Source organism: Melitaea cinxia, chromosome 7 (assembly GCF_905220565.1).
Source record: "Melitaea cinxia chromosome 7, ilMelCinx1.1, whole genome shotgun sequence".
Classification (NCBI taxonomy): domain Eukaryota; kingdom Metazoa; phylum Arthropoda; class Insecta; order Lepidoptera; family Nymphalidae; genus Melitaea; species Melitaea cinxia.
This window is the reverse complement of record NC_059400.1, coordinates 15,335,851-15,473,911: the sequence shown is the minus strand read 5'-3', so window position 1 is coordinate 15,473,911 and position 138,061 is coordinate 15,335,851. Positions and strand designations below refer to the sequence as shown.

Genomic DNA, 138,061 nt, shown 5'->3' with positions numbered 1-138,061 from the left:
TACTTCACTAAAAATTCATAATGAAATTTTAAATCATGTTTACATGAAATTGTATCGAAAATTAAGCTAATAATAAAGTTTACCGACAAACACTTAACGTGTGTACGGAAATTAGTTATCCGTTTTTTTTACGTGAATAAAATGGTATGCCACCTTACCAGCTTATTGAGACAGATGTTCGTTCCATATTATATGACTATGACATTATTATGGGTTATAATTGTGAAATGTTTTCCGAAGAATAAAATATAAATTATTATAACTTCATGAATTTTTAGAAAAAAAAATCTTTAAAAAAATCAGAAGATGTATCACGACCTATAGATGCCGAAAATGCAAAAACATTAAAACTATTGGTATTAGCGCTTTACGATTTTATTCCCCGGGAGCGTCGATATAGATTTTTTTATTTTATTTTCGTTTACACAAACCTTGTTCTAGCAAAGATGAAGACGAAAAAAATCTCATATTTGGTGTAATTATTCGGAAGTTATGATTTTTTGAACATTTCATTGGATTCATTTTTGTTTATAAATAGAGTTCAATTGTAAGTACGAACAAACCATACGTCGTAAATGACACATTAGAACTACGTACTACTCTCATTGATAAGATAGGTTTATAGATACTTAGCTGAATAGTCAATCTCATGTGTTTTTACAAATAATATCAAAAAAATTCCACTGCTTAAAAAAGTATATCACTTTACAATATTGAAACAACTTGAGTTTTTTTGGGCTATGTCATGGATAAGGAATGCAACGCGACACGACATGATGCAACATGTCACCATACAAAACGACAAATACTTAAGAAAGTTTGTAGATAAAATAACTTAACTACAACTTTGTGTCGCATTATACAGCGTAGCGCAGTCGCATTGTTCGGTAATGGAGAAGAAGTCAAAATACAAAAAAAAGTATAAGGAAGACTAGCAAACTATTTTTGTCCGAAACCATGGCAAAACTTCAATTGTCCGGTAAAATTATACTGATCTGTACTGCTTTATTAATAAATATTAATAATAATAATAATATTAATAATACAATAATAAGTTATATAATACTAATTATTAAATCGACTTAAACGATCAATATTACATATTTTGTTACATTTAATTTATGTATTTATCTTAACAATAAAGCAAATGATGCAGTCAACAATAATAAAACTGTTGGTAAGGCTCTTCCCGCGGAACCTCTTGCCGCTCTTAAAATCGCTTGAGCTCTGTCTGTTCCCCAACGCATGTTAGCACGAGCGCTCTCAATCGCGCTCAGTCCTGTCTGTGCACTAGGTACCGTGTTTTGGTTCGCACTTAGCCATCTCTCCATCTGAAAGAATTATTTTATTTAAGTCAAACAATGTTAAAATCGACTAATTGACTATCCTCTTGGCACAGTTTGCAGTGACCCAGCTTTCTGATCCAGGGATTGTGGTCACGATTCCTGCTTTGTGTCTGGGTGTAATACATAATTATGAATATATAAAGAACGTTGCCTTTGCAATCTAATGACTTTCTTTAATTTCTGTTATTTATTACGTAGTTGCTGTTTTAGTAAACACCATTGACGTCCGTATTGCACCTACGACGTATGTATGTCTTTACAATTATCTCAATAAATTCAGTGTTAGATCGGCTTCCACAGGATTTGGTTAACCTCATTGACCTTTCCTTGCATCATTTCTCACTCGAATAAAAACTGTACGAATCACAGTTATTTTATTATATTAACTAGCGACCCGCCCCGGTTTCGCACGGGTGCAATGCTGATACTAAATATACTACAGAATGTCTTTATTTATGGTGTGAAGCTAGCTTATAACATGGTTATTAACATAATAATAACAACATTCAAATATGCGTCGTTATAGATACGTTGTTACAGAATGCGTTGAAGAAATAAAGGTTCATTGCTCGTTCCCCGTAGGTGATAGCGTGATAATATGTAGCCTATATGTTGACCCGACTTCTTAATAATATTCGTGCCAAATTAGAAGTAAATCCATGCAGTACTTTTTGAGTTTATCCCGGACATACATACAGACAAACAGACAAACAGACAAAAATTCTTAAAACTATATTTTTGGCTTCGGTATCTATTGTAGATCATACCCCAATTATTCTTTTAAAAAAAATATTTAATGTACAGTTTTGGCTTACCTACCATTTTATTATATGTAAATAGATATGCATAAATTTAGTACAAAAAATAACACATAAAACACATGCATTATTTTTCCTTTCTTAGAAACAATATATCGTGTGTGTATATTAAACGTATTGAACATATTGTTATTATTTTTCGTGTTATTCACTCGTACAATAAAATAAAAACCCCCTATAACCACGGCTTCATTGCTACTGTACTAAGAAACCCTATAAAATTATCAGTGTAAATACAAATATGTTTAGATGGTATGACATTATTTGTGAACAAACACAATTGCTTGCAAATGAAAAAGAAACCGACTTTTAATATGTACATCGACCAGTAATACAACGTAGGTAGACGAAAAAATAATCAAGTAAAAAGTACACGTCAGGTCTAAATCAAATTAAGATTCAAGATTAAATAAAAGAGATGACGTCATCAGCTTTCATTTAAAAAATGTATGATTGAAATCGGCTAACGCAGTATAATAATATAGATCGACGAAAATCTTACAACATTGACGCCAGTACCAAAAGATTTGACGATAAAATAAACCTCGATATCTAGTATTATTTTTAACAGTCATGCTTTAAGTGCACAGTTACGATAAGCTTTTTAAAAGTAGCGACTATTATATTCAAACAGACTTATTGTAGTGATAACATCATAGTGATAACAAGTTCTTATTCCAAAATAAGTTCTCGGAATGAAATAAAAAAGTAAATAAAGGTAACAGGGTTGGAAATAAAAGAATATCTTTTAACCGATTTTAGAGAACAGACTCCCTTTTACTTTCAAACGAAAATTAAAGAATCAATAATAACCTATTATTATTTTGCAAATAAAAATTAGTTGCACAACATAACGCCATCTAGTGGCTAGAGAGGTAGATGATGTTATCCGAGTTTTTAATAGATAGCGCTGTACACAGTAATTATAACTAAAATAAAAGGTACATTAGTAATATTCATGTTACGATAAATAGATATAGGAAAAAATAATTTATGTGCCGATTTTATGTTGAAGAAACAGAAAATATTTGAGAAAAATCTTATCAAAAAACAAAAAGTCTATCTATCTTAGCGTTGCTAGATTATACTTCGATGACGACAGTAAAATTCAGATTAGATAATGAGAAAAAAATGTTAATACCCACAAGTTCACCGAGTTTGACTTTAGATAGATTATTAAACTAGCTGTAACATTTGGTGTCAAGCATTGCAAAGAATATTCATTGACGATAAAAAAATTCGAGGCAAGCCCAGAACTTTTATACTTTAATTAGAGTTATGTAACTAAAACTGTTATTGGTCATATAGTTCGGTTTATTTGATATATTTCAATGCTAGTTAAAATACTAGGAATTTTTCTACGGAACATTTTTTACGGAATTTCGACTCCAATTCCGTGAGGCGAATATTTTATAAACGCCATTTTTATTAGTTAATATAAACGTAATAAAAATATTTTAGTAGCAGGCTAAAATTATAAATGAAAAGCCGTTTCTCTTCACAAGGCAAGCACCTAATACGGAATTTTAACTTTCTTGTTAGTTTAATATCAAAAATTGTTGGCGTATATTTCTAATACGTAAATTTTCTCACCTCTTGAAGTCCTTCTTCATCCATGTAGGACGCTAGATTACTCAGTACGTTCCCAAACCACGCAGGGAGAACGACTCTGAAAAAAATATATTTAATAATTTTTTTAGTTTGTGATTGTGATGTTCGTGAAAGTTTTTTGCCAAAAACTCAATAATAACGCTTCTATGAAATTGTATGTTCGTTGTTTTTAATAGATTCTAGTACGTTAGCAATTAGTCAATCATTTCATATAATATTCAATAAATCAATTTATTAAACATTACATGAAATTTATTCATATCACTACATAAACACTAATATATTCGTATTACCTACAGTTGATAATAGTTTAATGAGGATAGTTTTGACTATATCAAAGTGGCATAAGTATGCTACATTATAAATCATTGCTAGATGGTCTTATAATATTTTATTCTTGAATTCTAGCACCTTTCATTGAATCCCTAATTTTATTGTCTTAGCATTAAATAAATCAGACATTTTGTTACCATTGAAGACAATACGGCTGACAGTTGAATCTAGACATTTAACCACATTACACAGTTGCTAATGTTTCATAAGATCTGTACGATTTTATAACTGAACAGCAAATGTTACCGTGCTTATTAACAGAAAGTTAATTTCCAAGTAGATCGTTACAAGTTTATAGACAGATAATTCCTACAACAGATAATAACTTTCAAAACAAAATTTACCTAATGAAATTATTGATACTACACACAAGAAGAAGAAGAAGAAGAAATATACTTTATTGCGCATACAAATTAACATACATAGGTATCTTAAAAACAAAACTTACAAAATAATTAATATGCACAAAGGCGGTTTTATCGCTAGGTAAGCGATTTCTTCCAGACAACCTTGGGGTAGAGGAGATTTTAAAACAAAACAGAGTAGGGTCATCAAAAACCTAACTAAATACCTAAGTAGCTTTACAAATCGTTTATTAATTTTTTCATTTTTTATAGAATGCATAATTGGTCAGATAGGCTCTCCAAAGTTAAATACATTCGCTACCATAAAATCCAGTTATAAATAATTGGCGACAGCTTATTCGGTTATGACTGCCTAAAATGATCTTGTATCGATTCATGCAATTATAGTGTACGTGTAGTAAGAGAAACGGAAATCAGATCATGTGACATATTTTTATGTCCTTGGGTTCAACAAGTTTGCCTACCTTTAGTTGCCTAGGTATACATGACATTTTAAATGCTTTTTGTTTTTTTTTTTTAAGATCACGAGATACAATTTTGTTGCCAGTAACTTTCTTAAAAAAATGGTTCACCTCAATTTTGAGAAACTACTTACTTCCGTCTAATTTCTTCTACATTATTTATAACAAACTGCAATGCGGTTCTGGCATTTCCTCTGTTACCCATAAAGAGGAATGTGAAAGCGTTTACACTGTCTTGAGCCTTTAGATCATCACTAAGAATCATCTGGAGAAACCTAAAAAAAATTAATACATTAAATAAGTTTTAATAATTCGCAAAATGTAAATAATTATCCGCTTAAACCACATTAATTTAAGGACTTGTTTTGAGATGTCACCGTCTTGAATTGGTTAATATTTTTTTTTTTTTGGTTCTATTTTTAAATGATTTATTTATGTATATTGATGTATTTTATAGTTTTATTTATTCCTTTTTACGTTTAATATACACACATTCATGACAGCCAACTAATATACATATTTATTTAAATATTTTAAAATTATTACATATGATGAAAATGGTAAATTTTAAATATCTAACCTCCTTGAAAATACAACAAATGTCTAAACAACAATAAATACGATATGACCTATACAACCAACGCTAAAAATTAGCTAAACAGTCGACTGTTTGACAATTGCATTTATTTGTAACTATTGTAAACGAAACAATGTTAATACGATTAAGAAACCACTATTATCGCTAGTTTTGAGTACACCTTAAATATATGTTAAGGTAACTGATAGTGTATCAACTGCTTGATAGCATCGCACTCAAACAAAATTAATCACATCTGAACCTAATTTGACCCGTAATTATGTAATGATAGTAGTAAAAGTATCATATAATCCAGAATATTAAAATAATAATATAAAAACCTTAATTTTTACATTAAAATATGCGGTTATTTGACAGCGATTGGAATTTAAAAGCTTAAGGATCAATTTAAATAACGGCCGACAAAGCCTACTACATCTTACTGATAAACTCTAATCGCCTATAGGATATTTGAATGCGTGGTTGCAACTAACTAGTAAAATTGACCCTAATTGTTCTAAAAATTTCTCACAAAAGTTTTAGATATTTGGAAGAGGCGTATTTGTGTAATGTTACACAGTAGCTAACTGTTATGTTAACTGTTGAATCAATTTACACTTAATACTCTTGCGTCATAAATTTAGAAGTGCATTGTAATCTGCGAGTAGATGTATGTGCTTCGCTTGGTGTATCATCTACACAGGACTTCATCTACTTTATTATACTGAGGTCGTTGAATGTAACACGTTTTTCGAAGTAAAACTTCTTTACGCATGCTTGAATTACAATTAGTACGTTGGTAATTGTGTGATGAGAGCGTTACGAAAGGTGTGATCGAGCGAGGCGAACGGAAGTTGAGAGGCAGATAAGTTAATGAAGATGAAATAGAGAGTTAAGTTTAGTGTATTACTGCAGGAACTAAAGAAGTTGTACTTCAGTCATGCGGTTTAAAGCACACTCATTTTCTTAGCTTCATCATTATCACAGTACCAATAATTACTATGACAATTGTGTTCGCAAAACGTGTCTGCTGTGGAAACTGCAGGCGTCCATAGGCTACGGTAATCGCTTAGCATGAGGTCTGGAGCAGCCTGACTGGGGAAGTACCTCGACCTTACAGAATATTACAGCTAAATAATACTGTTTTCAAGCAGCGTTGGGTTCCTGTGGCGAGTATGGTGTATCTCCTGGGGGAAATGGGGTAGGGTTGCAACGTGCTTGCGATGCTTCTGGTGTCGAACGCGTCTATAAGTTACGGTAATCGCCATACGCTTGTTTGACCTAGTTGAATAAGAAAAAAACTTACTCTTGTATAGCTCTCTCATCGTTAGTGCAACCGAGAGATCGAAGCATGACGACTTGATCTGCTTGGTTGTTTGAGTTCAGTCTACGATCGTATATGAAACGCCAGGCGTCATATCCGCCATTGAGTATACCTTGACAGAAGACATGCCTCCTCAAATTAGGGTTTACTCTGTGAAGGGAATAAAAAGTATCAGTAAAATTTAAATAACTAGCCACCCACCCTGGCTTCGCACGGGTGCAATGCTGATAATAAATACTATCTACAACAAAAGATACGTTAGAAAACTCTAAAATTATCAGTGTTTCTCTACCATATTATGCATGTTGTAACCTTCCTCTTGAATCACACTCGCTTCAGCCTGTAATATCCCACTACTGGGCATATGCCTCTTTCCCCCATGTAGGAGAAGGATCAGAGCTTAAACCACCACGCTGCTCCAATGCGGGTTGGCGCATATATTCCCTACTATGAGTAACGATCGCTATCAGGTGTATATGATAACAACCGGGACCGACGGCTTAACGTGCTCTCCGAGGCACGGTGGGGAGACCCACAAGGACTGCACAAACGCCCAGACCACGGCAAACATCTGTATGGCCAATACAAATGTTTGTCATGTGTGGGGATCGAACCCGCAACCGCCAGCGCAACAGGTACAATCCATGGCTGTGACGTTGCGTCAACGCGGCGTCAGCTTGGCGGCGTATAGTGACACATATACAATCTACTTAGTGCTCATTAGGCTTAACTAAATGAGCATTTCCAGCAGTTAACTACCACACACGCTAGGTAATCGAAAAATTACCTAATTCATTATTCATTTATAAGTTTTTATATTATTTTGCTCGTATATTAAGATTAGAAAAAAAAATTCTATACAAAACGTTTTGAAGATTTTATTTATATTACAGGCACGATTCTCGCATGCCAAGGAACCATTTACAATAGATACGTCGAAATCTAATCAAATGGAGTAACGGCGTAATATTGATATGAAGGAAATTGACCTAACCTATAAAATTTGTATATGCTATACGTATAATATGAAATTGTTCAGTTTTTTTTTTAATATAACATATACAAGCGGTCATATAGATTCCTAAGGCTGTCTGTGTTTTAGGTAATAGCCAGCTTATAGACAATTTTTTTTTTAGTAAATATCAACTGGCTGTCTTTGTCTTTATTATTATTATATAAATACTTTTATAACTATTTATCGAGAAAATTCACAATACTGCTTATTAAAAATGATAAATTTATTTACTAATAAAATTACTACAGAACGTGATTTTGAATCCTGTTGGAACAATTTTTTTTTTTTTCATATTAATTATTTAGTACCTACGATTTTTAAAAAACTTTAAAATGGTTTCGAATGAAAAATGGATATAGCTTCGTTAAAATATTTTTATTGGATATAATGAAACTAATAATCAAATACAGCCTAATTTAATTATAAAAAAATATGTTTATTAAAAACCGTCGTCAATTATTCCTTTGATATAATAATAATCAAATATTGTTTTTATTCAATTTTATATGAGTTATACACGTATATGAAACGTTTATAACAGATCTATTTTATTACGCCTGAGCTTAAAAAAGTTTTATTATTCTCTAACTAAAATTTGAAAAGAAATTCCAACAATTAAAACTTATAAAACAACTTTTTTAAAACAAATTATTAATTTTTAATGATTAATACCTTGTTCCGTTTGTCCTCAATGCATTGAATCGTGTAATAGCATTTGAAACGCAACCTTCATGACCGATGTCGCACGCAAATGCTAGTATAGCAGAACGGTGTAAGGTCCTTGTTAAGGGCTCTCCATCCTCTACGTCATAGCTTAAGTCAGCGATAACAGCGTCCAGGAATTCGAAGAGAATTTCCTATTTAAATAAGAGAAAAATATATAATACATATACATAAATACATAATACATATACACATATACATAAATACATTACGTAAACGTAATTTCCTGCTGCTCAACGGCCTCTACTAAGATTTATTCCGACGTTGTGGGTCCAAAAACACACACAAAACATAATCACAAAAGCCCTGTGTATTGTCATACACAAATGTTTGCAATGAATGGGGATCGGATCTGCAACCGCCAGTGCAACTAGCCTGTATTTTGACCGCTTCTACGACAACGCGTGACCTCATATTTATATACAAGAACATATAAAAATATAAAAATAAAAGAAAGATTTTGAATTTAACTTAACTGCTGGACAAATGCCTTTCTCCATACAGTATAAAAGTCGGAGCTTAATCCACCACACTGCTCCACCGTGGGTTAGCTCATAAAGTTTCCTACCATAAGTAACGATCGTTGTCAGGTGTCTTTAGACAAAAGCTGAAGTGACGGTAAGTTCAAGGCACTGTGATGAGACGCAGAAGGACATAAACTCGGACCAAAAAAATACTTATATGTAAAAATATACAAACATCTGCCCCTGGCGGAAATCGAACTAATCCAAGAACAGTTGTCAAGAAAATCAACCTTAAGCTTATTAATTTAAAGTCGAATTGGCTTTTAAATTGTTGTTAACAATATTAATAAATATACTTCAATCCATACTTACATCGAATTGTCTCAATTCGTCTGGTAAATGCAGCAACCTATTTCTAATCCAGGTAAATCCAGTGATCGCTGGAAACCAGGAATAGTAGTTCGTGTCCGTTTTAAGGAAGTCTAGAACTTTGAAACCCAAGTTGTACGTTATGCGTTCAGATCTCATAAGCGCGAAGATGTCGTCGACAATCTGTAATCATGCAAAATTATATATTATAACTAGCTGTGACCGCGACTTCGTCCACGTGAAATTAAACAAAAAAGTTATTGTTCAGTTCGCAGAGATATAAAATATATAAATTTCTAAAGTAAAACTAGCCTAAGTTCTCTTCTATAAGCTCCTTATTACATCAGCTATCAGCCGTTTTAGAGATTAGCCGGAACAAGCAGACAGATAGACAGACTGACAAAAATTGTAAAAAAAAAATGGTATATATACCGTGTATACATACATCCATATTCTTTTAGTAAATAACGGTTGTTTTAACATAACAAACAGACAATCCAATTTGATTTATTTGTATAGATAATTATTATAACACTAGAGATTAGTGTAATTCATTAAACATTACGATAAAGTTTTGTTAAATTTTTGAAATTGAAGCTAAACTTTGCTGCTATGACTTATTTTTACTTATTTACTTGTAAAAAAGTAGAATTCTTTTTTAAATACATTTAGCTATGGCGAGGTAAATGTTTTCATATAGTTTTTCAATTTCTGGCTTAAATTCATGCTAATATAATATTAAAACTGCGAAACGAAACGTACATATTTTATTTTTTTGTAATGTGACAAATATATGCATAGGTTGACAAATAATTGAATTTTAAATTTCGTCAACCTTTTTAAAAATAATCTACAAATATCTACACAATACACACGCGGTCGTCTGTTCCTAAAGTAAGCAACTTAATGCTTGCTTACCTATAATAACAGCCGACTGGTATAGCTATATTTTTTTTTTTTCGATAAACCTACTTATGAATAATACATATATAAATAAATATTTATATTACACCCAGACTCGAGGTGGGAGTCGAACCTACAACCCTCGGAGCAGAAATCAGGGTGGGTCATTACAAACTGCGCCAACGAGCTAGTCAATAATAAAAAAATTATATACCGTTTTAAAATAAAAAATATTTAAACCCTTGTTTTACCTGTGCTCTATTTAGGTGGTGAATGCTTAAATAATTATTTTGGAGAGTATCAGCAATCATTTCCCACATATGGTTGTCGTAGTTGACTCGATAGATACCTGAATAATAAATATCCATAATTTACTAATATTATCCGTGTATTTACACGTCTACGCTGGAGTGCATAGAAATATTATAATAATTTCAACTGCAGATTTGTTTTAAGTTTGTCAGAGGGTTTACGATTCCGAACTTTCAAAATATTATAAATTAATGTATTTTTTTATCAACTACTGGTGTAATTGCTGGTGTAGTTATCAATTACTGGTAAATAAATAAATAAATGATAAATAATATTTGGCCAATAAAAATGTCTGTCGTGAGCTGGGATCGAACCCACGACCGCCAGCGCAACAGCCAGTGCTGTGACCGCTGCGCCAACGCTTCGTCAAAAGTAAGTCGTTTCCCTACTACTATTAATTACCCTATTTAAAATGAAAGCCAAACCTCACTAAAGCATCATGCCATATTGAGGCTCAAAGCTCCTTCTGGGAGCTTTGTTGGGGAGGCCCAACAGTAAACGTTTAAGCCTATTTTGATTTTGTTTCTATTAATTTAACTAGATAATTTCAAAAGACAGCAATTTATTTTATTATCTAATCGATTTTTTTTTATTATCAATGTGTAAAGACTAAAACACAATACCTTTTTGTTGCACGTTAAAAATGACCCACTCATGACCGGGATTTTTTGTTATTTCCATTGTGTCACCAAGCATAACATGAGACGGCGTCAGATTATCCCAATTAGTATTATTACCGGTCGTAAAGGTAAGAGGCAACGGCCAGATCTGCCCAGTTTGGTTCGCTGAAGCATTAATGAAGAATCTTTCCTAAAATTGAGTTAAAAATAAGTAAATTACTCCTCCTTACTTTATCAATTGATAGTTACTACACTGAGAACTGTTTCCTTTTCAGTAAGCTATTCTTATTATTAGTATTAGTTTTCAAATTAAGAAGTTGTTGCAAGGCCTTCAGACAGGCAGCACTTATCAGACAGTATAAGATGTTTAATAATAAAATAGCAACTGTAGCATTGCATAATCATTAATCTCCTCCGAGCCAGCTCCATTTATTACAACTTTTTGAGGAACTTTACACTAGAAGAACTTTTTGATTAATTAAAGTCTGACTCACAACTGAATTCAATTGCGATTATGATAATTATCATTATTATTAAACTAGCTGTGCCGGTGACTTCATCCGCGTGTAATTTAACAAAAAAGTTATGTTTCATTCCGCAGAGTTATAAAGTAAATAAATTTGTAAAATTAAAGTAGCCTAAGTTACTCCTTATTACATCAGCTATGAAAGTGAAAGTCCCGTCAAAATCGGTCTAGCCGTTTCAGAGATTAACCGGAACAAACAGACAGACAGACGAAAATTATAAAAAATGTTATTTTGGTATATGTACCGTGTATACATTCATATGAAATTAGTAAGAAGCGGTTATTTTAATATTACAAACAGACACTCCAATTTTATTTATTTGTATAGATAAAATGGACGAGACATTATTTAGTTCAATAATCTTGCATGTGCTTATTCAACAATTTTACCTGCGAAAGTCTCATAACTCCATTATTCATATTGACCTCAACATTAAGTACTGGGTATCCGGGTTGTTCAACCCAATATCGCATTATTTCAGCTATATTCAAATCACTACTAATAGCGTTATCTTCGGCAACTGCTATTGCAAAACTATTATATAAATTTACTGGGAAAGCATGCTCATATGACCTTGAAAAAAATATTATAAGTAGAGATTTTTTTTTCTGTAACATACACGGCGTTAACAATGGAAAATTCTCATTTTTACACCATAGCTTCTATCAACTCCAAATCACGATCGTCTGTTCCTATGTAACAGCCAAATGTTATAACTATACTTTTTTTTATATGTAAATATACATAGAAATAATACAAATATTACAACCAGACTCAGGCGGGAATCGAACCCGCAACCCGCGGCACAGAAAGCAGGGCCACTACAAACTGCGCCAACGGGCTAGTCAAAGTTATAAGTATTAATCTAATTTTACATAAAAATAATTAATGTAATGTACAACAATAAAAATACGTTGTCTAACATATAATTAATTACAAAATTACTTTAAGAAATTGTAAAATGGCCTTAACGGAACATTTATAAGCATTAAATACTTCAAATAATGGTTCGAACAAATTTTGATAGTTTTTATATTGAATTAAAGGTTATTTTATAAGGCATTATTTTGATATCGTTTATATTATCATTTATTGATATCTGTTAAAATACCTTTCAACAAGGAAGTGGTGCAAAGCCTTTTTAAAAGTTGGCTCACTGACAAAATGCTTTAACATAAGAAGCAAGGAAGCTCCTTTAGTATAGCTAATGCCAGAAAAATGTCCAGTAACTTGGGCAGGTGAATTCACCGTATGCTGTAAAGCTCTAGTTGAGGCTGAGGAGTCGGAGGCCAATGCACTTTGTAAGTATCTGATATTGAATTGGTCAGCCAACTCCATCGAAGGGTCAACCTAGAATATATTAAAATATTATTATTTTTTACGTTGTTTTAAGTATGCAATAAATATGCAAAAAAATTTTAGAGCTTCAATTTGTAAGCAATTTTTATCTGATGTTTGAAAAAAGAATATTTTTCTCCGCGTAGATTTGATTTAGCAGGGTGGTCGATCCGGCAGATATTCGTCTAATGTAAGCGATTATAATAACTTACGGATTCTTGCAACTTCAGCACCATCATAGACGCATCGCTGACCCTACTCCCGCTATGAACACAATTTATTTCCACGAGCTTTGGCTACCGTACTTACTACAAGAGCACAATCGTTTTTGAGAACGATCATATCATATATGGCTGTTTATGCTTTAGGTTCAAAATTTACTTCATGAGATATTTATTTTACTTACACCATCCATAGCAAAGTATTCGAAATAGCTCGCAAAACCCTCATTGATCCAAACATTATCCCACCATCGGCAAGTGATGAGGTTACCGAACCATTTATGGGCAAGCTCGTGAGCGGTTATAGTACCAATAGTCATTCTATCCAATTCGTTGGTCTCCCCTACTTCATACAGCAAACGAAGTTCTCTGAAAATCATTTTAAGATATTACTTAGCGAAGAACGAGCTTAGAAAATCAACAAGTCAACAAACAACAAAACATTACTTGTAAAATCAATAAATCAACAAACAACAAAACATTACTTGTAAAATCAATAAATCAACAAACAACAAAACATTACTTGTAAAATCAATAAGTCAACAAACAACAAAACATTACTTGTAAAATTCATTTAATGCGTTAATGTTATGAAAAACTTTAGTATACATATAACAGATGATTATGTTATCAGTTTTATTCCTAATACCGTTTTATATATTGAAATTCAAAAACTAAATTATAATAATTGTATTTGCAGGCAAACGAAGAAAAACCGACTTCAATTATATCGACTAGTAATACCACGTAGGTAGACGAAAAAAGATTCAATATATAGATATCAAAGATTACGCCAATTTGTAATCAGATCTCGATGAAATTTAAATGTGACCACATGATAAACATCAGCTTTCGGTTAAATTAAAAATCATCAAAAACGGTACACCCAGTAAAAAGTAATGCTGATATTCGAGAGTTTCCCTCGATTTCTCTGGGATCCCATCAGCAGATCCTGATTTCCTTATTAATGTACCACATCAGAAATATCCCCTTTCCATAAAAAAAGACTTATTAAAATCGGTTCATAAACGACGGAGTTATCCTCGAACATACATAAAAAAAATATATATACGCTCGAATTGAGTAACCTCCTCCTTTTTTTAAGTCGGTTAAAAAAGAAAAATATATAATTATATTTAGTTTAGTCAGTTACTTTTTTAAACAAAAATATAACAGCGTAATAATTATATGATATTGACTTCATTTCCCCGCGGACTTTTGCATTCATTAAAAATTCAAGTTTTTATATACATACTAGCGACCCACCCCGGCTTCGAACGGGTGCAATGCTGATAGTAAATATACTACAGAATGTCTTTATTTATTGTGTGAAGCTAGCTTATAGCATCGTTATTAACATAATAACAACAACATTCCAATATGCGTCGTTAGACTACTTGCATGTACCCCGTAGTTGATAGCGTAACAATATGTAGCCTTTATGTTGACCCAACTCCTTGACCCGACTTCTTAATAATATTCGTGCCCAATTTGAAGTAAATCCATGCAGTACTTTTTGAGTTTATCCCGGACATACAAACAGACAAACAGAAAAACAGACATTCAGACAAAAATTCTAAAAACTATATTTTTTGCTTTGGTATCGATTGTAGATCACACCCCAAGTATTCTTTAAAAAAAATATTCAATGTACAGTTTTGACTTTCCTATCATTTTATTATATAGATAAGATATCGTTGGTTGTACAACCTGTATGAAACTAAACCCCAGTTTTCAGTAGCTCCAGATGCCCAATCCGGAGACGCAATTTGATCATTCTTCATATTTTCAGCCATTGTATAATATGGAATACCGAAATAATTCTCCAACCACGTAGTCAGAGGTGGACCTACTTGTAGAGCATAGTCACCTTGACCTTGAGCATTTGGTCTAGCAAGAATACGATAAGAAGCATTATCATTATTATTATCCGCGATCACAGTAAACTCCTCGCTGATGTGAATCGTCACTAAGTATGCTGACATTCTAGGTGTTCTGTGAAAGATTTCTTTGATACGATTTCCTACCCTGAAAATAAAAATTAAATAATTTCATCACTTTTATACATTATCAATTGATTAATCCTACATTTCAATATTCTCATCCAATTATGATTTAAATTTATTAAATTTCTTATTGGTACAACGGAAGATTAGTTTCATTTTTGGATATCAAAAACATATTTTCATTTAATTCTTATTAATGCTATATAAAACAAATATTAATGCTATATAAAAAAAAATATCATTATAGGTATAGAATTTTCACATTATTTATTACGCAGTAAATTTAAAAACATTATCTTAATCATCAAAAAATTCCTTTTCAATATCTTTCTGTCGGTTTTTTTTTGTGTCAGTTATTTTATTACCGTATAATTTGTGCATTTTATTATGCCAGTGCTAATTCTGTACTTATTTTGCCAGTGTGTCAATGTAGTTGATAATTATCTTGTAATAATACTCATTAACAAATCATGACATGCGGAAAATTGTTTTTGATTTGATGAGACATAAATATATATACGTTTTCATACTAGTTTCGACGTCAGACTAATTAAAGATTTTTCAAAACATTTCACAGCATTATGAAATTCATATTTTATTGTCACTGATAAATGATAAATGTAATTAGCATGATAAATATTGTGATTTTTATCTTTTTTTGGAAACATACGTCATGTATTTTGTACTTATTGTTTTTGTTATTTTTATTAAGTTTTAGTGTAACTATTATCAATTTCTAGTACTAAATTATGCTTCGGCCTGTAATATCCCACTGCTGGACATAGGCCTTTTTCCCCACCTAGGAAAACTGCTCAACAAGTGCTCTCCGAGACAGGGTGGGGAGACACACAAAGACTGCACATACATGTTATGAAATACGTCATTTTGTTAGATATAATATTTTTTATACTTAAGTATTTGTGTTTGTTTAGGTGATAGGTTATTTTTTTTTATTACAAAGGTAACACTGAAACGTGTGTACGACAGTTTGTAAGATTGTATAATCTTACATTTCACCAGCCGTAGCGCAAGAATCCATAGTAATATTATAAATCTAATATGAAAGTCAGTTTGTTGGTTTGCCATGAAATTTGGCACGCACATAATTTAGGGGCCCAGAACGGACATTGGCTACCTTTCATCCCCTAAAAATATATAGTTCCTGTGGGATAGTGAAGTGTCGTCCCAGACTCAACAGTAACTTAGGAGACATTTCCATGAATAGACGGTCGAAGATCTCACTTTTTGAAATCCAGACCGTCGCCGGTGAAGCCTCGACAAAAGCTAGTTAATTAAATTTACAAAAAGTTTCTAATTATAGCAACTCATTCAAATATTATTTTCGTTTAGGACATCTTGTAAACCATATTTGTGGTTCGACCAGACTACACGTATGGTTCGCTCTCGAACATTCTACAAAAAACTGACAAGCCTAAAGTAGTTTTCCCTTGTGTGTACTCAGACAGTTATCAGGTAGTACAAAGTTTTCCCATATTTCATCCTTCAGAACTTCCACAATCATTGGAATTCGTGAACGTTATGTATTAAGTATTTAAAACTCTAATTTTAAATGTGACGGACACCCTTTTAAAGCTACTTGTCTTATTATTATTTGTATTCGGTCAGTGCCAAGTAAACCCTACAAAACTCCATACAAAATTTGCCTTATGTATATTTTTTATTTTTAGAAAACTTAAAATACTTATTAATTTATTTTCAATTATTAGCCCGATTATTTTTTTCGTTTATATATTTTAAAACAATCATTTTATGATTCAACATCAAAAATTTACATATTCCTATACAAACTTTTATGCCCCGTTTCACCCCCTCAAAGGTAAAATTTCCAAAAATTATAATGAGGCATCTACTCAATACAGATTATAATATTAATATTCAAATTCACGTTTTTGTGGCATGGTCAAAAGTCAATATTAATAGTTTACCTTCGGCTCTGACGAGTAAGTTATTCAGTCGTCAGTAATTGTATCAGGGCATGTTCTTTTATAAGTATATACAATTCTTCTATCGAAACTTACCGTAACTCTTCTCTGATTGCCATATTTGAAAACGTTTGAGTGAAATTTTCTGGACGGTTAACTATTATATCGAAAGTTGATTTAAAACCAGGCTCGTCAAAACAAGGGAACGCTTGTCTTGAATTAGTTGGTTGTAAGTGTGAAGCCGCATACCAACTAGAACAAGAAAACTAATTTTAAAATGTAATCAACCATCAAATATCACTAATTTGAAGTTAATATTATGGTCTAATTCAATATTATTAATTTAACAAAAATGTGATTTTATTATCCCATCTACTTACTGTATTCTTCCATCACTGCCTCTATAACTACCTCGAAAAACACCTCTGCTCAGTGGTGTTTCATTTATGTTACCAATGTATGAGATAGTAATTATATAAATTTCTGAATTGACCAATGTGACTCCTTGTCCTAAGTTTATTCTCAAAAAATGATAGTCTCGAATTCTCTCGATTGGGTTCATTGGGTCTAATATTAATGGCGTACCAGTTTCGTTTGTAACCATCACTGATAAAATTTGTCTTACATTCTCGTGAAGGACTAACGATGAAACATTATCTTTGACAGCCTAAAATTAAGTAATTCAGTACAGAAATTATACAGTCTCATAAGTCTATTGTTAAGAGTGTTATGGTAAAGTACTCACTCTAACAGTTAACGTAACAATACCATCGAATGTAAACGCCTCATTGTTGCCTTCAGCTTCGAAGTACGGTGTCATTTCAAATTCTATATGAATTGGATCTAGATCTTCGGGAAGTCTATAAACCTCATCTCCGACATTATTTCTTTCTAGTGGTTCCTCAACGTCTATAGGGAATTCGGATTTAACTAATACTAATATAGCTGGTAATAGCACCAGCTTCCGAAATAGAGTCATGATACTGAAATATTAAATCATAAAATTAAATTTAGTTGAAGGCCACGTGCGTGGAAAGAATAATCACATTCTCCACCAATGTTTTTTAATAAGATGTAAAATCACTTATTTTATAATCAATACTTTTAGCTACATACATTATAAATATTATATTCGCGTTTAAATTTAAAAGTAATAACTACCTACTTCTACGCCTCACTTGTCCCAAATATGCTTTTCATAAATAATGAGCCATTATCATATTTATCAGTACTAGGGTACTTTATAAAGATTAATTAATGATAACAAAATATCGTGTTTATCTAGCAAATAAAGGTAATAAAATTTAGCGATTATGATCTCGCGCGAGCGACGAATTTATAAAGTTGATAATTTTTATATGATTACAATATTAAATACGACTTTATAGAATCATTCGCATGTCTTATAGTGGAGTAACATTAGGGATTTCACTCTGTAATGTAATGAGCTGAAAGTTTGCTTAAACCTTTATGTTGATAGTCTAAAGGTTGTCTCAAAAGTCTTTTAAGATCGAGTTTTAGTGTCCTTTCATAATACAAGGTCGAACATCTCTGATTCAGATGGTTCAGATGGTGATAATAGATGATGCTTTATTTCGCTGAACTCCAATTCTATCCCTGGGCTTCTGAATCATTACCAAACCAAAGGTTGTCGATTGAACGCTTTTCAAATAATAGATATTCACGTATTAATCACTAACTTCCGTATTTATTCTCTAGAGTCTAGATCAGCCTTTCCCAAAGTGGGCGATAACGCCCCCTAGTGGGCGCTGCAGGCCTAAAGGGGGCGGTAAGAGACCCCAGAAAAAAATGGTGGCGTTGTGTAGAGGCTTAGGGGGCAATTTAAATCATCCTTCACATTAGTTTTTATATTAGAATCGATTATATTTGTTTTATTTTGAATAAATGATACTCTGTCTAAATACTATAACTTTGCGTTTTAATAATCATCCTCATTGGCAGGTGTAGCCCATAAGAGTTAATTTAAGACCTGAGCGCCGCTATGTACTACCTACTGCGCTCAGGTCTCATGTTAACTCTTGAGGGTTATAGTAAAAGTCTCGTTTAGAATTAATATTTAATCTCCGCTAATATACCTCGCAATAATTAATTCAATTTGACGTTAAAGTGGTTTTTAAGTTGGTGAAAAATGAGGGCACTATAAAATAATTTATTCTCAAAGTGGGCAATAAACAAAATAAGTTTGGGAACTCCTAGGTCTAGATCGTAACATATGTATCAATATACATATGATCAAACTCAAATAGTATTTTTTAACAGGAATAACCTTTTACTACTTGTCGGACATCAGTCCTCTCACTAATCACATCTTAGCCTCCCCAGTCCATATTTCTTATACAATCTCATTTCTACCCACAAAAAAATACTAATATATTTTTTTAAAGTGTTGCAATAGTATAAACTAAATAACTATTGCAAACAATATTTGTAACACGAGTTTCGATTCAATATTATATTCTACAAGAGATAATACGACAAACTGAACGTAGATACTAATAATAAATATCTATAATAAATATCTTATAACATACACACACGTCACGTCGTCTGTTCCTATAGTAAGCAACTTAATACTTGTATTACAGGTAACAGCTGACTGTTATAACTATATATATATATATATATATATATATATATATATATATATAATACATATATAAATATATAAATACAAGTATTAGCTACTACTATTATATACACCCAGACTCAGGCGGGAAATGAACCCGCAACCCGCGGCACTGACAGCAGGGCCACTACAAACTGCGCCAACGGGCTAGTCAAAATACTAGGTACTATTTATAAGATTAATGCAATTAAATAAGTGAGTTTATAAAAGTATTAACAAATATTTCAAATAATAAAATATGATAATAATTAAAAGACGTGTACTAAAAAGTCAAGAGGGAACTAAAGCTCCAGTACTTCCTACAGACAAAGTTTAATAAACTTATATTCCTGCTAACCTGCAGTAAACTGGTGTTCTTTAAGAGTCTTATGCTTTTTGATAATGAGACAAAACACTGTTATATGATATATGCGACAATAGCAGTAAGACATATGATTTTTTTTAATCGACTTCAAAATAGTAGGAACTTCTCAATTCGGACTATTTTTTTTTACGTATGTCACTACAAAACGACTCGACTACGACGATGACGATGGCGACGCGATGGCTCAACGGTCACAGCACTGGTTTGTGGTTGTTGCGCTGGTAGTTGCGGGTTGGATTCCCGCACATAGCAAACATTTGTGTTGGCCATATAGATGTTTGCCGTGTTCTAGGCGTTTATGTAGTCCTTGTAGGTTTCCCCACCGCGCCAAGGAGAGCGCGTTAAGTTGTCGGTCCCGGTTGTTACCATGTACACCTGATAGCAATTGTTACTCATAGTATATCCGTCAACCCGCATTGGAGCAGCGTGGTGGATTAAGCTCTGATCCTTCTCCTACACAGAGAAAGAGGCAATGCCTAGCATTAGGCTATTACAGGCTGAAGCGTAGCGTAGCGTAGCGTAGCGTACTTCAAAACTTTTTGCTGGGTATGACGATTTCAATTATTCTTTTTTTAATCGAAAGTTGGTGCTTGTCATGTAGTGCCATTTAAATTTAATCGAAATCTAACAACTACTTTTCGATTTGTATCAAATAATGCGAATTTACTTGACTATTTTTAACTGACTTCAAAAGAAGGTGGAGGTTCTCAATTCGACTGTATATTTTTATAAATATTATCTCAGAACTCTTGACAGGGTAGACTGATTTTGATATATTTTTTTTATCGAAAAATGGTGCTTGTTATATTGTCTCATAATCAATCATAATGGAATTACATCAATTGAAGTTGTTTTTTACATTTGCAATTAAGCCCATATGTTTTTTGTTTTATTGCTCGGCGCCAGTTTAAGGGGTGTCGTAATCTTTGCACTTCTAGTGTTAGAATATAGAAGATATAATATTAGGATTTATATTCTGTATTTAAAAGCAATAAAAATTAATAATTATTATTATGAGTACATTTAAAGTTCAATAAGAACTCTAACCATATATCATTTATATATTGCAGTCATATCTTATCTACAGTCATATCTATTTAAGTCTCATTAACAGTATCAAAGGCGACACGTTTTTGATTATAATTCAAAATAAAATTCTAAATGACGTCAAAGATATTAAATAATTTATTTATTAAAAAACAAAGGCGAACAAAAGTATAGCCGTTAGTAAAAATGATGATAATGTAACAGTAGATGCGCTGCCTCGTACTGCACTCAAAATCATATCGGCGTTGTCTCTACCCCAATTTATATTATTACGAGCGGAATTAATAGCAGATATAGCCGAATTAAATTGTGGTGTGCCGCTCTGTGTACTACGTAGCCATTCTTCATACTGAAATAAATAAAATACGATATAACATTATTTTCCAGGACACTTATATATTGATAAAAGTAAAAAATATTACTGTTCTAAAGAAATCAAAAGTAACAAAAATAGTAAAGTATTCATATACACAATTCTTCAGCAGACAGATAATACATAAAATAAATATGATTTTCAACTGTCAGTTACTATCGATACTTTGAACTTCCTGTGTGTAGAGTTGTGACCAGTGTTTTGACCAGTTGTGTCAGACTACCAATGAGCGAGACCAATTGAATCATTTGTGATCATGGGACCTATGTCGCTGAAATATTGGTAATTTCAAAGTGGCGATCGTGATGTATTCAATTAAAGGAAAAAGAGGTGGTATAGTATAGAATTGTATTGGTGGTATAGTATAGGTGTTGTAGTATAAAATTTGATAATATTTTCTAGTAGATATTATGACTTAAAACAGATATTATTATAGAATACCTCAACAAGTCCAGCTTCATCAAGATACGACGCAAGATTGCTGAGAACTGTGTGCACGGGATTTGGTGGAGCATCTTGCACGTATCTGCAAAAATCCGAATAACTTTAATACTTCACCCAAAGGAACACAGTAAAATTCAATCCCCGATATGATCAACTCATGATAAACTAAACTTAATTCATTTACATCACTATACACACTAGGTAGTCAGAATTATGTAAATGTAGCAGTCGAATAATTATTTACTTAAATGTCAACGAAAGTCGAAGCATTTAGGTATTTATTAAATTGGAAAGGCAAGACATTTTGTGTCATAGTACTTACTATACGTACGTACGTACTTATCCATATTTAAAGTAGGAGTATAACTTACGCTTCTCTGATATCGTTAATACGATTTTTTACGAACTGCAGTACAGTATTGGCATTTTCTGGATTACCCAATAAAGCATAGTTAAAAGATGTAGCTTTGTCTTGTGATCTAACTGCATTTTCCAAAGTCAATTCCACATATCTGAAATCAAGAAAATATTCGTAACTTTGACTTAAATAATTGTCATGAAACAAAGATTTGACTTAGATAGTAATTTCTGAAAAATTGTGTGTTAAATTGTCACTATTTATAGAACTATTTCTTGATATAGTTTAAGCTAAGAAATTTTTTCTTCTATATCTGACTGACACTTTCTCAATATTTAAGTCTTGGGCTAAATAATTATTATTAGTACTATAAGGTCATTAAAGGCTATAAAATACAATCAAATTGAGAACCTCCTCCTTTTTTGGAAGTCGGGTAAAAAGTAAGAAATAATTTAATTGCAGTGTATATATAATATATATTGTAATTTCACATTATCATAATCGATTACTAAATCCTACCTGGTCAATAGCTGTGGATCTCTGGTAGCTCCTAGACCCCTTAGCATTTCCAATTGATCGTTAGCAAAGTTTGAATTTCTAAATCTATTTAAAAGGAACTCAAAATCTTGCTGTCCACCATGCCTAACACCTGCTATATAGACATGACGACGAATTCGAGGATCAACCCTTAAATTTAAAAAAAAATGGTTTCAATAATTAGTTTGCAATTGATTTTAATATATTCGAACACTTGTAAAAAAATATGAAAAATAAATGTTCTAAGATCAAGAAATGCTAAGTATGGACAAAGCTAAGATCGAAACCAAGAAAGCTGGCTCCACCACTTAATTTATTTTTTGAGAAGAGATCCAGAAAACAATTCAATCCAATAAAAATTTCTTAAATGCGACTGGAATGACCTCAGGGCTGTTTTATAATGACCATTAGGCCTTTACCACATTTACTGAAGTCCAGAATGTTTAAAATCTTACCAAAACATGAGATTTACCTTCAGTAGTATAAGAGTCTAAAACCAGTATAGCATTTGTTAACTTTAAAAATTCCATATATTTTCGATTAAGTTGTATCTACTATAAATAACTATATATCATTTACCAAGCATCGTTGTCTCTCATTTCGATGAACTTGTTTCTGGAATTCTGTCTGCAGCCTTCATGTCCGAGATTGCAGGCAAAGTGCATGATTTCTTGTCTTGTCAGGGTTGTTGTAACCGACTCATTACTATCCGGATCATACCCAAGAACATTGATAACTTGACTCATGTAGTCGAGGATATACGACTAGAAATATACATCCATATAAATGATCCAAAAAAATGAGTAGCCGAAATGTATGTAGGCGCGTAACATCCGGACGATTGCACTAAGTGGTATAATGATTATTATTTTGCATTCCTAATTGTCAAAATAAGGTTCGTATAGTTGGAATAAAATAAAATAGAAATATCAACAGTAAAAATACTTTATATGTGACTTTACAAAGTTCACCAGTTCACCGTATATATGTAGATAGATATTGATGTTTGTCGTTGTCTGGGCATCTGTTTGTATTTGCCCTTTGTGTGATCTCCGATATCGGATTTTTATCCTAATAAAGACAATTGAGTGTGAGGCGTACTTTTATTACTTCAATCATGACTGAAACAAGTTTTAACTGCTGCGGACTTAACTTTTTATCTTTTAGTAATTTTCAGACAAAACATGTATCAAAAATACCAACACCTACCTGAAGGTAATTCGACCCATATGCAATGTAATGCGATTCGTAAACGTAATTTTGTGATTTTTTTTTTCATTTATTTAATATTAAAAAGTAGCTCAATTAAAAAATATCAGTAACAATTTCTAACTATATAAAAGTTATTTTAATGCTAGCTTACATGAAATACTTATATATATATAATATAACTATAACTACTTCTAAAATCTTGTGTAGATATACAGTACTACAGTACACCAGTATATATTACAATTGCTGTGTTACTGCTTGAATGATTTCGTAGTGACTTAGTAATGAGACTATAACTGAGTCTGTTTTACTTACATCAAATGTCGCCTGGCTCTCGGAAACGTAACGTAGTCTATTTCTTAGCCAAGTATATCCACTTATTGCAGGATTCCATACGTGATAATTTATTTCTTTACTGAGAAACTTGAGGATGTCAAAACCAACGTCGTACGTTAATTTCTGAGCTCTCATCAAGGCGAAAACATCATTAACGATCTGTAAAAAAAAAACGATTTTTATTTTATATTTAATACAAATTGAAGTAATTTTGGTATCAATATGTATAGTTGTTATTAGGCTTAGTATAAATTAATTAATTTAAAAAAAGGTTTCAACTAATATTAAGTGTCAAACATAATTCTATAATTATTGACTTAACCTCCTGGATGCTAGCGTCATACCTATATTACGTAAAGAATTAAAAATTCGTCCTAAAGTCATCTGTGAATCGGTTGCAGAACTGATCGTTTTGCGGTAGCTAGGTAAGCTTTGTTAACTGACAACACTAAACCCAACACCGATTTGTCTTTGATACATACGTCAAATAAGTTTTTCTTTGGAGCGCCACGATAAAGATGTCTCTTCGGTCAGGTGCATGTGGTAAGAAATCTAAAAATTATGATTCAATCACCTGATATTTCATAATAACTTTGCTTGATTTTTATTGATAATGTACCTACGTAACTAATAAACGTATTATTACTTCACATGGTTATCAATTTTCTATTTTACGGCCAGAAACTTTTTAATGTCATACTGGTATTACACGAGTTTTCAGTCCGAACTATTGCTTATTGTTTATGTCATATATTTATTACATTGGTTCTCAAAGAGATCTTTTTACAGCCTTAAGCGAAGATGTAATCATATCACGACTAAAAGAATCGGACATAGATCTCTCTGATAATGATGAAAAAGATGACACTGCGTATACACCGAGACCTGAAGAAGACGAGGGATCAAGTACCTCATTTTACAGCTCTTCAGATGAGGAAGTGGATCTCTAAATCAAAATCTACGAATTTGTATCCAGGCCAGAAATAGTCAAGTCATACAATCAGTACATGGGTGGAGTGGACATGGCTGATCGCATGCTGTCTGTATGTTCCTCCAGATCACGGACCAAAAAATGGACAGTAAGATTTATTAGTCACATGTTGGATTTGGCAGTACGTATCGCGTGGTTTTTGTTCAAACAAAAAGAAAGCCTAAGCACAAGAAAAGGAAAGTCCTCATAACACCTGTACCGTCGGCAGCAGTAAGACATCACAAGGCTGAACATCTAGTTGATTACAGTGACAAACAAAAAAGATGTCGATTTCCAAAATGTTCAAATACTACAACGGCGTTTTGCACGATATGCAAATTATTTTTATGTAACACACCAAAAAGAAACTGCCACCTGAAATTTCATCAAAAATGATTTAAAAAATATGCCAATGATAGTAAGAAGTTGATTTTATTTTAGAAAAAGTTGATTTATTTTAGAAAATGGTAGAAGTTCATTAGAAGGAGTTAAAGGTTTTTTTTTTATTTTAGAAGATTTTCACTTTGTTCATTGTTGTTGAAATTTCCTATTTTCACGTAAAAACTGATTGTTATGTTTAAGAGTCCCTAATAAAGGCTATATTATGACTAAATATTTTTGCTAATAAATGTTATTTCATAATTCATGCATTTTTATTTGTAATAGTAAAATTCCAATGTAATACACATATGACGTAAGTGTCATGTATATATTACAAACTGAGAACCAGTGTAATATATACATGACATTAGTAAAATCCATATTTTAATAGAAATATTTTTTTTTGTATTTTTCTGGCATAAACAGATCCCTAATATAACAAAATATGTAACTTTTACTCCAAAAGCAAAACATTTTTTTTCTGGAATCCAGGAGGTTAAAGTCTCAAGTCTAAATCACGAATGATTATAAATCTTAAAAATAGTTACAGGTTGTGTACTCAATTGGGTGGGCTAGTGAATGTTTTCATTCCAGACATTTCTTCATGAAAAACCAAACGAAAAAAGAAAAATGTAACACCGAGACCAGATAGATTGAGTAGTTGCGATAAATACATACATTACATATCATATATTGTCATAACCAACTATTTTTAATAGTAATTATAGTAAAATGTGAATATCATGTATGTATATGTATTCACTTGCCTATTTTATGTACATACTTACTTGTGCTCGGTTTAAGTAATGAATAGATTCCGGATCGTCTAACAAAGCCTGCGATATTAAATTCCAAGTTTTGCGATCATAGTTAACTCTGTAATGACCTGAATATAAGAAATATATATAGTATATTGTATTGTATATAGTATATTGTATATATTAGCATATTGTACAATAATACTTATGAATATTTAGTATGTGAAAGTCCAACTGCTAGGCAGCTTCTTTTACATTTTGGTGAAGTTTTGGAGCTTAATATACCCAGCTGCTCCCTGGCGAGTTGGAAAAATAATTGTACCTATCATGTGTAAAGGTCTAGATGTTGTCATAACAAATAGGTCCGAAGGTTTTACGCGGTCTTCGAGGTACGGTTGAAAGCTCCACATAAACTTAGAACCAGGCTAGAAACAAATACTTATGGCGTTTGTTCAACTATTATGTCAAATACTAATATAAAATTAAATCCAAATCTTTGAGAGAGACTTCAAGCATAGCCTATTCCATTGCACGTTGAACGAAGTTGTTTCGGTCTAGTTGAATGGTGTAGCCTAGGTAGACATAATCCTGAACAACTTTTAGAAGGATACCGTCGACCGGTCTTTGTATGACGGAACATGTCAATTTAAGTTATTCTACTTTACATTAAAACTAATATTGGAGTATTAAATACTATTTTACCATGTTGTTGTAAGTTAAATATAACCCATTCATCTGCAGCTTCTTTTGGAATTACTAGTCTTTGCGTTGTCATCATTTGCGATGGCTTTAGATTTGAGAAATTTGGTCCGGATTCGGTAGCATATGTTATAGGTATTGGGTAGATTTGACCAGTAGATGATGTGGAAGGACTTAGGAAAAATCTTTCCTAGTAAAGGAGAAAAAGAATTTATTAAAATGATAAAAATTATAATTATATATGTTTCATAGATAATGAAAAACTGAATAAGCGATTTTTTTTTTAATTAAGATTAGAACAATTAATATTATGGTTTCATTGAATACGAAAATTTAATAAAACATAATTTTTGTATAAATTTACACTATTTCTTAACTTACTTGCGTCAAAGTCATTCCTCCGTTTTCGTAGTCTACTTCTACCGTTAAAAGAGGATAACCTGCTTCGTTTACCCAAATACGATAGTAGTCCGTAAAGTTAAAATTTGAATACTCGCTTAAAGTGCCATCTTCATCTATAGCTCTTGCGAATGCATTATATAAGTCATACTGGTCCGTTGCAGCGTACGGACTTAAAGATGAATAAAATTATAAGATACAAATTGCTTACCAAAAGTAAACTATAATGGAATTCAATAAAGCCTAAATTAAACTTACTTATCCAACAAGAAATATTGACACGCTTTCCGGAATGTTTCATAGGTTATCATATCTTCGATCATTTTTAGAAATGCTGCACCTTTTGAATAACTTATAGTTCCGAAATGTCCAGTCACTTGTGCTGGAGTATTAACATCATGGTTTAATGGAACAGTTGACTGTCCAGAGTCAAAGGACAAGCTGTTATGAATATAACGAGTATTGAAATGCTCATGCAGATCGTACTTTGGGAACATCTAAAAATCAATAATAATGAAGAAACTATCCAACTTTATGAGTTAACCGTACTTTTTACTTCTAAGAAAAAGATTAACCTGATGGGCAGACATATATCCAAAATAACTAGCGAAACCTTCATTAATCCAAGTATTACTCCACCAAAAGCAAGTTATCAAATTGCCAAACCATTTATGAGCTAATTCGTGTGAAACCAAAGTAGCAGCGTAGTGTTCAACTGACATAATTGTTTCCCGAGGATCAATAATCATGTACAATTCCCTGAGAAATAATTAATCATATATTATTTTGAAATATTAAACAAATATTTATAATTTTGTGGTAATAATCATCATTATTACAGATTTTCTGTGTAACAAATTTAATGTATTCAATGATGCAGCATACGCGTTGGATAAATCGTTCTACGATTATGTGGTTAAATAAAAAAAAAAGTGTTAACCTGTAACTGACCATGCCCCAATTTTCAGTCGCTGCTGATGCCCAATCCGGAGACGCAATGTGATCATTTAGAAGGTTTGGGTGTAAAGTGTGATACGGTATTTGGAAATATTCATTAAAATGTTCTGTCATTTTAACTGTCAGATCTAGAGCGTGATCCCCTAAACCTGCTGTATTTGATCTACCTATAATTCTTACTGGTGGAGTTAGAGACGTGTTACTAGCAATGACTTGAAACGTTTCGCTAACTAAGAAAGTCACAAGATAGGAAGACATTATAGGGGTTTCTAAAAAGTTGTCCTGTGTTCTATTATTTGGTAATCTGAAACAAGCAAATAACATCACAATATAACGTAAAAGAACAAGTCTAAAGTTACCGAAATGTCTATAGGTACTCCTATAATAATTGTTTATTTTTGCTCAAAAGTACATAAATATGTTCTTATAAATGAATTGCTTAAATATGTAATTGATAAAATATTTTAGAAAAATTAAAAAATGTTTAAAAAAATCTTTCTTAGTCGCATATATTTGAATATTTGGGACGTTTTTGTTAGTGAAGTAAATGTAAACAATATTAATTTAATCTATTACTTACATGTCAGTGCTTTCTACACCAGTATTGGAGAATGTACCCGAGTAACTTGACGGCTTTGAAAGATGAATTTTGAACACTGCTTTAAATAACGGCTCATCCCAACACGGAAAAGCTTGCCTTGCATTGTATGGTTGAAAGTGTGTACCTGCATATATTCTACAACATAACATAAAAATTTGAGAATTAATTTAGCCTACCTCTACAAATATTTAATAAAGCGACTTAGGTAGGTCAGAGAAATATTTTTAATATGTACATAGTAATATATTCACTGTAATATTTCTATCATTTTATATTCACCTTTCAACTCCTTCGTCATCAATATACCACCCTCTCCATAGACCTCTCTTCATTGGCCCCTCATTCATTGTACTAGTATAATTAATTATTAGTGTATAATTACTGCCAAGGTCAAGTGCTTGTTGTAAATTTAGTCTTAGGAAGTGATATTGAGGTACTAAAGTAAAGGGCTCGTCAGTATCCAAGGGAAATAACTGCTCATTTTCAGAAAGTAGGGAAACGGAATTTATTTGATCGACATTAGAATGCAGAATCACATTTGTAACATTTTCTTCTCTAGCCTAAAACAAACAAATGTATCTAAATTATCTTTTTTTATTAAAGAAAGTATCCCAATTACTCTGTTAATTTAACTGAAACCGGGCAAGCAAGCAGCTCAAGCAGTTTTATGTGCTTGTGGTGAGTAAGGGATCAAAGCTTCTGGCTCCCCAGGAGGATACTGTCGGCAACACGTTTGCGATGCGTCCGGTAAATCGGCCTATAAGCTACTTACCATTAAGTAAACCGGACGCTTGTTTGCCGACCTATTTAATAAAAATAATAGATATTTATTTTTCAGAACGCTTATACAAAATTAATCAACCTAATACAAACTTTTTGAACTATTCTTCTTTTTGTCTTTATCGTGAGTAATACTTCCAAAATGTTAAGAAGTGGTGGCAAAAGTAAAGTTCTTACCTGTATGGTAATGAATTCCAGTCCATCGTAACTAAAAGGCCTGTCCTGTCTCTCAGCAAAATACAAATCGATGTAAATATCATAATTCAAAGGCACAACATTTTCTGGTAATCGATAAACGTTTTCAGTGTTTCTAGACACTGCCGAATAAGATAAATCTGGCAGTTCTTCGATTTCTTGTATCCAGAATGGATGTTCAGCATTTGCTGTGGTTAAAACCACGATGCCCAAAGTTAGCCATAACCAAAACATTTCTGAAATACATGACTGATTTTAAGATACCGCAATTTTGATCAAACAAGTAATATATAAAATAAAAAATCAAATCTAAATATAATTCATTTAAATGACTATAACGGTAGAAAGTGATATCAATCGAGCTTATTACATTTCAAAAAATGTTTGTAGGTAGATTCAACTTAAATTCAATATTTTAAAAATTAATTCATAAAACTGTACTAACCTCCCTAAAGAAATATGCTAAACTACGAAAAAAGCTAGATAACGGGTTTTATTATCCTTAATAATATTTTTTATGTTACGATACGGATAAGTATGGAAATGAGATAAAATTTAATTATTAGATATTAGCAAGATACCAAATAATCTATATCGTAAAGCATAAGTCAGGCAGTCTGTTGGTGAGGCTTAGAGCATAAAATAATAAATAAATTATTTACTAATCCCTTATATGTAAAAGTAAAATATATTGGCACCAAAACATAAGCTAAATATCGTAATAATTATATTTTTCTAAGTACGCTAATTTAGTTAATAGGGTTTTTGTTTTGTTCAAGTGTGTCTGAGTTCTATATGATACATACATATTTATTTATTTTTATTTTTTATTTATTTATTCTTAATGTACGCCAAAATACAGACACATATAAAGAGAGATACAATACTAGGTGTACAAAGGCGACCTTATCGCTAAATTCTTCCAGATAACCTTTGGGTACTGGACACGATACAATAGCAGCGGTTAGAAGTGTGCACATATTAAGGAGGAAAAATCAATAATAAATAACTTAACTAACTAAAAATACGATGCATTATCAGACATACGTAGAATAAACTAAGATATGATAGACTTACATAAATACATAAATACATACACTTACATAAATATAAAAAACTTATATATAAATAAGTAAATATTTTAGTATATAATATATAAAACACATATACATACACATATATATACATATATACATACACAAATATAAATATATACATACATATATACATATAAACTACAAATCACGACAGTTATGATATACATATACCTATTTTACATATGTAATAAAAGGCTATTTTATAACATGAATACAAATTTTCAGGGAGATTTTCCTTAATCACCTAGATTGGGGGATTTTGGAATGGAGTAAGTGTTATTGGTAGTTTTTTTATACAACTAGGTCAGGAAACCTGATGGTAAGCGATTACGACGTCTGCAACATTAGAAGCATCGTAAACACGTTGCCAACCCTACTTCGATTCTACTCTCAGGAGCACTGGTCACCTTATTTACCACAGGAATACAACACTGCTTGAAAGCAGTATTATTTAGCTGTGATTTTCTGTAAGGCCGATGTACTTCCCTAGTCAAGCTTCTCCAGATTTTGAGCAGAATATATCCTTCTGTGCCCTACTTCAGTTAATTTGTAGTGTTAGATACACCACATTCTTAAGGTGACATTAAGAATTGTCTGATTGATGATTGATTCCTATGACATTCCACTGTTGGATTTTCTTCCACTCTTACTTCATGAAGAAGGTAGATTCAGAGCTTAATCTACTATACTGCTCCACTACGTGTTAGAAAATTAAAAACCCCTACTAATGTTATGAATGTGAATGTAAGTTTGTTTGTTACGCTTTCACGCGAAAACTACGTAAGCGATCATTATGAAACTTTGTACACATATTCTTTGTAGTATTAGAAGTAACATGGGATACTTTTTATAAAAAAAAAAATCAATGCGAGCGAAGCCGCGGATAAAAGCTAATATTAAAAAATAAATGTTTATCTTTCAAAATTGTGACAAATGTTTTTGAATTTACTTTTTATGGTTCTTATAGTGGTACTTTTTTATATTGAGAGTATTGTCACTTTTATTAACCGACTTCTAAAAAAGGAGGAAGTTCTCAATTCGACTGTATTTTTTTTAATGTATGTTACATCAGAACTTTTGACCGGGTGGACCGATTTCGACAAACTTTTTATTAATCGAAAGGTGGTGTGTGTCAATTGGTCTCATTTAAATTTATTTGAGATCTAACAACTACTTTTCGAGTTATATCTAATAATGCGTTTTTACTTGACGCTTTTTTCGTCGACCTACGTTGTATTATACCACATAACTTTCTACTGGATGTACCAATTTTGATAATTCTTTTTTTTTTTTGTTGGAAAGGGGATATCCCTAGTTTGGTACTATGATAAGAAAACCAGGATCTGATGATGGGATCCCAGAGAAATCGAGGGAAACTCTAGAAAATCCGCAATAACTTTTTACTGGGTGTATCGATTTTGATAATTTTTAATTTAATCGAAAGCTGATGTTTATCATGTGGTCACATATAAATTTTATCGAGATCTGATAACTACTTTTTGAGTAATCTTTGATAACGCGTAGTTACTTTATTATTTTTTCGTCGATCTACGTTATATTACTCTTCGATGTAATTGAAGTAGGTTTTTTTTCGTTTGCGAGCAAACACAATTATTTATATAGATAAACTAGCTGACCCCGCAAAAGTTGTTTTTCTATATATATTATTAACCCCCTTAATCCCCCTCCTCATAACTTAGGGATCTTAGGAGTATGAAAAATAGGTGTTGGCCGATTCTCAGACCTACCCGATATGCACACAAAATTTCACAAAAATCGGTCCAACTGTTTCGGAGGACTTTGTTAACTAACACTGTTAACTGACACGAGAATTTTATATACAAGATTTTGGTGAAATTCTAAGTCGTAGAAAAGCTAAAAACATTATAAGCTGATTAAACGACGTTTTAGCACAATGGTCCCAGAACTGGCTTAAACTGCTGCTCTGGCAATTGCGGGTTCCATCGAGCCCCATGCGGCATATATATGTATTGACCATACAGATATTTGCCTTGGTCTGAGTGTTTGTGCTTGTATATTGTGACTGTTTACGCACCCTCGATATAGGATTAAATTCAAGTGGTTTCTGTTGGGTAAGAGGCATTTGTATAAGAAGAGTTACATAAAAACACATTAATATATAAATTATTTATTAAATGTTAATTTACAATTTATTATTTACATTGACATAAGTAAAAATGTATAAAGTGTAATAATTAATTTTTGCAATTAGTGGAACATATGAGCAACTAGTGCTACCAACAATAAGCTTATGGATGCAGAAATTGTAGCTGAGGCGTTTCTACTTCTAATAGTTGTAAATATTTCTGTTGCCACGTTGTTGGCCCATTCGATGTTACTTATAGCAGAGTTGATAACGCTAAGACCAGAATTGAAGGCAGTACCCAGGGATAGCTGTTCTCTATGTAACCATGCTTGGAACTGTAAAAAAAGGTAGTTAAGTTGTGTGAAACTGAAACCATGCGTAGGTTCATATTATTGACGAGACCCTCTAATTTTAACAGTTATAAATTAATTTGTAAATTACACATAGTATTAACAAAATCTAATTTTTTTTATACATTATTAGAAGAATTAAATAAAAATGGTACCACATTATTTTTAAACAGAATTAATGGAATACTTTTGATAAGTCGTCATGATCACTTTATAAAATTACGTTCACGGTCATATACTCACTTCGACTATCTGCTCGAAATTAGTCAAATAAGTGGCAAGAGCGTTTACACAAACGTTAAGTCTTGCTTGACCGCCATATCTGAAAATTATGTAAAGAATGTTATTTTCTCATATAATATTTTTTTCTTTGTTGAAAATAGTAAAAATGGAATTGACAGTTATAAATATGAAAAAACACGTACGTTTGCCTTATTTCTGCATAGTTTTGGTATAAGAAATCGAGAATAATTGGAAGATTCTCTCTATTACCCTGCAGAGCATAAGCGAATGCATTCGATTTGTCGTGATTTCTTATTAGGCTGTTGCGCATCGAAGCAGTTAAATAGCTGTAAAATATCAATTATAATATTAGAAATAATTGTGTTTGTTCGCAAACAATTAAAAAAACCGACTTCAAATACGAACAAGTAATATAACGTAAGTCGACGTATATATTAGAATAATATATATATATATATATATATATATATATATATATATATATATATATATATATATGTATATATATATATATATATTTAATTTTAATTGTCTTGAAACTTACTGTATAAGAGATTCTCTATGTCTAGTACAAGCCAGAGCACGTAACATTACAACCATATCAGCGGCATTTTCTGAAGTGGTATATTTTTGGAATAAGAATTCATAGTCTGAAGCATTTCCATAGCGAAGACCGGTACAGTAAACGTAGCGGCGCGCATTCTTTGGGACTCTGTGAATTATAATGAAATAATATATATACATATGAGTTACTTACCATTCATGAAACATTATAATCGTTTGATGTTGGAATTACCAAGGATTACCAATTCTTGACCAAGTGAATGGCATATCTGTCAGATATTTGTTTTTAATCTAGATATAGGCAATAAATTATACGCATAAGGAATTATTCGCATAACTTACACGGAACTAAATATTGGAAAGTATTTTTCTAAAGCTAACTTGTAGAAAAGCAGATCCTGGCAAAAGGACTACAAAAGTTGCACCGTTTTCTAAAATTTGAAAATAATAAAAATTACACTTACAGGTATGAAGCATTGTTTCTAAATTGCCTCCATTTCTCAAGACTATCACTTATACACTCTTCGTGACCGAGTTGGCAAGCGTAATTCATAATTTGCATTCTACTCTGAATAACGGAAAATGAATCATTCGTTCTCTGTTCAAAACCTAATTGTTGAACAGCGCCTTCTAATTGCTCCAGAAGATAGGCCTATGGTAAAAAGAAGAATAAAATATACTCCAAAGTTATAAGTCTTTTAATATTTCAATATAACTATATATATATATATATATATGGAAGAAATCGCTATTTAGCGATAAGATCGCCTTTGTACATTTTGTATTGTATCTTTCTTTATATGTGTCTGTATTTCGATGTACATTAAGAATAAATAAATAAATAAATGACTATTTCAGTAATATAGGGAAGGGAAGGTAAGGGATAAGTAGAAAAAACTTATATATAAGTAAATAACTTAAATTATAATTAATATAATGCATACTTTAAGATGAAGCCACGACACCGTACACACCATATTATACTTATTTAAAAATATTCGGCAGTCAAAATTTAATGACACTAATTAGTCATGGCTCTACTTCAAAATACCTACGTCAAATTCTTGATGAGCTCTTGGTAAATGTTCCAGTCTTCGTCGGAGCCAGTCTAACTGTGATAAAACACCATTCCATACATAGTAATCGCTTTCATCCTTAAGGAAAGATAGCACGTCAAATGCACGTTCTATGCTTATTTTATTGGCTCGCAAGAAAAACATGACATCATATGTTATCTGTAAGGTAAAAAATTAATAATGTAATTTGGTAAAATCATATGGAACGTCATTTATTTATCACGACAGCGTACCTGAGCACGGTTTAATTTGTGAATCGCATCTTTGTTTCTACGTAATTGAGACGCAATCATTTCCCAATTGTGATCGTCGTAGTTAACTCGATAGTAACCTAAAGCAACAAACATGTAAAATAATAGATCTACTATCAAAATAGTTAAATGTAATCTTGGTGATCAATCACCTAACATAAACACTCTTAAGTAGCTAAAAATAATAATTATTATATTTCAAAGATATATTTACCAGAATGTTGAATATTAAAAATAACCCAGTGGTGGCCAGGCGGTTTTTGAATATTCACTGTCTTATTTGAAAGTACGAAACTAGGTCTTAGATTGTTAAAATTAGGGCTGCCTCCGTGAGTCCAAGTGATAGGAATATGCCAAATCGTATCAGGAATAGTACCAGAAAGTTGAAAGCGTTCCTGGACAATTTTTCTTTATTATTAGTTATCTATGGTTTATTTAAGATATAATATGTACTTGAATATATATTAAAGTTATCTCGTTTATATTTAAGAAAAAATGTATTAAGTACTTTAAGTCAACTTTTAAAACATGATTACATTTCATATTTATGCCAGTAAAAGCAAAAGATAGATGTCTGCAGTGATAATTACCTGAGTTACAGATATGCTACCCGTTGCCATGTTAACATGGACATTTAAAACAGGGGCACCTGGGTTCTGTACCCAGCTGTTGAATACATCGCCAACATCAACACCAGGGTAAGTAGTTTGGTAGATGGGATCTTCTGCACACGCTCTCCTGAATGCATTGTACATATCTTCTGGATAGCCTATACCATAAGCACTGGAATATAACATTTTTTTTACTTTTATGTAATTTAGTGTCAGTATTGCTAGTGAATTACTTTTCATTTTCTTACTTGGCATTTAAATAATATCTTAAAGCGGTCCTGAAGGTTTCATAACCAACGAAATGTTGCATTGTTCTTAAAACTGATGCTCCTTTAGCGTAACTTGATGTACCAAAATGGGAATCGATGGAAGGATTGCTTGCAACTACTGTCCAATTCATAGGTTGCACACTTGGACTAGCATCAGCACTTAGTGCACTTTGCACTCGATTAAGAATAAAACGGTCTTCCAACTCTAGAGATGGATTGGCCTGAAATTTAACATGAAATTTAAAGGTAGTCGATATAGACCTAATTAAAACAAAGGATGTCATGCCAACTGAAAAAAATTACCCAGTCTGCGGCAAAATATTCAAGAAAGCTGGCAAAGGACTCGTTGAGCCAAAGGTTACTCCACCAGAAGCAAGTTACCAAATTACCAAACCATTTGTGTGCAAGTTCATGTGCAATAATGGTGGTAATAAAAATTTGGTCTAAAGCATTTGTATGATCTTCATCATACAGCAAGTATGCTTCTCTAAAAAACATTATAACTGTTAGACAAACATTTTTAAAGCAATAAAAATTAAGTACGTTTTAAAATACTGAGAGATATCAAACCTATAGTTAACCATTCCCCAGTTTTCCATAGCACCAGATGGGAAATCAGGCAACGCTATGTGATCATTTTTCATTGGTATTCCTTGACCCATATCATAGTAGTTAATATTGAAATATCTGTCTAATTCTTCTGTAATTCTTACACCCATTCTAGTAGCGTAATCATGTTGATCAGTTGGACCTTGGCGAGAAATGATTCGAAAAGGCTTTTCAGGTGTTGAAGAAATTTCAGTTGTAACAAAATCGCTGACATGGAAAGCAACTAAATAAGAAGAAATAATGGGAGTTGGTAAGAATGTTTCACGAATACGGCCTGGAGACACCCTGCACAAAATATAAAAAATGTTATGAATATATTTAAATGTTAAGTAGTTCGACAAAATTAATATCCTATCATGGTTACTTTTTCTTCAGCTTGAATTGACAAATTCTTAAAGGTTGCTAGTACTAGTTATAAATGTATATACTCACACTTGGGTGGAATTAATAGCCATATTAGAAAATGAAGGTGAAAGGTTTGCATCGCGAGTAATAGAAATAACAAATGGACATTTGAACTGTGGCTCGTCAAAGCATGGGAAAGCCTTCCTTGCATGATATGCTTGAAATTGTGTTGTTGCATACTCCCTAAAAAATGAAATCGGTACATTATAATTGTGTTTGCTTACAAACGAAAACATACCCAATTTAATTTACATCGGCAAGTGATACATCAGATCTCGAACAAATTTAAACGGGACTCCACGAAAAACACCTGCTTTTGTATAAAAAAGAATGATCAGAATCAGTCCACACACTAAAAAGTTAAGAGTTAACACACACAGAGAACCTTCCCCTCTTTGAAGTCGGTTAACAATAAAGATACTTCGATAAACAAAATCATAAAACTTCTTTTGAACAAGAAAGAATCTTACCGAATTTCATTACCAACAAAGTAATATCCTTTATAAAAACCACGGTCATAGGGATTTTCATTGATTTGACCAACATAATTAATTGTAATTGTATATTGACCAGATGTAATGTTGGATGCGAAGTTAATTTTTAGCAGTTGGTAATAACTATCAGTTTCGAATGAATTCGGAAATTGAAGGTTGACTGGTTGGTTGTTTGCATCCACGACACTCACTGTAGTAATAGAAACTACATTTTGGTGCATTACGATTTGCTGGAGTGTTTCACGTACCTGAAATTAATAGTTTTTGTAATAAAAAATTTAATATAGTTTGGGAGTGTGAGGAACGGGGTGCTGAGTTCCTCGTCCATCATCGCAAAGGGAAGATCCAATTAGCATGATAACATTGTGTAAAAGCTAAAAATAATTAAATAAAAATTCAAGGAATTATTTTGAGCTACGCCACATTAAATTTATGATATCATGGCACGCTTAACAGAATTTTAGATAATAATCAGAAAGATAAACATTAGTAATCTTATAGGTATAATTACTTAAGCATATATATTGATAATACTGATTATTTTATTGAAAAGCTTATCTAAATATGTATCATATTTTCTCATAATGATACGCTTTTTAACAGAAGTGCCATAAATGATTGATATGTAAGGTCACTTTTACAATTGATATATTGCTATTATTTTTTTCTTCTTTTACATTCTGAAACTTGAATATCAATTGTGTAACGAAAAAAAAACACTTCAATAATATCAACGAGTAACACTACCTAGGTAGACGAAAAATTCAAAAATAGTCAAATAAATACGTGTTATCAAAGATTACTCAAAAACGTCTTATCGCATCTTGATTAAAAAGAGTCATCGAAATCAGTCCACCCGGTAAAAAGTTCCGAGGTAACATACACTAAAAAATACAGTCAAATTGAGAATTTCCTCCTATTTTAAGTCGTTGATAAAGCTCAGATTCGTACTTAGATTTTTTAACCGACTTCCAAAAAAGGAGGAGGTTCTCAATTCGACTGTATTTTTTTTTTTTTTTTTTTTATGTATGTTACATCAGAACTTTTGACCAGGTAGACCGATTTCGACAAATTTTTTATTAATTTTTTTAATCGAAAGGTGGTGTGTGCCAATTGGTCCCATTTAAATTTATTTGAGATCTAACAACTACTTTTCGAATTATATCTAATAATGCGTTTTTACTTGACGCTTTTTTCGTCGACCTACGTTGTATTATACCACATAACTTTCTACTGGGTATACCGATTTTGATAATTCTTTTTTTGTTGGAAAGGGGATATCTCTAGTTTGGTACCATGATAAGGAAAGCAGGATCTGATGATGGGATCCCAGAGAAATCGAGAGAAACTCTTGAAAATCCGCAATAACTTTTTACTGGGTGTATCGATTTTGATAATTTTTACTTTAATCGAAAGCTGATGTTTATCATGTAGTCACATATAAATTTTATCGAGATCTGATAACTACTTTTTGATTAATCTTTGATAACGCGTATTTACTTGACATTATTTTCGTCACCTTACGTTGTATTATACCTCATAACTTTTTACTGGGTGCACCGATTTTGACGTTTCTTATATAAATTAAAAGCTACTATTCGTCACGTGGTCCCATTCAAATTTAATTGAGATTTGATTCGTAATTTGTGAGTTATATCTAATATTGCGTATTTACTTGACGGTTTTTTCGTCACCCTACGTTATATTAAACGTTATATCTTTTTACTGGGTGCACTGATTTTGATCTTTTTTGTATAAATCAAAAGCTAATACTTGTCATGTCGTCCGTTTTAAATATGATTGAGATATAATGAGCAATTTTTGAGTAATCTTTGATGACACGTATTTACATGACGATGTTAAGACGACTGTGGTCATGTTCAATACTTTGCCACAACGCCATCTATCAAAATGTAATGAAATTACTTCGTTCACTATCGATCAAATTACAATATTCCACTAGAGTAGAGAGTAGCAGTTTATTCGTTATAAATATATTTGAGCTTTTAATTTTTGAGTTATCGCTAATACTGGGTATTTACTTGGCTATTTTACGTCGACCAACGTTATATTAACCTCATTACTATTTTACTGGGTGGATCGATATCGATGATTCTTTTTTTAATCGATAGGTGGTGCTTGTCATGTGGTCCCATTTAAATATAATTGAGATTTGACTCGAACTTTTTGAGCTATATCTGATATGGCGTATTTACTTGACTGTTTTTGGAGTTTTCTCCTTAAGAATCGATTTTCATTTAAGGCCCCGGAATGAAAAAATTGAACAGTAAAATCTACTGAACGAATGACCTTGTTAGAGATGGCGTTCAGACGTTTTCTAATAACGCAATTAGGTTCCGATAGGTGGCGTTATTGCATTCATTTATTTACAATTTGATATAGTAATAATATATTTCTTAGACTAGTAAGCCTTTTTGTGCCTATTTAGACAGTTGATCTGAAGGGGTAAACTCCAGTCGTGCATCGGAGCTGTGTGAAAACATGAACATTACATATTTTTAATAAAAAAGACATAAACCGTAATTCAATATAAATCCGCTTCAACTAAAAAACCCGCCGTAATAAGCGATGTCAGCGCTTCGCGCGAATCGACGACGGGCCTTTTATGAAATTTCTGCCTACAATCGCTAACAAAATGTTAGAAATAACAGTAGAACATTATATAATTCTACAATTTTATAATGTCGCGTTATATGGAATACGAACAAAGTATTACTATTTTTTCGTCGATCTACGTTGTATTACTCTTCGATGTAATTGAAGTCGGTTTTTTTTTCGTTTGCGAGCAAACACAATTATTTCAAGCAAGATTTACAGCTAAAAAAAATATTTATCATTTATATGCTTATAGCTAAAAGGTTAGAAAGCTAGTTAAAATAGACACAACTGCTTTGAAAACACATTATAAATCCAAGTATGAATATGATAATAAATTCAAAGAAAAGAGTTTTTTAATGCTTATACTACCGGATACTTTTGGACTTACCTCAACGTCAACTTGTACTAAACCATTAAATCTAGATTCAGGCAAATAGACATCAAGATCAAGGTACATATATGTAGGTTGTACGTTGTCCAATAGCCTATATTGTGGGTCATCAACATTGGTGCTATATCCAATCATTTCGAAATCTAACATGTCTTCATCTGGTTCCGCGTGAGCGAAACCCAACAAGAGGACTATAAACGCGACCTTCAATTTATGACCTAGAATAATTTAATATTAAATAAAAATAATGTTCTTTTCTATTTTTAGCAAAATAAATGATGAGAAAATTAACAGATACACACATGCACAATAGTTACTAATTATAATTATCAGTAATACTATTAAACTCTAAATTAAATTTAACTATACATTCAATGATGATGATGATGACTATGATGATGCGTTAGTAATTTATTATTTTTCAAGTAATATTTAATTACTTATCATGAGTGATAAAGCTTTATTTTATATTCCCACTTACCCATGTTGGTCGCGGTGAAATCTATTGCTCGACTGAAATCGTTAATCTATTTTTTTTTTTAATTCCAATTTATCTTTTTTATTTTATCTTTAATCAATTTTACTATCTATAATGTTTCAAGCATTTCACAGTCAATTACAGTTGTATGTAATTAGAGATAACAGTTTTAATGCAAGTATAACTCTTTTGTATAGACTTAAAAAGTAATCATAGTGTGTGTAATCTAATATCTAATTTGCTAAGGCATTCGAAATCCCATGTACATGAATGATGACACCAGCATTCTGCCTCTTGCTGCCGAGCTTGCAGTGGACGATGCTAAGGTGTTTGTATTCGTACTTCAGCCTATTCAAACGCCTTTGTGGAACTTCCAAAAAAAAACTGCTATATCATTACATTGCGCAATATTTCACCATTTACAATTAATTTGTCTAAAGATGCTCCCTTGTTTAAATGTTGAGTTGGCTTTATATAATTTTATCGAATTTTTTGGTGCTGAGCACTTCCGAAATAAGTTTCTTTTCCTTTATATTAATTTATTATGTCGTTTATTTTCATCATATACAGTAATAGCAAGGTTACTATAAACCACATTCCATCTAAAACTAATATTTATATTCAATAAGACAGATTTTTATGCTTTGTTTGGTTTGTAACCATTAATGTTATATCTCTCAGTAATCTAAATCGGTTTATGGTACAGGCTATGGTTGAGTGAGAGATGACATGTAAGGTGAGGTCATGAGGGAAACCAAATCCAATGAAAATCGATCTAACACTAAGTTTATTAAGAATATTTTAAGTATACATAGAAGTAATGAATTCATCCGCATCAGACAAACAGTAATTTCATAAGAAGTCCGTATCAGGCAAATAACAATTTCTTAATAAATAAACCAAATTAAAGGAGGTTATTAGTTTGCAAGACAAAAACATTGCTGAATGTGCGAACCCGTACAATCAGTAAATGAATTTTGCAATTAATTACATGACGACTCGGCCAGTAGGTGTGCGCACGCACACCTGCTGCAGTGACGGTCGCTGCGCCATTGATAATCATTTTTTCTCTCGTATTTGCTAAGTGATCGAACGCCACATTTTCAAACGTTTTTTTCTAAAACGGTGAATATATTTTTTTTAACCCGTAACTATATTATATTTTCGTGATCGTCGCTAAGCGTTCCTCAATATAAGAAAAGTGAGTGTTGATCTTCCCAAAACTGGGTAAGTGATATTTTAATGTCGCAGGCAATTGAAGTAGTTTTTTAGTACAAGTAATCATGCTATAAGACCTAATGTTTGTATTTAATAGTATACGCTTCAGCCTGTAATATCCCACTACTAGGGCATAGGCCTCTTTCCCCATGTAGGAAAAGTAGTCAATAGTACAAATCACATTTAAATTAATTTTCCTTAGATTTCATCGTCTTTCAATTCTACCCTCATTTTTAATATATTTTAAAATAATTGTAGATCTTATCATAAATTAACCTATTTTTCAAAAATGTTAATCTCCACTTCTGGTTTTATGATTCCACTCGGTGCTTTTTTTATAACGCAACGGCTTTGGATGTTCGCAAAGAGTACTGGACCCCTTATTATAATAATAATATAATAATATTTTGATGGCGCATTCCACCCTCGAGCTACCGATTCGTCTGGTTACCCACTCCTGCTGCCATCGGTCGCCAGCGGTTTCCAGTACGCGACTTCCTGGATCACTATGTACGTGGCGTGGTGCAGGAGAGTACCTTAATCGACTTGGCTTAGTTACTTGTGTAGGTTAGGTTAGGTTAGTGGTTAGCCGGCGGGGCTGAGCACGTAGCTAAACCCTTCTGGTTATTAGGTGTCATTACCACCGGGTTGAATATACCTATAATTATATATTATTTATTACCTATATATTTTTAAATAAATTGAGTTGTTTGCGTGGAACCCTGTCGTCTTATTTTCTTCCTTAGTAGACAGGGGAAACCATGACAACATCCATATGCGTATATATAGTAAAAAGCGGCTATTTTAATATTACAAACTGTCACTCCAATTTTATTTATTTGTATTAAATGAATAAAATGGAATCAGTTTATAACAAGGTGTTTGATTTCATAATAATTGTGTTTACTAGCAAACGAAAAAAACCGACTTCAACTACATCGACAAGACATACAACGTAAGTAGACGAAAAAAATTAAAAAACGCACTAGTCATCACTACGATTTTCGAAGGTTCCCCTCGATTTCTCTGGGATTTCATCATCAGTTCTGGGTTCCTTATCAGTATAGTACAGGGATATCTCCTTTTCAAAAAAAAAACGATTAATATGTACGATTTTATTTTTGTGTTACCCACACATTAGGAATTCTAAACATTTTTGAATATCATATCAAAAATTGACCGCTCCAGCGGTCCTACCTGTTATTCCTAATGTGTGGGTAACACAAAAATAAAATCGTATATATTAAAAACAGCATGGTGTCATCTCCTGTCAAAGTTTTTCATTGTAATATGAAACGTTGAATAGTTACGGGTTTCTGTAAAGAACTCACTATAGACGGCGCCACGGTTCGCTTAAACCGAAAATAAAATCATCATATCAAAAGTTTCGATCTAGCGGGTACATCGTTCCATAGCTTAATTGGCTAGAGCGCCGACACGGTCAGTTGGAGACGCGGGTTCGAACCCCGCTGGAGCGGTCAATTTTTGATATGATATTCAAAAATGTTTAAAAAAAGAATTATCAAAATCAGTTCAGTCGGCACGAAGTTATCCCCGAACATAGATTAATACATATATATTTATTTAACCATTACCTGGTATTACGTTTTCTTGGCTTTCTAATAATTAAGCATCGTGAGCATCCGCCATTTTAAGCAAACAATGTTAATTTTTGATTTTAAACTTTTAAACTATAATTCTCATTGATATTTGTAACGTAGAAAAAAAATATTACCAAATGTTGATGCTACTTTGTGATCTCTTCTAGTATTGAAGTAAGAAAATAAATATTAATAAAAACTATTGAATTATATAAAACAAGCCTATTTTTTAATATTTCTGCTCATTTATTCAAGTAAATAGTTAAAACTTACTTGCTAGAAGCAAACATACTAGGGGATACCAGTTACGTATGTCAAATTTACGATACCAGTTTAGGGATATATATATATATATATATATATATATATATATATATATATATATATATATATATATATATATATATATATATATATATATATATATATATATATATATATATATACATATACGGTCGAATTGAGTAACCTCCTCCTTTTTTGAAGTCTGTTAAAAAGAGCTTATTGTATTTTGTACGCATTCTATGTAAGTACTGTAAAATATCTCGTATAAAAAGTCCTGAGAAATGGTGAAAATTGGTTTAATTATTGGAATGAAGTGAGGAATAAGGAATAAAACCGTCTTGGCCACAAAATTATTTATTAAAAATAATAATTGAAAGGTAATATTCAATATTGTATAAAATATATCAAATTACATACTTACTACTATTATACAATAAAATTAATAGCAACTGTTACAATAAAAGTAATAATGCTTAGATTAATTATATTAGCTGAGTCTGGTGCGTCTGGTACATCTGGTACGTCTACATAACCAGTGTCAAAGTACCTAACGAATTCTTCCACGCGACTTTGAGCCCACGCTCGATTCTGTCTAGTCGTTGCAAGCCCCTGTATGCCAGTATTATAGGCTCCACCCAGTAATGCTTGATTTTGATCCAACCATGTTTGGAACTAGAAATGATAATAACATAGTATTAAGATACCTTAAACATAAGTAAATATCAAACGTATTAAATTAAATTGTTAGATATAAATATTCACCTCAGCAATCTGTGCATCAGTTCTTAATCGAGTTGCAATACTGCTTATTGGCGTAGCAGCACTACCAAGACTGTAATATAAGATTGCGTTGAATTAATTAATTGTAACAATGGAAATAAGTTTACAATTTTATACGGATATTTCTAATATTACAACTATAATAATAAAATATGTATAATATCCATGTACGTGTACAGCGTATCATCAAACTGAATTTATGGCGTTAGTATTGATAAATAGATAGATAAATAAATATGTATACGATAAATTGTTTTTAAGTTATGCAACTATGTGTCTATGTTTTTGGTAACATCTAACTGATATCGATACATTTTTTGAAATAAAAAGTTACACGCGTAAACAAATCTATATTTCATGCGAGTACATACTCTGTACACACATACATAAAACTACCAACTACGCCAAAGGGCCAGTTGACTTTTTAATACTAACCATATTTTTATTTTTAACGTAAATTACTTATACCAAAGTAAAAATGATACATACTTATTTATGACCTGATTAATGTTTGATCTCAACCAGGTAAACATTCTCATTACATTTTCTTCATTGCCAGAAATTGCTGAACTCCAAGCTGTGCTAAGATCTTGTGCCCTGATGATGCTGTTATTTGGTGCTACAATGGCGTTCATGAAGTTTTCTAGGCTGGCCTGATTTGATGTACATCCAGCGGCCTGTATCATAACAACAATTTCGCTGGCTAGGTCTTCAGCGAGGAAGCGATTCCAGAAGTAATCAAAATCTTCAGCTGTCCCTTGTCTTAGACCGCTGCAATAGACCCACGGGCGCATATTTGCTGGTATACTGTGAAAATATTTTGAATTAATTTAAATTTCGCGTGCCATCAAAGAGGGAGATTTAAAATGTCTGAAACCTGTCCGCTTAAGTTTACCTTCCAGTATTAAATAATATTCAGCTAGTTGGTCTGTCAGACTGACGGCAAACATTACCTATTTTGTTAACCGACTTCCAAAAAGGAGGAGGTTCTCAGTTCGACTGTATTTTTTTGATTTTTTTTTATGTATGTTACATCAGAACTTTTTACTGGGTGTACCGATTTTAATAATTTTTAATTTAATCGAAATCTGATGTTTATCATGTGGTCACATATAAATTTTATTGAGATCTGATTACAACTTTTAGAGTAATCTTTGATAATGCGTATTTACTTGACTATTTTTCGTCTATACCTACGTTGTCGATGTAATTGAAGTCGTTTTTTTTTTCGTTTGCCACAAACACAATTATTTTATAAAACGAACAACACCTATACATTATATAACCTTATGAATTTTTGGTAGTTACATAATTAATGGCGAATTTAAAATTAGTAAAGCGCACTTGCACGTACGTCCAACACATGTCTGTATGTATGTTCACAAAAACGATCGCTCTATCAGACCGACACGAGCAGTTGTGTCGCAGAATCAGTCAAGAAAAATTTTAATTTTGCCTTTCTTGTAACTATTAATTTTATATTATGTTACATTTACATAAATTTGCCTCTCTAAATAAGTCGTGAGCCTCGGTACAATTGCATATATTGTAAAAAGATGTATAGTTTTTGTAGCTACCAAGATTTCAAAACTGATCTATTGTAACTCGTTAATAGGTAGCTTCTACGTGCGTGGTGATATTGATGATGATATTTACAACAAAATTGTACTAAGGTTCATTGAAAATTGTTCACTGGTTTTTTTGGAATTTTTACTCAGACTAGACTATAATTTTTTGACAAAACCAGTATAAACGAAATATTACTAAGAATTTTTAAAATATAATATAACTTACAAGCCTCCATTTCTCCAACTGTCAAAGTTTTGCTTAGCAGCTGTCATGCATTCTGTGTGTCCGTTATCACATAGGAATGACATAACGTACATTCGAAGTAAGCCATCCATAAATGTATCGCTTGCAGAATCAGCATAACCAAGTCGCTGAGTAATAGCAGTACTAACATTCCTTATTTGACTCTGAAGAACACAAATAGATCATCGCTATAACAAAATGTTAGCGAAAATTTAAAGCATAGTCAAAAATCGTGAAATACTTAGGTATATAATAATTAAGTATACAAATATTAATATTTGCATTTGTTTTTATTATATAACGTTGCACGTTATAAAGGCAATGTGGAGGTGTTGTTGAGGAATCATTGTGACTATCGGACCTATAACTGTACTAAATTATACAAAAACATATTTTATTAATATATATGCATTTCATTAATTTCCGAAACTCTTTATATTTATTGTAACATGAGAAAAAACTTAATAAAAGGCTAACCTGTAACCTTAGTAGATTAGAATTATCGTATGCCAATCGACTAGCTGCAAAGTTAAATCCTGTAATAGCAGCAATCCACGGGCCATAAGCATCTTCCATTTCCAAGAACGATAAGATGTTAAATGCCTTGTCATAAGTCATAACACCAGCTCTAGCAAAAACGAATACATCATCAACAATCTGAAAGAATGGAATTGAAGACATCAAAATCAAATGGTTTTATTTAAAATAAAAATAAAAATCAATATCGTTTTCTAATGTTTACGCGAATTTCACTCATTATAATGAACCAACTTTTTCGGATTAATCGCGATTTATTAAGTTTTTTAGATACCTAGCGTTTCATATACTTTACAGCAAAGAGAAGGAAGTCCTACAGTAACCATGATTGCAAAGTATCCGAAACGTCGGGCATCTAAAAAATTTAATAAACTGCGACAAAATCCGAAAAACTTGTTTCGAAAAATTCAGTGATAATGTAAATCTAGTAAAGCTTTTTTAAGTTATAATTACCTGCGCTCGATTCAATTCATGTATTGATACTCTTTCGGTATTATTTCGCAAAGCTCTGGTAAGGAGAACCCAGTTATTATCATCATAGTTGACTTTGTAATAACCTAATGTAACAAAATATAGTGGAAATTAATTACTGTTATAAAATACAATAATCTAAAAAGTAGGTTATGAATTTACCAGATTGCTGTTTATTGAAAATAACCCATTCGCGTCCTTGTGTGCCTCTTTGAATTGTAGTCACTTCTTCCGTTAAAAATTGTGATGGTTTTAAATTATTAAAGTCAGAAGCTCCTGCTCGGGTCCATGTGATCGGAATCTCCCAGAGGCTGGGAAAACTTGACACTCCCGTATCGCGTTCCCAGCGTGCCTAAAATATGGTCAAATTGTCAAAATTTATTTGATAATTGTAAAATATATTAAAGAATGAGTTCATTGCTTGATTTTTACTTGTAAATGAAAGTTTGACGCTAACAAAAATAATCAAAACATACTATTACCTGAGTTACAGTCATTTCACCTGTTTCTTGACTAATATTGACGGTCAACAAAGGGTGACCGGCCTTTTCAGACCAGCTCCTAAAGTATGAATCTATTGTAATGTTGCCGTATTGAGAAAGCGCACTGTCTTCTATTGCTGCTTCATCCAAAGCTTCAAACAAGTGATTAGGCTCCGCCACTCCAAATTGTCTGTAGATATAATTATATATTATTATTATTTTTATTTTCTTCTCTTGCTTCTTTATTACCTGACAAAGTACGGTATAACTATAATCTGTTTTATTCTGTGTCTTAAATATAATTTGACTAATTTTTTGGCGAGCATTTTATATTTAATCTTCAGTGAAGTAAGTTTGTTCTTCTTTTCATTTTTGTCTGTCTGAATATATTAAGACCACTATGAAGTTAATAATCATATATCAATAATAATAATCATTGTGGTTCATTAATACGTAGTGCGATTTCGTGTATTATTTTTTATTAAAAAGTAAATATATTAGAGTAGGCCAGACGGAAAATGTTGCAGCCATGAATTAAGTGGCAGGTATATTTAATTTACATATATGTTGTTATAGTACGTGCGTGCCTGATGATCGCGTGGGATGCGGGCGACGGGAGGCGGCGGGGAGCACCAGTGACGGTGCGAGCGCAGCGGCGACAGATTCAATTATTATCCGCGACGCCGAGCCGTCAGCACTAAATGTTTTTATCCGCAACGCCAAGCCATCGCCAAGTCCATAGTTTTATATATTTTTATAATTTATATACAACAATATATGATATAAAGAAATACAGTCCATTTCATTAACCAGCATCGGGTAACCAGTTTTCCCTAACCACTGCAGCACAGGGCACTAGCCCCAACATATTTATATTCATATACATATAATTATATCATCTTACCTATTGGTAAGATACTTGCGAAGTCCTTTCACGAAAGTTTGTTCACCAAGTAAATGTTGAGTCATTCTCAAAACTGAAGCACCTCTTGCGTAGGTAATAGTGGAGAAGTGGGCACTAACAGAAGAAGGACTATTGACAGCCGGATTAGTGAGGGCGTGAGCTGTATCAACGGAGTCAGACAACATAGAAGTTTGAAGCTGCTCTACAATGAATCTAATATCATATCCAAGTTCAGGAGCCACCTTGAAAAATAATATTAATCGTTACTAGGAATAGACATATGATAACTTGAAATTTTCTGTATGTATAAATGTAGACAAACCGATTGTGTTAGATAGTATTGGTAAAATCTGGCAAATCCTTCGTTCAACCATAAATTGTCCCACCAAGCGCAGGTTACAAGATTACCAAACCACATATGTGCAACCTCGTGGGATACTATATTGGCTACACGTTGCCTGTAGAAATGATTGGAATTTTGTGGATCGTAGAGAATCAGAGCTTCTCTGCAAACAAAAAAAATACCAAAATTATCGTTACATTATTCAACCAAAAAATAACATTATTTATTATTACATTATTATAAACATACCTGTACGTCAGCAATCCCCAATTTTCCATAGCACCAGCTGAAAAATCGGGAATAGCAGCTTGTTTCATGTTTATGTTTTCAGCCATAGTGTAATATGAAATATTAGTGTATCTTTCCATAGCGTCGAGTAAGAGTTCACCAATTTCAAGTGCCCATTCGCCAGTATTATTAGCATTATCTCTAGCATATATGTCAAATGGACGGTTAACATTATTGTTAGAAGATACTCTTTGATAATGAGATACTATAAACGCAACTAAATAGGATGAAGTTAGAGGTGTAGTGTAAAAAGTTTCTGCGATCCTTCCATTGCTCAGGCTAAAAGAATAGTAACAATGTTTTAAAACTAGTTCAATGTGAAATTATCTTGAAATTATTATATTGAAAAGTTACTTACGTTGAGTTGCTTCTGATCGGCATATTTGATATACTTGGACTGAAAGATGCTTCTCTATTGATAGTTATATCGAAATAGGCTTTGAAGGAAGGTTCATCGTAACAAGGAAAAGCTTCACGAGCATGACCTGGCTGGAATTGAGTAGTGGCCATCCACCTATTAATTGAAATAATTGTATTATTACTAAAGCATACCTATACTGAAATATATTTATTCTAATAGTTCGTTAACTTCTAAGACATTTTGTAAAGTGTAGATGAATAAAAATGTAAGTTCTATAAACATATACGAAATTTTTCCAAATAATGTCATTTAAAATTTAACATTAAATGGGTAATATTGACAATCACTGTAGTGTATCAGCGCGTGTGCTGCATGGACGCCTAGAAACCTACGATTGCGGGTTCGATTCCCGTTCGGGATGAATACTAAGTTGTATATAACAAATATTTGCTTCAGGTATGGGTGTGAATCTCCCCATCGTGCCTTGGAGCTCACGTAAAAACGGTCCCGGTTGTTATCATAGATAACAAGCGGTCGTTACTCGCAGTAAGGAACATATCCACCAACAAGCAGTAGAACAGGGCGATGAATTAAGCTCCTAGATAACTCTTCTCCAACATGGAGGAAGAGGAAGAGACCAGGTTTTATTATTTACACGTATCTATCAAGTATAGCATTACAGTATCTAGAGTCCCATACCTGTGTCTGATACGCCGTGATTAAAAGTGCTTAAGGTACTTAAATATGCAGTGTCTGCTTTAATTTATAATTATTTTGAATTGTAAATTAAGCTAATAATTTGATTTATTTCTGTAAAAGCTAAACATTTATCTCAGATCAGATCTCTTTCAGAATCGTATAACCTTGATTTCATAAACTACAATGACAATAAAAATAGACTATACGATGCTTCGCCTAGTAGAATAAATTTTAAAAGATAAACTACATACTTGTCCATCTTAGTATTTAAAAATTGGATATAGTTGATAGGCAAAACCATTTTTTTCCTTAAAAAAACTTCCGCCATCTTTAATTTAGGTTCTTTTAGTAAAAAAACTAAATATTTTTTATGGATTAAGACGATTCAAAGGCTGAGAAGTTAAAGCATTTCATTACTAATTTTTCTTCAAGAAATCCAACTAAATTCACGACTGAATTATTTGGAAAAATCTTACGAGTATGTTTGTATAAATTTACCTTGGTCCAGTAGAATCTCTGTAGTAACTTCTATAGAATCCTCGCATATCGTCTTGGAGACGACCAGTATAATTCACTGATACAACGTACTCCGTATCCATTTGTAAATATTCAGTAGTACGAATTCTTAAGAAACTGTAAACTGGCTCACATTCAAATGTATTATTAGCGAGACTTATTGATTGATTATTTAAAGTGACGTTTAAAGAGTGAATTGTAAGGTCGTAACAATGCATAACGATTTCACTAACGTTCGCCACTGTGGGCCTTATGTATATAGAGGCTTCACCGTCAAAAGTAAATGGTTGGATAGGAGGAGTAACAACATCAAAATACGGAGTCAAACTGACTACGTATCGGGATGGTCGCGTGGTGGTGGGCAGGCGATATGCTGGGTTTCGCATCATTCTCCAATAGTCCACCCACTCATCTTCAGGTATCGGTATGGGGCTCAAAGCTGACAGGCTCTGCAAGAGAGCTGCCCCTAATATGAAGGTATACCAGCGAACAACCTTTAATAAAAAAATGTTATTAGAAAATTACAAATGACGTAGTTTAATCTAAATGTATAAAATCGTTGAGTCATTATCACAAAATCTCAAAAATCGCTGCACGCATAAAAATGAAATTCACTAGAGGGGCATCCACTAAAGACTGATTTTTCAACAGAACAGGATTAACGTTCTGTAACTGAGGTGGTAGCGTGTCAGATACCTCTGGCCAGACCAACCGCGTAATGCTGTCTCGCTCAGTACCTTCCTAAAACGGTTTCCGCTACCAGAAAAAGAGAAGACTCTAAGATAGTTTATAATTAGTAAAAGTCCAGTAAGAACGGATTTTGTGTGGGGGGGGGGGTGCCTCAAAGTTTCTTACAAAAGTCCTTCATTATTTGTGCTACAAACTAAAAATCGTCCGCTCATAACGGATTTTGTGATTTGACCAGATTAATTTGGTCTAAGGGCGCTCGAGATTCGCTATGACAGTCCTTCCTTTTTAAGGTACAAACACACACATACAGTTTTTAGTTAATAGACGTCACCTCAGAACAGATTTTAAAAAATTATACCTCTAAGAAAGTGAAATAGTGGTGGAAACTTTATATGACAAGTCTGTCGTTTTTTTAAATTAGAAGCATGAACTTTAATTTTTTGACTGCTAACTAAAAATTAATAAATTTGTTTTTCAGCATTTATAGCCAATCGACCCTACCCTTAAAGTTATGAAATAGGTGTTGAAAGTTAAACCGTTTTTTTTTTCAGAATACGATTAAAACTGAGTAAACACATTTTTCAGATTTTGTGAAAATTCTAAAATGTAATAATATAAATTTGTAAGGAAGTCCAAGATGGACTTAGATGGACTTCTGAAGTTAGAAGCTTGAAACTTTGTTAAAATTTTGCATGATGAAATAAATATTTCCATTAAATTTATCAAAAAATTGCATGATTTTCCAAATTATTGATAGTTTAAAAGTAGCATTGATATCAGTTCTTGAAAAAAAAATACTGATAAGCCAGTAAGAAGTAATTTCCGTCTTTATTAAGTTTTTATGCCATCGGATAAGAAAGGCAACATATATAATTATGATACAATCAGTAGTTCGGGTTATAGATGTTTGTACAGATAGTCGTGAATGTTTCAAACAACGCAGTAGAATATTGATCAAACAGCTATAAAACATCAAACCCAAAAATTGACTGGCACACTAATTCATCAGAAGCCATAAAGATATTTAAGGCAAAGCTTTGGTGTACCGGTTACAGCACAGTTTTTTGTAGATATTGGCTATTATTTGTTCTTTGCGGGCTCTTAAAGTCAAAGTTAATGTCCTAATCTCGAAGGTACTGATAAATCACCTGCAAGCTTTCTAACCTACCAAAAGAGTTTCATTGTATGAAGACAGAATTTAGTTCAACTGGCACATTTGAGTCACGTCCTAATTTTCTACGATTTTATTTGATAAAGAACGTGGCTAAGCTAAGTAACAGTGATGACTCACTTTTTTGACATGATTAGACTACAAGCAAGGTTAAAAAGCAGGCATGGAAAAAATTACAGAACACGTATTCACACGCGCTTTCCATATAGAAGAACTAAACGCGCTCTAAATCGATTTTAATAGATTTGGAAATACGGGTATTAATATTATTATTATTATTATATTGATTATCCATCTATTATATATTTTTTTAAATCTAATTCTGTACAACTCCAACAAAATCTTGATAATTATTCTAATAAAGTATTCATATCCTTTTATGTGTTCAAATGTTATTTAGAGTACGTAGTTAGCATATTAAAAATGTAAATCGCTATCGTTTAATGAAGTTTATTTCCAAATTTTTATCACTGATTACGACATTTATTTAAACTCTTGTATCTTGTCATTACTATATTTTTAACCGACTTCAAAAAAAGGAGGAGGTTACTCAATTCGACCGTATATATATATATATTATGTATGTTCGGGGATAACTCCGTCGTTTATGGACCGATTTTGATAATTCTTTTTTTTTTTGTTGGAAAGGAAATATTCCTAGTTTGGTACCATGATAAGGAAACCGGGATCTGATGATGGGATTCCAGAGAAATCGAGGGAAACCCTCGAAAATCCGCATAAATTTTTACTGGGTATACCGATTTTGATGATTTTTAATTTAATCGAAAGCCGATGTTTATCATGTGGTCACATTTAAATTTCATCGAGATCTGATTAAAACTTTTGGAGTAATCTTTGATAATGCGTAATTACTTGACTATTTTTTCGTCTACCTACGTTGTATTACATGTCGATATAATTGAAGTCGGTTTTTCTTCGTTTGCCTGCAAACACAATTATTCTTAAAATGTTTTTGTTATTATTTTATTTTTATTAATAAAAGTTTTTGGGAGTTTACTCTTAAGAATCGATTTTCATATAAGGCCCCTGGTATAAAACAAATATTAAATCTACTGAACAAATGACCTCTTTACGTTTTTGTAACTGACTTCGTTTATTTGATTCGTTTATTTACCATTTGATATGATAGAAATATTTTTATTACGCTACTAAGCTTTTTTTGTATATAAATCTTTTTCTTAAGCTAGTAAGCCTTTTTTGTGCGACTTTAGACAGTCAATTTGAAGAAGTAAACTCCAGTCGTGCGTCGGAGCTGACACACACACACACTTTTTTTTCACTTTATATTGTTTTGGATCCGAAAATATCGAACGTGAGTAAAATAGTAATACTTCATATTCCTTAAAAATTATTGCTTTCAAGCAGTGTTGTATTCCTTTGGTGAATAAGGTGACCAGAGCTCCTGAGGGATTGGGGGTCGGCGTCTATAAGATACGGTAATCGGTTACCATCAGGTGAGCCATGCGTTTATTTGCTGACTTAGTTGTATAAAAAATATACAATCACACGTAGTGGTAGAGAACAACTTAGAAAGAGTAAGCATCCTCTAAAATACGTCATCGCATATATCTATATACCTACATTTATACATGTCAATAGTATTTACAGCTTTATATTTGAAAACAGTCATTAAAATTCATAATTTGATAAAAAAATATCCATCATTTCGATTGTTGCTTTATCTATCGGATTATATTATAGGTATTGCCAATGCTACGATCAAGGTCATTGAAAGTGTGAATTATGTTAATTGTTGTATAAATGAACAAAAATTTCAAAGTACGTATATATTTTTATTATTTTTTAAAAATAATGAGTTTTTTTAAACTTTTATTATATTTATAATGGTAATTATAAGTTATCTTAATTATTAAGAACAGAAGCATTATTATAAATATTAATGAAATATAAAGAAATAGATCCAATAAATATGAAAAACTGAATCTTTTCAAACAGACTTCAAGATTACTTAGAAAAGTAAATTTACAAAGTATATCTTAATATAGACTATTATAGTCATTTTCTAGCCTTACCGAGATTCGATAACTAAAGACAATTTATTATCTAAACTTTTAACTTAAATGATCATTGTAAAATCGGTCGTAGTATTTAATTATAGGCGAATACATTAGACTTAATAAACTTTGTAAAGTCTGAAACTTAAGGTTACGACACCATCATTCTATACCATAGCAAAGTTAATGTGACTATCATATAAAGTGACGTCATAACGTCTATATAAGTTCTGGAATGGAATGTCAGTAGCCATCTTGAAAAATTTTATTTGATACACAAAATGTTGGTCTAGACGAGTAATTATTCTACTATTGCCATTGTTTTTTATATATTATTACACAATTATAGTAGTATTTTATTTTTATGCTTAAGAATTTTAACAAAAATCATGTGTACTTATTGTTTACAAATAATTACAACAAAAAAAAATTATAAATTATTTATTCATCGACGATGTTTTGTAAATCGCAATTAGCGTTTAAGTTTATATGAGCTTAAGATATTTATTATATTACTAGCTGTGCTACACAGTTTCACCCGCGTTAAATTGAGGAAAAAGTTTCTGAGATATCGCGTTTAAACAAACAAACAAACTTTTCAACTTTATAATATTAGTATAGATGTATAATAGATTTGCTCGCAAAGATTGTCGTGTATAATAAAAAACGGTTGGTTATTTCATTTCTATCTGAACGGTAAGTACTCGGGTACGGTAAGTCGGTTTTCCCGATTTTGCAGGAATTTCGGGATAAAAAGTAGCCTACATATTGCTCCATAACCTTTTCTATCTTCTAATGAAAGTCTCATAAAATCGGTTCGGCCGTTTTGCAAATTATCCCAAAAAAGCAGAAAAACAGACAGACAGACAAAAGCTTTAAAAACGATTGTTTCAGTATCGTATAAATAAATACATACAGTTGGTAAAACACAGTTACTATGAAATCACAGACAGACATTTCAATTTTATTTATATGTAATTATGAAGGTATAGAATAAAATTATATTAAATTGTCTAGTATTTAAATATAAAAAGTATTTTTTTTTATTATTAAAAATTATATTCATTATTGTGTAATTGAGTGGGTCGAATTTAAACCTAAAAAAAATTATAAATAATTTTACATACCATTTTCGCTGGGGTTTTTGAATAAACTAACATCAAAATCTTACTTTTCAAAACATATATCAATCGTTATTATCAAAATTCGTTCTAATCTAATCTTATCATTATTATTGTTAATGTAAAGTATTTTAAAATAAATATATTTGATCAAATATTATAATAACAATTGACTAGCCTTGTAGACCATTCGGATATTATAATTATTAATCTCTTATACTATTAAACGAGCAATTCTTGTATATATATATATATCTATAATATATATAAAAGCGAAAGGTCACTCACTCATCACAAAATCTCCGAAACTATAACACCTACAAACTTGAAATTTGGCAGGTAGGCTCCTTATAGGACGTAGGCATCCGCTAAGAACGGATTTTACGAAACTCGACCCCTAAGGGGGTAAAACGGGGGTTGCAAGTTTGTATGAAAGTCATATGTTTTTGAAGTAAGAGACTTGAAATTTAAAATGTATGCTCTATAGATGATAAAAAGGCGTCCAAATAATGTATCTTTAGAAATCAACCCCTTTTTGGGGTTAAAACGGGGGATGGTAGGTGGACTCACTGATCACGAAATATCCGAAACTATAACACCTACAAACTTGAAATTTGGCAGGAAGGCTCCTTATAAAGTGTAAACATCCGCTAAGAACGGATTTTACGAAATTCAACCCCTAAGGGGATAAAACGGGGGTTGGAAGTTTGTATGAAAGTCCCATGATTTTGAAGTAAGAGACTTGAAATTTAAAATGTATGCCTTATAGATAATGAGAAGGAGTCCAAATAATCTATCTTTAGAAATCAACTCCCTTTTGGGGTTAAAATGGGGGATGGTAGGTTTACTCACTCACCACGTAATCTCCGAAATCATAACACCTAAAAACTTGAAATTTGGCGGATAGGCTCCTTATAGGGCGTAAACATTCGCTAAGAACGGGTTTTACGAAATTCGACAACTAGAGGGGTAAAACGGGGGTTGAAAGTTTGTATGAATATCTTATGTTTTTGAAGTAAACGACTTGAAATTTAAAATGTATGCTCCATAGATGGTGAGGAGGTCTCTAAACAATGTATCTTTAGAAATCAACTCCCTTTCGGGGTTAAAACGGGGGATGGTACATTGACTCTTCATCACGAAATCTCTGAAACTATAACAGCTACAAACTTGACGTTTGATAGGTAGGTTCCTTATAGAGCGTAAACATCCGCTAAGAACAAATTTTACGAAACTCGACCCCTAAGGGGATAAAACGGGGGTTGGAAGTTTGTACGAAAGTCCTATGTTTTTGAAGTAAGAGACTTGAAATTTAAAGTGTATGCTCTATAGATGGTGAGGAAGTGTCCAAATAATGTATATTTAGAAATCAACTCCTTTTTGGGGTTAAAACGGGGGTTCGTAGGTTGACTCACTGATCACGAGATCTCCAAAACTATAACACTTACAAACTTGAAATTTAGCAGGTAGGCTCCTTATAGATTGTAGACATCCACTAAGAACGGATTTTACGAAACTCGACCCCTAAGGGAGTAAAACGGGGGTTGGAAGTTTGTATGAAAGTCCTATGTTTTTGAAGTAAGCTACTTGAAATTTAAAATGTATACTCTATAGATGGTGAAGAGGTATCCAAATAATTTATCTTTAGAAATAAATTCTCTTTTGGGGTTAAAACAGGGGATGGTAGATTGACTCATTCATCATGAAATCTCCGAAACTATAAGAGCTACAAATTTGTTATTTGACAGGTAGGTTCCTTATAAGGCGTAGACATCTACTAAGAACTGATTTTACGAAACTCGACCCTTAAAGGGGTAAAACGGGGGTTGGAAGTTTGTATGAAAGTCCTATGTTTTTGAAGTAAGAGACTTGAAATTTAAAATGTATGCTCTATAGATGATGAGAAAGTGTACAAATAATGTATATTTAAAAATAACCTCCCTTTTAGGGTTGAAACGGGGGATGGTAGGTTGACTCTCTCATCACGAAATCTCCGAAACAATAACAGCTACAAATTTGACATTTGGCAGATTGATTTCTTATAGAGCGTAGACACTCGCTAAGAACGGATTTTATGAAACTCGACCCCTAAGGGGATAAAAGGGGGGTTAGAATTTTGCATGAAAGTCCTATGTTTTTGAAGTAAACGACTTGAAGTTTAAAATGTATGCTTTATAGATGGTGAGGAGGTGTCCAAACAATGTATCTTTAGAAATCAACTCCTTTTTGGGGTTAACACGGGGGATGGTAGATTGACTCATTCATCACAAAATCTCCGAAACTATAACAGCTACAAATTTGACATTTGATAGTTAGGTTTCTTATAGGGCTTGAACATCCGCTAAGAACAAATTTTACGAAACTCAACCCCTAAGGGGGTGAAATGGGGGTTGCAAGTTTGTATGAATATCTTATGTTTTTGAAGTAAACGACTTGAAATTTAAAATGTTTGCTCCATAGATGGTGAGGAGGTCTCTAAACAATGTATCTTTAGAAATCAACTCCCTTTCGGGGTTAAAACGGGGGATGGTACATTGACTCATTCATCACGAAATCCCCGAAACTATAACAGCTACAAATTTGAAATTTGATAGGTAGGTTCCTTATAGAGCGTAAACATCCGCTAAGAACAAATTTTACGAAACTCGACCCCTAAGGGGATAAAACGGGGGTTGGAAATTTGGATGAAAGTTTTATGTCTTTGAAGTAAGAGACTTGAAATTTAAAGTATATGCTCTATAGATTGTGAGGAGGTGTCCAAATAATACATCGTAATCTATATATATAAAAGAGAAAGGTCACTGACTCACTCATCACGAGAACCCAAAAACAGCTGGAAGGTCCATCCATCTAGGATGGATAAAGATGAAATTTGGCAGGGAGTTAGATTATAGTTAGTAGATAATAGTAGTAGAGTAGAGAGATTTAGCGATATACCAACGCTAAGGGGGTTTAATTGGGGTTGATAGTTTGTATGAAACATATAGAGCCTGAAAATAAAACTAAAAATGTGGTGTATAAAGAGGTTTTATAAAAACAAGTATTAAATTATACTAAATTGTGCCTTTTAAAAAGTTACTCAGTGTGATAAGCATTTCAAGTGACTGAAATAAAAAAAAATGCGTTAAAAATCTTAATAGTAATGCATATTTTCATAACCACGCGGATGTAGTCGCGGGCAACAGTTAGTGTATTATAAAACAAAGTCCCCAAAAGTGTATGTGATCGATTTGCTCAAAATCTACTGAACGGATTTTCATGCGGTTCAAGAGGAAGGTTTACGGAACGGCTAAGCCGATTATAATGAGAGTTTAACTGGAAGTGTGCCGGGAAAACTTTGTGACACACTGATTTCAACGCGGGCGAAGCCGCGGGCACAGCTAGTATATATATATATATAATCTGGATCTCGGAAACGGCTCCAACGATTTTCATAAAATTTAGTATATAGGGGGTTTCGGGGGAGATAAATCTATCTAGCTAGGATCCATTTTCAGAAAATGTCGTTTTATCCCTGTTTTTAGGGAGTGAAAAAAATATCGTTAGAATACGAAGGTAAATTTCGCATGTGTCAAGTTAGTTGCAATAGCTCGGTGGGAAATCGGCCGGTCGGGATCAACCGAGAAGATCATGGTTCATCTTTTCTTTTTTTTTCTAAATACACTCGTTATTTTTTATTTAAATAGGCAGTTCTTATTTTTTATTATTATGACAGTAAAATCGAAAAATATTATTCATATTTTATCATTATTATTTTTTAATTGTTTTTTATTTTTGATTTTTTTTTTATTTATATTTTTTATTATTGTCGGTAAAAAAAATATTATTCATATTTTATAAATATGTAATTCGTAAATACGATTTCCAAAAAAACACGATTTGTTGGAGCGCCTATCAGTTTTGAGAAGCAATTACTCTCAATCTTGTAATTGTGTATTTTATATCAATTTTTAATTTATCGTTATTTTTTATTTTTATTTTGTGTTAATTCATTATTAGTAATTGTGTTTGCAGGCAAACGAAAAAAAAATCGACTTCAATTACATCGACAGGTAATACAATGTAGGTACACGGAAAAATAGTCAAGAAATACGCATTATCAAAGATTACTCCAAAAGTTGTAATCAGATCTCGATGAAATATGACCACATGATAAATATCGGCTTTCGATTAAGTTAAAAATCATCAAATTCAGTACACCCAGTAGTATGTTAAGTATTATGTAGTTAATGTAAAGTTATGTAGATTTTCAAGAGTTTCCCTCGATTTCTCTAGGATCCCATCATCAGATCCTGGTTTCATTATCATGCTACTACACCAGGGATATCTTCTTTCCACCTAAAAAAGAATTATCAAAATTCTTTCATAAACGACGAAGTTATCCCCGAACATACATTAATATATATACTAGCGACCCGCTCCGGCTTCGCACGGGTATAAAATATAATTATAGCCTATGTCATTCACTGAAAAAAAAAATGATTAAAATCAATCCAGTAGTTTTGCTTTATTCATTACTGCCCGTGGCCCGCACGCGTTAACTTTAGAGTAAAAGCCGGCAGGAACTGCCGCAAACGCTACGTACCGCAATTTTTAAATCTATAATATCTTCAAAAATATTTATTTAAATCATATACTGTAAAGGGCCATATAGATCTATATTAAATCAACAATGTATTTAAGGTATTTAATTAGATAAGAATTAATGCTGTATTGATTAAAATCGCTTTGAAAATTAGCCATTATTTGTCGTAAGAAGTAAATGACAAAAAAATTTTATTGTGGGATATTCATAAGAGATAGACATATATACCATAGCGGAGTTTTCTGTAGAACTTTTCAATGTGTATAATACTTAGTACATTATTTTGATAAATCTCGTAGGGTTCAGGCTGCGTTTGCAATGTAAGCGGAAAAATTGTAATTATTTACGACATCACAATAGAAACCTCAAAAATAACAGTATATCTCCACTATTTAATGCATGTTATTATAGATATAAACCTTCCTCTTCAATCACTCTATCTATTAAAAAAAACCGCATCAAAATCCGTTGCGAAGTTTTAAAGATTTAAGCATACATAGGGACATAGGGACAGAGAAAGCGACTTTGTTTTATACTATGTGGTGATATATATATCGCAACTTCGGTGCAACAAAGTCACAACAGCTCATTTCTTAATTTTACAGGAGAGGACTTTTAATATTTTTTTTTTCGCTTTTACTTCCTCATTTCTGGATTATTATTTATGGTAGGTTTGAAATCTTTATAAAATTAATAGTTTACTTTCTTTGCTATAGTTTAAAAATCTTGTATTAAATTATCAAAAAGTCCTAATAAAAGACATAACAAAAAAAGTGTCCTGAATTGTGACTTTGTTGCACCGAAGGTGCGATATATATATATTGAGTTTCCTTCAGCCGAATTGAGTAACCTCCTCCTTTTTTTGAAGTCGGTTAAAAAAGACTTCATCCAAACCGGCAGCGAATCATTTTAACTCTCTCTTCTACTACTAATCTTTCACGATTTATTAAAAAATACCGAGCGGAGCTCGGTCAACCAGGTACTAGTATTAAAAAGCATGTAACCGATGAAAAACTATATTTAAATAATCATAATAAATCATAATAATAATAAATAAATGCGATGTTAAATGATTATCGGAAAATGATAGAACCTAATTGTAATTATAAAAAATTTGCATATTTTTTCTGTATTATCAGGGCTTAAATATTTGCGTTTGCTCGTAAAAGAAATAAAATCTACTTCAATTACATCGACAAGTAATAAAACGTAATTAGACGAAAAAATAATCAAGTAAATTACGTATTATTAGATGTGACTTAAAAAAGTACTTGTCAGATTTCGATTAAATTATGAGACACGGATAATATAATCAATAAAATGGGAGCACATGATACCCCCCCCCCACTGAGAATCTTCTTCTTTTTTGAAGTCGTTTAAAAAGATGTTGACCTGCTGAGCGACTGATAGACAAGTTGAAAGTTTACCTGATTAACTCACTGTGTAACTCGCTCATAAATAAATAAATATCTTATAACATACACACACGGTCGTCTCTTCCTATGGTAAGCAACTTAATGCTTGTGTTAGAGATAACAGTCGACTGTTATAACTATATATTTTTTTATTTATAAAATATACATAGAAATAATGGATATATAAATATATAAATACAAATATTACACCCAGACTCAGGCGAGAATCGAACCCGCAACTCCCGGCACAGTAAGCACTACAAACTGCGCACACGGGCTAGTCTAGTAGTAGTACTCATTACTTCTTCTAACCCTTACCCCTAATTTTTGTTGCTAGGGAAATACAATTAAAGTCTTAAGTTTAAGGGTAATCAAAGTTTAATAAACCTTAATTATTTTTGAAGTTAGAGAAATGTAAATTTATTTTTGAGCGTCGGATATAGGTAATCTATAAAAATACAAAATTAATTTCTTTATATTAAAAAAACCATAATGGCAACAATAAAAAAAAACAAAAACATTTTAGTTCTTCGTAATTTAAAGTCAATTTTTACTCAAATTTGGTCGAAAATAAGAAAGAATAATCTCTATATACATATTACGACGAGCAGTGGTGTCTTCGGTGTGACAAAGCCAGCCCTGCGGGCACCAATCCGCCTGCCCACTACCCGTGTGGTGACTATGGGCAACACACATGAGTTCACGCCATTTTTGGTGTGAACTTGTAGAGGCCTATGTCCAGCAGTGGACTGCGATAGGCTGAAGTGTGAGTATGTATGAATATCTACGTAAACACCGTCGTGTGATTTGAAATGTAGTTTATAGTAGGTGCGAATTAGGTATCATTGTATTCGAAGTCAGCAACGTTATCTTAAAGAATACTATTATGAATACTACTAAGAGATAAGGATATTAACCTTGCTCTGGGAAGTGTTGATTGGTATGACATTCTTAATGACCATGACATATCCCGAGCAGTTGATGTTTTCTATCAGACCATAGATTCAGTTATCTCTGATATGGTTCCCACTAAGATTATAAGGTCTGTTGGAAACTATCCATCTTGGTATACCCCGGCCTTAAAAAAATTATAGCAGAAAAGTTAAAATACCATAAAAAATGGAAGATTTATAATAGGATATCTGATTACCTCACATTTGTCCTTTTACGAGAGCGACAAAAATTAGTACAAGTACAGTGCTATGATGATTATATTCATATGACGAAAGTCAGGATACGCAACAACAGTAAACTCTTTTGGTCTTTTGTGAAGAGTACTCTGGCGTTTCTGACAGTCTGTTTTGGTTAGACAAAACTGCTAGTGACGATGAGAAGGTATGTTCATTGTTTAATGACTATTATTTATCAGTTTACAGCGATGGATCCACAAATGTAACATTTAAGAAACAAACTCATAGCTGTGGTGGTTTGGATAACGGCCATATAGATTTGTCAGTATCTACTGTTAAAAATTATTTGAAATCACTGAATGTCAATAAGGGATATGGTCCCGACTATATACCACCTATATTTTTAAAGAATTGTTATAACTCATTAGCCCACCCTATTTTTCTTCTTTTTAATAAGTCATTAAGGTATGGTTCTGTGCCTATTACTTGGAAGCATTCGTTCGTGGTACCAGTATTCAAATCAGGCGATAAACATAACGTTCAGAACTATAGGCCGATATCTAAATTATGAGCTATAGCTAAAATGTTCGAAAAAATTATCTACGATAACATCGTGTACTGAAAGCTATGGATGGTGGTGGCCAGGTGGACGTCGTGTATACCGACTTCTCGAAGGCTTACGATAAAATATCCCATAACATACTTTTAAATAAACTGGAGCAAGTTGGTATACACAGTGACCTATTTAGGTGGTTATCGTCTTATCTTCGGGACAGAAGTCAGGCAGTGACAATAAGAGGCTTTTGTTCATCTTTTACTCCTGTTTCTTCTGGTGTACCACAGGGCTCTCACCTTGGTCCGTTGCTCTTTAATATCTTTATAAACGATATTAATAAAGTTTTCGAGCACTCTTCGATATTATTATTTGCAGATGACTTCAATGTTTTTAGAAGTATCTGAGCTGTCGGAATGTTTGCTATTACAAGAAGACTTAAACAAATTATGCAAATATTATGAAGATAATCAGCTTTCTCTAAATGTTAAAAAATGCAGCGTTATCTCATTTACACGTAAAAAAACACCAATTTCTTTTAACTACCATCTAATAATTTGATTTAAATTAAATTTAATTTAATTTTGATTTTGTATTTGTATTTTGTTTCTTGTTTTAGATATTTTATTTCTAATTATAAACTTTTTTGTTTTAATATTTGCGCTCTGCTTATTATATGTGTTAGTTGTTAGTGGAAACTTGACTGGTTTATGCACTATCCTGTTGCTGTTCTTTTTTACTTTGTGTTATATTGTACTGTTTGTTTCCCAAATAAAAATAAATATATAAAGAACTGGTACATATTATTTACATATCTAGGACGAAAGAAGCGTACACAAAATACCCGATAGTAAGTGGTTACCGTAGCCAATAGACGCCTGCAACGTATCAAAGCAATCACGTTGTCTTTAACCCTCCCCAGAAACTCTAGCAACTCATGGCGAGCCATCCACCACAGAATCACAATTCTAACAGAGTATGATTTGGCTATGATCTTTCGTAAGGTCGAGATACTTCCCTAGTTGGACTATTCCAGATATTTTACAAGTGTTTCCTGCTCTATCCTAGCACAGTCAAAAAAATAAATAAATGTAAATGCAAAAAAAAGTTAACTTCTAGAAAGTTACGTAATCACTGTGTGACATGACATATACTATGTTTTAACGATATAAAACGGAATAACCAAAAATGTGTGTTTGTGTGTGTAAACCATAATTTTTCTCATAAGAACAATGGAATTAATAAGGACAATCGTAACACGGCTTAATTTAAGACAACCTGTGTGACCTGAATATTCATTTTACACGTAAAGTGTAGCTATAACCGCTAAATAACATGTAAGATCCCAAAAGTTTCCATATACAAATAAAAGCATCAGGCAAATTCTCAGTGTCCATACGATGAAGTAATGCAAAAGATTCAAAACACAGATTATACATAAATAATTTATTTTTAAAAAAATAAATAATAATAAATTTTTTATTACTTTTACAAATTATAGTCTCAATCTCATACTTAGTAACTACTTACATACTTAGTTCAATTATTATTATTTAATCATATGGGCTACTAATGATACTAATAATAAAACTATAGATGTGGAAACAGTAGTTGAAGCATTTCTACTTCTAATAGTCGCAAATATATCCGAAGCCACATTGTTAGCCCATTGAAGATTACTCATGGCAGAATTAATGACGTTGATACCAGAATTGAATGCAGGACCCAACGATGTCTGTTGTGCATATAGCCATGTCTGGAACTATATAAAGAGTACCATTAAAACCTGAATCAAACATATTAATCGTTACTAAAGAGCGCTTTCGCCTTATGCAAATAAATGAACTTGTAAGCCTATCCGTAGGAAGATAGGCCGTTGCGAGTTATTCTATCGACGATTCTAAAAAAAAATCACTTCAAAAATATGTTCATTATACCAATAATGATGTTATAAAAATCAATATAATAATTAGTTTATACTTACGCTGACTATGTGGTTAAAATCAGTCAAATGAGACGCAAGAGCGTTGATACAGACATTAAGTCTTGCTTGACCGCCATATCTGAAAATTGTATGTATATAATTATTGTAAAATGTACTGTGTGGCTATGGTACTAAAGAATATAGCCACCCCCTCTCTTCCCGTGGGTGTCGTAAGAGGCGACTAAGGGATAACACAGTTCCGCTACCACCTTGGAACTTAAAAAGCCGACCGGTAGCGGGATAACCATCCAACTGTTGGCTTTGAAATATGTACATAGGCTGAAGACGGGCAGCAGCGTCTTCGTCGCGACAAAGCCAGCCCTACGGTCACCAACCCGCCTGCCCAGCGTGGTGACTATGGGCAAAACACATGAGTTGACGTTATTTTTGGCGTAAACTTGTGAAGGCCTATGTCCAGCAGTGGACTGTATAGGCTGTAATGATGAATTATTGTAAAATAAAAATAAAAATAATTGTATTTAAAAAGAATAAAAAAACACGTACGTTTCCCTCATTTCTTGATAATTTTGATAGAGAAAATCGAGAACAATTGGAACATTTTCTCTATTACCCTGAAGAGCAAAGTTGAAAGCGTTCGTTTTATCGTGGGCCCTTATCCTTTTGTTTCTCATCGATTGAATCAAGTAGCTGTAAAAGTGAATAATAATCAATGTTGAAAACGTTCCTAAAATTTATGGATTATTTCAGCAAAAAAGTTTTATAGCTTACTGTGTTAAAGAACTATTATCTCTGGTACAACCAAGGGCACGTAACATGACAACCATATCGGCAGCATTTTCTGAGGTGGAATATTTATCGAATAAGAAGTTATAGTCTTCATTATTTCCGTAGCGAAGACCCGTACAGTAAACGTAGCGACGCGCATTCTTTGGAACTCTAGAAATATAATTTGCGTTAGCGTCAAACTGCTTCGAAATAACTTGAATTTTCACTCAGATCAAATAGAGGGACTTGAATTTATCTATATAAGATTATCCGACCAGAAAAATCTTAATTTAAATACTATTATGTATCGATCCCTTTCTATCGAGAACTTAATGTTATTTACTACTGTTGATACAACTACAGCTCTATAATCTGTAAAACGTATTATGAAAACACTTATTTAATATCATTAATACGTGTAATGTGTCTAATGAGTTTAATTCCTAAAATAATATGATAAAGATCGTTATGGTAGAGTCAAATCGCTATGATATATTATCGTCATCAGTCAATCGATATGATATATTATCGTCATTAGTCAATCGATATCATATATTATCGTCATTAGTCAATCGATATGATATAGAGATCTGTCGCTATTAAAGTTGCTAATATACTAACGTAGTAGAGTCAATATAGTTTTGTAAGAATTCTGTAAACAAAAGTAACATATTAATAAGCAGTGTTTTAAGTTTGACTCTATTTACGTTAGATCAAACAAACACGTGATGTAAGATAAAAATAGACCTTACACGTATGTTGATGATTCGTTTCTAAAGCGTCTCCATTTCGCAAGACTGTCGTTAATGACTCCTTCGTGGCCGAGTTGAGAGGCGTAATTCATAATTAACATTCTACTTTGTATTATGGAAGCAGTATCATTGTAACTCTGATCGAAACCTAATTGTTGAACAGCACCTTCTAACAGCTCCAACAAGTAGTCCTACGACATAGACGGAAGCAACATAGAACATTAAAAATAATAAAAGTTTTATAAATCATATCTGTTCTACTGTACAACACAAAAATATAACATTCGGATATAGAATATACAAATTATTAAAAAAACAATGTTTGTACTTATTTACGCACGTAAGAAGCTATACGTCATTGGCTAGCTAACTTCACGTTGCTTACTAGTTCTTCGTTGACTAGCTAACTTCAGGGTGTCGGTTTTTTCCTAACAGTGTGCGCGCGCATCATAAAAATTTTGTTCCATAATTTTCCTACTAATGTAGTAATAACTAGTTTGAAATAATACATTTGTATTCGTACAATAAATACTAAATACATACGTCGAATTCTTGATGAGCTCTTGGTAAATGTTCCAGTCTTCGTCGGAGCCAGTCTAACTGTGATAAAACACCATTCCATACATAATAATCGCTTTCATCCTTAAGGAAAGATAGCACGTCAAATGCACGTTCTACGCTTATTTTATTGGCTCGCAGGAAAAACATGACATCATTTGTTATCTGTAAGGTAAAAAATTAATTATGTATTTTGGTAAAATCATATGGGACGTCATTTATTTATCATCATAGCCTACCTGAGCACGGTTTAATTTGTGAATCGCATCTTTGTTTCTACGTAATTGAGACGCAATCATTTCCCAATTGTGATCGTCGTAGTTAACTCGATAGTAACCTAAAGTAACATACAAATACATTGAACTGAATTTAAATATAATATTGCGATCGTAAAATTACTAATCCTATGTTACAAATAGACAATTGCTAATAAAAATTTAAAAAGTAATTAATGTTAGTCCAAACAAATATAGTTTGACCTTTTTTCTGCAGTTCAAGTCTCAGTTGTAATGACGATTACATATTTTCTTACCAGAATGTTGAATATTGAATATAACCCAGTGGTGTCCAGCAGGTTTATTGATGATCATGGTCTTATTTGAAAACACAAAACTCGGTCTTAGATTTTGGAAGTTAGGGCTTCCACTATGTGTCCATGTGATTGGAATGTGCCAAATTGTATCAGGTACTGTACCGGAGAGTTGGAAGCGTTCCTGTACAAAAACGACAATTTTTCACGTATCTTTGTTATTTCTCGTTTATGACTTCTTGATTATCTTTTAAAAAATATAATTTAAAGTTTTGAACGTTCTAGTTATGGAAGCTCGATTTTCAATCAAAATTATTATATTATAACAAATAACTAAAACAATAATATGTATATGTAAACATATAATACCTGAGTTATATTAATTGTACCCGTGGACATATTCACATCTACGTTCACTACAGGCGCCCCTGGGTTCTGCACCCAGCTGTCGAACACAGTGCCAATATCAACGTCAGGATAAGAGGTTGCGAAGGTAGGGTCTAGGGCACATGCTCTTCTGAACGCATCGTACAAGTCTTCTGGATATGCTATATCGTAAGCGCTGACAAGATATGTTTATTATTTTATTGAATAAATTATTAAATTGAATAGGAAAATCTAGCGTATATTACATTTATTTACTTACTTGGACAGTAAATAGGTTACTAAAGCATTCCTAAAAGTAAAAGGACCAACTAAATGTTCCATTGTTCGAATAACGGCCGCTCCTTTATCGTAACTTGTTGTGCTAAAGTGTGAATCGATCGAGGGGTTATTAACTACGTCTGTCCAATTCATAGGTGTGGCACCTGCACTCGCATCAGCACTTAATGCGTTTTGCACTGCACTAACAACAAAAAGATCGTCCATTTCCAGTGCTGGTTCAACCTAAAATGATTATTTGAACTCATTCAAATTAAAAAAGTATGTCAACGTCTTGAAAATTGATGATTCCTGTGTGCATATGTGTGTCGTGAGTGAGATTCAAATTACATTTAGCGCGGATCAACATTATATTAATGAAATTTAGATCTCAAAACTTATTTAAATACTAGCGAACCCCACTGACATTGTCCTGCCGAAATACCAGCTAGCATTTTTCTTTACTAACACACCGACAGCTGCGCCACTTAACGGATTCAATTGTGTTTTCAAATCATCCACAAACCCTCGAAAGTTTACACACGAATTCAACCGCCGTTTATAAACAATTAGGTTAGGTCAGAACACACGTACAGATGAAATATATATATATATATATATATATGGAGATAAGTTCTCCGAGAGGCAATTGATTCTAAGACCATCGCCGTTAATAGAAATACTGCATTAGTTTCATTGTTATCGGCTCGGCGTCGGCATTAGCTTCCGCCGTTAGTCTTTAAGCTACTAGTATCCATTTTTTGTGTCGAAAATAATAGTTATGCTTACGCTTCAGCCTGTAATATCCTACTGCTGGGCATAGGCCTCTTTTCCGTGTTGGGAGAAGGATCAGAGCCTAATTCACCACGCTGCTCCAATGCGGGTTGACAGATAAATTTCCTACTATGAGTAAAGATCGCTATCAGGTATTCATGATAACAACCGGGACCGACGGCTTAACTTGCTCTCCAACCCACAAGGTGCGGAGATTAAACCCGCAACCACCAGCACAAACAAACAAATGTATGTTAGTGTCAACTAAATTTAAAAATATATATATATAAGAAATGGAGAACATTCATTCAGATTAAAAATTGTATAAAGTTAATTATAAACTCAAAAATGTTTATATACCATGTGTGCTGCAAAGTATTCAAAGTAGCTAGCGAAGGACTCATTGAGCCACAGGTTACTCCACCAGAAGCATGTCACTAAATTACCAAACCATTTGTGCGCTAGTTCGTGTCCAACAATTATAGATATGAAAATCTGATCGATAAGATTTGTATTTTCTTCATCATAAAGCAAGTATGCTTCCCTGAAAGAATATAAAACTAGTTAAAAATGTCTTAAATATGTAACAAGCTAGTCGTTATAAAATGTAGAATTATTTATCAAACCTGTAGTTAACCATTCCCCAATTTTCCATTGCACCAGATGGAAAATCAGGTAAGGCGATGTGATCGTTTTTCATGGAACTTCTTTGACCCATATCATAGTAGTAAATACCAAAATAGCTGCTAAGCGCATATGTAATCATAAAACTCATTGTAGTAGCATAACCATGTTGATTAGTTGGACCTGGGCGAGAGATGATTCGCAAAGGTTCCGCGGATGTAGAATAAGTATCAGTTTCAACAAAATCGCTGACGTGGAAAGCAACCAAATAAGAAGAAATTACGGGAGTTGGAAAGAATGTTTCACGAATACGGCCTGGAGATACCCTGCATAAAATATAAAATAATTAACGATGCACATATAAAAATTGATTCATATCATTTAATTTGTTATGTATAATAAATATATTACACTTCATTTGTTGTAAATCTTAAAATAAGTCATCTCAAGCTCTAATACTTAATTTTAAAAATTAGTCATTAACGTGTCAGCAAAAATACTTTTTTTTCATCATCATTATCATTAAAGCCTATACAGTCCACTGCTGGACAAAGGCCTCCACAAGTTTACGTCAAAAATAACGTGAACTCATGTGTTTTGCCCAAAGACACCACGCTGGGCAGGCGGGTTAGTGACCGCAGTACTGGCTTTGTCGCACCGAAGACGCTGTTGCCCGTCTTCGGCCTGTGTATTTCAAAGCCAGCAGTTGGATGGTTACCCCGCCACCGGTCGGCTTTTTAAGTTCCAAGGTGGTAGCGGAACTATGTTATCCCTTAGTCGCCTCTTACGACATCCACAGGTAGAGAGGGGGTGGCTATGTTCTTTAGTACCATAGCCACACAGTACTTTTTTTTTAATTTCTTGAAATCACATACAAGCTTGTAGAGTAATTTTATACTCACGTTTCGGTGGAATTAATAGCCATATTAGAATATGAAGGCGAAAGATTAGCATCGCGAGTTATAGAAATAACAAATGGACATTTAAACTGTGGCTCGTCGAAGCATGGGAAAGCCTTCCTGGCATGATATGCTTGAAACTGTGTCGTTGCATATTCCCTAAAAAAATAAAATAAGTTTATTTATGAAGGCACCTCGATATATTTTGAAATCATATATCTATAATCTTACCGAGTTTCATTTCCGACAAAGTAATATCCTTTATAGAAACCACGGTCATAGGGATTCTCATTAATTTGACCAACATAATTAATTGTAATATTATATTGACCAGATGTAATATTGGATGCGAAGTTAATTTTTAGCAGTTGGTAATAACTATCAGTTTCGAATGAATTCGGAAACTGAAGGTTGACCGGTTGGTTGTTTACATCCACGACATTCACTGCAGTAATAGAAACTACATTTTGGTGCATTACGATTTGCTGGAGTGTTTCACGTACCTGAAAAATATATAATAACTTATTTTCGGGATCGGAAAAAAAAATCATTCGTTCGTTAAGTCGGTCAGTTGTTACATTTACGAAAATGGATTTTCATAATACTAAGAATAAAAATATATATATATATATATATATATATATATATATATATATATATATATATATATATATATATATATTGAGCCCAGCTTTACACGTAAAAATCGGGTCGTTGTGTGAGCACTTTGTTATATGTTTTATTTGAAAAATCTTTTATTTATGACTTGAGTGTACTTTTTACGGCCAGTGAAAGAAAGAATTTTAATATAGTGAAATTATATTTAATCTGTTTAAAGGTGGATACTAAATCTTATCAAAATCTAAATATAGAGCTTGGCGTTCCCTAGAGATCAATTTTGGTTCCGTTGCTGTTTTTAATACATATGACATTTTGTACATCGGGTTGAACTAAGGAATAGATTTTTCACTTTTAATTTGCTGATTTAATTACGTCTTTAATAACCGAGGCTAAAGAGACTTCATTTTTAAGTGAGTTCCTTAAAGAATATTTGAGCTTACGCTTCAGCCTGTAATATTCCACTTAGTATTTAGGATTTAGTCCTTTGTCGAAGGTCAGAAAAAACACACAATACACAATCACAAACGCCCAGTGCTCGGCAAACATCTGTATGGCTAATACAAATGTAAGCCATATCCAGGGATCAAACCCCGCAAACGCCAGCGCAACGGCCGTAAGCCTTAAGCTGTTACCGGTGCACTAACGCATCTATAAATGAAACGAAGCTTGACAAATTTTCAGCAATAAAATAAATTTGAACTTTAATTTTAATTCTAATTTCATTTAAAAGGTAAAAAAGTCATGTCGTTTTGATAGTAATTCCTTAATTCGATAAATTATCTAAATCTAACTTAATTTCTACGATTTTAAGGTGTTACTCATCATATCATGCATTCCCAAATACCTCAATAAGGCAAAATATTTCTATTTAACATACTAATTACAAATTGTCGCAACAAAATTTTATTTATGAACAGACAACCGTGCTTAAAAAAAGAGCCACAAAAGGCTCCAGTACGTACATTAAATATGTTAATAAAAATGTTTTGGATGGCACTTCAAATTTCATATTTATCTATTTAGCAATACAACATACGCATATTTAAATAAAGCCTAAATTTAAAACTACCTGAATTTAAAACATTAAAAAAGCCTACAGAGTATTTTTTATTGTCATTTTTTAAAGAATTTTTCTTAAAATAAATTTAAAATACTTTATAAATATACAATATTTTTCATGTAATTTTTTTATTAATGTTAGACCGAACAGGAAAAATCTTGTTGAAAATTTGGAGCAACTCGACAGAGAAAGTACGTTAACCTTACAAAAGTTCACAGTTTAAATAAAAATACTCTAAAGTTTTGTGTAACTTTAATAAGAAACTTCAGAGCAGCAGATGAGTAGGGTAGCAAGAGCTCCGAGGGGTGGTCTGCCGAGAGAGGTCGGCAATGCGCTTTTAATGCTCCTGGTTACACGCGTCCATAGGCTACACCTTCACTTACCATCAGGCGTATCGTATGCTTCTTTACCACCTTTGTAGTATGAAAAAAGTCATGCACATACCTGTACGGTCACTTGTACAACGCCATTGAATCTAGACTCTGGCAAGTATACATCTAGGTCCACATACATGTAGATGGGTTGCACATTATCCAGGAGTCTGTACTGTGGATCGTCAATGTTGGTGCTGTATTCCAACATTTCGAAATCGAGCATGTCTTCATTGGGTAAAGCGTGTATTAGACCCACGAGGAGAAATAAAAAGGCGACCTTCATTTTGTTGGCTAAAATATTATGATTATTGATAAAATTAGAATATATTAGATCTCTTCGATAGTGAAGTTTGTCTACTTTTTATTTTAAATTGCTTTTAACATCAGTCAATTACAATGTTTGAAAACCTATATTAAAACATAAGTAGGGTCTAAGTCGCTGTTAATTTTTTTTTGTGTTATCAATATGTTATCAATGTATTAATTTTATATGACAAAACATTTATAATTATATTATAACTTACCCATGTTGGTCGCGGTGGAACCTACCGGCCGACTGAAACCATAAATATTTTTTTTTTTCATAATATACATTATTAATTTATCAGTATTATTACTTCGTTGTTATACAGACTTACGAAGTTTATCGAAAACGATTTGTAGATAATATATTAGCGGTTCGGTAGACTGATAAAATTTGTTTCTTAGATAACGGCACAATTAACGTTCTTGAATGTCGAACTATTTGTTTAATACCACCAGGAATATCTTATAAAACATGTTGAAAATTTTTAGACTCCGAGCTTAGTTGCTTTATATCATACGGTTATCGATACATGAAAAGTAATAAAAAAAGCTCAAGCTTAAGAATTATATTTTCGTCTATATTATGCCTCTACATACGAAAATATTTAGAATTATAGCATATAGATAGCATATTAGATTAATTATATATATGTATATGTAACAATATATATGTATATACTGTGTGGCTACGGCACTAAAGAATTTAGCCACCCTCTCTCTTCCCGTGGGTGTCGTAAGAGGCGACTAAGGGATAACAAGGTTCCACAACCACCTTGGAACTTAAGAAGCCGACCGATGGCGGGATAACCATCCAACTGCTGGCTTTGAAATACACAGGCCGAAGACGGGCAGCAGCGTCTTCGGTGCGACAAAGCCCGTACTGCGGTCACCAACCCGCCTGCCCAGCGTGGTGACTATGGGCAAAACACATGAGTTCACGTTATTTTTGGCGTGAACTTGTGGAGGCCTATGTCCAGCAGTGGACTGTATAGGCTGTAATGATGATGATGATATATTGTTATTAGTGTAATATCTGTGTCAACTTAAAAACTTTACGTGTCTGGTAGCTTTTATACGAATAAACTCTGGAGCTCTTTTTGTTTTAAAATTGCATTGAACGTACAGTTTTTAGAAATTTAGTTGATTTTCCAGTGTGTCTGAGCGTATATTTTGAATATCGCTTCACTATTTATGAAGATACCAAAAACAGTAAGGAAAAAGTAAACACACGAATTCTCCTATTAGTTAAGTCAATTCCCTCTATAAAAATAATAAAAACAATATGAAAATAATATTTAATTAGAAAACCTTAACATTGAGTTCATGCGGTTGAATATGGCACGTTTGGTTAAAAATTAGAATCTTCGGGATTTTTGTGATCTTTGTTAGTTGAACACCCAAAAAGGTGCGACGCTTGGAAACTTTATAGCTAAGATTTTAAAATGGATTTTATTAAAGATGAGGCCACAGCGGGAAATATCTTGCTCGATCTTACAAAAGTTCACAACCAAATAATACTGTTCTGATGTAATACTGTGTTCCCGTGTAAGGTATGGCTCATAAACCTGTGTAAGATATGGATATGGCATACCTTGAGCTCATGGGCAAGATAAGGTGTTAGGGTCAGCAACGTGCTAGCATTGCTCCTAATATTACATGCGTCCATGGATTACAGTATCCACTAACTATTAGGCGGACCGTACGCTTGTTGCCAGATTTGTTTTATAAAAAATGTAGAATAAGAGGAGCCGAGGAAGCCAGTTTTTATAGGGTTTCATCGATTTAATAAAAATTTTGGTTAATATGCGAGTTCTGTATATACTTAATATGTATTATAATGAAACAACTTTTTCAGATTTTATCGTGGTTTATTAAGTTTTTCGATGCCTGCTAATTTTAAGAATTATCTATAAGAGAACACAGTTAGTAACAAGACCCCCTTTACGCTTTTTTAACTTCGAATATTATTAATGTTTAATGTACTACTAAATTGGCAATAAAGTATTGAGTTTATTTGATTGACTTCAATGATGGTTATCTCATTTTGTTCATACCGATATAAATTGAGTTCGTGAAAGACGATTATTTTAAACATAGGCTTAAATTATTTTAGCCTACTGTAATGCGTTAAATAATTATAAAATATAAATTTAATGAAATGAGATTTTCTAATAAATAAAAATAAACCATTTTATAAAATACGTATTTATTTATTTTTAAGTTACAATTTATACAAATTAATTTATTTACATTTAAAAAGCAACTAGGTTCAACTGACTTTATACAATAATGTTAATAGCAAATGCCAGAAGAAGTGCTGCAATTGAAAGAACCGACGTCACAGCTGAATCAGGTAGATTAGGTGTGGTGGGTGGAACTAAAGTTGATGGTGTAACTGTGACTGGTGGCGTGACTGGCGGAACAGTTACAGAACTAGGTGTAACCAACTCGTCGCCAGTGGTAAAATAGTCCTCTAATTGATCTGCGACCGTGTTAACCCAAAGAAGACCCTGTCTTGTCGATTCACAGCTGGTAACAACGGTTTGATAATAACCGCCCAACGTAGCTTGATTTTGGTTAGCCCATGTTAGTACCTGTAAATAAAATAAATAATATTATATTAGAATATAGTTTTTTAAGGAATAGCTGTGGAGTTTCTTGCCGATTTTTCTCTTCAGAATCTATATTTCGAATTGGTGGCAGCTTCACTTTTAACCATAAATAAAATTTTAATTCGCAAAATGAATGAAATCAAAAGGTGATTTTGAAGCCTATTTGAATTAAATTATTTCCATTGTTCGTTTTGAAAAAAATCTAATATATAAAATTCTCGTGTCGCGGTGTTTATAGTTAAACTCCTCCGAAACGGCTTGACCGATTCTCATAAAATTTTGTGTGCATATTGGGTAGATCTAAGAATCGAACAACATCTATTTTTCATCCCCCTAATTTATGAGGGGTGGTGGGGGGGGATGATTAAGAGTGGTTAATAACATATATGGCAAAATCACGTTTTCGGGGTCAGCTAGTAATAATATAAATTTAACATGTACACCATACGTTTACCAAGTCCTGTACTTATACTTTTTGGTATAACAAAAACTTAAAATATCATTTCTATTATGCCACTCTGGTATAAAAATGCTTTCTCGTTGGAGAGGCAGAATTTTATTTCAATCATTTATTTTGCTCTAAGATTTATTTATTTTATTTTAAAATAAAATAAAATATAAAATACAATAAGTCATATTTTTTGGGCAATGTATATTATAAAATTAGAAATTATATAATCATCTATAAGATAGTTATAAGGAAGAAAATGGTGGCATTCGAATATATTTTTTTTTACTTGAGAAGTAACTGACCCCTCAAAATTCTAAAGGAAGGTGTATTGTGTTACATGGGATTATAGCTTATCTTTATAGGCTGGTTTTACTACTGGGTCAGTTATTGACTACAAAGCAATAAGTCTTACCTCGTTGATATCAGCTTCAGAACTTAATCTTGAAATTGCTGACGTAATAGGAGATGCAGATCCAAAACTGAAAATGGATAGAGATACTTAGTTGTCTATACTTATAATAAAACTTTAATTGGTTTACGTCTGTCTGTGGGTTTATCCGCACATCATGCAAAAACTACTAAATTAAATTTGATACAGCACTGATATAATTAAGGTGAATATGATCAATAGATAGAAAATAAAATATAATTGTGATTATTTGTTTCACACTTTTTTACTATACATAGACATTTTTGATTTGGTGACCATATTATTGTTTTTTTTTTTTTTTAATTTAAATAACATTCATGTTTTTATATTTTTAAAAAGCTTAAAAAGACTTACGCGTTTATGATATCTGTAACATTGGTTCGGATGTAATTTAAGACACGTAATGGATTCTCTGGTCCACCATTAAGAGCACCAGTGTAGGCCACGCTGTAGTCTTGGGGACGGATAACAAAATTTTCTTCGATAATGTTGTCGAGAAGTCTACAAACAAAAACAAATTACCAACAATTTTTTGTTGTAAAAAATGTAATTTATCAAAACATTTCACAGCGCTCTTAATTTGATCAATTAATTTAAATTAATACAAAAATATTTTTTAATAATTAGTGGAAAGGTTTATAATAATACTTAATAATTTGTAATAATATTAATAAATAATATAGCCTTTATTTAGATCTGACTTAAAATCTAAAACATGTCAAGAAAGATTATAATACAATATTATGATAAAAAACTTCTAAAATTTAGTAATGGTTTTTTTTTTTGAGCAGTTCTGTTTGACAATTGGCATAGGCCTCTTGCAAACTAAATAATTTGCAGTCTGTTTAATTTATATACCTATTAAGAGACTGTTGATGAGGTGTGCATCCGAGCATCTGAAGAATCAATATTTTTTCATTGTATGTATTATGTTCGACATATCTATCAAAAAGGAAATTGAAGTCACTTTCGCTTCCTTGACGAAGACCATTACAGTACACCCAGTTACGGCTGTTGTTTGGTACTCTGTGGAGAGAATATTGATATGTGAAACATTTAAAAGTAGTGCTTACCCTTATTAATAACGTAAATTTATACTATAGGTATATATGTTAACTAATTTGATTTAAACTTTTTCTTATTAAACTAACTCACAGTCGAACTTGCACTTCATTAAATAAAACAATTTAAATACTTACTCAGTACCGTTAAGGAGTGCATTGAACTGCTGTGAGGCGGCTTGACGGCACGCTGGAACTCCCAGGTTACACATCAGAGGTGCCAGCTGATACCTCAGATACGACCTCATGAAACTCTCATTTGCAATTGGATAGTAAGTCAGTTGACCCATTACATTCGATGCCCAACGAATTATTTGAGCCTAAAAAAATATTTATTATATAGATATTTCTTAATTACTATTACGAATCAATTCAAGGTATAATCAGTCACATACTCGTATGATTGAATAAATTAATTAAAAATAAAGTATAAACAATAATAATTTGAAATATAAAGTAATATATATGACAATGAATAGTTAAAATAGACGCAATGAAAAATTTTACCATAATAATACATGGCATACCTCTAGTCTAGGAAGGTACTCGGAACCAGCCAGCCTGTTTCTAAGCCAGTTGAAACCAGTTATCGCAGCCACCCACGGGCTATATTCAGTCTCATTTTCCAGGAAGGAAAGAATATTAAAAGCACGGTTATAACTCATAAGTCCAGCTCGAGCAAATTGGAATACATCATCGACAATCTAAAAATATACATATAAATTTAAAGTTATATATTCTTTATTGCAGGAGAAGAAAAGCTCTGAAAGCTCTGACCCTTCTCCTACGTGAGGAAAGTGGCCTATGCCCAGCAAGCAGTAAGATATTACAGGCTGAAGCGATATTCTTAATTTCACTAAATAATTTTGCTATCTATATTGTTATAGTCATTATTATATAGGAAGTTTGCAAGGCCGAACTTATCTCCAAAAGAGATCTCTACCAGCCAACCCATGGTAGTGTGAAATGCGTTTATGTAGGTAAAATCTCTAAAAACAAATTGCTTGTAGATATATAAAAAGTTTGTTATCTCACTAACCTGCGCTCTATTATATTCATGAATTAAAGTTCTGTTGGAGCCACGTAGTGCCATAATTATGAGATTCCATGTATAATCGTCATAATTGACTCTATAGAAACCTATTCAAAAAAAGTTAATACATTAAATTTAAAAATCCAAAACAAAAATGTATATTTCATTTTAAATTTTCTACTTCATATCAACTACAAATTATTATTATTAGTACACTTTTTTTCGTACCGGTACGACATTGGATTAAAACTACTAAAAAGTTCGTGTTACGCAGAATAATAGATTTTTTTTGAATACATCAACAATAAAATCAGGTCTAAGTATAGCAGTTTACTGAAATACATACCAGTTTGTTGTTTTGAGGTGTGAGGTACGGGGAGATACAGTAAAAGGCGCACAAGTGTTCCGGACAACGTTCTGATTTATTCTGCCTACATATAATGAAAATACATGTCTTATAAACTAAATGTTACTACACTACACCACCGGGGCAAAATAAAAAAATAAAAATTAATTACATAATTAAGTTTTTTTTTTTTTGTATAAGTATATAATGTAAATATGAAAAGTTTTAATAAGTAAAAGTAATAGTAATAAAACAATTAGTATGTATCTAAATATAGTATACAATAATTTGAAATGATTTAGAAATAAACATTAATTATTTATCTTTTACAAAAAGTTTTGTTCTATTTTTATGAATAATTTCAATTTTATTATTTCTCAAAATTTTTACATTCGGTTCCTGCTCTTCAATAACTAAATACGGGCCATTATACAAGGTATCTAATTTTCCTCCTGTTTCATTTTTTTACTAATAACATATCATTTGGTTTGTATTTTATTTTATTTACCTTTTTATCATATTTCTGTTTTCTTTTCTCTTTAGACTTTAACAAATTTTCTCTCGCATCCCTATTAGCTGTCTGTAACCTGTACTTTAATTCTAAACTGTAATTGTCTGGATTGTATAAAGGTTCAATGTCAGAAGAAATTCTACTAGGTATTTCACATGATTTTCCAAAAACTAACTCGTATGGTGCATATCTTGTACTTGAGTGAATTGTATTATTATATGTAAAACACCAAAATGGTAGCCATTGGCTCCATGTCTCTGGATGGTTATCACATTGTATGCGCAAAAATGAACCTAAATGTTTATGTGCATTTTCAAGAGAACCAATAGTTTGATGATGGTATGCAGTAGAACTTAGTTTTTCTATATTTAGTAACTTACAAACCTGTTCCATTGTATCCGATATAAATTCAGTTCCACGATCCGTAGTGATGACCTTTGGGATTCCGAACCTTAAAATGAAATTATTCACAAAATTCTTAGCTATACTTACCGTTTCCTTATTTCTAAGAGGATATGCCTCTACAAATTTACTTAATTCACATTGTATTGTTAATATATATTTATTATCTTCTAAATCTCTATCTAATGGACCTATTATGTCTAGAAAAACTTTTTCCAAAGCAGAACTAGCTGTGGTTGTAATAACTAGGGGTTCCTTAATATGCCTAGAATGTTTACTTTTTTGACATTTTTCACACTTTCTAACGTAACTCTTAACATCATTTTCTATTCCTGGCCAGTAGAATTTACGTTTTATGTTATTTACCATTCTGCGAATCCCAGCATGTCCGCTTGTGGGTAGCAGATGATAGTCGTTCATAATAAATTGTTTTTCCTCGTCACTATCTATTCTTTTTATACCTTTCAAAATACAAATCCTTGGACCGTTATATTTATTTTTACTTTTTATTTCTTCTATAAGACTCCTTATAAATAACGCGTTATCTTCTTTCTTTATAATGCATATTTCTCTAATTTCTAACTTTTCACATATTTTCCTCAATTTTTCCACAAAAACGTCTCGCGTATAATGTGCTTTAAAATCAAGGTTAACATATAATATATTTTTATTTTTATTAAATGCGAAACATTCAGATTCGACATCCATATATTTTTTCTCTTTCATTTTTCTTAGTTCTTTCCCTTGTATTAAACTTAACTCAACTGATCCACTCGGTATTCTAAGTATTTCCACAACACTTGGTTGATCAGGCCAATTGTTCGGGTCAATACTTGGAATATCGCTTATCATTCTATCATCTCCACTTTCATTCTTTCTTTCTGCCTCTTTTACTTTCTTAGCCTGTGCTCTTGTTGTTACTGCTAATAAACTTTCATTCATAGCTTTCAAATCTTGGGAAGTCATACTTATTCGCGATAAAGCGTCCGCTATTACATTTTCTTTACCTTTCACGTATACTACTTTAAAATCATACTCTTCTAGTGCTAACCGAAATTTTAAAAGTCTACTTGAAGGGTCTTTTAGTCCAAATAGGTATATAAGGGGTTTATGATCCGTCATAATAGTAAAAGTACGTCCAAATAAATATGGTCGAAAATATTTTACACTCCAAACTATGGCAAGTAGTTCTTTCTGTATAGTTGGGTAATTTAATTCAGCTTTATTCAAAGGTCTACTAGCATATGCTACAGCTCTCATGTTATTATTACAAAGTACTGCACCTATTGCTGTCCCTGAAGCATCAGTTTGTAATATAAATTCTTTTGAAAAATCAGGGTATTGTAGAATGGGTGGATTTATTAAAGCATTTTTCAAAATATTAAATGATATCTCACATTGTTCAGTCCACTCATATTTGACATTCCTCCTACAAAGTTTATTTAAACAATTAGTTAATTCAGCAAAATTTTTAATAAACTTTCTATAGTAATTACACATTGCCACAAAACGTCTCAACTCATCGACGTTCGTCGGTATTGGGTAATTTTGAATAGTCTTAATTTTGTCTTGGTCTGGTTGAATTCCTTTAGAGGATATCGTATGGCCTAAATATAATAGTTCTGTTTTTAAGAATTGACATTTACTCGGATTTAGTTTGAGATTGACTTTACGTAAGCGTTCGAAAATTTCTATTAAGTTTTTATTATGTGATTCTAAATTTCTTCCGAAGCAAACACAATCGTCTAAATAAATATAACAATTTATATAGTTAAGACCTGACATAGCTACTGACATGACTCTAGAGAAAGCGCTGGGACTGATCTTTAGCCCCATAGGTAGACGTTTCATTTGAAACTGACCTGTACTAGTTGTAAATGATGTGATTGGTCTAGATTCGGGTTTTAATGAACATTGATAATATGATTGACTTAGGTCTAAATGAGAGAAATAAATTGCGCCTGATAACGAATCCAATATCTCTGTTATGTTTGGTAATGGAAATTTATCATCCTGTATTACTTCATTTAACTTTCGATAGTCTATAACTAATCTCCACTTTTTATTATTTTTGTCATCTGATTTTTTGGGTACTAACAATATCGGACTGGACCATTCACTTTGTGATGGTTCTATTATGTCATCAGCTAACATTTGTTTAATTTGTTTATCTACTTCAGGTTTTAAACTATGTGGTAATCTATATGGTTTTATATAAACTGGATTTACATTTCGTTTCAAATTAATTGATTGTTCACACAAGTTAGTAGTCGTAAGCTTATCACCGGGTAAATAAAATATGTCAGCATACTTTGAACAAATACTCTCTATACTGTTACGTTCACTTGTACCTAAGTGATCAAGTTTCAAAGATTGCAACAATGTTTTTGCACGTGTAGAGTTCGAAGTACACTTATCAAAAGAACAAACATTATACTCTTTTAATGGTAATAGCTGAGGTTGAAAAATTGGAATAATAATTTCTTTGTCACTAGTATTCATTAATCTAATAGGTATTATGTTATTTTTTGGTTTTACTATTAAACTAGCTAAAAATAAATTTTCTTGTAATTCTTCCTGTACAATCACACTATCTTCTTTCACATCTGAATTTAACTTTATATAATGAATAGTTTCGCATCGTGCTGGTATCGTTATATAGTCTGTACATAATTTAGGTGAAGTATATAATGGTATCTGGCTTTGTTTTTCATTTGTTAACATTAATATATTTTTCTCTAAATCGATAATCGAATAAAAATTGTTTAGAAAATCTAACCCAATTATTCCATCTGATTTACAAGGTAATTCCTCAAACAAATAAAATTTGTGTTCATAATTAGTTCCATCTAACGCCTGTAAAGTTAAATAAACATAACCCTCTGAATATGTCTTGCCACCTATACCGTTAATGACTATAGGGTCTTTATGTATCGGTGTATGTTTCGATAATATACTACTACGAATAGCCGATAAAGATGCACCGGTATCTAGTAACCACGAACATTTTTTACTATAGATATTTAAGAATATGTATTTTACATTGTTTTCGTAATTTAAAATATAATTTTTAGTCCCGAAAAAACTGTTTCGGTTCAGTAGTTTTTTCTTCTTCAAGTTGTACCGAACAAATATTTTGCTTACTACGGTTACCGCTACTATTGTAAATTCGACGGGGACCTCGAGTCGGGGTCGAGTGGTTTTTGTTAGAATAATATCCTGAATTATTATAATTATTTTTAACATACATACCTGTACGAGGGGTATTATTGAGATTGTTGTTCCGTCCACGATGTGAGTAAAAATTAGTTTTATTGGTTCGTCCGCCTCTGCCTCTTTGGGAAGACCTATAGTAGGGGATTCGATTACCTCTTCTTTGCGCGTTGAATATATTGTTAGACGATGAAGGTTGTCCCAACTCCTCGTCTTCAGCAGCACGGACTGCATCCTTCAACTCGGAGTAGTCTCGAGCTGATATAATTGTGCTGAGTCGCCTATTACGTAATCCATCTGCAAATCTTTTAATCGCTAATTTTTCATTAATAGGTCTCAATATCTCACAAGCCTTCGGGTTTCCGTTGCTCTGTGCTATAGTGAGGCCTACAAATAACTCAGATAATTTATCTCCATACTCATGAATTGACATATTATTTTGAGATAAGTTATTTAATTGGCTAAGTATCGCATTTGCTGATTTTTTTGTTAATAAAGAATTTCTAATATCATGGATTAAGCTCTTTACATCACTATATTCGCTTTTTAATTTTAATTTAGCACATTTAGTTAACCTGGTTTTTAATACAAATGAAATTAATAATTTTTTCTGTGTGAAATCTACAAGATATTCATCATACATTTCAATTCCGTCAATAATTTTTTCAGTAGTTTCTTCCGTATTATCCATTACGGGAATTAAAGAAGTAGCAGTTTTTAAGTCGAACCTATCCATTTTTGTTATTTCCGATTTTTCCATTATACTATCCACACAATTAATTTTGTAACTTAAAATTTTATTATATACTAATTCAATGCGTTCTAATATTCCATAAACATAATCTTTTAATTCAACTTTACATTTTTGTTCGTTAAAAATATTAATAATATCTTTATATTCACGAAATAGTTTTTCAGCTTTTACAATTTTTTTATTCACATTATCTGTATATTGTAATCTTCTAGTGGGACCTAATTTCCTTAAATCAATTTGAATTTCACTTAACTTATTTAAAATAATTTCTAATTCTTTTTCCATATAGTTTTAAACTTACAGTCAATATTACACATAGTTCTTACATATTTTACGTAAATATGGTATGAAATCTATACACAGAAATTAACAATAGAGGGGAGGGAAAGGTTTTCACTTCACATATTTTCACTTTTCATTTATATTATTATTACTTTTTAACTTTTACTTTCACTATTCACTTTTCACTATACCGTATCTCCTCCGTCAGCGTTTGTAGGGTTGAATCTGCCAGAAAACCTCTGCCGAATTCTCGTAAAAAATTCAGACTGCATTCTTTTTTCTATCCATTTCCTTTCTTTATTTCTCCAGCTTTTCCATGCCAAGTAAACCATAGTACAAATAAAAATTATTAGGGCCACGGTGATTAAAATATTACTCGTTTTTATGTTACTTTCGATTTCTGTAATTCCTCCAGTGTTACTCCCTGCAGCGGCATTCTGCGTTATTAATATTTCCTTATCTTCGTTTTTCGAGTAATTTTTCCCCATATTATTTATTAATTAGATATAGTTTTAATGAAAGTCTCACTTTATTCACTGCTCGTTATAAATTATAAATTCTTTAAAAGTTGCACCGAGGCACACTGGAATCCGTCGCGTTTGCGTTTTGCGTCGGTCACCCGACACTCGCAACCGCCACGGCATGGCAGGGTCGCCATGAGGTGTGAGGTACGGGGAGATACAGTAAAAGGCGCACAAGTGTTCCGGACAACGTTCTGATTTATTCTGCATACATATAATGAAAATACATGTCTTATAAACTAAATGTTACTACACTACAGTTTGTTAAATATAACCCATTGGTCTCCTGTTGAACCACGGTTAATTACAGAAACGGTACTACTGATAATGTGACTGGGTTTGGTATTGTTGAAATCGGGATTACTAGCGGTCGCAAATGTAATAGGAATGATGTAGTTCAAATTTTGAGTTGCGTAACCAGTGTTAATACTAAACCGTCGCTAAAAAGGAAATTATACATTAGAAATAGAATCCTGATGAAACTCACAGTCGTTGCTTTTTTAATGTTTTTGAAATACCTGAGTAATTGTCATATCTCCCGTTTGATGATTCACTTGAACGTTTAATATTGGGTGACCGCTTTGTTCAGTCCAACTTTTATAGTAATCGATGAACGAAAAATCTGAACTGTATTCTGAAAATGAACCGGCCGCTCTACCAGCAGCATCGAGAGCTTGGAAAAGGTCGATAGGTCTTACGACATCACTAGTTCTGCAAAAAAAATGTATTGACTAAACCTTTAACTAATTTTACAATTTTCCCCATAACCTGCTATTAAAATGATGTCTATACCGTTCAACTAATAAGTTTCGTAGTCCTTGTATGTTAACTTCCGACCCAAGGAGGTGTTCAGTCATCCGAATAACAGAAGCACCTTTGTTATAAGAAATAGTAGAGAACATACTCCGAATTGAACTAGGACTACCAATATTGGGGTTTGTAAGTGGGTGGGCAGTTTCAGCAGAGTCAAACAACAATGAAGTGTGCACTTGTTCATTGATAAAACGCGTGTCTAATCCCATGTAATCTTCAACCTGGAAATTTAATTTTGTTCCGACAGTTAAACATATTTTCTTTTTATGCTAGAAATAGCAAAAAATAATTATTAAAACACATACCCAGTGAGTAAGGAAATATTGATAGTATCTAGCAAAACCTTCATTCAGCCATAAATTATCCCAGAAGTCACAGGTTACTAAGTTTCCGAACCACATGTGTGCGATTTCGTGAGACAAGATATAAGCGATCAACTGTTTGTAGTAGTCATTAGTGTGTTCTGGGTTGTACATCAAGTAAGCTTCTCTGTAATTTAAATGTGTTAATTTAATAAAATAATTATGAATAAATTAGCTGTCTAGATTTTTTAATGATAAAATCTCCAAAATAGAGCTTTGCTATAATTCTCTAATATCATTAAAAAACGTATTATAGAAGAAATTTTAGAAATCAATATCAAGTAATACCTATAAGTGATTAGACCCCAGTTCTCCATAGCTCCAGCGGAGAAATCAGGAATAGCTGCATGAGTCATTTTCAGGTTTGGGTCCATATCGAAATATTGTATATTAGTGTATTCATTCATTCTCTCAACGAGCCTCTGACCAACGTCCATGGCGTATGATCCTTGTCCTTCTGCAAGGGCTGCTTGTCTTGCTATCACTTCATACATTAGAGTGCCATTCTCTGACAATACAGGTGCCGTATTATTGTAGTCAGCTGCGACTACTAAAGCTAGCAGATATGTTGACATAATCGGAGTTGTTTCGTAAACATCATCTTGAAAGCCACTAAGGATAATCGATAAACATAATTGACAAGTTATTGTATTATTCATAAGTAAAATAATGCAAAATAAAACTGAAAATTTTACTTACACTATGGTACTAGGTACAGTTTCTCTTATATTAGTACATGACCAACTCCTAAAACTAAGTGGTCGCCTAATGACAATATCGAACCTAGCTTTGAAACTAGGTTCATCGTAGCAAGGGAAAGCAAAACGTGCTGAGGTGGCTTGGAACTGCGTTGAAGCCATCCAGCTACAAGATAAAGTTGAGATTAAAATTAAAATTATGTGCTTTAAGGTTTAAAATTTAAAATTAATTATACGATATGACATTACCTAATATTTGTCGATGTCTGATTATTCTTATACCAACTTCTATAGATTCCATACATGTCATTCCTTAAAGGAGCTTCGAAAGTTATAGAAAGTGTATAAGTAATATTTGCATTGAATTCCAAAAATCCTGATGTCAGACTTATTGTTAAGAACTGTCTCTCTTCATCAACAGTTACAGTATGATTTAATGTTTGATTATTATCATTTCGCTGCAGTGTAATGCTAATATGACTAATGTCATGTGAATGAATAACTATTTCGCTTACATTAGCTTGTGTTGGTTGCAATTCTATATCAACTGTACCAAAGAACGCAAATCTCGATATATCGATACCCCACAAGAGGTCATAGTGGAGAGGGCGAGTAGTTGTTGGTAACCGGTAACTTTGTGGAGGCAAATTGTATTCGATGTTATTAAAATCGTCAACGTGTTCGAATATTTCACCTTCTAGTTTTTCATCCAAAAAAATTGTATTTCTAGTTACTGGTGGATTAGGTAATCCACTAGCGGTGAGGCATACCAGAGCTAGAACAAATAGCTTTGATGTCGCCATCTGTAACAAGCATTAACGTCAATCTTTTTATATCGTTTACTTCGTTATATCATCACAAGAATTACGATTATGCTGTTGTATACTCGCATATCGAATAAAACGTAAAGCTTATTGAAAATGTATTATGTTCTATGAAAGCAATAATTTGAAAAATAATTATCTAACTATTTTTTGGTTAAGTTTTTTTCATTACTTTTCATTTTATGAAGCTGATTTTGTAGTGTAATTTGAAGAAAAAATATAAAAGAGGAACTTTAAAACGTAAAAATCGATATAAAAACCATAAAAAGTAAACACCTTTTTACGTACTTTTAAGTAAATTTTTTTGTTCATACAGTATTTGAAAAAAAACCGCTAAAAATTTTTTTCTAAGACTGTAAACGGTTGACACAGAAACGTTTGTATCGAAAAATATTACATATTAATTATCAGTTATACAACATTATCATATCATTCGAAGTATTTTAGTAAAGATAATATTAATGGGTTTAACACCTACGACTCTGACGAGTATCACAATTTAATATTATATTGTATTTATTTTGTATTTTTAGATAAATTATATTATAAATAAACATTATACCTATTTAATATTATCCGAAATAATCTCGTCATACTAGTATTAAAATTGTTGAAATAGTTTGAAAATCATTATCCTTAAGTGATAATAGTAAAATAGTCAAGAAACTAGGGACTACAATCCTGCAAAGCGAGGTCCCACAATTCCGTGGGGTCTCGCTCCAATAGACCTGCGGGAACCCCTGCTAAATCTTTCCAGTAATACATCAAGAAATATAAAAAATAAAAATAAAAAAAGAACATTATGATAGTAACTGTCGCTTTAGTTGGAGACAACTACGAGTATGAATAAGACGTTTTCGAAAATATACCTAGCTGCTATACCTGGAACATCTCCAACTGACACAGGTAATGTTGTCACGTTAAAGGAAGAATAAGAGAAAGAGAATAAACAGAGAAATAATTACGTTTACGCACAAAAGAAAAAAAAATCGACTTCAATTACTTTGACAAATAAAACAATGTAGGTAAACAAAATAATGGTCAATCAAGTAAATACGTGTTATCAACGATTACTCAGGAGAGATTGTGGTCAAATGCCTGCCTATTTGTCATAAAAAAAAAAAAAAAAACTCAAAAAGTTGTCATCAGATCTTAATCAATTTAAATGAAACATGCTTTCAATTTAAAAAAAAAAATTAAAAAACTATTTGAAAAACCCTCTTTTGTGCATTTACACGATATCCTTAATCCTTATTTTGAATTAATTCATTTTTCTTTTTTTTTCTTAATAAGGATAGACTGAATTTGCAAAAAAAAATTAATCAAAATTCATATTCGGAATTAATATCAAATCACACGTCAAACAAATTTATAATAAGATATTCAGGTATTCTTTGACGTTTTCGAAAATAGAACACTATTACCTAATTTTGCTTCCTGACTAAGATTTTATAAATAACCGTAACCTTATAATTTAATTTAACACATTATATATTTATCTGTAATTTATACCTCTTTTCATATTCTTCGATTAAAATCAATTATCTATCAATGTGCTCAAGGTTTTTTTAAATAAAATATTTGCTACAAAAAGCTTACCTTTATTTTTGAAGGCGACAATTGCATAAGCCGTTTCACCGGCGACTAAAGTTGTAACTTTTTTATTTTCAATATGTTTATCGGCAATTATATTTTTTATCTTTTTATCATGCATAATCGAATCTAATCATTGTTTTAAGTCTCAATTATAACTTTACTTATTGTTATACAGCTATGGCTATAAAAATTTATTAAATTAAAGAATTCGCGAGTATTTACTGCGTTTCAAGATATTTTAGGTACTAAGTGTTGTGCACTGATGTTTAGTGTGTAATATCCTCTTATAAAAAAACACACGGAATTCGTGAGTTTTTAATACCTAAAATGTAAAACTATATTAAAAGACGCTGGTATATTATCTTAGCGAGAAAGCAGACAACTTTATTGAACTCTAGCAATGCTTTCAACAAAATTGAAGAAGCCTTAACTTAGCTCGTTAAAATGCTCCGACTGTAATTTAGTAGAAGTGTTACGTCATGATACAATATGTACGGAACCAAGTGTAAAAAATTGTGAAACTAGCTATAATATATAGTATACATTATTGTAAGATATATAAGGTTGCACTGTCAAATTTTTGAAATTTTCTTTACTTGATAGAGAAAAAAATAATTTCCATTAGTGAATGGTTTAACAATTATCTGCATGGAAGTCGACAGAGTATAAGAACTGATGGTTCTCTCACAAGGACGTGTTTTGTAACGAATACTATTTTCTATCTTCAAATTTATAGTATAACTATACTACTTCTACTACTTTCTTCAAATTTATAGTATAACTATACTATAAATTTGTGATATTTCTTCTCTTTTTACAAGTATACAGACGATTTTTTTTTTATAATTTATCCATTACCTTTAACATAATTAACAAGTTACTAATTAATCCCGCGATGGAACAATTACTATGGAATTGAAGTTAATTTCAAATACGTTAAACTACTATTATTATGAACTGAAATTGAAAATGACTAGTCTTACCTTATTAACTCACCTTTTAACTCAGTATTTGTATTTGATGGTGTCACACCATATACCTAAACTGTAACGAATCTTAGCGTACAACTGTACTTACTTACAACTGTACTAACGTAGACATGTCACGATTGAGCCTGTTACCTCCACCTGCTGGCCTCTTTCTCCCATATGGGATTAGGTGTAATGACATGATGATTACGACTGGGACCGACAACTTAAGGTGCTCTCAGAGACATGGTGGGAACCGCAAAGAAATATTTGTACAAATACAAATATTAGAATTCTAAAAGGGAGTCGAACCCGCAAAGCCATCTTTGCTTAGACACCTACATGGCACATGCACCATTACGCCAAAGTTGTTGTTGTCTTTTGTTGTTTGTTGTTGTCAATTTTTTAGGTTTTTGTCACTTTTTGGAAGTGAGTAAAAAGTTTCTGGCGTAAGCTCATTGCAACGGTTACGGTATTTCCATTACATAACTACCCAAGTTACGTTAGCATAATTCTTACTTTGTCTATTCTTAATGCAAGCTATTACTAATACTTCACTAAAGAACAATTACAGAAACTTGAGATACTCTACAAAGTTGCTATTTGGTTCATATTTGACTTGCGCAAATATGACCAATTTTCACAATTTCGACACCAGCTCAACTAGTTATCTATTCGACCATAATCTGCACATCTAGTGTCTTCTGATAATTAAATTCAAAAATTGTATGTAAATTAATATTTTATTTAACCAAAAAAGTTTTAATGAAAACCTTTTCATGTGCTAAAATGTATCAAAAGTTAAAAAAGTTAAGAAATCACTAACAAAATATGCATTAAATAATAATTTGTTTTAGAAGATAACAGATTTGAGAAAAAAATAAAATTGACTTGATCGAGTAGTGAACTATTTTGCAGTCTAACATCTTTTATTACCAAGGTTTTTTGTAGACTAAATTTAATTATCTCTAGCCTGGCTAACTTAATCTGATTAATTTGATACCATTTGATATCATAACCATATAAAAAATCCTTAGATTACAATTTTTTATCTGACTAAGCATTTCCCAGAAATCTATTAGACACGCTGAAAATCAAAAAAAAAAAAAAAACTTTATTCAAATAGGTTCCAAGAGCATTTTCGATCGTCATTTTATAAATTAAAATTTTAAAAGTAACTATTATTATTGAGTGAAGCTACCAACAATTCGGAACGTAGATTCTGCAGAAAAGAATCGGCTAGAAACTCCGCAATATTACTCTTTTAAAAATTATATGTATGTGTACTAAATTAGTAATATCTTGCATGAAAGACTTTCGTCGCTAAATCCACCCATCTTCATCATCTTGGTAATTCTGCACCGAATAATAAGCTTTATTATCTATTAATTTATTTTTAATAAACACTTAAAATTATTTCTTACGGTTTCTTATTACAAATTCAGATTGAGAAATTTCATACATTTTCAATTTTGATGTATCATTATATGATTATATACACTGCCAATAGTTAACCAAAAAAATTAGGACAAAAGTCAAATTTAATGTTTGATGTACAAATACTATATAAGTGCTTTTAAATTTTATTAGAGCTTTTTATTTTATATCTTTTTGTGGGTCTAATGCACGTTATGCTGTCAAGATGGTCCGGAACACCTAAAGCAATCGGTTTCTTTTTTTTCTTCATATATAACATAACATGGTATCTTGGATGCCTTTTATTATGTTTGTCATATAATTTATATTGCTTTTCCGTCTGCGCATTACACAATAGACCAGTTCTTTACAGTCCTAAGACTTCATTACCTTAATGACAATATTCTGATTATATAATAGACGGTTGACTAGGAAAAAACCTTAACTTTACAGAAGATCACAGCTAAATAATATTGCTCTAAAAGAGCGTGCACTACGCTTCTGTGTTGAGTGAGGTGGACAGAGCTCCCCACCGGTCCCCGGGCAGTGGACGGTGGACGCGGTCAGGCCGGTCCTTCAGGAGTTGGTGAGGCGGCGGTTCGGGCCGCTGACCTTCCGTTTGGTGCAGGTATTTCCGGACACGGATGCTTCGGTAAGTACCTGCACCAAATCGCGAGACGGGAGGTGACTTCAGCCTGCCACGAGTGTGGGGCACCAGAGGATACGGCGTTTCACACGCTGGAGATGTGCGCCGTGTGGGACTCGCGGCGGCGCGTGCTTTCGGCGGTCTTCGGACGCGATCTCTTACTGCCGAGCGTCGTAAAAGCCATACTCAACAGTGAGAGATCGTGGCTGGCGGCGGTCTTCTTTTGCGAAGAGGTAATGACGCAGAAGAAGGTCGCGGAGCGGGCCAGGGATAATGACGTCTCCGCTGCCCCACTCCGGCGCAGACGTACGGGGCCAAGGAGGAGACGGTTTGCCCACCTCCTCTCCCCCTCGTAATAGTGAGGTCACCGGCCGATAGTCGGGGTACTTCGGCCGGCCTGACGTCACGACCCCACATGTCTGAGGGGTGGCCTAGTTGTGAGCGAGGCCATCCCCACAATTGTGCTGAGGCCCGGAGGTTTCGTCCGGGCCAACCGCCGGGGCGAGGTGGCGAATACCAGCGCGACCCCATCTCGCCCCACCCAGGCGGACGACTGCTCACATGTGGTGGTTTTTTAGTCAGTAGGAGTCTGACATAACCCTCTGGCGCCCCCGCGCCAGAGGATATCCATGATGGATTTTCCCCACGTTAAAAAAAAGGTGGCAAGAGCTCCTAGGGCAGGTCGAGGGTAAGGTCGGCAACAGGCTCGCGACACTTCAGGTTTAGCAGGTGTCCATAGGCTAAGGTAACCACTTACAGCGTATTGTGTGTGTGTGTGTGTGTGTGTATGAGTGTGTGTGTGTATACCGTAAGTGAACCGTATGCTTGTTTACTAAAGTGTACCCTTGAAGTGTACAAAAAACTGACTCGAAAAAGTAGTACGTAATCTGACGTTGGTAGTGTTATTTAGTAGTTTATGGATAGCAATCTTCACTCGCTGTAGATAAGATATTATATATTTTGTCACGATTCATTAAAAATTTTGTCGATAAAAATATTTTTGTTGATAACAAATAGCATATTTCATAATAATAATTAAAAAATACGAAAAATTACACAATTTAAAGCGTGCGCAAAATGTTGAACTAAATAAATTTAATTTTTTTTTTTTTAATATTTCAGCGCCGACACGAGACTGGAGTTACTCACTTATTTTAGAAAAAAAAACTCTAAAATCAAAACGTTAATTGATTTTTCTATTTGTGCGCTACAGCAAATGCTACTATACTGCTATACCTATAACTCACATGAGTAACTAAAAGTGCTGTAAGATGTTACTGAGCATCGGCATTATACGATTCACTCCATGCCCAATACATATGTCATACACGAACCACAAGTGCAACTGCCAGTGTTGTGGCCACTGCGCATACGCGTCACGATAGAAAAATGTTTAAGTTTCGAAGACATTAAAGAGTTAAATGTAAAGCTCTACAAGACATCAATAAATAGTACCTGGGTGACCGAGCTTAGCTCGGTATTTTTAGTAAATCGTGTTTTTTTGAAATCATATTTAAATACGAATTACATATTTATAAAATATAAATAATATTTTTTTACCGACAATAATAAAAAATATGGAATCTGGAATGGAATATCGACATGGAAATTTGAGGATTTGAACCGTGTTCTATTCGGTCGATCGCGACGGCCGATTTCCCACCTGAGCTATTACAACTTTATTGACAAGTGCAAAATTTACCTTCGTATTCTAACGATATTGTAGCCATTTTTCCATTGTCTTTAACTGGAATAAAACTAGATTTTCTAAAAATGAATCCTCATGAAAATCGTTGGAGCCGTTTCCGAGATTTAGATTATATATATATATATATATATATATATATATATATAATCTAAATCTCGGAAACGGCGATTCTTTTATATATATATATAAAAGAATTGCTCGTTTAATAGTATTAGATATAAAATAACTATATATTTAAGAAAAAGGAAAGTGTGTGTTAGCTTCGACGCACGACTGGAGTTTACTCCTTCACACAAGGCACAAAAAGCTCTTGCTAGTCTAAGAAAAAGACTACCATATCAAATGGTAAATAAACGAATCAAAAAACGCCATATATAATGATGGCGTTTGAAAACGTCGTCCTTTTATGAAAATCAATTATTTAGGAGTTAACTTCAAAAATATTCAATTCACTGTCATAGTATGAACTCAAATCGAGTCGACTTTCATTAAAATTCACTTAGTAGTTTTAGCATCGCATAGCACGTCTCATTTCAGGCAGACAAATACATAAATAATATATTTTTAGCTTTCAGTGTCGATTATACTGCCCTATGGCCCTATAGAATCTCTTTAGTTAGATTACGCCATGCCTGGCTGGCTGTCATTAAAGTTTAAATTAAGAGAGATAAAACGATGTCAGACGGAATGTTGTAACTAAATTATTAGAATTTGTGAAGAAGAGTACTTATCATTACATTGTATAAAAAACAAAGTCGCTTTCTGCTGTCTGTATGCTTAGATCTTTTAAACTAAGCAACGCATTTTAATGCGGTTTTCTTTAGTAAATAGAGTGATTCTAGACGAAGGTTTATAAGTATAATAAATGCATAAAGGCAGGTGCATAGGAGATAGGTGTAGGAACACTGATAGTTTTAGAGGTTTCTAATGTGATGTCGTAAATAAACACAGTTTTGTGCGCTTACATTCAAATATTTTATTTTATATTCATCATTATCATTACAGCTTATACGGTCTACTGCTGGACATAGGCCTCCACAAGCTCACGCTAAAAACAACGTGAACTCATGTGTTTTGCCCATAGTCACCTAGCTGGGCAGGCGGGTTAGTGACCGCAGTACTGGCTTTGTCGCACCGAAGACGCTGCTGCCCGTCTTCGGCCTGTGTATTTCAAAGCCAGCAGTTGGATGGTTATACCGCCATCGGTCGGCTTCTTAAGTTCCAAGGTGGTTGTAGAACCTTGTTATCCCTTAGTCGCCTCTTACGACACCCACGGGAAGAGAGGGGGTGGCTAAATTATTTAGTGTCGTAACCACACAACACTTGTTTTATATTAAGTACCAGCATTTGCTGTGTAGCTAGGCATTAAAGAATATAGCCACCTCCTCTCTTGCTGTGGGTGTCGTAAGAGGCGACTAAGGGATAAGACAGTTCCACTACCACCTTGGAACTTATAAAGCTGACCGATGGCGGGATAACCATCCAACTGCTGGCTTTGAAATACACAGGCTGAATACGGGCAGCAGCGTCTTCGGTGCGACAAAGCCAGCCCTGCGGTCACCAAACCGCCTGCCCAGCGTGGTGACTATGGGCAAAACACATAAGTTCACGCTATTTTTGGCGTAAGCTTGTGGAGGCCTATGTCCAGCAGTGGACTGTATAGGTTGTAATGATGATTATACTTCTACTTACTATGAGCAACACACATGAGTACGCGCCATTTTTGGCGCGAACTTGTGTAAGCCTATGTCCAGCAGTGGACTTCAAAAGGCTGAAATGACGATGATGATGATGATGATCAGTATTGCACCTGTGCGAAGCTAGGGCGAGTCGCTAGTAAAATAAACTATAAATGTCGTTTCTTCAATTTCAGGTTAATCTGTATGATTAACAGTAATAGTGTATTGTAATTCTTATATAATATTATGCTAAAATATTTAATTTTAATTTTCTTTAATTTCAGGGCAACACAAGTTTATTTATTTGTACTCTCACAATAATAGACAAATAATCTTATATAATACTAGCTGTGCCCGCGGCTTCGCCCGCGTTTAAATCAGTGAGTCACAAAGTTTTCCCGGCAAACTTCCAGTGAAACTCAAAATCTCATCAAAATCGGCTTAGTCGTTCCGTAAACCTTCCTCTTGAAGCCCTCTCTCCATTGGTAAAACCGCATGAAAAGCCGTTCAGTAGATTTTGAGGGAATCAATCACATACACTTTTGGGGACTTATTGTTATAATACACTAACTGTTGCCCGCGACTACGTTCGCGTGTTTATGAAGATATGCATTACTATCAAGATGTTTAAGCAAATTATTTTTTTATTTCAGTCACTTGAAATGCTTATCACGCTGAGTAATTTTTTAAAAGGCACAATTTAGTATAATTCATTAGTTATTTTTATAAAACCTCTCTATACACCACATTTTTAGTTTTATTTTCAGACTGCAGTATAAATAACCTAGCAGGCGAACTTATAGCTGCTGTATATGTTTCATACAAACTATCAACCCCAATCAAACGCCCTTAGCAGTGGAATATCAAAAAATCCGTTCTTAGCGGACGTTTACTAACTATAATCTACCTCCCTGCTAAATTTCGTCTTTGTCCATCCTGGATGGATGGACCATCCAGCGGTTTTTGAGTTTTCGTGATGTGTGAGTCAGTGACCTTTCTCTTTTATATATATATAGATTACGATGCATTATTTGGACTCCTTTTCACCATCTATAGAGCATACATTTTAAATTTCGTCTCTTACTTTAAAAACATAGGCCTTTCATACAAACTTCCGACCCCCGTTTTATCCTCTTAGGTGTCGAGTTTCGTAAAATTCGTTCTTAGCGGATGTTTACGTCGTAGGACGACAAAACCTACTTGCCAAATTTCAAGTATGTAGGTGTTATAGTTTCGGAGATTTCGTGATGAGTGAGTCAACCTACCATCCCCCGTTTTAACCCCAAAAGGGAGTTGGTTTCTAAAGATACATTATTTGGACATCTTCTCACCATCTATAGAAGACCATACATTTTAAATTTCAAGTATCTTACTTCAAAAACATAGGACTTTCATACAAACTTCCAACCCCTGTTTTATCCCTTTAGGGGTCGAGTTTCGTAAATTCCGTTCTCAGCGGATGTTTACGTCCTATAAGGAACCTACTTACCAAATTTCAAGTTTGTAGCTGTTATAGTTTCGGAGATTTCGTGATGAGTGAGCCAACCTACCATCCCCCGTTTTAACCCCAAAAGGGAGTTGATTTCTAAAGAGACATTATTTGAACACCTTCTCACTATCTATATAGAGCATAAATTTTAAATTTCAAGTCTCTTACTTCAAAAACATTGAACTTTCATAAAAAATTCTAACCCCCGTTATACCCCCTTAAGGGTCGAATTCCGTAAAATCCGTTCTTTGCGGATGCCTACGTCTTATAAGGAGCCTACCTGCCAAATTTCAAGTTTGTATGTAGTTTCGGAGATATATTGTTGTATTATTAGTAGTGTATTTTTTTTGTCACAATATAGATTTTATGTAAGTACCTTCAATATTTAATTAATTTAAGTAGTAGTCGATGATGTGATAACGCGTTTTGGGAGAAGACGTAAAAGTAAAATTAATTTTGGTATTTATGTGTTGGTATGTATTTTTAAGTACAGTTACATACATTAATAAAATACCTACTGTTTACCTGTACCTTTTATTATCAAAATTAAATTATAACTTTTTGTGATTTGACCACGACTATGTGACCCCCTTCCCCTGACGCCAATGCTGGATCTGCCCTTGTTCATCTGAGGCGTGATTGTGATATCTTGATCATTTTCCAATGGACGATTAGAAATAAATGCGTAGGTACTAAAAAAGTTCAGTCAAATAGTTTTAGTTTCATTGGTACTTCTTTGATAAGTCATTGTTGCGTCACAACTGACTGTATAAGCAAGTTATTTTACTCTTTGCAACTGACTTTGTAATACAGCTTACTGTGACAGCTTTTCTTCAAATAATACAACAACATATACTCTATCACTCTCGGAGTTTGTGTTATAGTTTCGGAGATTTCGTGATGAGTGACCTTTCGCTTTTATATATATTATAGATATCGGCGCTTTGAGTACTTAGTCAAGTCACGTTGAAGGTTAGGTTGTATTAAAACTTCTTACTAAAACATGAATCAACTTTGCTATTTTTCTTTTTACTCTGTATGACCTTAGATATAGATACGTTATTTGGCAGATTAATAATAATTCCCTTCTTACAATAGCTTTTTGTTTCGATAATCATTATAAAATTATTTTTGTATGCTAATCGATTTTTAAAATACGCGGTTCTCAGTTCAACTTTATTTTAACTGGGTGTACCGATTTTGATGATTCTTTTTTTTAATCAGCTTTTTACGTTACGTTATTACTGTGTGGCTACGGTACTAAAGAATATAGCCACCCCCTCTCTTCCCGTGGGTGTCGTAAGAGGCGACTAAGGGATAACATAGTTCCGCTACCACCTTAGAACTTAAAAAGCCGACCGATGGCGGGATAACCATCCAACTGCTGGCTTTAAAATACACAGGCCGAAGACGGGCAGCAGCGTCTTCGGTGCGAGAAAGTCAGCCCTGCGGTCACCAACCCGCCTGCCCAGCGTGGTGACTATGGGCAAAACACATAAGTTCACGTTATTTTTGACGTAAACTTGTGGAGGCCTATGTCCAGCAGTGGACTGTATAGGCTGTAATGATTACGTTATCAAATTTAAATGGTACCACCCATTAAATTTGTTCGAAATCTGTCGAATACTTTTCGACTTATCCTTAAAATACGTACATAATTAACTATGTTACCGACTACCTACGTCGTATTACTTGTCGATATCGAAGTCAGCTTTTTTTTTTCGTTTGCGATCAAATACAATAGTACTATGGATATTGAACGAAAATTTAAGAAAAATGGATAGTAAAATAAAATCCAGATTTTAAGTAGTATTTTTATTTATTTTAGATTTACAACAAACATCCTCACAAATGTTTCGACTTTTTGTCAGTAATAGCAAATGTCTCAAACATTATTTTTCTATTCGCCTTCTAGGACACAATTGATCATAACTCAAAAGTATAAATATAGCAATTATCAAAAAATTTACGGTACGCTTCTCCCAATAAAAGTTAACATAAATAGCTTAAAAGGCAAAAATATTAATTTTTATAATAATAGTACGGTATTAAATTAATAACGAATAATTCACTCGTTGATAATGCAATAAATTTTATATTATAATAGATTATACATAATAATCAGAGATTCTTTAGACTAGTTTGATAACATCTGTATTACATCTGAATCCACTCAACCATCACTCAGATACAAATATAGCCTAAAACATATTTTAAAAATATTTCACTATCCATCGTTCATCCAATAAAACGTTGTTACAAAATCTTAAAATGTATTTGTTACAAAAAACCACCATATTGAAAATTTTAAGTGCTAATATTAACTCATCAGAAAACTTCATATATTATTGACTTCCAATGATAAAAATGTAAGCAAAAGAAACTTAAGATGTTTGTCGAAATCTTTCATTCATTAACTTTCAGGGGTAGCTGTCATTAGTTTCCAAATATAGGATTGATCGATCGGTTTTAAAACCATATATAAAGTAGGTATTCTATGTTCAACATTCAACTAACACTTGTGAGTTCATGTGACTAATTATTCTAATCGTTTTAAACAAAACAAAAAATCTATTTTCTGTTTTATTACTTTGAGTTTCGAATGGAAAGTTTTTGGTTCTATTTTTCATGCTGTAACATAACACGTTATACTTATATTTTGACAACTAAACAGTTTTACGAAATTCATCAATTTTTTATTGAATAAACGAAATGGTACTGGTTAAATATAATTACATAACGAAATACAACTTCTTACGATAGGTATGGATAAGACTCGAACGTTCTTTAGTTGTACCTATCTGTATTAGCTCAATCGATTTCCACTTATCTAAAATTAATTTCATATTGTATCGTAACATAGTCTAGGGCCAAGGTACATATTAACTAGGATATTTTTTCACTTATAAAAAAGTTGATAGGTTGTACTCATCACGCGATTTTAACTTTTGGTGATGATTTGTCCATTTCCAATAGCCAATCGACAATTGTTTGATAATTCCTTTCCATCCACTGAACATTGGCAGCAGTTCGTTCAAGAATTTGCTGAACTGGTCGACCGAGATCACTGCAGGATGCACTGATGAATCTTTTCAGCTAAAATAAAGATAAAGTAAATAAAATTAAACTTTAATCTAGTACAGACGGTAATAAAGAGGAATGAAAAGAGAAAGAAAATGTGAACGATTATAAGTTAAATGCTAAAAATTTTGAATATGGTAACAAAGTTACTGTGGAAAGAATCAGTGGATCGCTACCTAATTCTACATTGGATATATGTATTTCATACGTCATTGTTACCTTCTAATCTAGTCTAATAAACATCTTGTTCGTTGCAACGAAATAATAATATTTTTAATCAACGCGCGCATATACCTGAACAAATAAAATATTTCTGTTTCGACATAACTTTAACGATAAATATATATAATTAGTTTCTTGATCAATAATTATCAATAAAAAGAAATTATAACAATACCTCTTCGTACTCGTGAACTTGATTCAGTCTTCTCGTGACAGCCTTAAGTATTGAGTTCAGAGTAGACACTGATCCAACACTAAAAACAGCAAAATAAATAAAAATTGTCAAATTAAATAATATAAACCTACTTTGCATATTATATAGTACTAGGAATATTACAGGCTTAGCATATGAGCGATAAAAAACCTGATAGATGATTATAAACATATCGCAAAACTATAAACAATTTTTAAACAGAAATATATGATCCGGAAAGGAATCAAAACTCTATTCTAATGGAACGCATACACGCGTGTTTGTACTTAACAATAGTTAAATACTGAGAAATCACTACGTAAAATAACATTATTAGTCTTATTTAAGTAAAATAGTTACTTACTATTCTTTTAGTCTTTGCCAATTAGATCTGACAAAGTTGAAAGCAATCGGTTCTCCAATAGAAGAACTAGCGACAGCAGAAAATACTCTAACAGTATCCTGCTTACGTATCCCACTGTCGTTTCGAAGGGATAAGTCAAGATATCTGAAAGGGTGAACAAATATTAGTAGATGTAAACTGTCGATACTTTACCTCCAATAGAATAAAGTCATGCCGATCCACATAGATCCAAATCATACAGCCAGCTTCACTTGAGCGCGATTACAACTCACAACCATCAGCATAATAACAATTAACTGTAACCTCTTCTATATCTCATACCCAATCAAATACTATTTTAATTTTTCTATTTGTCAAGATATTGTCCTAACTAATAATAACGATACAACGAAATTACTCATGTATAAGATATGCATACATTGTTCATTATTCATTTCCTTTTTTATTTAGTCGTTGATTTTAAAAACAAGTGAAATATTTCTTGTAACAGACCTGTAGAGCAAGTATGGTTCCCTGGTACAACCCAGCACTGAAAGCAGGAGTTCCCTCTCAGAAGGAGCACTCGCGACCAAGAAACGATTCCAAGCGAAATTCCATTCTCTTGCACCTCCCGCCTGAACTCCAACACAGTATACCGTACTTCTAATATCTGCGTGAATCCTGAAAATTATGTCTACCCTAAATCTTCTTAGTAGTTTGAATGACGTAAAAAAAAACAATTTAAATCATTTCTTTTATTGTTTCATCGATCACAAGAATTATTATAATTAAAAAATTGATTATGTAATCAAATACAGCACTAAATGTATTCTCTGAGAAAGGTTTCTAAGATAAATGTAATGATCATTTAGAGCCGAGAATTTAATTTACGACGTCAAAATGTCAAACGCGTAACTTTGGGTGATGCAACCATCAGCTTGTAAACTTTTGTAAATGGTAAGCAGATCCCAAAATAAATCTACAATAACTACGAAAAAGACATGTTCGAAATAATACGTTTTTTATGAGTAGAACAAATCGCTTTTTGACCGACTTCAAAAAAAGAAGATTCTCAGTTCGAATTTATGTTTTTTTTTTTGTGTGTTACCCCATATATTTTTAATGGGTTGTCGATTTTGATTTATTCTTCTTGTATTAGAAAACTGATGTTTGTCACGTGATCCTGTTTAAATTATAGCGACATTTAACGAGTCATTTTTGAGTTATCCTCAAAAATACGTAGTTACTTGACTATTTTTCAATTCCTATTTTATAACTTGTCGATGTCAATTGAATTTTGAATATCATTAAATACTGCGATCCGGCTTTAACGATATTGTATAATTTTCAGGCATATGAAGGAAAGAAACTTACTCATTATACGCATCAGGATTCGGTGTCAGCATCCAGTTGGTGTACAAACGAACCGCGTGCTCTATGCACCCCACTTGTTGAAGATGACAAGCTGTAGACAGGAGATCAGCTCTTTGTTGTGCTCGTACTACGCTCTCGTTCTTCGACACGTTCCAACCAAGATCTTCTACAGCGCCACTCAAAATAGTTAGTACATATCTCTGGAATAATTTATTGTGTTAATGATATTTATAAATAATTAGCTGAGCGCGCGTTGCTACGCTTTTTTTATTTATTTTTGTGGTAGTACCAACACAGAAACCTTGGTGGGCTCATGCACAATACTTTGCTGAAGATCATGCCATGATCCAATGCGTAGTTTACCATTCTATAAAAGACATACAGACCAACATTCATTTTTATATAATGACTAACTGGCCTGGCGGACTTCCTATACGATGACAGAGGCCTAAACTCAGAGCGATCTTACAGGCAGTGGTGTAGCGTAGTTTTTGCTTGCCCGGGGCGAAAAAAATTTTTGCCACCCTCTTATTTAGGCATTTCAATTTAATGTATATTATACATTACATATATTTTTATACAGAACTTTTCGGCAAGAACAATTATCATTATTTTGCATTGTACAAGTTATATTTTATATAAAAAAGGTTATAAAACTGTCCCTTACATTCTGTATATACTTAATAGAAGTCATTGGCACTGATAATAATCAGTATATAAATGTATAATAAATGGGGAATTCCCACAAGTATAGACGTTGCCAGTCGCTACAAAATATCATTCAAAGAGAAGGGATTCCCCGACTTCGCCACAAAATAAGTAATGAAAAATACTACGTACTCCTATTAATCGGTCCGAATTTATAGTTGCGATAAAAATAATATAAAATGGTTCAAATATGTACAAAGCATTTTATTATTTAAGTATTGTTAAATTTCGCCACCCCCAAGTGCCAAAAGTGCCGGGGCGGGCCACTTCAAATTTAAAATTAATAGCGATATTTTTATTTGTATTATAATTTTTACTTCATTTTTTTATTTATTTTGCAATCGTAACTTTATTGCAAGATTTTTTTTGTATTTGTTTTGGTTCTTTTATATAATTCAATAAGATATTATTAAGTAGGTAAGAAGAAAAATATGTTACGGTTCGATAGCTACCTGAAATAAAAAAATTATTATTATTATTAATACATGTCACTGTTCCAGTCATAGTATGACTAGTCACTTCAATTCATTACAGCCGATCCTAACTAATTGATAACAGAATTACGTTATCAATAATTTTTTTGATAAATAAATCTTTATTTAATATATTTCAATGACGCATTTAGGTTTTTTATGACAAAACATTTCTATGAATCGATGACTACATTACATCTAGAAAGTTATGTTATAAAAATCCTTAATTTTTTTATCTCGCAAAAACAAAATCAAAAATGACTATTTTTGAGTACGCTTCAAAGGCACTTTCGAATCCTCATTTTATATTCAAAATTATATTTATTTTATTTTATTAATTATTATAATATTAATTCGCAATTGCTCGTAGAAAAACCTGTGTTAATTATAAAATTCGTTATATGTTGCATGAATAATTAGTCCAGTATGATCTGAATGATTTGTAAAGTTACGCATGATTTACTTAATGCTCTTGAAAGCGTCTTGAAAACGAGACAGGGAATATAGTCTTAGCTATTCTTATTTGTAGTACCAACACAGAAACCTTGGTGGGCTCATGCACAACACTATGCTGAAGATCATGCCATGATCAAATGCGTAGTTTACGATTATATAAAAGACATACAGACAAACATTCATTTTTATATAATGATATAGACTAACTGGCCTGGCGGACTTCATACCGCCGTATTTTTTTTTTTTTGTGAATATAATAATTATTTATATTGGAAAAAAATACCGCCTATCTTTCAAGTTTGATCAAACTACACGCGGTGTTCAACTTTGATAAAAATCTTTTAATTAGTTTAGGAGTCCATCGCTGTGAAGCGTAATTTACATTGATCCTATCGAAAAACAGTTATATAAAAATTTTATTATACCTTGCAAGTTTTTTAAACAGCCGGTTTTTTTCTGTCATAAATTTAATCGACAAGGACTTGATACCTATAGTTATTCACCCAAATAATTTTGTAATTGTCATTTTATAGAATTTATCGCATTGTGTTGTAAAAAATTTAATCACAATTGTAAATATAGATCATAAGAATTAGTGTAGTGCACGAGTACTAAGCTGACGTGCGCAAAAAATAGGAAATTTAGTAGAAATATGTCCTTACTAATAGTATGAGAATGATGATTATAAAAGATGATTTATAAAAAATATTTTTTTAAACTAATTTAAGTACATAATTATTATAAGATTTGGCCACTTTTCAATATTTTCTAGATCTGCAATGTACACGATAAAATAATTGCAAATTTAGTGTTGGGCTTAATTCCTTATTTCATCTACCGTAAATAAATAACCCACATCTACTTCAAGAGAAGTTCCATAATTTTTTTTTTACTTTTCGTACCTAACTGTGCAAAAGTTGTTAGTAGTTTCAAAATTGATATGTAGACACTAACGCCATCTATTGTTGCACAATGTTATGAAATCGACTAAAGATTTGATAGCATTTGATAAATCATCATTTTAAGTCTTTTATCGTAACTAATTTCAAAGATTATAATCTTTGTTTAATCGTGGATATGACACACATTTGGTTTAGTCATAATTATTATGAACTAATGCATGATTTTACCTATATCAAATACGACAATGATCGTGACCAATCAAGCAAACCAATTACTACTTACGTTATCATTGAGTGTACAAATTTCAAAAAATGTATTGAAACTTGAGTGAATTTAAAAAAAAAATACCCAGACCAGAAACAAATATTTGTACATAAACAAATATCCATCCCGAGCGAGAATTGAAGCCTTGACCATATATATTTAGCCTATACGCACCAATGCATCACTGCAATTGTTTGTCTGGGGCACAATTGGGTGAAGAAAAAAAAATAGTAAATGACTAATGATTTTTATATAAATCCAATATATACACAACAATAAACTCGGCAATAACAACAGTTTCTTATCATTTGGCTCATTCAATTCAGTTCCTTACAGTAATATTTTTAAAACGTTTCTAATTACTTCCATAGCATTCATTGAGGTAGAGCGCAGCATGAAATAACCTGCTCAAATTTTAGAGTAGCCATACACAGGCAACTAATACTGTTCCCAAGTAGTGTTGTGTTCCTGTGGTGAGTCAGTAGTAGGGTTGTCAACACACGATGCGTATGGGTTGCAGGCGTCTATAAACTATGGTAACCGTTTACTATCATGTAAGCTGTATGCTTGTTTGCCATCCTTGTAGCATAAATAAAAGCTTTTTAAGATGATACCACGAAATTTCCCAGATTGAACTTACCTTATATTCAAGATAATACGCGCCTTTCGACAGCATCGTATCTATGTAGCCCAATGCGACAAGACCGGCCTTCCATGGAACGTAACTTCTCTCGTGGTACAGATAACTCGATATATCTAAAGCTGTTTTGTAATCGAGGCGTCCAGAAAGAGCCAGATTCATAGCATCGTCGATTATTTGAGCTCTGTTTATCGGATGGATTTGTTCGAAATGCGATGGATGCCTTAGAACTTTTATCAGCAATTGCCAATTTCTCTGGTCGTAGTTTATACGGTAGAAACCTGTGATATTAGGAGATAAAATAAGTTCTCATTTGAATAAAACAACATTATATGTATATGTAGAAATAACGGTCTAATTACACTCAATTTTAAACAAACAAGATAGTGAGCTTTTGAAGTAAAACTTCTTTACGCACGCTTGACTTAGGGAGTAAGTTAGTGAGTGTATGACTACGACGTTATAAAAAGTGTGATCTAACGATGCGAACGGAAGTTGAGAGGGATATATAAGTTAGATGAAGCTGAAGAAGTTTTACTTCAGTCGTGTGGTCTAATAAAGCACGCTCGTTTTTTTATGAGCGACACAGAATATATTCTTATAAAGTAGTTCATCGAATAATCATTGAAAGATAATCATCAATTTAAAATTAAAATTTATACAATAGAAAAATTGTTTAAATTTCAATTCTCTACCAATAAAAATTACTTCTGTATTTTTTTTTTTTTTTTTTTTTTTTTTTTCAGCATCTGCTCAAATATTTCTATAGTTTAAATATTTTTTCTTTTTTTAAAATTTTGGTGAGCTTAATTTTTTGTTTTAACAATTAAATTTTTTCTTAGTTTATAGCCACTAACGCCATCTATTACTATTTTTGAGCAATAATTTGATACGATAATATTATGCGCCTTCTTATCTTAATTACTCTGTCTGTGATTATTATCTTAAATTTTTATCTTGGGTATTTTATTATGTTGCATGACACGTGCTGATATACTATCGCACGTGTATATCAAAAAATATAATTGTGACCCAAAAGGTTCTTGTAGCACATAATTGTGCTACGTCAAACAAACTTTCAAATTTTTTTTATTTAATTTATCGCAGGTAAAAAATTTACCTGTTTGCTGAATGTTGGCTATGAACCAATCATTTTCACCGATGGAAATATCATTGACGACTATTGATCTCTCGCCTCTGAGCCACAACTTTGGACGGGTTGATTTAAAATCTTTTTCAGAAGCAGTCGTATATGATACTGGTATCCACCACACTGATGAATTGTGTTCTTGTAAAGTATCGTTTATTAATACAAATCTTTCCTGAAAATAAAGAAATATTATTTATTATTATTTAACAATGGTTATCAAAAACCTTTTAAAAATTGATAATATTTCATTTCCTTTAGATTTGTAGCAAAATGTCTATCTGATTTCAATTTAAGTTACCTGTCTAAAAGTAATTGATCCTTTTTCATAATTTCTTGTTATAGTCAAAACCGGAAAACCGGTCTGTAATGTCCATGAGTCCATTACAACCGCAACATCAGCATCAAAAGCATTTCTTTCTCTTGCAGCGTTTGTTAGAGCACTCCACAAATCACGCTGTTCCGCATCTCCGTACTTCTTAGCGTTCAAATAATCAGTTATGCCAGCATTGAAAACGTCATCAGTCAAAAAATGATTCATCATTCGAAGTATTGCTGAACCTATAGACGGGAATATAAATGGGTCTAATAGTGAAAGATTATACTTCAGCGTTTTTGATCAATAACAGCCCTGTTTATAGAATAAATACAGTAATATTGATTCTAGATCGAATCAACTACCCACGACTAGACATTCATTACAGCCTATACAGTCCACTGCTGGACATAGGCCTCCACAAGTTCACGCCAAAAATGCGTGAACTCATGTGTGTTGCCCATAGTCACCACGCTGGGCAGGCGGGTTGGGGACCGCAGGGCTGGCTTTGTCGCACCGAAGACGCTGCTGCCCATCTTCGGCCTGTGTATTTCAAAGCCAGTAGTTGGACGGTTATCCCGCCACCGGTCGGCTTTTTAAGTTCCAAGGTGTTAGTAGAACCGTTTATCCCTCAGTCGCCTCTTACGACACCCACGGGAAGAGAGGGGGTGGCCATATTCTTTAGTACCGTAGCCACACATGTCTGGCGCGAACTTGGGGAGGCCTATGTCCAGCAGTGGACTGCGATAGGCTGAAGTGAGTAGCCACACAGTACATAGACTAGACATATATGCTGCTAACTCAACCTAGATAATTAGTGAAAAAGCTAATAAAAATGTATTTCCTATCATTAATATAACTCTTTTGTTTCCCATTTTATGACTCAAAAAATCGTAAATAGTTAAAAATATTATTATATTATATTATGTTATTATACTTTTTTTTTTATTATCTTTATTAGGGACTTTTATACATATGTACATGACAGTCCTAATGTTATTATACTTATTGTTTATAAAAAGCTTCCAAATTCATAATGGACAAACCTTTTCCATAAGATATTTTATCGAAGATGGCGCCAATTTCTTCAGGATTACCAACTTCTACCGATATTTGATGAGAAGATGTCAAAGCATCTAGCTTGAAAACGCTTTGAACTTCGTTGAGAATGAAAATTTCCATCAACTTCCAACTTTTTTCTACCTAAAATTTACATATTCGATAATAATAATTATTAGACATTACAGTGCCATTAATCAGAACGTATTAAGATATTATTTTGATAATTATTGATTAAATCTAAATTAATCCGTGATTAAGTCTATAAATTATGAAGAGAGTTTGTCTAATCACTTTCAAGACCAATTAAATGGGGAAAGTAAAGTATTAGGTACAACTAATTTTATCTAAGCGCAATTGAGTTTTAATAAGCTGCTAATGTTTAAAATGATAATATAACATATACATACATATATAGTTAACTAGCAACCCGCCCCGGCTTAGTACGGGTATTTAACAAAATTTTCAAAATTATAAATTATAATACACACATATAACACCCTTCTAATTTCGTCAGATCACTGAAGAAAGAAAAATATAAAAAGAGTTTGAATATTATTATTTTAATGAACTTTTATTTTTATGTTAATGTTTTTTTTTAGTTACTTTTGTAAAGAATATTTTAGGTAATTATTTTAAGCCTTCTGTTACATTATTGGAGTTCAAGGATTCTTAACTTTTTTAAAATATAATATAGCCTATGTCATCCGTAATTAGTGTAGCTTCCCAACTCAAATCGGTCAGTTTGAGTCCTATTCAATGCAAACAATCAAAACTTTCCTCTTTATATATATTATTATAGAAATTACAGCAGAAAAGAGTTTATTAAGACTTAATTACATAATCGACAGAACTGTAAAAAAAATATTTTGCGGTAGAAAGTCTATTTATTGAAGAAAGTTTGAAGTTATTACCTACTCATCACGACTCATCTAAATCAGGTAAAGTCAAAAGTGATCTGTACGGAGTCATTTATTTAGAGCCGTGTCAATTTTTTAAAAGATAAAGTAGCTAGATTTTTATTTCAAGTAGAGTTGTGTTCACCAACAGGGGAGTAGCGTAATGGACTAAGCTCCGATCCTTCTGTAGGATCTACATAGAGAAAGAGGCCTATACCCAGCAGTGGGATATTACAGGCTGAATCGAGTGTTGTGTTCCTATAGTGTATAAGTAGATATACCTTATAAGCGATGGGAGCATGGTCGGCAGAGCGCTTGTGAATTCTATTGGCGTTGTAGGCATGCATAGACTATGGTAACTTCTTACTATTAGGAGGACCATATACTGGTTTCCCGATACTTAGAGGTATAAAAAAATAAGCTATCCTTACAGCATCAACTGCCACGTATTCAACATAACTAGCGAATCCCTCGTTCAGCCATATGTCCGACCACCACGCGGGGGTAACCAAGTTTCCGAACCACTGGTGAGCGATCTCGTGGGCTACCACGGCCGCGACACGAGCTTTCGCTGTGGTTGGTGACACACCGTAATCGTACAGCATAGCTATTTCTCTGAAAAGTTAAAGAAAGTAAATCAATCTTTTTCCACTTGAAAATTCGGTAAAGCTTTAGATTAAGAACCCTCGAATTACCTAAGCTCAAAATTTGACCGTTTATCGGTATAATTTCGTTACAAAAAAAAAACCCTAACCTATCTAACTACCAAATTAGACTGTTTATCAACATAATTTGGTTACAAAAAAAAACCAAACCTATCTAACTTCAAAATGCGGTTCTTAATCTAAAGCCTAGCCGAAAATTGTACCTAATTTTACAAATTTTTATTGAATACTTTACGTCCGCGGTAAATTTAATTCTATTTGTATCAATAATTCTCCGTAATATATTTATATATGACAAATATTCTCAACTTCAAACTATCTCCCTCTTGAATTTTGCTAAAACCTGTCCGGTATTACAGTTGCAACTGACAACAAGTATTACTTTCGTGTTCAAATATTAGTTGTAGCATCTATTAAAATAAAAATGAACCACCGAAATATATGTATGGGCTAACTTTCGTACGACTGCTACAAATAAGATAATTCTTTCTTTGTACATTTGCCAGGGCAAGGACTATAAAAAAATTAAAAAAAAAAACATTTATTCACTAGTTTTCGATTAAATTTATAATACATATAAGATATGGATATTATCAGCTGGAGATAGAATGGACTAGTGGGACCTGTTTCCTCTTCAAATAGTAAACTACAACCTTAACTATCTGACGATAGTCTTAAAAAGAATCATTAACAAAATAATGATATAGTTAATAAGAAGCAAATGGTATAATTATTATAACCTTAGACGTAAATAATTATATCAGTGAGACCTAAAGATCAATTTTACAAATAAAACACTGCGCTTTAGACCACACGACTAAAGTAATACCTCTTTACTCCACCTCTTACCTCCATCTATATTTATGTATATAGTAACACAAATGGACACACAGGAACAAAAGGCATGGGCATTTTAAGCCCGTGAATGTAAAGTTTTAAGTTAAAAAAAACATGTATTTTTCATCGCAACGACTATTCCAATTTTTTTTTATTTTATGGATAATTACTATAAAGATTCAGTTAGTTAGATCTGAGAAATCTAATATTTAAATTTTAAGAACCAGAATTTGAAAAATAGCAGACCTACCAATTTTATAATATTGCATTGAAAAAAAAAAATCAATGTTCAGGTGAAACAAAAGAGATCTTACAACTGTTCGTAATGTACCTACTCTTACTTATTAAAAGATATGAGGTAAATAAGACCAATGCCTTTTTATATTGAGTGATAAGATTCTAAAAGTTTAAATCCAAAATTTCTTACCTAAAAGTGAGCAATCCCCAATTCTCCATAGCTCCAGCCTTGAAATCCGGTAAGGCGATCATGTCAATTTTTGGTAATGGAAACTTTATTTTGTAATATTCTTCTAAGAACTTGAGTATCTTCGGGCCGATTTCCAGAGCGTATGCCGCTGAGGGCAAGGCCTCCTTCCGAGCCCAAACCGAAAAGTTGTTGTCGCTCATATTCCCAAAATCGGTGACGGCAAACGCCACGAGATACGTCGACATCGGCAACGACTCCGCATAGTGATCCCATGTATAGTCCTTTAGTGTTTTACTGTAACAATTATTTTTTACTACAGTTCAAGTATTTTCTTATCAATTTCAGTGTATCATTTTTTTTCTTAATTTCATTCAAAAATATATGCAATACTGTGCTAAATTCTTATGTGCCAATAAGTCTACACAAAAATTATAAATTCGTAATTATTGTACTTAATTTTATAAACGTTAATGAGGTGAAAACTATTTTACGTCATAAAAATATTTAACAAGTTTATTGTAGGTTTGACTTAAATTAGCCTCTTTCTAATGTACTCGTAATACAGAGATTTGATGTTGTTGAAAAATATTATGATGCGGGTCGTAAACATTAACTGATTTGTTTCAATTGTTTATAGAAAGGGGTGACAAACGAGTGATATTTAAGATGTTCTGAACGATGGAAGCAAGTATAACTGATATATTAATTTAAATTTTACTGGTTGTTGTTACGTTCAACCAATTTATCTCATTGGCGATAACACATATTTGTATCTAAAAGTAAAAAAAAATCGTTATACACACATTAGTTGTATATATATATATTTGTCGAGCTCTGTTTCAAAATTATTTTTACTGCAAAAAAACTGCAATAAAACTTTCTTTGCAACTTCTTAAAACCTCGTAGTAGAGGTGTAACTTATAATAATCGTTGTGTTTCTAAACTTTAATGACTTTATGAACATACCACAATGTTTTTTAGACAAATACTTAGAAGTTGAACTTGACTAAAATCAATCCAGTTGATTTAATGTGATGCTTGTCATGGCATACCTCTATCATCAATTTTTCCTTGATAGATTGATTTAAGCTTTCTATTTATAATACAACAAGAATAATACCATCGAATCGACTAGCTCGTTCGCGCAGTTTTTTTTTCTACTTTCTGCTCCGAGGGTAGTGTTTGATTCCCACCATAAGTCTGGGTGAAATGTATATATATATTTTTATTATGTATTTATTTAATATAAAAAAAAAACAACTCACTGTGCTTCTTTACCAACAATATTCATATTTGAAACCGATGTCATGTTGTTGGGTCGTGCGATACTGATCGTGAATTTAGCCTTCAGAGCAGGCTCATCCCAGCACGGGAAGGCGCGGCGTGCGTCCGTCGCTTGGAACTGCGTCACTGCTATCCATCTGAAACAGGAACAAATAATCACTTCACGCTTAACAACCCTACGAAGGACGAATTCTTATAATCGGAGTTCAACAATAAACACACAAATACAAACGCCCAGACACAGAATCAATCACAAAGTCAAAAAATACATAACAATTTGAAATTGGAGGAGAAGTTTTCAAAACTCAAAGCTTAATAGCGTAAATGTTAATAATATATGAAAATGTGAATAATATATGAAAATGTGAATAAAACTTTTGAATAAAGCATAAATGAGGTAAGTGATTTCTTTTTTTTTTCTATTCGTTTTTAAAAAAAATAATCATAAAATAAAATATCAAAATAAACCTTAATACTATTACAAAAATATATATGGCTACGCTTGTAATTAAAATAGTAAATGACATACAAAAAAAACTTAAGCATTTAAAATCATTTTTCATCCTTCAAGTAAAAAAGACAAAAGTATATGCATTATGATATATACATAAACTCTATTAAATGTAATATGAAGTGACAAATAACAAGCTAAAATTATTATTGAACTGATTTAGTTAAGGTTATTTTACTTATGTTGAGTACTTTATTGACAAATTTCAAATTACATTTCGATAAACAAATCAAATAAAGCATCTAATCTACTTTCAACCGTTATTCGTTATCACTTAACAATGAAAGTGTATAGGTAGTTATATACAATAAAAGCTATACAAAAACAGAGATGTTTATAAAATTTAAAATTAATATGACATTAAGATGCTGCACGGTGATTCATTGACAGAACACAAGCGCTGGCACGTACACGTCCGAATAGTAAACGAGTATAGTGACCTCCTCTTGAGAATACTAAAAGGATTCATTAATGTCCGAGCAAAATTTCCGTATCGCAGTATTTTATTTTAGCAACGTGCTGTAGAATCAAGACTGTTTTAAAGGATATAGCAGGGGATCAAATATAAATTAATTGTGTTGTGATATCTAAATTAAAAATAGAAAACGATTTTTTTTTTGTTTAGTGGAAGTTGTTTGAAAAAAATATATAAAATAACAAAAATAATAGAATATTTAACTAAATATATTTAAAATAAATGGGCGAAACTGTCATTAACCTTTTGACTTTCTTCTCTTCATAAGAACTTCTGTAGAATCCATGAAGATTATCGTTTAATATGCCAGTGTAACTTATATTTAGAACATATTGCTGTCCCGCGATTAAGTTTTCCCCAGTCGTTATAATATGAAACTGCCGCGGAACGTCTTCTGTCTTTCTGATAATCTTGACTTCTTTCCCGTCTTCTTTCTTATACAGTTCTATTCTATGAAATGTCAATTCAACGCCGTGAAATGTGATTTTGTCAGTTTTATTTTTAACAGTTATAATAATACTGATTTCACCGTCGAATGTGAAGTTGCCTTCGAATATGTATGGAGTTAGTTTAATGTAGTAACGATCTGGTCTGATGTTGGTAGGCAATCTCACATCAGTTACAGCGTTTTCGTCGTCCTTCGTAGTCGATTCGTCATGGCTAGTCGTAGTCTCTAGTTCACTTTTGCTAGACTCAGTACTTAATGGTATCACTTGTAACTTTGATTGTTCACAATGTGTTAGTTCAAATTTTGTAACATTTGCTAATTGATCAGCCCTTGGGCAGGCTGCGAAATTATATACTATGAAAGCTGTAGCAATGAGTGCGAGAGTGAATATAACAAAGATGACGAAGGCGAGGCCTTTAGAGACGTAGACGCCCCGCTTGGTCTTCGTAGAAAAGTCGGTTTGAAGATTGCCGTCCATAATGGTCAACGGCTTGCGTCCTTGAGTTATCACAGGATCATCATTTGATCTGGAAGACAGAAAAAAATAATTAAACATTGAAAAAACATGTATTTTTGATATAACTACTAAAAGTGGTTCTGATGACTAAAATGTGTTTTTTTTCAGATTTATAAAAATACTGGACATACGTGGGTCGGTCGGTCGTCATACAAATACAAATACTTTCTATTGTACAAACAGAGAAAATTTTTACATCGAAAGGAAAATATAAACATGTACAAAAGGCGATCTCATCGCTAAAAGAGTGAACTCTTTTCCGAACAACCTATAACATGCTAGAGCATGAAAAGGACATTAATTTTATCTCATCTTCGGTAGAGAAGGAGAATATATTTTTAAAAAATACTTTATTTGAATGAAAGTGTATTTACTTTGAATAATATTCTAAGACATTCATATTTGATAACTCGCAAAGTAACAATTTGCGAATAGATTTCAATCCTTTTCCTTTACAAAAAAAATCAAATTTGTATCTGTAATACAGTAAAGATTATTACAAATAACTATTGCAAAAAAAAAACAAAAAAGTCGAATACATAGGTACGAAATGAGTCATATCAAAAATTGTAATATTAAATAAACATTAAAATTCATTACCGAAAAATTAAAAATACGTAACTTAAAAAAAAGTCTTACTATCTACGTAATATCATTTTTTAGATCCTGACCCAAGCGATGACTAATATTATATTCTGTTACACCATAAATTCATTCAGTTTATAGTAATGTGTTAATTTAAATATCTCGCATCGTGAATAGGTCACGTACGAAGTTCAATCGTCTTTATGAAGCTAATATGAAGCATAATAAGCTTATAGCTATTTTAAATGATTTTAATGGACTTCGTTTTGTTTTCCTTTTTCTTTGACGTTGCATGTAGGAAATATAATGCGTTTTCCTTGTTATATATATGTATGATGTCAAACCTTGATTACTTTTGTCAATATTATACTTGGACTACTAATTAAGTTTGAATAATAAATTTTGATCCCGGTCGGTTTCGGTTGTTATCATGTACACCTGATAGCGATCGTTACTCATAGTAGGAAATATATCCACCAACCCGGATTGGAGCAGCGTAGTGGATTAAGCTCTGATACTTCTCCTACATGTGGAAAGAGGCCTATGCCCAGTAGTGGGATATTACAGGCTGAAGCGAACAAATTTTGATTGTTAATGTTTCACAGATATTCCATTATTCGAAGTCGACGAGGTGCCGCAACACTTCTAATAAAAAATATACATTTGAATAATTATATGTAATAATAAAAACATCAAATAAAAGTTTTTTGATTATTGACTAATTTAAAAATATTTGTAATTCGAAGTTAAGATGGCATCTTAAGTAGGTATGCACATGCGTAATTTCCAAAAATGTACAAAGTACAAAACAATAATTTGGTTTGGGTACATAACAATAATAGGTCATACAACTCCACTTACGTGACTTGAACATACACTCAGCAGATATTTGATATTTATTACAATTGATTACGAAACAAAAATTATATTTTCAAATAAAAAAATCTTGTAAAGAAATAAAGAACGATTTTCATTTAATAACGAACACCAAAATGCATAGTTTTACGCTAAAAAACTTTGGAATGCAGCCAAGGGAATTTTTCAAATAAAATTCACTTTTGCAGTCAACAAACTTTTCTTTAGTATTGTACTTTCGTAAGTTGTTCTTAAATGAAATTTCAGTAAGATAAGAATAAATTAAATATTTTAAAATGAAAAATAAAAAAATAATATTTTTACTTTTAGCGTATGATATGCTTAATATTATTCATATAGAAATTTGTTTTGTTCACATAACTTTTAAATAATAAAATATTTAAAAAATTAAAAATTTTCGTATATTGTCTTATTTTGTATTGTTTATTTTTATTTAAAGTTAACATCCATAGGCTCTACAATGCCAATACTTTTAATTGCAGATCATGCATTATAATTATGCTTATCCTACAGGCGATTACTTAAGACTAATCGACAATCTTGTGACAGCCTAGTAAAGCTAGGCCGTGATCCGACACAAACGGTATTTTTCTGTTACAATATTTTGTTTAATTTTTTTATCTGCACGTTTTTTACTTTTTGTGTGTAACACACATTCACATTTATATAATCGAAAATTATATACAATACAATACAAATACTCTTTATTGTACACTATCAGAGAAAAAAATTTTACACCGAAAAAGAAAATATTGACATGTACAAAAGGCGGTCTTATCGCTAAAAAGAGCGATCTCTTCCAGACAACCTCAAGCATGAAAAGGACATGACAAAAGAATTATATATGTATACTAGCTGATCTCGCAAACGTTATTTTGACATATATGATATTAACCACTTAATCACTCCCCTCCTTATAACTTAGTACCCCTAAGCAACCCCTAGTAACGGCAACAATGTCAATGTTCCCTAAGTAACGGCAACAATGTCAATGTTTTGGTGACACAAATTTAAGAAATGAAACAAGGGTATATGTGTTTATTGTCAAAGTACCCACTTGACAAAAAACAAAGACTGATAAACCATTAAATTTGCTTTAAACTTAAGGATTTCTGCAAACAGGAAGAAATACAGAGTTTGCGGTTAATTGTACCTGTGGCTATATATACATGCTATACCTACAGATGAGTGATTTTTATATATGATTATAAACTTTAATCGCGATTAATATTCTGAATATATTTTATTAACCTTCTCAATCCCCCCCCCCCTTATAACTTAGGAGTATGAAAAATAGATGTTCGATTTTCAGACCTACCCGATATGCACACAAAATTTCATGAGAATCAGTCAAGCCGTTTCGGAGGAGTTTAAGTACAAACACCGCGACAGGAGAATTTTATATATTAGATAAAGATAGAAATATTTTAAAAATATCTAATGAAGATCGTATAAGATGATAACGAGTGATCAAAAAATCAATCGAAATAGAAACTTCTTTATTCAAGTAGATTTCAAAAGCGTTTTGAATCGTAATTATACAAATTATAATTATATTTAGTGTAATTATAATTAGCGTTTGTGTATTTTAGCATTTAACAAAACAAACTTTACTTTTTAATGGTAATACAAACATAATACGATCACTTTGAAAAAAATTTTGCTCATTGTTTGCAAGTCGATCTTGCTTTTGATAAATTTAATTGTTTTCCCTTAAGTAAATGATGCAAACAAATAATCTCGTACATGTGTACGTTATAACCTAGAATGAAAAGACCTTGGCCGTTTGTTACAAATTGGGTGGCATTTTAAGCGTTTATAAGGATATTAAGGAAAATGCATTAAGTTTTCACGAGTTTATTTTAGATTTTATTTTACTAACAAAAGTACCTGAGAAATAAGTACGACTTAAAAAGTATGTATATATGTATGTATATGTACATTTAGAGTATAATCCTAAATTTATGCTGATTTATTATTGCCATACATTAAAAAATAGCTAAGAAGTTATTGATAAACCAAGCCGAAATGCAAAAACTGCACAATATCTTCACAATTAAAGCCTGCAGTCTTTTTGTTTTAGATGCAATCAAACCCTCACCAGATACTCGACATATGATTCCGCATCTGATGCGACCCTCCGCTGTATCAAATCTGTCTCCTCCTCGTTTCTTCAAGACCACTCCAAAGGCATTAAGGCAGCTCATCGCTTGCATTCATTGCTTCAGTTTCATCAACCCTTTCTATGTATTAAGCATACAACACTTTTTAGTCTTTAGGTCTTACTGCCATTGTCATTTTGAAACTCGTGAATATTTCGCTGACGTTACGGCTAAAAATCCCGTTCAAATCAATCAAAGCTTGCCAAAGTCTTTATTGGAGAAATAAGAAAAAGCCTTATTAATAACAATCCACTTAAAGAAAATTATGTTAAAGCTAGTAGTAATTTAGATATGTTTAATTTACAAACATGGATGACAAATTTTGAGCTATGTAAAATAATGCAAACAACCATAGAACAAACAAATTAAAAAACCAAGAAAAATATATGACTTTGAAATATTAAGAACTCTTTGTAATGATTCAATACAGCAAAACTTTCCAAATCACTATTATTTGTTTACTGATGGATCTAAAAACCAAAGCGATGTTGGAGCAGCAGTGTTTGATCCACAAAATGCATCCTCCGTTAAATTTAAAATAGATTGTAATATTTCCATTATGCATGTAGAATTAATTGCCATTGCGAAGGCTGTGTCATATATTAAGAGTGTTGATTATAGAGATTTTGTAGTTTTCACAGATTCGAGGAGAGCGCTTCAACATATTTCTCACTGGGGTTATCCTGGTTTCCAGGGTGTTCCAAATGCTTATGACATTATAGAGACTATAACCGAGCTCCACACAAATGATAAAAATGTTACGTTGCAGTGGATACCTTCTCATATTAGCATTGCGGGAAACGAAAAGGTTGATAAATTGGCTAGGGAAGCAGGGATTGATGGTATACCTTATCAGTGTTTACCTCTCTATTCCGATATTTTAATTAAGTTGAAAGCAATTGTAATAAAATTTTGGCAGGAATACTTCGACGAAAGATCAAAAAGTAAAGTTATATGGTATAGAACCATACAGTCAACCTTATGCAACCATCCTCGGTTTCTTGGTGCCAATATGAACAGATCCGAAACTGTAACTGCCTTCAGGCTGCGATCCGGACATATCCCGTTAAACAACTTTGCCGCATTAATAGGCAAATCTACATCACCAACTTGTTTAGAATGCGATAAAATAGAAGATGTGCTGCACATAATGGCTGAATGCGTCCGGAACGAAGAAGAAAGGGCAGAATTTCTTGTAAGAATTAATGTAAATTCTTTTGATACTGGCATATGGAATAGTATTCTGGCCTTTCCAACGTCTGGAGTGGCAAGGATGCTATACAGATTAGTATTAATAGGATTAAGACGTCGATATTTGTAGATTACTTTAGAGATTAATTGTATAGTAGCTCACATAGGGGTGACATGATCACTTCGTGATCAAACTCCTTAAAAAAATTAAAGATTAAAAAAAAACAATCAAATCATCAAAAGTGTCCATAGCGACTGTTGTAGTTTGTAGACATAGCTGTGGAATCTGTCAATCTGAATATTTGTACCTCGACCTTACAGAGTAATGCTGCTTACAAGTAGTGTTACGTTCTTGTGGTGAGTGAGGTGAACAGAGCACCTAAAGGGGATTGGGTGTAGATTCGTCAACAAACTTGCGATGCTTCTAGTGTTGTAGGTGTCTATAAAACGTAGAAATCGATTACCATCAGGTGAGCCGTACGCTGTTTTGCCGACCTAGTTGTATAAAAAAAATTGTGCTACAACTATAATATAACTTACTGTATTTGTCTCACTAGAGGATAATAACCTTTCTATCTATTAAGGAGAAATGCTGAAGCTTGATCTGAACATCTTCGTTTACATATTGATTTGCTGACAGTCTGAATCGAAATTGCATTCCTATGACCCCGTCAGCTACTTAAATAAATCTGAACGCATAACTTGAACAAATTTATTTTCTTAAGTTAATCGATCTAAGCGCGTTTGTATGACCCATTCGTTTATATCCATAAAAGTGGTTTTAAGCACATCTATGACACGTTATTTACTTAAATACAAAAGGTTGAAATACATTTCTACATCCTGGTCATTTACTCATGGTACGATCGCTCTTAACGCATTTCATTGACCGGTTTATTTGCTAAGTACAAATTGTCTGAACGAATTTTTGTGACCGATTTGTTTGCTTAGGTTCAAATTATCTGAAAGTTTCTCTATGAACTTAGAAAAAATGAAATGAATATATATTATGGTCTGAACGCATTTCTATAACCGGTTTTTTTGCTTAAGTACAAATTGTTAGAATTATTTTTTCTATGACAATATTAAGTACAAACGATCCTCCCGCATTTTTATATCCCGTGCATGTACTTAACGACAAAACGGTGACGTAACTGAACAATATTAACATTTTAACAGTAGCTACCAGTTCAAACAGACAGATGTTTGACAGAAAATTGAGGACATCTGCCTTTCATATTAGAAACACTGTATTACGAAATATTTTTACAGTCAAATTAAAATGTCGAAACGATTTACTGTTAGGACAATTAGAATAATGGGATTATAATGTTGAGTATGCATTATAGACCCGGTTAAATAACCAAGTCTATAAAATTAATTTCAATTGAACGGCCAAGATTTAAATTTTGATCATACACTAGGTAAAACTAAATAAATACAATAATAAATGGACGTACTGCTTGTAATGTAAAAAATAATCGTTTGCTTTTTTTTTTCTGCCTTCGGCGCAATTTTTTACATTTTCATTCCATATTAATCTTCTATAAGTAATTCGAAAACTTATAAAATCCCTTTGGTCAAGTCTTTCTTACGTTTAGCGCTTGTCATCGTGTTTAGGGAAGTTACAGCACTGTCTTATGGCGGTTTCGAGTTCGATCCCCACATATTGTATACATTTGTATTGGCTATACAGATCGTCTGGGCGTTTGTGCTTGTGTATTTCAGATGTTTTCCGATCTGAAGTAAATTGTACTGGGGTCGTTGAGTGTAAGGAAAAAAATGAAAAACACCTAACCAACAGAGACGTGAGTACAAATACAGACACCAAAAATGTCTCAAAAAAAAAAACAAAACAATTTTGTAACGGTTTTAATACAATTGTTCAAAGAGTTTTAGAACTTCGATTTTAATCAGCGTCAATATAAAGCTTACATCAGAGTTTAAACTAGACCTTTAAGTTCGCAAAGATCTCAAATCCAATTTCATAGAACAGATTTAGTGTGATGCTAGAACAAATAGTCAATTTGTTTTTAAATATTTGTTAGCTCATACAAACATCTCCTACTTACAGTTTTTGTATACATATAGATGTATTGTATCAAACTAGTTGGTATTAGTCTTAGTTTAGAGTTATAAAAATAAATAAATCAACGACAGCACTACGCACGCAATATATTCTCTTGATTGAAATCTGTGAAACTAATCATTTGTTCTATCTTGTCCTATTTCATAAGCTGAAGCGATATGGCGCTACAAGTACATATAGAAGTGGCATTATTTTAGCTAATTCTCTCGATAGTTATTGTTACTACAATTAGTTACTTTAATTAAATTTGTGTAAATATGGAAGCTAATAGACTATAATATATACTAAAAATATGAAATACTAGCTGTAGGTACCCTGCGGTTAAATAACCTACATTATAATATAGTTTATAGCCTTCTTCGATTAATGAACTGTCCAACACAAAAATATATTTTCGATTTAAACCTGTAGATCCTGAGATTACCGCCTCCAAACAAACAAACCCTTTAGCTTTATAGTATTAGTATAAATATTTCAGCAAATCTCATTGCTTTATTTAGAGATACGCAGTGATGGACTGACCTCAATAATATGGTATCTTGTAATGTGACTTTAAATGAAAGTTGCCATGGAATTTGTATGAGATCTAGTTATTACATAATACCATTAAAATTAATAGATAGAAACGAAAGTTAAACTTTTACCATTTTACATAAATTATTTTGAGTGATGTGATGTGAGTGATATGACAGTAAGGCAAATTCTGTCACATTGAACATTATGCCTAGCTTCATCATCATCGTCATTGCAGCCTATACAGTCCACTGCTGGACATAGGTCTCCACAAGTTTACACCAAAAATAACGTGAACTCATGTGTAATGCCTAGCTTAGCCTTCTGTATATATTATTAAACAGAGTTATTACTCTGTTTAACATTATTAACAACAGTAGTTGTGCGATCTTAAGCCGATAATAGAACGGATTTTTTTCTTTTTTAAATTAAGAAATTATAATATTTTATAAAAATTCAAAAATAAAAGCTGGAATGAATACATAATTATGTTTAGAACGAAGGTTAAAGTCCGAGATAAATGCACTTAACTTGTACTTGGATTATCCAAATATCGATGTAAATACATACATTTTAGTGATTACAGTCTATAGGTGTGTGAGAGATGACGTGTGAGAGAAGGTCATTTAGTGAGGTAAACGAAACCTAATGAAAGTCGATCTAACACTAAATTAATTGAGATAATTGTAAGTATATATAATCAGTAGGTAATTAGATCGTAAAGAAAAATAATATTTTCTTCATTTGTGTTACGTTCCTGAGTGTGCTCTAACTCGTCGCTCGTCGCTTCCTCGCTTCAGCCTGTAATATCCCACTACTAGGCATAGGCTTCTTCCCCATGTAGGAGAAGGATCAGAGCTTAATCCACCACGCTGCTGCAATGCGGGTTGACGGATATATTTCCTACTATGAGTAACGATCGCTATTAGGTGTACATGATAACAACCGGGACCGACGGCTTAACGTACTCTCCGAAGCACGGTGGGGAGACCCACAAGGACTGCACAAACACCCAGACTACGGCAAACACCTGTATGGCCAATACAAATGTTTGTCATGTGCGGGGATCGAACCCGCAACATCCATGGCTGTAATCGCTGCACCAACGCGGCGTCGACCCATACAATCACATGTTAAATACGTAACTCTTTGTCTCAAATCGCTAACCGCTTATCTCTTGAGTAGTTTAAATAAAAAAAAAAACACAATAGTCAATTAGGTCAGAAGCTGTTTGCTCGATGACATTAATATCCTTAGCTAAGTTTATGTCTTTTTGAAATACAATTTATATAGATACAATAAAAGTACTTATTTTTATATTAAAATTATTTAAGACTAGCTGTTCCCGCGGCTTTGGCCGCGTGGAATTTAACAAAATGATTATTGTTCAGTTCGCAGAGTTATAAAAAAAATCTAAAATAAAAGTAGCCTAAGTTACTCCTTATTACATCAGCTATCTGCCAGTGAAATCTCCGTCAAAATCGGTCCAGCCGTTCCAGAAATTAGCCATAACAAACAGACAGACAGACATAAATTGTAAAAATGTTACTTTGATATATGTACTGTGTATACAGCCATATGCTTTTAGCAAAAAGCGGTTATTTTAATATAAAATTGGAGGGGATAAATAAAATCGGAGTGTCTATTTGCAAATAGACACTCTAATTGTATTTATTTGTATTGGTTATAGATTTAGTGTTGGGATTTTAAAACTTAAATAACGTTCAAGATTAGTATTTAATAAATAAATAAAGATTATCTTAAAAATTAAATACTTATTAATAATAACTTTTTAAAAAATGAAAAATAAAATTAAAATACTTATTAATAAATACTTTATCTATATTGGGTTTTTTTTTACTATCTGTATATCATAATATTATCTCTGAAAACGCTTAACTTTGAATATTGTGAATACGCGCAACGATAGGTACTTTTCAGTAAACACTTATTGAATTATACTTAAGAAAAAACACTTCAAACATATTTGTGTTACATTACAAAGGAGTACTGTTAGGTAATTTTAGTGTATCTAATTTCATTTTTAGCTCACTAATCATATCCATTGTTAGTTTAGTACATTAACATGAATATACAAATGTAATAATGTACTATGTGAAAATGTGACAAGTTAAACTATTTCGTTTAACACACTTAAGACTGTTTTATGAATAAATAATAATTATTTTATTGAAATGTTAATTGTAAAGCAATATATTTTTCACTTATATTTAGAAGTGAATAAATATCTTTATACATACACACACGGTCGTCTGTTCCTAAGTTAAGCAACTTAATGCTTGTGTTATAGGTAAGTAGTTGAATAGTAGAGTAATATAGCTTAGCCAGCAGAGATTAGAATCACTACAAAGTGCGCCAAAGGGATCGTCAAAGAACGATTACGGATACGATTGGTGCAATTTATTAAACGCTCTACCAGCCATTGATTAATGAAAACTTTCCATTAAAGTAAAAAAAGAAAACACTATAGTTATTGTCATACATATTTAACCCATCGATCATACAATGATAATTGTATGTAGTACACAGTTTTTGTTTACAAGTTTCTCCCACGGTGTGTGCTTACACGTTGAACAATAAACAACGTGATACTAAAGCACTTTAACTAGAAGATACAAGACATCGCCGGTCTTTTGAATCCGTACTTCATACAAAATCAACGACAAAGTTTGTTGAGCATTATAAAATTATAGATATCGTTAGTTCCAGTATCATTAAATTAATTTTGTTCTATATTTATTCAAAATTTATACTACACTTTGAAAATACATAGAAATATATCATTTAAAAATATATTATATATAATATAATTAGTTTATAATATATAATATAATTAGTTATAAATAATATAAATAGTAATATACAACTTAACATAGTGGAAGTGAATATAACTGATATTAATTTTTAAAGACGTCCTCAGTGAATAAATTAATATTATGACAAATTGCAAAAATCTTTAGAACGTTAACATATTAAACACATTAATATATTAAAAATAGTGATTAAATAAAATTTTATTTAATGTTATATATTTAATTTAGCGATTTAAAAATCCTGATTTATTAATTTTTTATAATGCCACAAAATTAATTCATGCATGTTGATAAAAGAAAATTAATCTATATTAATAAATGGAAAACCGGTTGTTTTGTTCGGTTATACTGCGACAATCGGAATCATAATTATTATACCACAAGATGCAGCGTGTTTCAGAGAAGGTATTTTAGTATATGATATGTTGGACGGACAGAGGTCGCTAGTTTATGATAAAATATATACCATATTTTTATTCTTTATTTTCTAATTATTTATGTATTCTATAAGTATTAGAAAGTGAACATGTGTACATATTTTGTGTATACCACCTATACGAATGTGGTTAAGTTTTGCTTTTTATGTTGATTTGTCTGGAAGAAATTGCTAATAGGTCCCATTGTACTATTATGTAATTGCTATATTTAAGTTATATTTGTTTTTTGTAATGTATTTGTGATGTACAATAAAGTACAAAAAATAAAAATAAAAAACATTTATACAGTATTTAAAGCTACAATAAAGTTACGAAAACTAACAATCGCAAACTATAAACGCACACATAGAAACTTTTTCTACCAAGTCTAAACTAGAAATCCTATATCAGGAAATGAGAACTCTTCAATCTATATACTTGTGGCGCATCCTTTGTTATTATTACTTCCGAATAATTGCTAATGACGACCTATTGTTGTTCAAGAGACCACCGAGTCTTTGATACAAGGATAACACACGTATTGTATGTACGCATGCTACACAGAGTTAGTTGATAAATAAGCTGGTAAGGCTTATAATTTCTTTTCTATAATACCTAGCGTTTGTTTTGTTACATTTAAATTTTATTTTTAAAATTATTTCTTTAAAAAATAATTAATTTTACTTATTACTTGAATTGATTTTAAAAACAGTTTTTGTATTTTTTACAAGTATTGTAATGTATGATGTACTCAAATACCTCAACAAAGCTGGATAACCTTAAAATGTAGAAAAAAGAGTTTCGATTTGGAAGATAACAATTAAGACATTAGAAAAATCAATGATCGCAACAATTACACATAAATGAATTTTAGTTATATTGAGCATCCAAGCTAGTATTTTTTTTTTGCTCTAGTCTTCTTATTAACCGATTCAAAAAATGAGGTTCTTACTTAGAATGTATTTTTATAAGTGTTTTTTTCATAAATTTTTTGTACATGTACCGATTTTGATGATAGTTTTTCTCCTTGAAGCTTGTATTTATCATGTAGCCTATTTGAAACTTGATCAAGATAGATAGTTTTTGAGCTATCCCTAATAACACTTATTACATTGACTATTACTTGTACAAATTCAAGTTGTTTTTCTTCGTTTGCAAAAGAACAATTAGGTTTATTTATGTTACTTAACATTTTATATAATGATACGAATTAAATAACAATATTCAAAGTATAAAACGAAATAGTCTGATAGTTTGAACACGTTGTTATCTCAAGATCTATTACTTCAGTTTAAACTTATTTATTTAGGCAATATTTTAAATAATATGGGACTGTGGAGGACAAAAGTAACTAAATTTAATAAATAAACAAAAAAATAGTAACAGCGCTACAAATTAAAGAAATTAAAACAAACGTAAACAACAATGTAGTCTTCTGTATATTACGAGTAATACGTCAAGCAAAAACTTTGTACCCCTATTTACGAAAATTGCGCGGATGGAGGAGTTTGAAATTTCGTTACACTTATAGTTTATAAAGAGAACGAGCGTAGAATGCTAATTTTTTTTTTTAAATTATGCATAGAAAATACATTAAATCAATAAAAGAAACATCACACACAAACCATGTATTCGACTCTCAAACGCATATATACTATTTTGTTTATTATTATAGAAGTATAATCTTCAACAACAGAACCTTAATAATGTTCAAACTTATAATTAAAATTAATTATGGTTGAATTTCGACCACTGAGCGGCCACTAGTTAAATTAACTGCATCTATGACATATGGCAGCACACAGACTTATCAATTTTAAATAATCTGTAAAAGCAAGAAATACAAAGAAAAAAGTATTAAAAAACATTGGATCTTGTCACAAACTCAAAATTATTAAAACTTATGTTCATATTTGAAGGTCAAAAATAAAATTATACAAAAATGCCGCTTTTAGCAAAATTGCTTTCGATATATTTTATGATGGAACACATTTACTGGTGCAGCAGAAGCTAACGTTGAATACAGTAAAATAAACGTCTTAAGAAATTACTACGGAACCTTGAGAAGGAAATACAGTGCTATTATTTTGTTTTATGGCTCAAGTTCTCTAGCTCTCCCTCAAGTGCTTGACGTTCAAACATTATATCTCAGAGGGTTTCATTTATTGCAAGTCATAGATAAAAAAGTAATTTTTAATAATATATTGAAAATTTTGACTGTTTATTGTCAAAAAATTGGACTTATATATTTTATTTACTTTAAGATATGGACATCTAAAAAAACGAGTTTACTTTAGACCACACGGTTGAAGTAAAACTTACAAAACTATTTCTGTCTTCACTAACTTATATCTCCCTTTTAAGTTTCGTTCCGCGATCACACTTTTCGTAACGATCTCGTCACGCATTCACCAGCCTACTCCCCAAGTCAAGCGTGCGTAGAGGTTTGAGGTACTTAGTTATTTGATAAGATTAGTAAAACATTTTAATCTTACTTTTATAATTTCTTCAGTCCAATATTTAATAACCAAATGAATCAGAACGTAGAATAACAAAATAAACGCTAACAGCATTATCCGTGCACTTTATAGTAAATGAAATAATATCTTTATAAAAAAATTAAATAATGAAGTATTTATTGCCTGCCATTGCTCTTTAGAAATAAAATGATATATCTTCAATGATAGTCTCAGAATTCTTTCAAAAAAAAAAAAACAAATAAAATTTCAACAATTACTAGTTCGACATAATTCAATTCTAGGCTATTTTTATACCATTACGGTGGTAAATAAACTTACGGCCCACCCAATAGTAAACGGATGCTATCAACACTAGAGGCATTGCAAGCGCGTCGCCGACCCTAACCTTCCTACTAGCTTTGGCTACCATACTCACTACAGATACACAACAATACTTGACAAGTTTTCCATAAGTTTGACTGCCACAGTCAGGTTGCTCTGAAATTTCAAACAAATATATACGCTGTGCCCTAACTCAATAAACGCATATCTATAAAAGAAGCGCATTTGAAAATCGAAATTATCGCCTTTAAAATAAGGTTGAGTTTTGATATTTTTCTCTTGTATAATTTACGTATTATTGTGCGATATCCCATAATACGCTTATTCTTACAATGACTTTGACGTCGAGGACAAAACAAACTTTGGAGACTTAAATACCTTCTCGAAAACTCAATGCCGCTCGGTTGGATCCAAGCTCCCCAGAGGTATGAGTAGTCACTAGCTAAGTAATGACTAAGTAGTCAGGGTTCTTTTAATGAAGCCATTCAAAGATCTCTTCCCGCTATTACATCGTGATGACGGTAATAAACCATGGTTTTGTGGGCGTACAAATAACTGCAATCATGTCACGGGTCATGGCACGTAAACAGTCGTTACGTCAGTTGTTGTAAGACAGATTTCGTCGGAAACAAGTCTAGGAAAAATGCCTACGCGTATTTATACTGCAATTTTTTTATTAATTTTGTTTTACACGTTCTTAATTCCATTTCCTGACAAAAATACCAAAATTTTTATAGAGTTAGAAAAACATTATGAAATTCAACTAAACGAATTTTGAACTTTTCCGACGATTACCACTCAATTTACGTTGCGTATGTGTTAAGTAAAGTTACTTTCTAGGGTTTTGGACCTAAATGGCACCTGCTATCTATATGTCCGTCTATCATTTACCTGTCACTTTAATATGTATACTCGTAAAAGTGTAATTGTAATTTTTGTAATATTTGCATACTTGAACCGTAAAAAACAAGCTGCTGATAGATATTCTAAATTAAACAATCTTATTGTAATTTTAAACATAACTAAACATAACTATGGGCAAAACACATGAGTTCACGCCATTTTTGGCGCGAACTTGTGGAGGCCTGTGTCCAACAGTGGAATACGATAGGCTGAAGTGATGAGTGATGAAACATAACTAAAATATTGTATTGTATGTAATAAAGATAATTGTCTTGTTTCATTCAATCTACTTCAATTTCACTTTGGTAATTGACTAACAACACGCATGACCGTCGTTATAAACACTTTATTATACGAAAAATTTACAGAAACATTCCATATGTAATGGTAAATGGCAAAAGTGGACTTATCTCTAAAAGAGATCTCTTCCAATCTACTTGACTACCTATAATTATCAGAGTTCTGCAAAGCGGTTAAGAAGTACAAAATTTATTATCATCTGCTTTTATAGTTTTATATCCAAGTTCTGTCTCTGTATGTATCCCTACCGTGCCTTGGAGAGCACGTTAAACTGTTGGTTCCGGTTGTCATCATAGATACCTGACATCAATCGTTCCTCAAAGTAGAGAATATCTCCGAGAAGCTCACAGACCCTTCTCTTACGTTAAGAAAGAAGCCTATACCCAGCAGTGGGACGTAACAGGCTAAATAAATCAATCATCTCATTTCTAGAATTTTAGACTTCATATTTTACAGCCTATGTAGATACAAAAAAAAACGACTTTGGTAAAGCAAAACAGGTCTTTTCTCTCTTTTATAAATACACAGTAAATTAATTTTCAAGTTATCCAACTTTTATGACGATCAATACCAAATATCAAGAGACATTCTTGGTTATTCCGGAGTACAATACAACTTTTACATATTTCATATGACGCTCCAAGGACGGCTTACTCGTAACGAGATTAGACCCCCTTTGGGAGATCAGTAAGGTTTAACTAGCTCTGCGCTGTCCCTGAATCATATGAATATAGGAGTGACAATATATTGAACTAGTATGTACTCACGAATTCGTTGTTTAGCCGAGAAGTCCAAACAAAACAGGCTTCAAAAGCACTTTCTAATAAATTAATTATCATTGAAGTGAATCTACCACAGATTCGAAATGTAGATTCTGCGGAGAAGAATCAGCAAGAAACTTGGCAGTAACTATTTAAAAATTCCCTAACACCCCTAGTGGCATATCCTGTCTCGAGGTTCTGAAAATCCAGAATATGAACTAAAACGCCCATGACAAAAATGTCAACACAATCTTTGAAGACTGATGGAATAGAATGCTCATCATCTTAGTATAACAAAATGCATTCTCTATTATTTAGTTTAAATTCTTTGGCTTGATCCTCTCTTCTACGACAGTGTCGACACCACACTATTCTATTACCTTTTCCTAACGCAAAAAAAATGTTGCCTCCTAAGAACCAAATATATGAAAAATAGTAAAAAAATATCTATTTCAATCTCTACCAGTATAACGAGTAAACTTTCGGATATATAAAGGGATTTATAAGGATATATATAAACATAACTATACTTCGAAAATTATTTTTGTTTGCTTTGCAAGCAATTAAAAGTTGCCAAACTAAAAAAAACGACTTCAATTCACATCGATAAGTATTCGAAAACAAACTTTTCCTTAGCGTCATTACACAATTTATATGATATAAAAGCTTGTCACGAGATTTACTTATTAAATTAAATAACTTGATCTAACGCTTCAGCCTGTAATATCCCACTGTTGGGCATAAGCCTCTTTCCCCATGTAGGAGAAGGATCAGAGCTTAATCCACCACGCTGCTCCAATGCGGTTTGGCGGATATATTCCTTACTATGAGTAACGATCGCTATCGGGTGTACATGATAACAACCGGGACCGACGGCTTAACGTGCTCTCCGAGGCACGGTGGGGAGACCCACAAGGTCTGCACAAACACCCCGACCACGGCAAACACCTGTATCATCACAGCCCATACAGTCCACTCCTGGACATAGGCCTCCACAAGCCCACGCCAAAAATAACGTGAACTCATGTGTTTTGCCCATAGTCACCACGCTGGGCAGGCGGGTTGGTGACCGCAGGGCTGGCTTTGTCGCACCGAAGACGCTGCTGCCCGTCTTCGGCCTATGTATTTCAAAGCCAGTAGTTGGATGATTATCCCGCCACCGGTAGCGGAACTATGTTATCCCTTAGTCGCCTCTTACGACACCCACGGGAAGAGAGGGGGTGGCTATATTCTTGAGTACCGTAGCCACACAGTACAAACACCTGTATGACCAATACAAATGTTTGTCATGTGCGGGGATCGAACCCGCAACCGCCAGCGCAACATTTACAATCCATGTCTGTGATCGTTGCGCCAACGCGGCGCAAATAACTTGATCTAATTTTATCTAACTTTGATTTAAATTTTTATCATTTTTAAATTAAGTAAACACGAGTAATCAAATAACACGGCAAACTTTTATAGAAGACTGATATAGCAACTTTTTTTTCGATATAAAGAATCCAATGTCTGGATATCCTAACCTGCTTCTTAGTTTAACATTTCGTTCAGAAATTAAAACTGAAAAGAGACTGCGCGTTTGGTTTTTCCTATGAACAGGTATTAACAGAACTAACGTCATGTGTTTTTTTTATAATTCTGATAGATGAAGAAATTATGTAAAAGAAATTGTTTTATTTCAAATTCCAAAAATCTACAATCTCGATAATATCGGGACTTTACAATTGTAATCCTGGGACTTGAATAGCGAAAAATGAACTAGGATCCCATGATCCTGGTTTTCGAGAATCCATCGGCGGAACTCGGCGCGAGAATATAACTTACAAACTTCGGAGCAGAAAGCAGCGTCACCGCAAACTGTGCCATCATGCTATTCATGATTGAAATTAAAGATACATATTTTTCTTTTTTTAACTGCTAATTTTTGATTTTTTTATTTGGGGGATGTATTTATAAACGAAGCATCATTTAAGCATAGAAAATGTGCACACGAAACCTATAATATATAATTATAATTATTTTATTAATAAAAAGGATAAGTTTTACAACACTCCTTCACTCGTCTCTCATTCACTAATTTCTTAATGAATCTTTAGAATAAAACATCCTTACTATATGTGTACTAAGCTATCTTATTTAGCTACAATAGCTAGATTTTTTTAAATGGAAATTAATACAAAACATTACAAGAATATGTACTCGTAATATAGGTCACATTTTATTATCTATACAATTACATAAAATTGGAGTGTCTGTAAAATAACCGCTTTTGACTAAATGCATATGGATTTATACACGGTACATATACCAAAATAACATTTTTTACAATTTTTGTCTGTCTGTCTATCTATCTGTCTGTTTGTTCCGGCTAATATCTGAAACGGCTGGACCAGTTTTGGCGGGACTTTCACTGGCAGAAAGCTGATATATAAAGGAGTAACTTAGGCTACTTTTATTTTAGAAAATTATTTATTTTATAACTCTGCGAACTGAAGAAAAACTTTTTTGTTAAAGTCCACGCGGACAAAGTCGTGGGCACAGCTAGTAAGACATATGAGAATATAGATATAATTATACAATGACATAAATAGCCATCACAACTCGACCGGATAACCTTAACCAAGTAACGACTAATTAAAATAAGCAACTACGTAACTTGTAGGCTTTCATACTAAATTATAATGAAAATGTATTGACAGTTAATGACGTCTTTTATTATTTGCAAACTGATTAAATTTTCGCGCCTGTTTTGTGTTACATTTTTGAACCTTAATTAATATTAAACATTGATTGTAACAATCACAATTTAATAGAAAAGGAGATTAATTGAAACTACTATGAAGTGCAATGCCATAATTATCATAAAGTTCATATTATATAAATATTTGGTCAATGGTGCGTCTGTAATCATGACATTTGCAATACTCAAAATAATCAACAAGAAATAAAGTAAATATCTTACTATAGGTAAGAATGACTTAGTAATTATTTATAGATATGTAAAAGATAAACACTTTTTAATATCAAACAAAAAGAAAACGTGAATAAATACGATTTTTGCAAACACAATTTAATTTCAATTTTTGCTTTGTTGATCAGTTATTCGAAATACGGACATTTAATACGACGTCACAGATGGACACCAGAGTCTTACTAATAGATTGATGCTAACAATCTTTGGAAAACTCATTATAGAAAGTAATATTGCACAAGTAGAAGTAATTGTTAAAGTAAAAATTAAAATAACAATAATTAAAGCGTACTCATTTAAACTAATTTAGAAACGTAATTTCATTGTCACCCTAAAAGATAAAAGTATTATGAAAAGGTAAAACCAGATTAAGCCAGTTGTAACCAGAATTGACTCGTTTTCTTACAACGTAGCAATCGCCGCTTCACGTACGCCCCTTATTAGCGAGCACATAATACTTGTTTAGTTTTATTAACTTTAACACCATTATCATATATTTATTATATCAATTATTAAGTGATATAATAAATATATGATATTATATATATTATGTTATCAGATACATGACAGTTTCAAAACAATAAATAGATTTAATAACGTTAATAATTGTGTTTGCTGGCAAACGAAAAAAACTGACTTCAATTACATCGACAAGTAATACAAAGTAAGTAGACGAAAAAATAGTCAAGTAAATACGCATTGTCAAAGATTACTCCAAAAGTTGTAATTAGATGTCGATGAAATTTAAATGTGACCACATGTACACGTCAGCTTTCGATTAAATTAAAATCATCAAAATCGGTACACCCAGTAAAAAGTTGTACGGATTTTCGAAGGTTCCTCGCTTTCTCTGGGATCCCATCATCAGATACTTATCCTTAGGTACGTTTCCTTATCATGGTACCACACTTAGGATATCTCCTTTCCAACAAAAAAATAATTATCGAAATCCGTTCATAAACGACGAAGTTATGCCCGAACATACATTAAATATATATATATATATTAACGATTATTGACACATTCTTTACTAAAAACTTTATTATAGCGTATACTTGAACATGCGAATTAATCATTTAAACTAAATGATCTTTTTTATGCGCTGTGTGGTTACGAGAGTAAAGAATATAGCCACCCCTCTTTCTTCCCGTGGATGTCGTAAAATGCGATAACAAAGTTACACTACCACCTTGGAAATTAAAATGCCGACCGATGGCAGGATAACCATCCAACTGCTGGCTTTGAAATACACAGACCGAAGACGGGTAAAAGCTTCTTCGGTACGATAAAGCCAGCCTTGTGGTCACCAACCCACCTGCCCAGCGTGGTGACTATGGGCAAAACACATGAGTTCGCAACATAATATCTGGCGCGAACTTGGGGAGACCTATGTCCAGCAGTGGACTGCGATAGGTTGAAGTGATGTGATGATGATCTTTTTTACCCGCGTTAATGTTTATCGCTACCGTTCACCGTTTTAAATATGACCCGGATTGTGACCACGTTCAAACGAATAAACTCTTTATGAAAGTCCCTAGGGATATAACCGGGCTGAATTAAAACAGTGCGAATATTCTTCAACATAATCAAATATTCTTCAACATAATCAAATATTCTTATTATGGATCTTAGTTCACTACGCTATATCACTAGGTATTGATACGATAATTTTTTAACTTTACTTACCATCAATAATAATTTTCGTTATGAGATATTTGTTTTAACAAGACCTTAGAGAACTGGAACGCTCTTCGAGACATGGTGGGGAAACCCACAAATAACACTAAGACCAATATTCGTTGAAGTAGAAATACACTAAGCAAGAACCCAAATTACAACTGCCCCAATGAAACTTCCTACCACTAGGAAATGTAATAAATTCGAAAGATTTTAAGTTGATTACAAAAAAGCCAAAATCGAAACAAAATATAGATACGTCAATGTAGTAAGTGCACTAAATTGTTATAAATTATTTCAAATAAACTATTAATGTTACACGAGCCAAATAACCAGATATACTAACGGACAGTCTTAAATCGTAACAACAATATTTTTTTCTATAATAATATTATTAATGGAAAAATATATTGTTGTTAATGCTGTGTGGTTACGGCATCAAAGAATATAGCCACCCTCTCTGTCCCCGTGGGTGTCGTAAGAGGCGACAAAGGGATAACACAGTTCCACTACTACCTTGGAACTTAAAAAGCCGACCGGTGGCGGGATAACCATCCAACTGCTGGTTTTGAAATAACAGGCCAAAGACGGGCAGCAGCGTCTTCGGTGTGACAAAGCCAGCCCTGCGGTCCGCCAGCCCAGCGTGGTGACTATGGGCAAAACACATAAGTTCAAGCCATTTTTAGCGTGGACTTGTGGAGGCCTATGTCCAGTAGTGGACTGCGAAAGGCTGCTGTGATAATAATATTATAAAGAGGAAAGATTTAATTGTTTGTTTGCATCGAATAGGCTCCGAAACTACTGAACCGATTTGAAAAATCTTTCATTTTTGGGAAGCTACATATCCGCACATAGGCTATATTATATTTTCAAAGAAATTTGTGGAAAAAATAATTTAAAATTTTTGTTAAATACCCGTGCGAAGCCGGGACGAGATGCTAGTGAGTAATATAACTGAATAAAGACCGCCTGCGTTCCTATCTTAGATTTTCTAAGCAATCTTCGGACTTCTGATCTGAAGTCTATTACCTATAAAACGAAAGTTTATGAGCAATATTGCGTGTTTAAAAAAGGCACAAACCACTAAGAGCCCGTGGATGCTTGCTATATACCTAAATAATAAAATCATAGCTACTGTTATTGATAGTCGGATAAACGTATTACACAACATCCGAATACGACCGGTACAATAGACTGTATGTGATGTTCAGACGCGCCGATTGCTCATTGAATCGCAAATTTCACTCGCCGTGACTACGTCGTGCCTCGCTGCCTTATTAACCTGGCCTTCTTTTAGATAGGATTCGCTCACATTGAACACTCATCTCATATATTTTTTTTAATAGCTGTTTTAAACAACTTCACACTGCTTAGCTTTGCAATAATCATAATTATCTAATGACATTTCAATTTTCCTCAAACCCGCTCTCCAAAACTTTTTTAAGCCCAAATACGAAAAACCTTAACTCTTTATTTTATCACTTTATCAATTTCATACTTGAAGTAAAAACTTTGTACCCCTTTACGAAAATTGCGTGGACGGAGGAGTGTGAAATTTCGCACACTTATAGTTTATATAGAGAAGCAATACAGAATGCTGATTTTTTTTTTTTATTATGCGTGAAAAATATATTAAATCAATAAAAAAGACATTTCACACACTACCATGTATTTGACATACGCATGCATATATTTTGTCATAGAAGTCTTTTGACAACAGAATCTTAATAATGTTCAAATTATCATTTAAATTAATTATGGTCGAATTTCAACGACGAACACTCCCATCTTATCATCATCCCGGTTCATCATCTAGATTTGTCCTAAATTTCAACCTCATATATAATATCCCGTGATTAATCAGAGAACGAATGAGTAGCATGTTGCTTGCTGATACAAATTAGATTGTAAATGAAGTCGGTTAAAAAATTGACAATCACCTAGCAGCAAGTTATTTAATATTAAAGTGCGTTTTAAGGAAAATTGTACTGAATCTATTAGTAATATCACCTATAATTATTATCTATAATTGGAAAGAGTTAATATTTTGTGATTAATGATTTGTTGCAATATAATATACTAAACCATAAAAACAAAAACCAGTTGTAACGCTATTAAGGTAGAAACCGAGTAAGGACACGTTCTTTTTAATGTCTTCTATTGTTCATCATCATCGGTCA

General features: G+C 32.4%; 5 protein-coding genes across 5 annotated transcripts; all 5 read right to left on the bottom strand.

Moving 5' to 3' along the window:
* Positions 1-1,127: 1,127 nt before the first annotated feature.
* Positions 1,128-18,255, bottom strand: LOC123655422 (membrane alanyl aminopeptidase-like). The gene is made up of 15 exons (XM_045591237.1): positions 18,022-18,255; positions 17,657-17,943; positions 17,373-17,528; positions 15,038-15,355; positions 13,513-13,696; positions 12,880-13,118; positions 12,158-12,341; positions 11,245-11,431; positions 10,561-10,658; positions 9,410-9,589; positions 8,523-8,707; positions 6,818-6,985; positions 5,069-5,209; positions 3,758-3,833; positions 1,128-1,331 (listed from the first exon to the last, which is right to left on the bottom strand). The coding sequence occupies exons 1-15, from the start codon at positions 18,253-18,255 to the stop codon at positions 1,128-1,130; spliced, it is 2,841 nt and encodes a 946-aa protein (XP_045447193.1).
* A 3,224-nt stretch (positions 18,256-21,479) lies between these two features.
* On the bottom strand, positions 21,480-30,568 carry LOC123654907 (membrane alanyl aminopeptidase-like). Its single transcript, XM_045590764.1, has 15 exons — positions 30,317-30,568; positions 29,639-29,919; positions 29,339-29,494; positions 28,742-29,062; positions 28,377-28,560; positions 28,060-28,298; positions 27,784-27,973; positions 27,406-27,592; positions 26,734-26,831; positions 24,574-24,753; positions 23,626-23,810; positions 23,029-23,196; positions 22,523-22,663; positions 22,149-22,233; positions 21,480-21,683 (listed from the first exon to the last, which is right to left on the bottom strand). Exons 1-15 carry the CDS (start codon positions 30,566-30,568, stop codon positions 21,480-21,482), a joined length of 2,871 nt encoding a protein of 956 aa, XP_045446720.1.
* A 3,047-nt stretch (positions 30,569-33,615) lies between these two features.
* LOC123654906 lies at positions 33,616-74,967 on the bottom strand. The gene is made up of 31 exons (XM_045590762.1): positions 74,964-74,967; positions 74,510-74,730; positions 72,616-72,887; positions 72,388-72,543; positions 71,488-71,811; positions 50,311-50,494; positions 49,989-50,230; positions 49,085-49,274; positions 48,765-48,954; positions 48,585-48,688; positions 48,072-48,251; positions 47,577-47,758; positions 46,272-46,589; positions 45,765-45,834; positions 45,516-45,674; positions 42,925-43,015; positions 41,418-41,638; positions 38,387-38,658; positions 37,944-38,099; positions 37,473-37,796; positions 37,206-37,389; positions 36,882-37,123; positions 36,613-36,805; positions 36,237-36,417; positions 36,005-36,102; positions 35,751-35,930; positions 35,160-35,347; positions 34,676-34,843; positions 34,314-34,457; positions 34,132-34,210; positions 33,616-33,873 (listed from the first exon to the last, which is right to left on the bottom strand). The coding sequence occupies exons 1-31, from the start codon at positions 74,965-74,967 to the stop codon at positions 33,661-33,663; spliced, it is 5,730 nt and encodes a 1,909-aa protein (XP_045446718.1). The 3' UTR covers positions 33,616-33,660.
* Positions 74,968-76,934: 1,967 nt separating this feature from the next.
* On the bottom strand, positions 76,935-89,037 carry LOC123655420 (membrane alanyl aminopeptidase-like). The gene is given in 14 exon segments (XM_045591235.1): positions 76,935-77,339; positions 78,221-78,287; positions 78,593-78,739; positions 79,097-79,264; positions 79,438-79,619; positions 79,827-80,003; positions 80,339-80,439; positions 86,612-86,801; positions 86,880-87,072; positions 87,154-87,395; positions 87,480-87,663; positions 87,825-88,148; positions 88,236-88,400; positions 88,484-89,037. Coding segments are annotated over 14 exon segments (3,009 nt in total). The 3' UTR covers positions 76,935-77,024.
* An 11,323-nt stretch (positions 89,038-100,360) lies between these two features.
* On the bottom strand, positions 100,361-116,202 carry LOC123654905 (aminopeptidase N). The gene is made up of 14 exons (XM_045590761.1): positions 116,177-116,202; positions 115,081-115,812; positions 113,833-113,988; positions 112,568-112,861; positions 111,070-111,253; positions 109,727-109,883; positions 108,666-108,925; positions 108,338-108,539; positions 107,218-107,498; positions 103,774-103,973; positions 102,913-103,080; positions 102,421-102,564; positions 102,039-102,117; positions 100,361-101,656 (listed from the first exon to the last, which is right to left on the bottom strand). Exons 1-14 carry the CDS (start codon positions 116,200-116,202, stop codon positions 101,492-101,494), a joined length of 3,048 nt encoding a protein of 1,015 aa, XP_045446717.1. The 3' UTR covers positions 100,361-101,491.
* Between the last annotated feature and the right edge of the window lie 21,859 nt (positions 116,203-138,061).

Excerpts from the sequence above, each read along its gene's own strand:
- LOC123654905 (XM_045590761.1), bottom strand. The coding sequence starts at position 116,202 with ATGAATGTCTTAGAATATTATTCAAA. Across the intron at positions 111,254-112,567 it reads TGGGGATTGCTCACTTTTAG|AGAAATAGCTATGCTGTACG; the intron begins GTAAGAAATTTT and ends TTAACTTTTCAG. Across the intron at positions 107,499-108,337 it reads AGCCAACATTCAGCAAACAG|GTTTCTACCGTATAAACTAC; the intron begins GTAAATTTTTTA and ends CTAATATCACAG.
- LOC123654906 (XM_045590762.1), bottom strand. Across the intron at positions 48,252-48,584 it reads ATGAATTGAATCGAGCGCAG|ATTGTTGATGATGTATTCGT; the intron begins GTAATTATAACT and ends CCATTCTTTCAG. Across the intron at positions 43,016-45,515 it reads GTTATGTAGACGTACCAGAT|AAAAAAACGTTTGAAAATGT; the intron begins GTACCAGACGCA and ends TCACCGTTTTAG.
- LOC123655422 (XM_045591237.1), bottom strand. The coding sequence starts at position 18,255 with ATGACTCTATTTCGGAAGCTGGTGCTATTACCAGCTATATTAGTATTA. Across the intron at positions 6,986-8,522 it reads TTGAGGACAAACGGAACAAG|AGTAAACCCTAATTTGAGGA; the intron begins GTATTAATCATT and ends TTCCCTTCACAG. Across the intron at positions 5,210-6,817 it reads GATGAGAGAGCTATACAAGA|GTTTCTCCAGATGATTCTTA; the intron begins GTAAGTTTTTTT and ends AATTTTTTTTAG.
- LOC123654907 (XM_045590764.1), bottom strand. The coding sequence starts at position 30,568 with ATGTTTTGGTTATGGCTAACTTTGGGCATCGTGGTTTTAACCACAGCA. Across the intron at positions 22,234-22,522 it reads ATTAACGATATCAGAGAAGC|ATACGTGCAAGATGCTCCAC; the intron begins GTAAGTTATACT and ends GGATTTTTGCAG. Across the intron at positions 21,684-22,148 it reads ATGAAGCTGGACTTGTTGAG|TATGAAGAATGGCTACGTAG; the intron begins GTATTCTATAAT and ends TATTTATTTCAG.